The sequence below is a fragment of the Pempheris klunzingeri genome, chromosome 4, assembly GCF_042242105.1.
Source record: "Pempheris klunzingeri isolate RE-2024b chromosome 4, fPemKlu1.hap1, whole genome shotgun sequence".
NCBI lineage: Eukaryota > Metazoa > Chordata > Actinopteri > Acropomatiformes > Pempheridae > Pempheris > Pempheris klunzingeri.
In genome coordinates this window covers 19,704,920-19,849,098 of record NC_092015.1, presented here as the reverse complement: position 1 = coordinate 19,849,098, position 144,179 = coordinate 19,704,920, and the positions used below count along the sequence as shown (strand labels likewise).

At 42.8% G+C, this 144,179-nt stretch overlaps 1 protein-coding gene across 1 annotated transcript; it reads left to right on the top strand.

The window, feature by feature from the left end:
- Nucleotides 1-39,435: 39,435 nt before the first annotated feature.
- On the top strand, nucleotides 39,436-101,333 carry clmpb (CXADR like membrane protein b). The gene is made up of 7 exons (XM_070829529.1): nucleotides 39,436-39,838; nucleotides 85,970-86,121; nucleotides 92,982-93,186; nucleotides 95,852-96,019; nucleotides 97,394-97,516; nucleotides 98,006-98,147; nucleotides 100,432-101,333. The coding sequence occupies exons 1-7, from the start codon at nucleotides 39,655-39,657 to the stop codon at nucleotides 100,763-100,765; spliced, it is 1,308 nt and encodes a 435-aa protein (XP_070685630.1). The 5' UTR covers nucleotides 39,436-39,654; the 3' UTR covers nucleotides 100,766-101,333.
- Nucleotides 101,334-144,179: the final 42,846 nt, after the last annotated feature.

Below are 144,179 nucleotides of genomic sequence, written 5' to 3'. Positions count from 1 at the left end.
CTTCCAAAATGTGGAACTGTTGCTTTAAGGGACAACAGGTAATGGCTTTATCTGTGACCTTGAATGTTACCTTCTGCTATGAGGGCTTCACACAGCTATCAATATATCTATATATCTACAAAGTGTTTCCCTCAGCTGTTTCTCATCATAGCAAATTGACTAATAAACAGTGAATTGTTGATGCTCCATCAGACAGTTTCCTTTGGACATCGCAACTGAGGGCAGAGAGGTTAAGGGAGAATCCTGGCTGCACTGCAGATAGTTTACCCTCTCCAGCCCTTGATAACCCCCCCCGACCCTCCCTCCCCAGCATGCACTGTCACCCACTCCCCCCTTCCCACCTCCTCCCCCCCGACCCACAGGTCCCTGGGGCTACCATTTGTGAATTCATCTCTGCCCTCACAGCCCAGCTCAGCTGTCACATCGCATCTTGCACACGCAGACAGTCAACGATAACAGTGTTAGGGCTTTTCATATTCCATACACCCAGTTTCCACCTCCCACTATACCAACATGCAATGTTACCCACAGTCTCTCACTACTAGTACCCCAGTTTCTGCCTATTCACCGTCCCACCCCAGCTTAGGTTGGGTGGGAAGACTTTAGCTCTTTCTCCCACTTTTGCATTTTTGTTCCTCTTGCCTATTTCTGCCCCTTAAGTGTCTTTGATGTTTCTTTCAGTGGGATCTTAGGAACGATGGCCTTAAACTCTATATTGGAGTTGAGAAGTTTTTCATTTGCTCTGCTTTCATTGCTGTGTCTTATAAAATAATTACAAGAAGTATTGAATGAATCATCTGAAAATTGCAAATCTAGGAGGCTTGATTTATACTAAGAATCTATAACACCATGGCAACCACCGAGCTAGCATGCTGAATATAAAGCACACGCACATACACAAGTTGTAATAAAACCAGCTGCACAGATTGAAATCTCAAGGACAGAGTTTCAGTTTTACACAGTATGTGAAAATGTTATCATTACTGCATTATAAGCGATTACTGCTTCCCTTTAAATGGATGGTAACAGAACTAATAACTTACACTATAAGACACATCCTTGAATTTACTACATTTCCTGGTCCTGGTCACAATTCTTTTTTTTTCTCTTACAGAAAAGAAACAGTAGACAGTAGAATTTTGATTCAAATGATATACCCCATCTCGAGCTCACGCTTGGACCCAAAGCATGGCAGAAATAATAGCTGCCTATCCAGCTGCCATCTTTGAATAAAGACAGCTTAAAGCCAGGGCCCATTTACAGATGTGCTGAATTCACATTGAATGCCAAATGAGTTCCAGAGAGTTGTCAGAACACAGACAGGGTCACATCAACGCCCTGCTGGCAGAGTTTGGGCCCCACATCGTCCCCATCATTATCGGACATGGTCGATATTTGATTTGGCCTCGGCAGCGTATGCGCACCAGTATGTGAAATCTAAGCAATGCCTGCTACATGAGTGTAACATATATGTGCTACTTTTTTCATTTCAGTGACATCGGTGAAAACAGGACCAAAAGTCACCCTGCTTATAGAATAGTCATGGTCATTTGTAAGGAAATTACAATCTGCTTATTTTAAACTTCTTGGTGTACCAGATAACTGCAAACCTAATCTAGAACCCGGTGTTATCAACTTCTTCTTCAGCTTCAAGACACACAGGCTAATAATATAATGCAAATGTAATACTGAAGTAACTCATACTCATCTACATCAGTACAGGTTTATAGGTTTTCTTACTGAGGACAAAATGTCCCATTTTCAACTAGTTAGCCATATATATATATATATATATATATATATATATATATATATATATATATATATATAACATCTAATCATAAACCTTGGGGATCGGTGTTTTAATGGAGGGTAGAATTTGGGGCAGGATACAGAAGAATGGACTTAGCTGGGGGAAAGAAAATGTTTTGTGAGAGCTGGACAAATGCATTGTAGAGAGTGCAGTGTAGGGACAGGAGGCCTAGTGGGATATAACAAAGTGGAGGGAGAGAGAGACAGTGAGAGTTTGACACAAAAAGCAAAGAGAAAAGGAAGAGACAGAAAGGTGAAAACTTTGGTCTGACCGTCCTCATTTTGGCAAAGCATTAAATCAGTTCTACTGCCATTTTCTCCAGCTCGATCATTAAGTCAGACAGCATCACTATGTGTCCAGATTCAGCCAATTATCTAAATTATCTGTTTTGATGAGCAGATTATTCTTTTTTTTTTTCTTTCATTATGAGAGAACAGTTATTGTTTGTTGCAAGGATCTGCTCCTTTGCATTGCAGCACTACACGTGTACACCACTACAGCAGGTTTGGCAGGACAAAAAAACATGACAAAGCAACGTGAAACTGTTTTTAAACTAGATGCTGTGATGATGGCCCAGGACTTCAATGCTGCTTCTGGCATAGCTTTACTAAGCCTACCCGCATCTCTATAATTCACCATAAGGGAAATGTTCTCTGTTCATCTCTCCTTGACAAGAGAGAGGAGCAATAAATATTCAACTGGGAATGTCAATCATTTTCAGCAAAACAGTTAATACTGTACGTAGAACACCAATCTATCCGGGCAGAAAAGACAGGTGTTCCTTTACTCCAAATGAAGAATTTATTTTGTCAGTAAATCCCCCATTACAGTACCAGGGAGACAACACTGCAGCTCAGTAGGATGGAGAGACTTCAAACACATGCTCTAGGCTGGAGTCTGTCAAATCGATAACACCTCCATGTGCATCTCTGCCAAAACTACTCCAAAGACTGGATGAAAGGCCGGCTGCAGACAGCAAAGGAAACTTTTCGACAAGTTATGAGAGCAAAGAACTTCCACGCATCAAGTCATCGAACTTAACGCTTTCATTGGACAAAACATTGCGCTCAATGACTTACTGAATCAAAACAGAAAAACCTTTTGTTGTAACTGACTGACCAACAGACCGAAAGACCAACTTACCATTAACCACAGCTTAAGTCATTAGAGCTCTACACTGTTGGTATCAGGTCTTCAAAAATGGTTCAGCATGTGCAATCAAAAAACTTTAATGGCAGCTACATAACTGCCTTGTTTTACATTTAGGGTGGAAATGGGTAATACTTAAGGAGAATGAAAAGCACTTTTAGGGATGTCCAAGACTCAGGGGATCCTTACAAAATGAGAAATCCTTAAGAATTTAATGAGTTAGTGTCTATCAGAGTCTCAGAGGTCAGACCGAAACTATTCTTTATCCGCATTGCCATTAATTTGAATAGTTTGAATTAAAACACGTAACATAATGAATGACAACCGAAATGACATGACAGCCAGAATAAGTCATATCAACACAAGCCTGGAATAAACTCCTCATAACCCAGGTAGATTCTGCTGGTTCAGACGAATGCGTTTTTTTTTTCAGAGAAAAAGACATGCAAAGCAGTGTTTGAAAAGTTGTCGTCGTGAATAACTGCCAGGATGTGGTGAACCACTGAACCGTTGTGTGTGTTGTGTCCTCTCTTGCTGATATTCATTTTTGCTGACAGTCCCTTCCCAAAACCCCTTTATCACCCATTCTCCTGGACATATTTTTGTAGCATGTCAAAAGAAGGTCTCTCTCCCTCAATCACAGGGATTCAACCTTCTAGATGCACACACACACACACACACACACACAAGTTTTCAGGTGTCACAAAAGTATGTTGCTTCAATCAGCTGCCCCATTCAGCGCGATGATAAGGAAAAAAAGTTGAGCGTGAGAGAAAAAAAAGGAAAATAATAACACCGCATCACTCGACTTGAGTGAGTGACTAACTCAACTTATTATTGAATTGCGCAAAGATGACAAATAAAAAAAAAAAGAGATGAAAACACAGCATGTCAGTTCTTCAATTTCACGCAAGACTGCCTTGCATCATTGCAGTGTATCCCTATAATAAAGAGCCTTTGCGTTCTGAATAGTGATTACCTCTCCTTCAATGTGCCACACAGCTGCCCATGGAGCTACTCCGAGGATGCTACACACACAGAGCGCACCGCCTCACACCTGACCTCAATTCAGTCACACGAGGACACCTTGGTGTTTGCCTGCGAGTCTGTTTGTGTTTGTTTATGTGCTAAAGCATTTGTTAAGCGCGAACGTGACTTTGCGCGCAGGTCACCGGCGACATATTAAAGAGGGAGCCACAGAAGCAGGTGTCTCTCTGCTTCACCTTTGTCTGTGCTTTTTTTGTATCGGCTGGGACACCTGTCACATGAACGGCCCTCTGGGGCACCGTGCCCCACTGAGGAAAAGAGAGGAGGGAGAAACGAAGCAGTGGAAGAAGAATTAGGCCGACAAGGACACCTGTCAAACTGGCGAGCGGGTTGTCCAACATGGTCTTGCAATTGCGAATGTGATCGATATCGGGCTGATGTTGCAGACAGATACACAAGCACGAGCACACACATACCCTTAGACGCTACTATCGCTACTCCCTGATTACCCTAACTCACTTATTTACGTGTCCACTTATGCCAGCAAGAAAAATGTCCTGCATCAGCATCGTGCCATTGGGCCGTGTTTGCCATTAAGCTTTTGATTGCATTATGGGACATAAGCATGATTGATGCAAGTGGGGAAAATGGTGATGCTGCAGAGAGAGGACAGTACGGCTACGCAGATAAATCAATCCATTTTCGGGAAGATCATTTTGATCACTGCATAAAAGACTTGTTCAAGGAAAACGCTGTAGATCAAAATGTATTGTGGAAACTACATAAATACACAAAGAAAGTGCGTACGTCCTTTACACTGGTATTTCATGTAATATTTATTTCTTATTGATACCGAAGGTGCTTGACACTGACTTTACTCATCTAAGAATCTGTGATTTGAGGAGGAGTGCTCATATTGTAACCCAACTTTGATTGAGTTTTAATCTTTTAATGAAAATCTACATTGGTTTTCGTCATATTTACATTGACTTTAACACTCATTCTTACTATTAGCTGAGATAACTAACTCATGGTACCGTTACTACATCCACAGCCCTTGTGACACTAAAGTTAGCTTAGCTTTTTCTATGCTAACATAACCTTATTGAGAAGAAAAATGTAAATGGCCTAATTTATGACGGTCTAAACAGGTTCAAACCAAATCTATTTATTATGATCAGTAGTAAAATCTGTTATATTGGGTTGTATTGAGACAGCCTTCTTCCTCACATGATGCAATGGTGCCTCCGGATAGCGTTGCACTATAAGAAAATAATCCGCCATAAAAATGCCTCTCAATAATCCCCTTGTAAAATCATTAATTCATGGCCCGATCAACTGAGTAAGGAGTAATGTACTATTATAATATGGCATTTGCCCTTTGCATTAGGCCTTGATGCTGAATCAGAGCATTACTCTACGTTATTATTGCCTTAGCATGCTCCTCGAGGCAGGTCTGCAAATGATGACCATGACTGATGACTCCGTTGTGCTGCTCTGGCCATCTGCATTTCTGTTTCTTAGACCTAGTATGGGGATTGCTTCCATATCACTTCTGATTAAATCAGATGTATGCCTGATGCTCCGTTGTTCTTTCTCATGATAGCTCTGTCAGATCCTCTCATCGTTGCCATTTAATTCAATCCAGAGCTCTGGCTCTCTCATGTAGATCCTGGTTTTGTACTTACAGCTTCAGCTAAACAGAAGGCACACTGTCGTTGTGTTTGGAGGGATTTGGTCACATCTGCAGTCAAGTTCACAATACGATTCATTCTCCTTCTCTGCTGCCGACGCCGACGCCGCCTCCCCCCTCCCCCCTCTCTCTCTCTCTTTCCTTTCCTTGTCTTTTTCTTTCTCATTCTCCAGTTGGAGAGAAATGACAAGCCGATGTTCTGGAGCCAGCCAGACACGCTCTAGTGGACGGACTTCGGTGTAATGAGTGACAAGTGCATGCTAGTCAGTCCCAGCAAATCAACAGTGAAAACAGAGAGAGCTGATCCGCAGGCCTAATGGAAACCACTGGTCCTGTAAGTGCTCGTCTAATGGGCCGGACACACATATACACACAAACACACACACCCACAGTACACAGTAAGTCAGAGGGGATCAAATCCAAGGATAGTGTCCATTCTAGCTAAAAATATCTCTCATGTTGTGAAATTGTACAGATTTCTGTCACCCCCGCCACTGGACTGTTTAAGACACAGAGAAAAAGACGTGCCTTTAAAATAGCAGAATACGCCTGTGCCCAGGCTTAAGGGATCTAGTGTGCCTGTTAATAATTCATGGTCAGACAATCAAAGGAAGACAGGTTGTCAGTTACCAGATTTTTTTCTTCACAGTGTGAAAATACAGGATATTCATTGCTGCAGGGGAGGGCAACGCCACACTTCTTTTTACTTCCATTCTTTTCTCAGCTTCCTCTATTATTTTCCGCATGGACCATCTGACCAAACCATTCTTTAGCTCCCCTAGGCAGAGCTGGTGGCAGACAAGGGTCATTAGTAACCGTCTGGACAGTCTCCCCAAACAGCAGCCTCTATGGGAAAACCACCCAATATTAGGCTACGCGCCTATCATATCGTATTTTCTGCAACCTGACGATGGCTGGCACCTCTGTTGACAAGTGTAGGCTCCACGTCCACCAATTCCCAGTCCTGGCAAGATCCTGAAAATCCTGGACACCTTGTCTCCAACACCCCTTCAGTCAGCCCTCAGAGGCTGACTGTGGGATGGATGGAGAGAGGCAGGGATCCAGTTGGCCCGCAAAAGGCTCTTATCAGCTTCTTGTCCATGCACTTTGATACACATGAGACTGGCAAGAGGTACATAACAGAGAGCTTTGTGAGAAGAAATCAGTTGGAAATAATCTTGAAGGTCACAATACTGAGACGAGTCTTCTTTTCTTCTGTCACTTTTTATTGGGGCTCATTAGATCATCTATTTGGAGATCAGATGGTTATATATGGCTTCTGTCAGGTATTAAGCTCAGGGTCAGTCACATGATCATCAATTGTCTGTTCTGTCCGGCTCTTGTTTATTACAGAGAACATTTGGTGCCAAGTGACAAGGCCTATAAAATGCCACTTAATAAATAATGATCCATAATAGTGGGTAGTTCACAAGTACATTTAACCTGTAAGTAATGCTGTCATTTTCTCTCTTGTGTGGGTGCGAAAAGACACGAGTCCACATTTCCTCTAAATGAGAAGTGCAAATGGGCAGTGCAGTGGGGGGATTGTGGTCTGAGACTGGCTTTTGGCTGCTAAATGGAGACTATCTGTAGAAGGAAACCACTGATCTTCTATTTATCCCCTCTGATGGTCTCATGAAATATAAAGGGGCAGGAGTCCCTTCAGAGAGTGGCATGTAGCCTAACAGTATGCAATCTATGTGCCTACCAGCTGAACGTGAGCTTCAGCTCCAATTATGACGCTCGCTTTAATCTTTTGAGTGTGCAGCCCTGCTTGGGGCTTGGGTCAGCTACAGCCCTCACTGAAAAAGGAGTGTCAAGATCTTAATGTGATTGCCCCCCCCCCAAAAAAAAAGAAAGGAAGGTAGAGAAGTGGAAAGAATAAATAAGGGAGAAAAAAATGTTGCACAGAAATTGCGCTTTTGTTTGTGTAAGAACTAAATGAAAGTAAAGAAATGTACCCTTTCCAAATCCATGAGTCAGCGTGACTCATGTAATGATTTTCCGGCGCATGTTTGAGAAAAAGAGAGAATACTCTCTGTACCTGGGCAGGTAGTCAAAGTCGGCCCAGCTGTGTGATGCTAACCCCTTCTGTGGGCACTTAGCCAACATTTGCATTTATTTATGCCGCAGCTCGCTCACCCAACAGGCCCCGTGATATCCTGCCAGTATCAGCAATCTCATCTGCTGCCTCACGACTTGGTGCAGACTTCCATTCTCACCTTAAGCTCCCTTACTTAGACACGGGTTGAATAATGCATGATCGCCCCAACCGTGTACACACACACACACACACTCACACATACAGTGTAGATACACAAGACGAGACTCTGTTGTAACAGAAAGGACAGTGTGTGTGTGTGTGTGTGTGTGTGTGTGTGTGTGTGTTAGGCTGAAATCAAGTTTTCCAGATGACTAGAAGTTTCACTGAAAGGTTTGACTGACACCACAAACAGCGAGTGATTGAACAACACATCTGTTGCGCGTGAGAAGTAATGTTGCTGATGTTCACCGTAACAGAATCAGCCTGAGACTAAAAGTGTAGCTACTGTACTGAAATAGCTTCAACTTGATGGCAACACATGGTAAGGAACATTTCATGCATCATCATCCTGTACACTACAGTATTTATGAATGTCATTCCCATACAGTGTACTTCAGCATAATGGGAACGGGAGACTAGAGTTTGATTATACCTGGAGTGGTTTGACCTATTTTATTAAAAGGAAGCATCTTTTTCCACTCTGGTCCAGACAACCTTTTAGAAGCAATCAGAGCAAGATAAGTAACTGACTTAGACTAGCTCCTGGAAACAGAGAACTTTTTAATGGAGAAAGTACACAGTAAGGCACAATATTAAAGTTCTTTTATTATGAGATTTTATTATGGAGTAGATAAATGGAGTAGATCGTTTATATCAGATGGCGTGATGTGTGTTGAAACTGGCGGTAATCATTTCTGATGCTTACGTTATAAATCATCTCAATATTAACTCACTATGGCAACAAAAGCCGGTCTTCAGTGTGAGAAACACAGAAATGTTTTGTTGCCATGACAGGTAATAATTTAAGGCAGGGAAAAAAAAAACATGTTACCTTTCACCTTAATTTATTCACGTTTTTTCGCACAGCCCCTCATCATTAATGCGAGATGAGTGTTGTGTATACAACAGCATAGCCTCAAACAGTTGGCGAGGCTCCACGGCAAATGTGTAACTTGGCTTGAAACATCAAGTAAACAGCGAAATGACTGGAGGTATGAGGGGATGGTAAACCCCTGCTAATAGACTGTTTAGGAATGTAGACAGGGTTAATCCCAAGGTTGCAAAGATTAATGTAAAAATCTGATTTTTCTACAGTTTACTGATTATCTGATGAAAAGCATAATTACTAATGTCATCCACTGAAAAGGACAAATTGGCTCAATAAGTGGTGATAACTCTTTTGTTACTTGGAATATGGCTCATAAAATAGATTCCTCAGCTCACAGAATGTTATTATTTCTAATATAAAATGTAAAAATGCTATTACATGCAGTACAGTATCTTTATATAGTTTATTTTGAATGCGTTTTCCCCATAAACGCATCACCTCGCATCCGTCCACCCCATCAAGCGAGGCTTCGTTTTGTATACATTTCTTAGTACAGTCGAAGTACTGAAAATCACCAGGCTGGCTCAGGCCATCCATGTGATACAATATAAAGTAGAATCAGGACTAAACATCAGAGTTTACACTGAGTTTGAACCGTGACTGAAGTGTAAACAGAAGGTTTCCTGCCCTCCGGTCTGGACTGCATGTTTGGGTTTCTGTCACATAGTCTGCCGTGTAAATGAAGCCCAGTGTCACAATGTGTGGAAGAACACTGTGGCGTGTACAAAAAGCACAGGTCTCTCACCTATCTGTCTTTTCTCAGCCTCTTCCTCTGTGTCTGTTTTTCTTTCGTGCCTGCGTGTGTGATAAAGACAGACAAAGTCATACTTAGTTGCCCTCGTGTGCCTCTAAAACAGTCCCTCTCCTGGATTCATGCATCTACGAGGCAACGTTTCTGCTTCATGAGACGGTATCATGAGAGTCGCCATGCCTACAGGGTCTCCTTGTTCTCTGTGATTGCTCTCACTACCGTTGGCCCAACCAGCTTTTGCTGGTCCGCGCAGGACGTTGCTCGTCATCGTCTCAAGCGAAGCGCTGACCAAAAATAAACGGCCACGCTTTCTTCTCCACGGGCCCATCTCTCAGGACGCCTCACAAACAGATGTCCAGGGATTACCCCATCCCAGTGGACAGACACGGGCTCTGTTTTTGTTTGTGAATTTGCTTTACTCCCCCGGAAATGTCAAGTATTTTTAGACGAGACTGTGCTGAAATGCTGAATGAGTCGACTGCACCGAACATGCATCAACACACTGGAGGTCTTCCGTTCTGACAGCAGGTGATGCTTTATCCCACCAGGCCTCTGCTGCAGTGTGCCGTGGCTTTATCTGCGCCACAGTACTGTATTTGTTGTATGATGGATTCGCACCATTTCAAGTAAATGAGCCATTCACTTGTGGTGATTGTATATAACATAACACAGATTGCATCATATGAAGACATACTACAGTGGTCAATCTTTCTTTTTTCTTCAAAAATTCAGCACATATACATCCTGGTGGTGTTTTTCTTTTACTTGTGTACTTATTTGGTCAGATTTTTTTTTTAATTTTTAGTTTTATTTATTGTTCCCCTGACATCAGTGTGTAGGATTTTTTTTGTCTGGAAGTATCTGTACAGTGATTTGATTGGTCTAATATCTGAGCAGGTGGACAATAAAAATAGTTAACGTTATCATTACAGTTCAAATGGCCAAACAATTAGTTAAAGGGAAATTTCGCCATGTTTAATGAGGATCTCCAGTCCATGTTGCTGGTAAATGTAGTCAGTTTGAAGTAATAGATACATATCTCAGTGCATGTTATATTGACCAAGAAAGCTGAGTACTCCTGCTTGCAGAGCCGTGCTGGCGGTGCGTACATGTACTATGATGCATTGCACGCGGGACCTCCGCAAACAAAAGCGTTACATGCTGACATTTATTGCAGCCGAATGATTCAGTTTCGAATTGCACCTCCAGCTGCAGCCTTAACCTCTCTCCGAATAATTGCAGCTGAATTTCCGAGTCAGCCAAAATGCCAAAATGTATCCTCGTCTATCTCTGCGCTCATACATATCTTGGGAGGCCGTTTTCGTTGTTGGAAATGTAGCTACTTCGCAGTACAAGTGAGGAGAACATGGAGGCTAAAATAGCCTGTCGTTCTTCCTGGCCACTAACAATGTCACTGTGCACGCCAAAGTGCTGGTGCCAGAAGAGCAACTGGATTTTGCAACAGATCTTAGCATCCCTGGCCCTCAAATTACACTCAAACGCTACTATGGGAAACAGACTCTGAGGCCTGAAGTGATACAAATACGCCCAAATTATTCATGCTGTTTTTTCGAAAATTGGAAAATACACATACAGCAATATCATTTTAGTCCACAAACAGAAAGTATGGAGAATATCAAATTCAGCTTGAACATGAAATGATAATCTTATACTTCTACACTGGCTGTGTGTAAGCATGTGGTCTATCAGTAGTAAAACCCCAAACCAAAATCATACTATAAAGATATGCAGTTAGGAGACATGTTTGCGTATTTTGTTTCATGGTTGCAGCCATTTTCATACAGATTTTTGATAACCTATATATAATTAATTGTGATCTATATAATACCATATACTACAGTTTTGTATATTCTATATATAGGGATGATACTGTACATTTTATCACAAACTGTATGTAGGTTTTTTTTTGTTGTTTTTTGTCATTGTGATATGTTTAATTATTTACATAGTAGAATTTCATTGTGTGTCGCTTCCGCTTCCTCCCCTTTCTCTTTATCTGTCTTAAAAGCTCTTCTCTCTGTCAGTTATTCTATTCCCACAGTGACTCCCTGCCATCTGGCTATCTGGTGTATTGATACAGAGTAGCGCTGGAGAGACATGCATTAAGTCAGAGGAGGAAATTTAGTTAAACCTCTCTCGCATGAGAATCCATTTCCGCCAAGTTCCTTTGCAAACTATTTATGTTCTATGCCTCCCGCACAACTATTAACATTTTGTTTCACTCAATTGAATTTGCAAATGATTCTCTTGTGAAAGCAAACCCAGAGATAAATTCTCCACTGGACTGGGGTAATTGTCTATTGATGGGCGATGTAGCAGTTTGAGGTGGTAGCTCGTGTGAGGCTTTGAAAGGGGTTGTATGAGAGTATGTGCGATAATAAATGCTACACACACACACACACACACACACACACACACACACGCTCTCACATAATCACTCATACTCTAAGGACTGCTGCTTCAGTAGAAAGAGAGACAGGCAGGCCGGCAGAGAGGTGACAGCATCCAAGCCAAGGTGACCCTCTTAAATCTATCAGCTGCTAGTGTGTGCACGGGTGGGAAATGCATTGGGCTCCAGAGGCAACAGCATGCCCACAAAATGTGGTTCCATCACGCCCAGCTCTGGATGAAACCTCCTGTTTACTGATGATTTTTCCGATGATGATCTCATCCCTTAAATCTCTAATTGCGTGTATCTTCTCAACCAATTATTTGGGAACCCCTGGATTATCAAGATGTGCGTACGTGATCTTTAGAGATGAGCTTGCATCTTGCTCAGAACTACCTAAAAGTAGTGTGTTTTGAATCTTTGTCAGTGAACATGGGGATTGAAAGTGCTCTGATGTTACAACGCAGCCAAGCCTTCCCAGCCAAGTTCCCAACGCAGTCATAAAGACGTATATTTACCTTCCTTAGATGTAATTAAAGTCCTCGTCCACTGGGACTGCGAGACAAGCCTGCTCCCTCTGATTTGCAGATAATTGAGACCACCTTCTTGCACTTAAAAGGTCACAGGGTGCCCCCCCCCCCTACAGTGAAGACACAGCCACTGGGAATCATCCTCCGGGTAGTGGTAGTTCTGTGCTGACAGACAGGTGGGAATATATTCAATGAACTGAAACACCTCTGGGTCACTTTCTCTGACGTGGCTGTCCTTGGGTTGTTGTTGCGGGAGGACTTCTTTAAATGGTGGCACTTTTTCTTTGTCTAAGCTTATCCCTTTTTCCACACTTCGAAGGCAGCCACTCTCTCAACAAATCTTACCCCCCACTGGCAAGAGAGTTGGCTTTTTCCTCCAGTTGCTTTTAAGCAGACTAATTACAATAAATACACCTGCGGGATCCATTTTTTGGTTTGACACATAGGGTAATTGAGAGCAGCAATTAACTGCTGTGATGCATTGTTCACTTCACTGCAGTCTTGTGACATGATGGGAGTTTGCTCTACCTGCCCAATGTGAGCAGGTAGGCAGGCAGATCTGTTGTCATTATTTTCCCTACTATTTTTAAACTCTTTGCACTATTAAAGGTCCCATATTGTGCAAAATGTACTTTTTAATCCCTGGTGTGCCGAGAAATCGCCAAACTTTGAGAAAAAAAACACCTTCTCTGTTTTTCTTTTTGTGTGTGAAAACGTGCCGTTTAGATTTGGCTCCCCTTGTGATGTCAGAGGGGGATCTGTTGATCATGTGACCTCGTCCAGCCCTGCAACAGGCCACCTGTCCCCGCCCACTGAAAATCCCCCTGAATCCACCTCTCTGTCCACCATTGTTTTTCCCTCACCAACACCAGCTGCCAGTAACTCAAAGGTGTTGAAGGAGCAGTTTGTTCAGTTAATTCAAACAGAGGCTGTAAACAGCTGCAGCAGCCATGTCTGCTATGAGAAAAACAATGTTTTTTTTGGACATTAAACCTGTAAACCTGTTCTAGTAGATCCTCCGAACACAAATCTGAACTTTAAAATGATCATAATAAGGGACCTTTAATATATAGTACACATTTTAGTGGCCCTGTTCTCAATAGAAATGTAGTCATGAACAAGACAAAATTAAAGAATCCAAACTAAGTTGGGTTTCTGATTGATATGAATTTTAATGTCATTAATGGACAGCTTATAAACCTTGAAAGTTACATAAAGTGTGTCCCAAATGACATTGGCCAATGGGCACACTAATGTGTTCTGCAATTGTATGCTCTAAGTAAACAACACTCCAGCAGAGAAATTAGCCAGAGGAGGGCATAAACAAAATGTGTCCCTAAGCTTGTTAGCCCACCTCCTATCACAAACTAATTACAAAAGAGTTTGACTTTTCCCTTAAACGGTCGCAGTTGTGTCCCTGGAAATACAAACACAATTGGTCCCCGTGAGTGACACCTGCCAGCAGACAAAGCATTTCTCTGCATTTCCATTAAGGAGGCTTCTTAAAGGCAATGAACTCCCCTTCCTTTGTCCTTTGAAATCAGGGGGGGTAAAAAACAATCAATGCTGCTTTGTGGTTCCGCATCCACACATACAATACAATCGTGGGGATGGTGAGTGCCTTGTAGAAGGGTAGCACTGCTTGGGGAGGGGTGTCTGGTGGAAATCAATACATAGTCAGTAATAATACTAATAACAATGCCACTAAATTACACATAAAATATCATTTCTGCAATGTTTTGTTGAAAGCGTGCCCTTTTAGATTATTGATTTATAAAGATTACGCTTCAGAATAAAGACAGAAAATGTTGAAAAACAGCACAGCAGTCACCGTTTTTCGCCGTCATGTTTCATTTTTACTGCTCCGGTAATGGAAGGGGGATTTGATTTGGCTCTTCTATGGTCATTCAGGTTAAGAAAACTTCTTGGTAGGAGGCGCAGAGGAAAATGTTCAGAGCCTCAAAAATGAAAATGATGAAGGTAATCACCGCATGAGTGAAGAGAGATAAGAGGTGGAGAAATGAAGAGGTAGGCTCCTAGGGTTTAGCACATTTGACCTCATGACCTTTTTTTAGATCGAGCAGCCAAGTCAAATCAGCCTTACTCTTATTTATCATTACATATTATTGAGTTTCTATGGAATGAGAATCCAGCGTAAATTATAAAGAGCTTGTTTGTGGTGTGAGGGACATTTGGCGTCCTACTGTCAGCGCCAGTGATGTTAAAGAGTGAATCAAGACTCCTTGCATCTTCTTTTGTCATGTATCAAAGCTAGACAAAACACTTGTCTCACACTGCATCCTTGTGGGTTGAAACCAGAGTTTGAAGTAACAGGATTAGTCACTCACCTAATGTACAATGTTGGACAGTTACCTACTTTCCATCCACAAGACTTAAATTCTCCAGTGCCCAAGGACATCAGCTGCCCTGTTAAAAATCTCCATCTGTCCAGTCCCATCTGTGTAGAAACAAGAATTCGCTCTCTGCTCGCTCACAGGTGAACTTGTCCAGTGATCAAGGTGAGCAACCACCTGCATGTGTGACAGTCGCTTCTGAGAAGATTTTCAACCACACATCAAGGTGTTTCGTCTGAATGAGAATGAAATAACAGACTTCCTGAAAATGTGATGTTTCAAAGGTATTATGATGAGTGTTAACAGTAGCGGCTAATCCTGTGAAGAGTTACTTGCAAGGTCAGTACACAGGGTTCCTATCAATACTGTTTTCTAGAGATGCATAGCTGCAGAGAGAAAAATGCTATGTGCATTCACAAAGTGTAATACTGTAATTTTCATTTAATTTCTGTGTGAAATAGGGTAAACTTGGACATTACAAGGGTCATTACTAATCTGTATTAGGGATGTGCTGACAAGACAAAGTGCTATAGGGCTGTTTTTTTCCCCCTAATGTCAGCAACGTGCCAACATGGGGACAGTTCATCAAATATTTCTCCTAAAGTCATAGTTCCACTGACTAAGCATTATGACCTTTTTTTAATTCAATGACTAATCCAGCCATGCTGCTGTATCATTCAGCACTTTTTTTCCCATTCAGTGGGCACAGCTGAAACAAGACAAGACTCTGCAGGAAGAAACCATCTGGCCTTCAACTTAGTGCGTTAATACATTATTGAAAACGTCCCAAACACAGCATTGTCTTACTCCTGAGTTTCTGCCTCATGTCCCATTAAACAATCACGCTAAGCTGCTAAGCAGCCAGGCCCATTCAAGCATGTCTTGTTCATCCATGTTCGATGACGATCAGTAGACAGGCTGCTGACTTAAAGTTTTAGAGGCAATCTAGGTATCTCTGCCTGTCTAGATGTATTTTATTGTCCAAAGTGCTTTGGATCTTGAGATCAAAGAAGAAGATGCATTTATGTCCTTGTGAATTACTTTATAAATTCTGAGCAGAAAATATCCCTGTTTGCTCTCTATTCCGTTTTTAGCTTTTAAGCTTTCAAGTGTGGATAGATCTCTGCTCCTTTGTCGTCAGTTTTATTCCACTCAGTGCACTCCGAGCTCTAATTGTGCCTGTAAAACAGAGTCTTAAGAGGTTCAACAAAGTTGCTGTCACAGTGCAAAAATGAGTGACTCATTTACACTACATGTGCTGTGGATTAAAGAGAAGTCTGGAAGATGGCCCGCAGAGTTTTCACTCACGGCAATAATCTTACGTATCTTATGAACTACTTTCCACAACAGCTAACAAAGAGCGTCCCTGAGGGAGAATGACTTGAAACATGCTATCCTAGATTTTTTTTTTTTTTACACTGTACCAAAGTGTTAGGTAGATTTGCAAGAGAGCGGGGATGTAGATGTTAGGCAAAGGTGGCCCAAGGCTTCTTCTAGATCAAAGACACTGACTTTTACACACTTGGTTGTGATGAATATTGCTGTTTTTGTTATTGTAGGAAATAATCCTTTGCTGCTCTAAATGCAGCATCAAGATATTTAAGGTTAAGGTTCGATCAGTTGTCTTGTGAAAGCCCTGAACTGGCAGACCATCGGTGCCAACTAAACTGGGACTGTTGTGCTTCACCAGACCGGTGTTGATTCGCAGTGGGATCGTCAATACTAGCAGAACTTTAACGTATCAGAATAATTTGATTCAGTGTTAATGTTTCAATTTGAAGCTTCAAAAGCTTTTTATGTCTTACTTTATCAGTGTGGTATGTTGCTAGTTATGTGTTATTCAGTGTCATTATTTAATGGCTGTGTACTGACTGTTTGTGCCTATTCTTTATCTTGTGTGCATAAATTCTGTCGTGTTATCTTATTTCAGAGCGGCTTGGACAGACAGATGTAAATTAGCATTTACTGTCCAGGTTTTTCCTCTTCTTCCGTTTATCAGCTTGAAAATTAACTAATGAAATTCTTAAAACAAATGAAATAAATGAGATTTATGGTGCAGATTGATAGTATCTGCCTGATCTTACACAGGGATCAACATTTTACTTCAGTTTATGGTGAAACTGTATTTAACTGTACACCAAAGAGATCAACACAGCACTATAAACATTTTTGTTGGTAAGTACTCAAACAATCAGACGACTAGGTTTGCCTCTGATTCTTGAAAGAGGAGTCTGTTTGTCAGGAAGTGAAGTTTTAAACCCTGTGGAGGACCAGACTGGAGCTTCGTGGCAGCTCGGCAAAAGGGAGCTTTATTTTTAGCAGTTGAACAACAGGAAGGAGAAAAGGAGGCCAAATCTACCTGGCAAGATGTGTAGGAATGATGACATCGACTCAGTGGAGTGTAAACTGAGCATGGAGGGGTTGGTACAGCACGGTGTGTTGGGGGAGAGAGGGGGTGAAAAGTGTGGTAAAGAGAGAAAATATACAGTGGAGCAGTGACAGAGGTCCCAAGGAAAAGGGCTCAGGTCAGAAAGTTCCTCTGATGATCAGCCACAGGAATGACACACAGGATTTCCAGGATCCTCTGACAATAAAGAAGAGTTCAGTAAATGTATGCATACACGTCCTATGCAGCGGCTCATAACCCCCAGTCAAAGTCATATTCCAGGGAAGCTATTTATACATCTTTAGAAATCAAACACAATTGTCTCTGTAAACAGTTAGGAGAAGAGCTATAACAAATAGCACCGAGGGGAGTAAACAGCAAGAGCTTTAAATGCTTAGCATCCCAGATGATATCAGCATATTTCAAGTTTGCTATCATACTTGAATGTATAATCAGGATATGACCTTTTGCTGGGCTGTTGGCATTCGCATGCACATAATATTACACGGGATGCGTGAATATCAAAGTAAGATCAGAATATTAATGTAACACAAGTAAACAAAATGCAATTTGGTCCCATATTTGATCATTTAACCTACTCCAAAAGCCAGAGAGCCTGATCATCGGTGCATCACAGGACAAAGTGGCTCTGCGTGACATAGTTTTTCTACCTCCTGTAAAGGGCTTTAGCATAGCAATTTAATTTGTATTGTGGTGATATTGAAGAATGACAATAGCAGTTCAGGATTTCACCAAATGCTCATATTTTTGATTTTGTCTTACATGCCTCACCTATTAATTCATCCATTATTAATTATTAGATGAAATATTTTTCACCATGAATAAATTCAATAGCTTCTTTCTTTTCTTCCTTTGTGATAAACTCCTCTGATATATTCAGCGATTGTTAAGCGGTTACCTTTCTCCCTCACAATGCCTTTGTGCACACTTGAGTGTGCTGTGCTGACAGCTCTCAGTATAGACACATGACCCATATACTGAAATCTCAAACTTGGCTCAGTGTGTCATTGGTGGTACTGCACGTTGGAGATACTGTTCATCTCAGTGAGTGCAGCTTTTCAGCGATTCGTTCAGGTACCACAAACCGGTGAATTCAATGCTCATCTCATGACAGGCTGCAGATACTGCGCCTGCAGCGTTTGGCGAGGCGGGCTTTTGTAGCTTTGTTGTTAGTTTTGTTGTTTTGAGCATTGGTGTATTAGTATATGAAAAGACTTGAACTGCCAGCCACTATGTCAGGATCCACCTGCATGGAAAATACAGTATGTGCTCTCAGGAAACTGTTTACACAGCTTTTTATTTGTCATCCGAGATATCATAACATTGTGCCTATAACAGATGGGATGAATTGCATCCCGCGCTTTGAATTGCTTGAGGTTTGTCAGTGTGAGAATGGAAACAGTCAGCTTGACATTCAGCAGCCCACAATGAGGAGTTTAAAACAGACAGGACACTATGCGTGTTCTCAAATCTAAGTGATCACAGAAGACAAGCATTGCCTGCATTCCAGCTCGTTGTGTTCCCTCAGAACTACCTGTATCCTGCACAAACCTCTGCCAGACCCACCTCCACCTACCCACCCCTTGAAGTACTGCCAGCACTTAAGATGTAAATAACATATCAGGCCAAACTATAAAGCAGCCTGTTTAGAAGGCATTTTTGTAGATAGAGATTAGTGAATAATTTAAGGGCAAATCCAATCTGCAAGTCACAGGGGTGGCATGCGTGTGTGTTAACTTAGTGCTGCAGGGGAAAGCCTTCTCCTCTTTTCATTACAGAGGGCAGATTGGGAAATGGATCAGGCTCTGCATTCATTAGCGTGCACACAGAGGCGTGATTACGGCGCACAGACCTCCAATTCCTCACCTGTCAGGATTTTCTCACAGGGAAGTATTTATCAAGGGGGGAAGCGAAGGTTCCCCCTCATAAACACCTTTGATTTCAGCTCTCTCCGAGTATGACAACCATTAGCAGTTCAATGGCATTAGGCGCAATTAAAAGAAATGATAAGGGGGGTAATCAGTGGGAGCCCGGAGCGATCACCTCCACTGATGTGTCTGAAATATGCATAAGAGGAAGAAGGCGGTGGCTCTGGACCAGGTTCAGCCTCTAATTAAGAGAGAATGACCCCCGTAACTCAGATGTCAAGGAAGAAGCTTGATGGTAAAACCTAAGGGGATGAAATGTCAAGCAAGAAACTCAACAAATCAAGATACTGTATGAACACATGGTCCATGACTGCGACAAAAGTCCCTTGAGCAGACTTTCCAGGCTTTCTCAATTGTAGTTTAAAGTGGTCTTTGATTGTATTCTTAAGACAGCTTTTCGTGCCTTATGGAGATCACTTTGATAATAGCCTTTTTTCAATCAGAGTGCACAATGTGCTAATTAACCAACAATATTCCACAATTCTTCCCCACTTGTGTGTGTTCCTTGTTTAAAAATGTCATCAATAAATAATGCTGGCGGCGCCCGAGAGTGTGACTGAAATGTAAATGAGATTTAATTTCTAACTCCCCTGTTCCTCTGGTGGTTTCTGGTCTTCGAGGGACTTATTTTGGAGCCAAATTTGAGTCACGACTTGCAAGGTGTTATTTGTAAACGTCACTTCTTTTCACCGTTGCCACAATAAATCGAACCAGGCTTCATTTGCATTTTTAAAACGGACTGTAGGAGATTTGGCTGCTCCTATTCCTGTCCTTGCTTCCCTCTCAGATGCCAGTTATGTCAAGAATATGGACAGAGGCTGGTTGCTGAGTTGTCTGGCTTTGCTCGGATCCAGTGTGACGTGGACAGAGACGGACCGAAGACGCTCTGCGCCTGAACCCCCCCCCACGCTCTCAGCATATTGAAGTGAAAGTGACTTGGAAGTTGACTTGGATACTCGTGCGTCACACACACGGGCTTTAATTAGTTTCTGGGTTCCATGCTACAATCCTCAGTGTCTATATTTGGATGTTGAAAGGCTTACTTCTCATATTTGTTCCGGAGTTTAACTTCGCCATTAGTGTTTGGCTCTGGTGACTGACCACATTTTGGTGTGGGGGTAAATGATATGCGAAAAATTACTTCCACGGCCACAGTAGGCGTGCATGTCATTGATGGCTTTTCCACTTGACCCCTTTTCCATTACAGAATTTGACAGAGCCAGTATTTAATATTGTGCTACTATTCTGGGCCTTTCAAAAATCCAATTAGGCTCCTGAATTTACTGGATTATGACACGACCATTTGGGATTTAAAAAGCCTCGGTTCAGTCTTTGTAGAGGAATTATCATTGATATTTTAGGGGGAGAAAATTTAATTGGTGCTTTATTTGTGCGCGAAAACATACAAATATAAAAGAGACAATCAATTTGCCTTCTGATGCGTTCAAATGTGGACTTTCTCACAATGTCTGCATCTCACAACAGATATGTGTGTGCTGGAGCACCAGGTAATATGGCTGCTAGGTGTCAATTATATGATGATATTTGTAACTTTTCACTGTCACTGTAATTAATATTACCAGTTTGACCTCAGCAAGACTTGAGAGGTGTTTTCGTACTTTTACAGTAACAATGATCACACAACTCTGCAAAATGATCCTCTGGTAGTAGCAGCAGTTTATTTATCCTGGCATTACAGCGTGCCCTCAGAATGATCTCACAATAGCACACTGAGAAAATTCATGATGTAGTACATTTAATTATGCCGCTCGGTTCACACCTGCTCACGGTAACATACACACGCTAATGTTATTCTGTTCAGTAAATGTATGCCATCTTGCTTCTAGTAATGCCTTCAGACATTTTTGTCAAGGCACCGGTAGGGAAGTGTGACCCACATGTTGTTAACAGCAGCCCCTCTGTTACACCGCGCATCCAATTTGCACCTTCAGATGTTTTATTTTGAAACAGTATCGCTTTTATATTATCAAAGGCAAACAGCAAATTAGAAATCACATTGCAGATGATTGGCTGCATGCGACTGTTTTCCATTGTTTTCTGAATTTCATCAGCCGTGCCTGAATGATGCCCCCCTTCAAATGGTGCAGGAGACCACACCATTTGTCTGAGCTCCTCCATTCTTTATGTGGCACTTTTTTCTCCTTTTTTTTTCCCTCCTCCTCTCTCTCTCTCTCTCTCTCTCTCTTTCTCTCTCTCTGTCACATTTTGAGTAATTTGTTTGCTGAATCACACTAAAAAAGCTACTCTCAGTTCAACGAGCATCCCCCAGGTTTTGGCCAGGAAAAAAAGTGTGCTCCTTCAAGCACAACTCTCATGTCCATGCAATGTTCTGATATTTTTCCCCGGATGTTTGGCATGCCAGGGGAAAACACACATTGTGTATTCAGCAATCACAAACAGCAAGTGACAGAGGATATTCCGCCACAGTGGCCAGATATGTAAAATCTCTGGGAATGAGTTTCAGCCTGAGCAGTGCCAGAGTGATCTGCAAGTATAATGGTTCAGGCCTGCATGAGCTTATCCAAAGTAAGGGAGGTATTTAATGAATTTAAAAGACCTATTTAGTATTACACCATTGTGGAGGGAAGCATCCGTCATTTGTTGGACTATTCCCTCACGGCCTTGTCTATTTGACCATGACGTTGCTACTATAGTGGTACTTTGAAATTGATGTAATTGGAGTCATTGTATTGGACATTTACTCAATTAAGCGACCCGAGCATCTGATCCTCATAAAGGTTTTCTCCTAAATGTGCTCCTTGCTCGGCCCTGGCTGCGATATTCAACCAGGCTCAAGGTGAATTTTCAGTGTATGTGCGTTTTATGGCATGTCTGGAGATGATTCTTGTTTGCGATGGACAAGAGAGCGATATATCATGCCATATTTGCCTTCCGCTTCCCCTCCATGTACTTCATTTCTGTCTGTTGGAGCTCATTAAACAGGGATAAGGGACTGGGTGAAGTGAGCAGTATGTCCCGAGGAGGAAGCTTGTCTTCCAAAAGCATTACCATAACCTAGCGCATCTATCCCGCAGGCGTGTTGGTCTGCCTCTCCCCACTCTGTTTGCAGTGGCCCTGAGCTATGTGTGTATATTTGCTATTATTAGGTGGAGAACTGCCGGAAGGTATAGAAAAATGCCAGGGAGGGCAGCTATTTTTAACAGCTGGTGCTTGGCCTTGATCCTTGTTTTCCCTCCCTCTTCCTCTTTTTTTTTTTTTTTTCACATTAGGCCATGTGCTCTGTTGCACCGCTGCGAATCAGACCATGTGCTGACTGGGTATCAGTGCGTTGCCTCCTGGTTCAACTCCATGCCCTGTCCACCTCCGTGCCCATGTGCGGATTAATCGGAAGGTGTCATGCTCCTCCACCTCTTTTAAATCCCACATGGCAGCGGACAGATAGACACAGAAGTTGGCTACAGTATTGTGAGGGTATTATAGATTTGTATAAGCGCTATTTTTAGAAAACTTATGTCACATCTTCTGGTTTGACTCAGCCAGGGAGAAATTAATGAATTGCATAGCCGGGATTTTTAAATAGCTCCTCGCAAGAGTTATGCAAAAATCCATTCATACAGTCAGTGACATACACGAGTCCTCGCTGACATTGCAGTGCTAATGCAGGAAAGAGAACTCCTCCTCTTCCACTATGCAAGCAGCACAAGCTGAGAGCATCAACAGAAGCAGCTCCTCCACTCTCTCTCTCTCTCTCTCTCTCTCTCTCTCTCTCTCTTACTCTCTATGTTCCTCTCTCACACATGTGCTTTCTCGCTCTGCACTAAAACATTTGTCTCCTTAGTTTTGTTTGACTATCATTGCCCTCTCTCCCTCCTAAAACTACAAAACACCTCTCTCTTTCCATTCATTTTTTTTTTTTTTACCTTGACCCACAACTATCCCTCTCCATCTCGCCAGAAGAGAAGAAACAGAGTCACTGAAAAAAAAAAAAAGAAAGAAAAAAAGTCACTTCCCTTTCCCCACACTTCAGCTGCTTGCCTCAGACGCACAGGGCACAGTGTTATCAACCACTTTGAAAATCATCAGATAAGATAATCTTTTGATTGCCTTGATCATATTGTTTCTGGGGCACTTTTGAAGAGAGACAAAGACATGAGAATGATATGACTGTGATTATATCAACCTCTAAAAATATCCAATTTGTGAGCTGTCATTCCAGACTAAGAGAGTAGCAGAACAGTGGAACCGCTCCTCTATTCTATCCATTCATCTGTAAAAAAAAAAAAAAAAAGAAGAAGAAAAAATAAATAAATACATGATTTAACTGTTCTGCATCCAGAGAGTTATTTTTGGTTCTGAATGTGACAGGTATAATTATGGCAGCCATATGGCATTTTCTTATCTGTATTTTGACGGCGGCGCAGAGGTCATTCCACCACCCGTGTTCAACGCTGAAGTTAACAGTGTTGTCAAGGCTACCGCATGCAGGATGTGAGCTCAGTGCAGAACACATCATTTTCTTTTTCCATTTTTAAAGCCATAGCCACAGTTTTGTGCTTCATGCATAGCCCAGTGTATTCTTTATCTTCCCAGGGTCACACTTCTGTTTATCAGCCTAAAAGAAGCTTTGTTTAATTTCAGTGACGCTCTGCGAATCAAAGATGTCAGAACTGCATATTTAGATATTTTATTAAGACTGAAAGCCTCTGTGGTTATCCTCAGCCATTACACACACCGTAGCAGTGAGAGAGAGAGCGCAGAGACAGGCAGAATTAAGGTTATGAAAGACTGTGGATGGAAAACGAGAGAGGAGGTGACAGAATGAGAAGACGGAGAGGCTGCACAGCTGGCCTCGGTCCAACAAATTCATTTTGTGGGGCCACAAATCAGTCAGTGTTATGTGAGTCAGAAGCCACAACTTGTGTTTGCCATGAAACGGCAGCGAGTGCTCACAGTGTTGGAGCTGGATCAAAGAGGATTGCGGTGCAAGCGAACACACCCACTGGAGCGGACCTGGAAAGCATTTTGCTTTTAATTCATCTAAGTTCCTTGTTTAGCTTATTTAATGAACGCTTGTGTTAGAAGCATTAAATACAGCCCTCATATCCACCTACAGTGCAGCAGCTGACCCTACGGGGTGCAGACCAGTTCAGTCATGCATAAATGGCAACTATGCCCGCGGGGCATGTCGTGTACAAAAAATACCTTGTTTAACCTTATCTTGTGAGTGTACATTCAGTTAAACTGACTTTCACCATTTTATAGAAGATAGCAGCATTAGGCTTGACACTTCATATATCAGTGTAATATGTTATTAGTGGATATTATTATGCATGTACATAGCACACAACATTCTGGTTCAGCTGTCCAAATCAAAATACACACATTCTGCGATGCGAGATGAATACACACTCGGGTTTTTCTGTGGTACATCACAGCATGTCTTTATTAGAAATACCTTGAGAATGGATTTCTTTTTTTTTCATGTGCAGCAGCCTTAAAGCTCAGTACAGTAATGAGCTAGGTGATATTTAGTGGGTGGCCCTCCTGACTAAAGCAAAGTGACAGCTGCATGCTAGGTTGTAATTTGTTTCTTATAAAACCCCAGTTCGGTGTCCAAGCTCATTACATGTGAGAATGTGTCACAAGCTGTATTTCACTGGTAAGTAAACAGCAGTTTCAAGCACACAAAACCTCCAATCTCAAGGGCTGATGCAAGATGCAATCATATCTCTGCTGAGCTACGCTGTACCAAACTGCAGTTCTATGAATCTGACACGAGACAACTGCAATTTGTCAGTGCAATGTGGTGTGCTGTGGAGAGCATGGACTAGTTTACACGTTGTTAGAATTAAAAAGAGAAAAGATTACTTTGCCATTCAGATGTATGTATCGGAGAACATGGATATGTTGAGTCTCTGCCTAGGATGGGTTGTACAGCGTATCATACACTTAGATCAGTCTTTCATGAAGCTTGAAATCAGAGCTGTGAAAACACACTGAAATGTAAAAAATCCAGGTCAGTTCCACAGACGCTCACATCAAAATGTACCGTGGTTCAAATTATCTTTGGCTGATGGGAATAAAAACTATTTAAACTTAATTTGGATGTATAATGCAGCAAGTGGACCATTTATTTCATGCGGAGCAGTGTCAGATTTCACATCTTTGACTGTCGTAAGAGATACATTTGAGAAACTTCACTTGACTAATGTTAACAATGTGGTCAAGCCAGCGAAGCTTGTTAGGTTCCAGTAGCTTCAGTTCATTGTTCAGTATATAGTCTGGCAGAGCCGGTGTTTTTGATTCGTTCTCATATTTGAATTGCGCGATGCTCCCAAACGTCTCATCGCAAGGTATCAAAACTCCTACAGTATAACCCATCGGCACTGTTTGGTGTTTTCAGTATGTTGCAAATGCACAGCTAGCAACACGTGCTAAATACATTATTTTAAGTCATGATATCAACAGTGTTTATTTTACTTGAAACTCAGCGGTAGGAGTAAAAGTAATCGTTGCTTTAAACATTGACTGACACAGGGCTGAACAGGATATTATGCTTGGAAGCTTTGCTAGCGGCAGCATGTTGAGTAATAACCACGTTCTTCACCACTCTCTCCATCTTGCTCCTGTGTTTCAGAATCGTTTTTGCCATGTTTTTCAAATATCTCATTTTTGAATAATGCTCTTTAAATTTTTGCTTGAGAAATTCCTCTACAGAAGTACGCGCATGTAAATCCCGTTCTGTTCTGCCTCTTCATGGGGGTTGTGCATTTGAATAAATGGAAATAGTGCACTATTTTTGTAGCACAAGGTTGAGGCAATCTCTGTTTAGAGTGAGCTGCAAGGCATCCCAGAGGACTCTGGGACTTGTAGCTGCAGTTGATTGTGTTTCTTCTGTCCCTGTCTCTAGAGCGTTTGCATCAACTCAAGCGTGATAGTTTCCATTGTGTGTGCCACTTAACTTGATTCAAACATGATTGACACATGAGGGCAACCAAAACCCTCCATTATCATATTCATTACCTGTGTTATTGGAAGCCGCACACATGCAGGGCAGAGCTTTCCACCTCATATGCAAGCGAGCCTTCCCAAGAGACTGCAGGTTACTCGTGCCTCTTTTCTCCAGCTAATGTTAGTCTTATATTGAACTACTCTCATCATGACTCGTCCTATCCGAGCTGTGACTGGGTGTGCACATGGCGAGATCCCATCAGGACAAATTAAGAAGACCATGAATAAACCTGTCTGTGAAGAAGGAGGCTGAGAATCAAGACGGACGTCCGAATAACACCTCCAAGGCCTTAAACTGAAGTTATTTGATTTCGCCCAAACGGCTGGCCCGGATAAACCCAGAATGTTGTCATTAACAGTTGTGCTTTCATCACAAAGGAGGTGGAGTGATCTCGAGAGATATCTTTCTTTTTCTAACTTAGGTGATGAATGAAGCCTGTACTCAGCCCGAAAGGTGGGGGCAGAGATGGAGACTTGCGTTCGCAGTCAGAGAGGTGACAAATCGAAACAGTGATAACCAGAAATGAACTTTTTATCCGTGTAGCAGCTGCTCTGTTTTTTTGATAATCTATTGCTGTAACACCCCATCCATCAACAAAAACAGATTTGATGTGAGTTGGTAGGCAGTGTTAATAATTCAAAGTGTTTGCTGACAGCATCGTGAGAAGGAGAAGTGAAAAGAGAACTCTTCTTTACCGTATATATATCGCATATCTTCTTTAAATTTCCCTCTTGCCTTTCTGTGTTCTGTGATCATATAATTCCCTCCAACAAACACCCTTATTTGACACGTGTGTCCCGATTCAATTGTTGCTTGTGAGAGCTGAAGCCTGGAAATCATGTGGAACCTCACACCAGTTTGAACACCTTATGAATGGTCAGATCGATTGATTGATTAGTGTAAGTGTGTAAATCCTGGTCTCCTGCAGATGGTCCTAAAATCCCCTCAGCATGATTAGGAGCTTACAACTGAGAATGTTAAGTAGCCCAAACAGCACACACACACACACACACACATATCAGAGCTCAGACAGAGGATGTTGGGTGTATGTGTGTGTGTATGTATGTATGTGTGTGTGTGTGTGTGTGTGTGTGTTGTGGCACGGTTTTAGTCTGCTGGTGACCTTTGGTATTTCTCTAAAAGCCAATTTTTCTAATTTTGTGATCGCTGTGCTGAGACAGTGTCACAGCAGAGAGGAATGTGTTTCTCCTTTGACCTCTGAGAAGGAGAGGGAGCGTCGCTGGTATTTTCATCAGAGTAACCCACAGGCTCAGTGAGGCAAAGTGGAGCCTCATGATCATCTGTATCAAAAGGAATCCCCGCACAGTTAGATGTGTGTGTGCGTGTGTGTGTGTGTGTGTGTGTGTGTGTGTGTGTCATATGGTCCACGTTGCCCAATAAGGGTATCATTGCTTTGTGCTGAACTTTTCATTTCTTGTCATTCTTTCTTGGTAGGGCTTGTCAAAGAAATGATCTTGCTTCACTGGTCACTGCATCAGTCACGCTTCAGCCCATAGTTGCTCTGGAAAATTGCCTGGGCTGTAGACTAGTCCCCAGCTCAGGGCGTGGAATTGTCTGTCTGACCAATACCATTTTTTCCTTTAGAAAATTGTGAGTTTTCTTTTTTTTTTTTTTTTCAACTCCAGGGTTATTCAGCACACCCCCAAAGCATACACAACATAATCCTCCAGCAATTTTTTTGTATCTAGTTCAAAAGGAAGAAAAATCACGCAGCTCATTTTATCCTTCGGCTCTGTGTGTCCCAATTTTCTTTCTTTTTTTTTTTTTTAAATCAGACTTTTGCCACGTCTTCATCAGACAAGAGTTTCCTTATCCTCCTATAATAAAAAAAAATAAGCTAAAAGCACATAATCGTAACCATATAGAATGTAGCTGCTACACTTTGAGCCCGCCACTCTTCCATTAGTGACCAATGTCAAACCACAATGTGAACATTATATAGTATTCAGATCAATCCTTACCTTTACTGATCCAGATCTAATTAGTCGGACAGTATAGAAGACATGTTGCACTTACCTACAAACTTTTACAATCTAGCCATCGGCATTTCACTTCTAAAATGCAAATTAGTTTAACTTGCTCATTATCTCTACTGCTGAAATACGGTCCTAACGTAGTTGGTTCCCTGGTTACAAAATGATGGGTATGTTTTTCAAGCCAAAGAAGATGTTACAAAGCCCCGTAGAGCTGAGAGGATTTCCAGAGTGTGTGAACATTTTCAGTCATTTTTTTCCTCTCACATTCAAGTAGCCATATAATCCATTGCAGATGTAGAATTATTGATAAACACTGATTATAGCCACTTTAAGTGAAATGTTTCATGCAGGATCTCTGTGTGTCAAGGGACACTTTCTATGGTGCAAGAGTTTCTCCTTTTAATCCCGTAAATGATCTGAAGACCTTCACCGGGGCAAATTCATCCCTGTCTCTGCAATTAGTTTTTTCTCTATAACACCAAGCCTCTTTCCGTATCAGATCACTTCCTGTCTCTCAATTGAAATAAAGTCCTTTTGGCTTTCGCTAAATGAAGAATCATTCAAATAATCTTTTCAAAAATTCAATCACTCTTTTGACCTTGCAGACTCCACTGGCTGAGCGAGCGTAAGGGGATAGAGAGGCGTCCTTCAGTCACTTAACAGACAAATGGAACCGGTTTGTTCAAAAGGTCCTTGACATCACAAAAGAAGCACTCACTTTTCATCCGTTTTTACGTTTCCATTTGAACGAGAGGCAGTGGTTTGCTTTCGTGCAGAACTGTGCAACAGTTTACATCGAGTGAAGGTTTAACTTGAATAACTGGGGAATTCTGGAATTTGCCCTGTGGTGCTACTCTCAAAGTGTTTATCAGCAGCTTGGTCATTTTCTCAAGTGATGAATAGAGATGCGTGGAAGATGGATGCCCCCCAGCTACACCCACGCCTGACATACAGTATGATGCAAAGCGTCTGCTGATTCACATCGTCTCTTCACCACCATATGGCCCACATCACTCACTTCCCCAGTGACCGGGATGGAGACCACTTCATCAGGCGGAGGCCAGCAGTAGCAATGGCCTCTGCCATGGATTCGGACAAAAGGGGGAAGAGATAGAGGACTTTAAAATCAGCCGTGTCAAAGGACCACCCTCAGCACTTCAGCTGCTCCTCCCTCCGCTTACTCCTCAATCAAGCTGGTCCTGTTTGTTTGCTGAACGAGAACGGGCTCGGAAGCCCTCCGTCCTGCGTCAATAAACCTGAAGAGGCGAAGCGATCAATGGCAAAGAAGCCATTCAATTTACGTTCAAATCTGAGGCTAATCAGCTAATTTGCTTGGTTCAGCGTGGTATCCTAAGCTCCCCACAAAGGCTGCTCACGTGTCCTGGTGGTTATACAAATGAGTTATACGGATGCCACAGTTTCTCGTTCATGTGAGCTCGACTGTCGTAGAGGGATGCCCTCGTTGAACGGTGACGCTACAAAAGGACGGAGAAGGTGGCAAAATTAGACACAATTTTAACGTTATTTATGCTCCAGTCGTATTTAAGTTACATGTTAAAGCAGTTTGTTTTGCTAAAATTAGTTTACTATTAGAAATGATCAATAATTACTTGAACGCAGGGTGTGAATGTGACTTATTGAGGTTTAGTCAAATAAGATAATTGTGAGAGGCTTAATTGGAAGATTTCAGCTCTCAGTTTACATATGACACTTTGATGGCGGTAGTGTGTTGTTCATTCAAGCCCTCACACTAATGAAAATCCATGTCTAAATGCCCAAACAACCTTCTCATGAAAAATGTATGTGATTTTCTTCTTTTGGAGACGGGCAGGATACAGCGCTTTCCCGGTATCTGCTGGTGTGAGGAATGTCAGCGTTGAGGAAAACAAATTCTAATGCAGCGTGCAATGTGGTGGAAATTACTTAAACGTGATTGATCTGTTTATCCGGGACTGGAGCAGGCAACAATTTAACATTATTACCTTTCCCAAAGACAGAGTCATGCGATTTTAAATCAACAACAATCAGTCTTATTTCACTCTCCCAAATGACACCATCATGCATGTTTGGTTTTTACAGCCATTTAATCTTGCTTTGGTTGATGTTTTCATTCATTCACTCATTTATCTAATCATCCCCATTCAGCTCATCCATACACCTATTCACCACAGACTAACCGACGTAAAAATAAAACCGGGTCTGCTGTTGGGCTCTTAGATGAGATTCCGTCGTCTGCCTCGCCTTTAATTAGAGCATGATAACATGTTTTTAAACTCTGTGTGCCTCTCTGCCTCATGTTCCCCATGAAAGGCTCATAAATAAATTGAGGGGGAACATCCACTTTTGAACTCACTGGGCTTTACAGTACAAGGAGACGAGCGTTGCACTGCTCAGGGGAATGTGGAACAGGAGATGACAGGAAGTGGTCTTAAACGGGCATTCGCTCATTCTCCTTTATTACGACTGATCTGCCGCGATGACAAAACTAGGAATGCAGACTAAAATCTAAACATCTCGTGAGGAAATGGGGAAGTTTAGCGGCTGTTATATATATATATATATATATACATATATATATGTATATATGTAAATATGTAAAATGCAATGAAACTAAATGTGTGATGTGGCTGTTGGTCTGAAAACTTAAATCATCCTTTAGATTAATAAACCTGCCTCTGTGTAAAGCAGGCTCTTTATATTCATGGCCGGGGTCTCTACACTACATGGCACTGCTGTTTAACACATCTCTGACTGACTGTCAGGATCTGCAGTATGTTTAAAGAGTGGCTAAAATAATGAACATTGACCCGGAGTACATTTATTTCATTGGCTTAAGAAGGCGCTGACAATTTGAATGTTCCTGGGAGGGGGTTTGCGTGGTGCAGGAGGGAGAGAGAGCTTTACTAACCCATAAACAAACATCTGATTTGGATCAATAAGCCGAGTGGCCAATCCCGCCCTGAGACGCTCGCCATAAATCTGTGGAGGCCGCCCTCTCCCTCATTAAATTATAAAGGATCCGTGAGCCGTGAAACACTAACGGCGAAGCATCACACTGGTTGCTAAAAATAGAGAGACCTAAACAAAAGAGGATTTTTTTTTATCTCACATTCACATTCATATTGTTACTCAAGAATCCTTTTAACTATCCACTTCTCTCGTTCCCCGAGGTCACGACAGAGAGGAGGCCAAAGCCGGGCATCCCGGCGTGCTCGGGTGTCGTCCGTGCGTCAACAAAACACTAACACGTCCCAGTGATGTCACGAAGAGGGAGATACAGCTGTTCTGGCGGACGGGAACACTCTTGCTGAAGTGCTCCGTGTCTGCCAGGAAGTCCGAGGTGCATCTTGTTGCTCCAATTTAAATTGCAAATCCACTTAAAGTACATAAGTCAAGAGTGCTCCCAGCTAAAATGCAAGCCGTGTTGGGTCTGGAAGATTTTTAAAAAATCATGGCCCTTGCACTTAGGAGGATTACATTTTCATGCACTGAAATGGAAGGAGAGTCCCAACACATCATCGTCGTCACCTGAAAAAAGGGGCAACCCGCACAGCAAAGGACATTTATTCCCAAACAATGACATACTCTTTCTCCTAACGTCTTATAATACATTTCACGACTGCTCGTATGTTTTCGGCGCAGTTGAGAAATGGGTGCGTGGAGATTGCTGTGTTCTTGGTGATGTGAAACTAATCAGGGAGAAAGAGCAGTTTCCACACTGGTGACTTTTCAAGGCCCCGTGGTATAAATATCAACCATCTGTGAGGCCATCTGCATTGGGGTGCTATATCATGCACCAAGGCCAAGCCACCAAACGCAGACAAGTTGCCTCCCATGGCACTATCTGCACTGCATGCGAGACAAGTAAGCTATCGCGGAATCGCTGCTGTCAACAATGGATCTGCCTCATATCTTATGTAGCGTTGTCATCCGTTCATATGTAAGTGAGGTCATCTTTTAAAGGAGCAATCATGATAACCTCAGTGCTGTGTAATGCATTGTGGGATGCATGCTCCATCCTGCCTGCAGATCTCATCTTTCTATAGAAAACGGAGGATGCTTTGGGGAGGAAAATTGAACATAGATGTGTGGGGGTGTGGGCTGGTTCTGCGCTCAGCTGCAACGGAGAGAGGTGCAGGACTGGCCCAGGAGATGGCGCAGGAGAGAGGTAAGTAGCACCAGCGCACCTGGGAACAGGTGCAGTAAATTACCTCTCTCCCTATTTAAGAAGTAGCACGCCGGGACCCAAGAGGAGACAAGTTACAACCAGGAGACACGAGGGCCGGACATTCCGCCGTGCCTGGGCCAAGGGACACACGGACCGAACCTCACTGCAAGGAGGGAACTGGGTGCATGAAAACAAAATAATAAAAAAGAGAATTGTGAGTCGGATCGTCTGGTGGTGGTCTGTGAGTGCTGGGGAATCCACGGGAGAACGAGGGATCATGCTACACTGGCGCCCAACTTCCCAGCGCTCGGAGATGATGGACCGTCAGGAGGACCAGGCAGCCCAGCCTCTGGCCCTGCTGGCCCAGATGGTGGCCCAGATGACCCAGGAGCAGGCGGCGGCGCGCCGGCAGCACCTGGAAGGGCTCCGGGCACAAGCGGAGCGGCAGACCGAGGTCTTGGAGCGTCTGCTGGCTCGCTCAAAGGAGGCATCGCCGCCCAGTCCCCCACCCTCCCCGCTCTCGGACCTCACGGTGGGAAAGATGGCGGCGCAGGACGACCCGCAGACATTTCTGGGGGTGTTTGAGGCGACGGCGGAGGCGTGCGGCTGGCCAGAGACTGAGTGGGCAGTCCGCCTGCTTCCCCTGCTTTCGGGAGGATCCCAGGCTGCGGCACTCAACCTGCCGGCAGCGGACCGTGGGCGCTATGACGCCGTCAAAAAGACAATACTGGACAGGACGGGCTGTTCGCCGGAGGATCACCGGCGCCGCTTACGGGGGACGCTGCTCGGCGACGGGGATCGGCCCTTCGGGTACGCGCTGCATCTCCGGGATGCGGCCGCCAGATGGCTGCAGCCGGGAGAGACTGCCGGAGAGGCACGGCTGGTGGAGATCGTGGCATTGGAGCAGTTCATGGAGGGGTTGCCAGCGAGGACGGCTGCGTGGGTCCGCTGCCACCGTCCCGCCGATCTGGGGACGGCCATCACGTTAGCGGAGGATCACCTGGCCGTGCATCCCCCGAACCAGGGTGACGGCCGAGCACCGGGGGCAGGAAGACCCACCCCCGCTCCCCGTAGGAAGAACTTCGCCCCACCGGCGCAGCGGGGAAACCCAGCCAGCACCGCCTCGTCGCCAGCCAGCGGCACCACTCCTCGACTCTCCCCTCCACGGGTCCCGGCTGCTACCGGCGCCATCTCCCACCCACAGAGAGTCCCTCAGACGCCAGGGCAGGAGTGCTGGCGGTGCGGGCGGCCCGGGCACTTCCGCTCAGAGTGTCTGCTCATGGAGGTGGGACAAGTGATCCGGGTCGCCGGCCCGCCAGCCCCCTCCCCCGGTTCAGGTGAGACGTACCGCGTTCCGGTAAGGATCCAAGGGGGTATACACCAGGCTATGGTGGATTCGGGCTGCACGCAGTCCATGATTCACCAGAACCTGGTTCGGCCCGGGGCTTTGGTGGAGGCCAGGTGGGTGAGTATCAGGTGTGTGCATGGGGATATTCACCGCTATCCCATCGTGCCGGTGGAAATTAAATACCGGGGGAAAAAGCATAGAGTGAAGGCAGCTGTAAGCAGCCGCCTGGCGCACCCCCTGATTCTGGGGACTGATTGGCCGGGTTTTCACGGTTTAGTGGGACATTGTGCGGGGGTGCGCTCACGACCGGTAGGGACATGTGGTGTCTGCGCTGTGCTCAGTGGTGACGCAGGGTCGTCCGACGCTGCCGAGGGGGAGGGGGAACCCGCGACGCCTCCGCCGGAGACGCCGAGGGTTCCCGAAATCCACCCCATGGAAGATTTTCCACTCGAGCAGTCTCGTGACGACACCTTACGCTCAGCCTTCGACCAAGTGATAAGTATTGATGGTCACTTGGTGCGCCCTGACGCAGCGCAGACCTACCCGCACTTTTCCTTGCGGAGGGACAGGTTGTACAGAGTGAGTCGTGACACTCAGACAGGACAAGTAAACACCCAGTTGTTGGTGCCGAAAAGCCGCCGGGAAACTGTTTTCCAGGCGGCTCATTATAACCCAATGGCCGGTCACATGGGATATGATAAAACACTAGACCGGATAATGGCCCGATTCTATTGGCCTGGCATTCGGGAGGAGGTACGCCGCTGGTGTGCATCCTGCCCTGAATGCCAGTTGGTTAACCAACCTGCCATCCCAAGAGCGCCATTGCGCCCATTACCGCTGATGGAGGTCCCTTTTGAGCGCATTGGCATGGACCTCATCGGGCCATTTAACCGGAGTGCACGCGGCTATCGCTTTGTGTTGGTCCTGATGGATTACGCAACGCGATACCCGGAAGCAGTGCCGCTGCGCACCATCTCTGCAAAGAGTGTGGCGCAGGCACTGTTTCAGGTCATCTCCCGAGTGGGGATCCCGAAAGAGATCCTCACTGACCAGGGCACCTCGTTCATGTCACGTACACTGAGAGAACTTTACGGATTATTGGGCATTAAGTCTGTTCGTACCAGTGTCTACCACCCTCAGACCGACGGGCTGGTAGAGCGGATGAACAAGACCTTAAAGTCCATGATCCGTAAGTTTATTCACGAAGATGAACGCAATTGGGACAAATGGCTAGACCCTCTGTTGTTTGCAGTGCGGGAGGTGCCCCAGGCCTCCACGGGATTTTCTCCCTTTGAACTGCTGTTCGGCAGGAAACCAAGAGGGGTGCTGGACCTTATTAAGGAAAACTGGGAGGATGGTCCAAGCCCCAGTAAAAACGAGATTCAATACGTCCTGGACCTGAGAGCAAAACTCCACACTTTGGGAAGGTTGTCACGCGAGAATTTGCTCCAGGCCCAGGAACGTCAGCAGCGCCTGTACAACAGAGGGTCGCGGCTGAGACAATTCTCACCGGGAGATAAAGTGCTTGTATTGCTCCCATCTTCTAGCTCCAAATTACTCGCCAAGTGGCAAGGGCCCTTCGTGGTCACACGGCGAGTGGGCGACGTGGACTATGAGGTGGAGCGTACTGACAGGGGAGGAGCCACACAGATCTACCACCTCAACCTCCTCAAACTATGGAGAGAGGCGGAGCCTGTGTCTCTGGTGACGGTAGTTGGAGAGAGAGATGAGTTGGGGCCGGAGGTACCAAATTCCACCAAATCCGCTCCGCTCCATTGTGATGACCATCTCTCGCCGTCCCAGAGAGCAGATGTAGCCCAGTTGCAACAGCGTTTTGCTGATGTGTTCTCCCCCCTGCCAGGACGTACCGACCTCATACAGCACCACATTGAGTCTCACCCAGGGGTGACGGTGCGTTCACGGCCCTATCGGTTACCTGAACACAAGAGAAAAGTGGTTCAGAGAGAGCTGGCAGCCATGTTAGCGATGGGGGTAATAGAGGAGTCCCACAGTGCCTGGTCCAGCCCCATCGTTCTTGTGGTTAAGAAGGATGGGTCTATCCGGTTCTGTGTGGACTATCGCAAGGTGAATGACGTGTCACGGTTTGATGCCTACCCGATGCCTCGGGTCGACGAGCTTCTGGACCGGCTGGGCACTGCGCAGTTTTTCACCACGCTGGATCTGACCAAGGGCTACTGGCAGATTCCTTTGTCTCCAGAGTCCAGGGAGAAAACGGCCTTCTCCACTCCGTACGGTTTGTACCAATTCGTCACACTTCCGTTCGGGTTGTTCGGGGCCCCAGCCACATTTCAACGCCTCATGGACCGGGTGCTGCGTCCGCACGCTGCATATGCTGCCGCCTACTTGGATGATGTCATCGTCCACAGTAACACCTGGGCGGAGCATGTGCAGCGGGTGGCCGCGGTGCTCGAGTCTCTGAGGCAGGCGGGGCTCACGGCCAACCCGAAGAAGTGTGCAGTTGGACGGAGGGAGGTACGGTATCTGGGGTACCTCTTGGGCGGCGGGCAGGTGCGGCCACAGGTAGACAAGACCGCGGCGATTGCGGCCTGTCCGCGGCCCAAGTTCAAAAAGGAGGTCAGACGGTTTTTGGGACTGGCGGGGTACTACCGCCGGTTCATACCGGACTTCGCGGACCTCACCAGTCCCCTGACCGATCTGACCCGAAAAGGTGCCTCAGAGCCGGTCCAGTGGACGGAGCAGTGCCAGCGGGCGTTTGAGAGGGTGAAACAGGCTCTCTGTGGGGGGCCACTTCTGCACACGCCTAACTTCTCTCTCCCTTTCGTATTGCAGACTGATGCCTCGGACAGAGGGCTGGGGGCCGTTTTGTCCCAGCAGGTACGGGGAGTCGACCGCCCCGTGCTGTACCTGAGCAGGAAACTCTCTGAGCGAGAGAGCAGGTACAGCACGGTGGAAAAAGAGTGCCTCGCCATCCGGTGGGCGGTCGGCGCCCTGCGCTACTACCTCCTGGGACGCCCATTCACCCTCTGTTCGGACCATGCTCCCCTCCAGTGGCTCCACCGCATGAAGGATACCAACGCCCGGATCACCCGGTGGTATCTGGCTCTTCAGCCTTTTAAGTTCACGGTGATCCATAGACCGGGGGCACAGATGGCTGTGGCCGACTTCCTCTCCCGTCCCTTGGGGGGTGGGGGGGGAGTGGGCTAGGCCGGACGGTCCCCGGCCTAAGTCGGGCGGTGGAGGTATGTGGGGGTGTGGGCTGGTTCTGCGCTCAGCTGCAACGGAGAGAGGTGCAGGACTGGCCCAGGAGATGGCGCAGGAGAGAGGTAAGTAGCACCAGCGCACCTGGGAACAGGTGCAGTAAATTACCTCTCTCCCTATTTAAGAAGTAGCACGCCGGGACCCAAGAGGAGACAAGTTACAACCAGGAGACACGAGGGCCGGACATTCCGCCGTGCCTGGGCCAAGGGACACACGGACCGAACCTCACTGCAAGGAGGGAACTGTGTGCATGAAAACAAAATAATAAAAAAGAGAATTGTGAGTCGGATCGTCTGGTGGTGGTCTGTGAGTGCTGGGGAATCCACGGGAGAACGAGGGATCATGCTACAAGATGTAATGTATGTTTTTCAATCAAGCGTTTTTTTTTTTATCTGAACCCAGATTACAGTAGAACTGCGGTGATTGCAGGGGTAAACATGCCTGTTGCAAGCAGCCATCCATCACAGTTTGACAGCTGATATCGCAGCAGTTTACAGTACTTTTTTTTTTTCTCTTTTGTACATTGCAGCACTGTGTCGTAGCAGACTGCTCTTGAAAGGCGACTTCTGCAGAGAGGAGTTGCAATGAGACCGTGACCTTTTACATTCAGCTGGAAATACGAAGATAAACACAGCAACGCGAGCAATGAAAGACGCTGTTATATTGCAAACAAAATACTCGACCACACAAGACCGAAGCCATCACCTCACCTCTTGCAACATCTGGAATTATGTTGTGTGTGTTTGTTGCACCCCGTGTCCTCATCAGCTGCTCTCTGCGAACATGTGTTTCTTTCTCTCTGTGTGCGTTTGCGCCGTGAAAGGGAGAAAAAGAGAGGCGGTGTGTGTGTGTGCGCGAGTGTGCGTGTCTACTTGTGCGTGTGAGACATTGTTTCAAGCTATCTAGTTATTGGAACGGAAAGGAATGGAGGAAGGCTGGTGCTGAAGAGCAGGCCACTCGAGGGGGGGGAAGGAGAGAGCGAGAGAGAGAGAGAGCAGAGGGGGCCACAGGCGAGTGAAAATCCTTTTGTTATTTCTGCAGATTGTTGAGACACAGAAGAGGGGGGGATTAATTTGTCTCCAGGTCTGAGAGCAGCCATCAGCAGACAGCAGCAGTCTCGCTTCTGCTGTTTGTTTACCTAACTTAGACCATGCTGCACTTGTAAAAAAAAAAAAAAAAAAATGAGATAAATTTGATGTGGCAGTTTTAAGAAGATTGATAGAATAACCCTGAAATGGAGAAACTGGTGAACGAATAAAAAAACGAAAAACAAAAATAAGCCTTGTGGTTCAAAACAGATGTTTAACATGCCTTTGATCACAAGCATGCGTCATCATAGCCGGCAAAATATAAATAGAATTTGAATAATTATCACGCTTCTGAGGTTGACTTCTTGTTTCTTGTGGCAAAATCATGCCAGTTTCACCTGACAATCCAAATCCTTTGCTACTTTAGGGTTGTAATAAATGCCTACAAATATACAAAATGATTAGGTCGGTAAATAACAATTACATTCATTCACAGTTAATCTTGCCAAGTGTGAATTGATCGTTTGGTCTATTCAGTATCAAATGACAAAACTGTGCATCGACAGAGGCCATGATGATGTCATCTCTTTGTCCAACAAAACCCAAAATGTGTTTCCAATCACGCAAGAAAAAGAAAAGCAGTAAATCTTTGCATGTGCAAACAGTTTTTTTTCCAGGCATTTTTACCTAAAAGATTATTCAGACAGTTTACAAATGATCAAGATTCTTTGTTTTGATAAATTTTCTGTCAGTCAACCGATTGATTAATCAATACGACGGAATAACACATTACACACCAGGGACGGTGGCCTTTTTGCGTGGCTTCTATGTCAGGATATAAGAATGAATGAGAATAAAAAAACAAAAGCAGAAAAACAGCAGTAATAGCAGCACGACGTGGAAAAACACGTTACGTTAAATATACAGATTTGCACTGGACGGATTTAAACTGGTTACAACTAAATCATTTCAGCCTGAAAAAGTACAAAGAGCACCGTTAATCCATGTCTAATTATATGTTAGTTAAAGTAATGTCTTGGTGATACTACATTAGATTGCAGAATACCTTAAGGTAACGCTCTCCCGATATTAATATTGTAATTTTATGGCAAAAAAAATTGTAAGCTCATTATAATCTCCCCATTGTGTCTCACCGACTCACTCTAAACCATTTAGGCAGTACGACTATTATTTGCCCCTAACATTATTTTCATCAAAGCCAACTTTAACTCGTAGCAAAGGAACGACGAGAGGACTCACATCCTCTCAACAAGCCTTTTTTTGGTGTTTGTTGCAGGATGCTCGGGCTGCGTAAGAGAACTTCAGACTCTAGAGGTCTCCATCCTTCAGCATCCCCTCAACATCCACCTATTCGCCCCCCCCTCTTCCTCCTCCTCCTCCTCCTCCTCCTCCTCCTCCCTCTCCCTCTCCTCCTCCTCCTCCTCCTCTCTGGCATTTTGTGCAGCGGAGGAGGAAAGGAGGAGAGAGACTGCTGAGGAGGAGACAGAGGGGACCCTGAGACAACACGTCCCACGCCAGAGCCAGACAAGCACAGGGAACTTTGATTTGACGCCAAGTAGCCCGCGATGAAAATGACGATGAAGAGAAAGAGCCACGTTTCTTCTTCTTCCTCTTCTTCTTCTTCTTCTTCTTGGGAGGCTTAGACGTGTCGGGCGTGTGCAACATATGATGTCCTCGGACTCACATGCTCAATGAAGATTTATTTGTCTCTGATTTCGCTCCTCAATTCGCTGATGGTGCCGCTTCGTTGTGCCTGCACTTAGGTCAGCCGAATGAATCCGAAGGCAGTCTGAGCGCATTGTTTCCAGCTCCGTTGCATATGGGATTTCCAGCCGTCATGTCTGCAATATTTCGCTCTTTGTTTCTGGGTAAGTCACTTCCCATTCCTTTATATATATATATAAAAAAAAAAAAAAAAAAAGGTGGAGAATTTATTTTATTTTTATTTTATTTTTATTTTTAAAAAAGCAGCAGAGCCTGTTCGCCAGTTGTGCACACTGCTGTCTGTCGTTATCATGTTTGCAATGATTTTCCCCTTTATATTCTGTATTGTTTCCACGCGTCCTCAGCAGCGCATCTGGCAAATGTTTTCAACCTCGATTTAGAGTGATGTCAGTACATATTTATTTATTAATTTCCTTTATTACCTACAGTCGTCCCGTCCCCCCCCCCCCCTTCTCACTTTACAATGCGCATATATGTTAAGAAATAGCTATTTATACGTAAAAAGCTGGCTGAATGCACAAGTCAGCCTTCATTTCCTAAACCACAGGCTGCTCTACTTGACGGAGCTCTCTAAAAAGGGGAGGAGGAGGGGGGGGGGACAAAAGAAAGGGAATAAAAAAAGTTCACCTGACCCCTCCCTTTCAATCTGCTGTCCAGATTTATTGGCCCTGTATGTACTTTTTCTTCAAACACAGGGGAATATGTTGCTTTTTATTTTCCAACAAAAGCAAAAAAAAAAAAAGAAGAAAAAAAATGTTGCACATACAGCAGCCACTATGGTTAGATTTTTATTTTATTTTTTTTTTAATGTGTGGCCCCATTTGAAGCATCCTGAATGTCATTTTGAGACTGAGAGAATGTTTGTTGGGCGAAATCGTATGTTTGAAACAGAGCTTGATTAAAGATGGATCATAAAATAAAAGCTCCTTTTGTCTTCTACTGCTGGTACTAATACCAACGCTGCTCTTATTGTTACTACATTACAGTAACGTAGTGGGGGCCCGGGGCAGATCTGAGCGACGGATAGCTAAATTCCGCCGTGACGTTGCTGACTGGAAGTTACTGGAGCCCTGTGAGACAGTGTGTACAAACCACTTCCAGTTAGAGATTTCACACTCCCTATTGCTGTCTCATCACCTGCAGTGGAAATTCCCTATCTGGGTGTAACTGAGGATAAACCAGCATTTCCTTTCCAAAGGGGAGCTTGTGACTGTGAATAGGAGTACTTGGTATGAAAAAGTTAGGAAACCCCTGAGTTAAAGTACAGAGAGTGGCCATATGAGGAATAATGCACCCAAGAGCTGGCAACGCCTCTGCTTTGGCTTAAGTCCAAAAGTCGTGCTCTATCCTACGGGATGCTTCTGTTTCATGGTATTGCAGTGTGGAGAGAATCCAAAGATTGGACCGTTTGTATTTAACTCCTCAGTCTTCCTAGCCGAAACACACAGCTGGTGCTATTTGCTTGTGCGTGATGTGGGTTGTGCTGCAGGCTTGTAAAACTTTGTTGTCTTCAGCTCTCATTATTCAGTTTTCTTGCATATTCTGGTGACCTCTTAGGGTAGCACCCTGCCCCGTTGCCCAGTGCATTGTGGGAAAGGCTCCAGTCTCCTGCGACCCTGAATACGATAAGCAGTATGGAAAATGGAATGATGTGATGTGGACCTGCATATATGCTGACTTGTTAAGGCCTACATCAGTCAACCAGTGAATCCACAGTGTGGCGGCCACTGATCCTGGGCTTTAACTTAAGGAGCTGACTCGGCGGCGGACACTGCACGCCAACGCATTTTTTTTTGGGTTCAGTCATCAGCTTTTGCATCATTAGATGAATCAAGCTAAGCGTGTAGATTATCTAAACAGCAGTTTTCTAATGATGATAATTACGACTAAACACAGCCACTTCTTAGCTGACACCGCTGAGCTAGCAACGGCAAGGTGGAAACATTACAGGTTAAATTATGCATCAGTAATTTATTCCCTAATAAGAATAATAATGGTACACTTTTCCTAAAATAACCATCAGCCTTTGCCTGGAGTATTAAATGACTTGTTGTTGCCATGGTGAGGCATTTTCTCCTTCCCCTGTCATGTTACAAGATACCACTATATAAAGCAATTTGTGCAGCTGAAAATGATATCATTAGGGTGAACGTCCAGTACAGTTGCATCCTGGGTCATGTGTCTCTCATGCTAGAACAAAATATCTGCCAGTCAGCCAAAAGAGCGTCCCCCCACCCCCATCCACCCCCCCTGACCAGGGAGATATGTAGCTTTTCAGGCTAGGCTGCTCTGCTGTGCCAGACTGAAGGACATTTTCCTGAAGTTATAGCCTGGATTCATTCTAGATCAGCACCAAGGCCAAGTAAAGAGAGGAAGTGGCTGTTTTATTATAAAAGAATCAATAGTCATTAATAGGGGCTCATTTCCTTTTTATTTGGCTTTGTCCAGAGACATCCTTAATTTAATATCTGTTGGAGATGTAATATCCACTGTTCACATTACAGATAAGTAGCACAATTAATTGCCACAGAGAATTCCACAGCTCTCCTCTGCAACTCCGCAGATAAAAAGTAAGAAACAGAACAAGGTCATACAGAGTAACTCAGTAACAGCGTGGTAGATTCAGCCAGGTAAAGGAGACTGGTGATGGATTGCCTGTCTGCCCTTGTGCCAGAATTAAATGATTCTGAATGAGGGAATTTGAAAATGACTGTTCAAGAAGTAATAACACAGTGAAAGTCACTTGACAGAAATGTAATTGGAAAGAATGGGCAGCTTTTGTATGAGGTCCAAACCTCCGCACCTTCACTTTGGTGTTCATTTGAGCATTCATCTATAAGACAATGCAACGGGAGCGGGAACACAGCAGGGTCTTAACATTAGTCTACGCGGTGATGCTTGTGTGTCTGCACGCATGCATACACGTGCATGACAGTGAGAGGATGGCAGTGCATATGCACGCATGCTAGTGTTAGATGTAGATAAAGAGAGCAGTGGCTCCAAACAGAAATTCTGTCCCCATTCTATATTTAGCATGTCTGCCGGGGTAGGCAGAGGATCTCTGAAATGTGAAGATGACAGGAGCCTCCTGAGCCAGAGGTTATGAAGTGACATCTTGATGTGTTTGCGCCTGAATCACACTCCCACACACACCCAGCCACAGACTTCTGACATTCCTACAAACCCAGAGACATTTCGATATTTGACGTCTAGTTACCATACATTAAGGCTTCGTTCTGATCTCCTCGCGTCGCTCTTCGGCGTTATCGTGTGGCATCCCCTATGTCAATTCACAGCTTTGAAAATGTTTGCTTTTTGAAAGCATGTGATGAATGTGCCAGAAGTACTTTGCAGAACTGAAACTTGCACAATACTTAAAGGCAATTGTCAGGCAAGCCCGGAGCCTCGCACAGTGAGCTAACCTTCGTTTCATATTGTGAAATTGTAAATCTTTGACTCTCACTTCTCACTTTAGTTAGCTGGTACAATTCAATAACAGGATGTTATGATGCAGAGATATCAACACTTACACAGCAAATAGCGAGGAATGCACTGCTCTAGACACTTAAATGACTTCCCTTCCACCTACAATGTCAGCGATTTGATGTGAAGAACAAAGTGTAAACAGATTTCCATCAGGAGAGGATTGTATTACTCAAAGCAAAAATGGCGAATGTGAATTTTCTCGGCAAGGGCAGAGCACCCTGGAATACAAAACCTCTACCAAGGGTGACTGAAGAGGCCTACAGATGAGTACAGAGGTCCGGCCGTCCTCAAAACAATTGACCCATATGATTAACAAACACTGATTTGCCTTCCAAGCACTTTCCCCCTGATGTGCACGGCCTTTGAATGACAGTGTGCTTCCCTGAATAACAAGTCGTCCTTTTCTTGTACCTGAGGGATTCTTCATGTTTCATTGATTGTGGTGCTTTTAGTCAGAAGGTCTTTCTATTCTGTCGCAGCAAGTTGGACGCCATGCTTTAAATGAGAGTGTTTGTAGGTAAAAGTGTACCTGCTTTGTACTGTAAGTGCTTTTATTCCTGCTGGTAGACGGTTGAGGCAGGTCGTATTTTTATAGCAGCCAATGACAAGAGGTAAAACGAAAGGTCGCACTGGTGGAATGAACATAGTCTGTCCTGAATTCGTCTGCTGGCTCTACAATATTTCTTTGTTTGAGAGTTTCTTCGTCTCTCTCCCTGTGTTTTTCTGCCACACCCATAATTTCCAAGCTATCCAAGCATTATTCTGTATGGGCCTTTAGCCACTTGTAAAACACTAGGCACACGCCTAGACTGAGCTGGGTTTGTGTAGTGTTTCTGACCTACAAACCCTCCCCCTTTTCATCCTTCACTGGGAAAATAACTGCCAGATTATTTTGGAACGTATGAACAGGAACTGCCTATTTCACTTGACTGCTAATCTTTGACAGATGTTCTGGAGGGGCTCACACATCCACATTAACTGGAGCCACATGCACAACCTACACATGACATTACGCTGCACTAGTGAGCTCTGCTGCTGCATACAAACAATAAAGATCTGCGCATCTTCTTCTAATAAGCTAACATATAGATATTAAAAGAAATCGAATTGAGGTGTTTAAGATGTAATGTGTAAATTAGCGAGCCTCAGAGATGCTGGTTGGTGGAGGCCGTTGCTTTTGCCAGAGACAGGCTAGCTTTTCCCTGTTTGCAGTTTTTCTATGATAAGCTAAGCTAGCCAGCTGGCTGTAGCTCAGCCTGCAGAGGGTGGGATCGATCTTCTCATCCAACTCTCAGCAAGAAAGAGAGATTTCATGAAATCTTAAACTTTGAAAGTTTTGCAGCAGTGAAGACAAGGATTGGAAAACAATGGCTTTGGGCCCATTGTTAGGAAATTGATCCTAAGGTTTAATTTACATTTTAGTGCTTTAACAGTTAGTTGATGAGTCTTTTAGTCAGTTGGCAAAAAATGAATCAGTCCATAATGATAACTGATTAATAAAAGCAATTAATGAAGTGGAACTTCTCTGTCTAGCTTCTTAAGTGGGATGATTTGTTAATTTGTATTACTTTATATGTCATTGTTGAATTTAAATAAATGAATAATACCTAAATTATCTTGATTTGACTGTTGGTCATAGATTTTTCAACTTGAAAAATAATTTATTTAATATTCATTAGTATTCGTATTTATGAATAACTATTCAATACCTTATTTCAATTTTTGCAAAACAAATACTTTTGGCATTGCATTATGATATCAGGAATACATATTTAATATGAAACATGCATTTATAAAACAAAATTACGCTCCGGAACTAAAATAGGTGTCCCTTCGAAAGCCTGGTTAGTTATGACACTGAAGTGTTGCATTGGCCCCCAGTTGCCTGTAATCTCTACTGCCATGACCATTTCCTCCAACGGGAGGATTTCTGCCTTATTTGCAGGAGTGAATACCCATGAAAGTCAATGGAGCAAGTGCAATTACAGCTTTCTATTTTCTTAGAAAATGCGAAGTGATTTGCTGCTTGTGTGCATAAATAATTGAATCAAGGTCTATGATTGTTTTATGTAAGCAGTGAGGAGATCAAAGAGTGAACAAAACAGTGAGATAAACGCTGATGCTGTCGGCGAGGTGGAGCATGGAATTGTCTCCCATTGATTCACCCCGCTAAAGGTCTGTCCTGATATTAATTCTCTGCAGCTATTGACATTGCTGAAAATAGTATTCCATCTATCATCAACCAAGTGCTCTTCAGCTGCAAGAGCAAAGGTGATCAAAATTCATGCATCTTACAAAAATACCATTTAAAATGATTTGTTTACCAGTGGTGGGGGCTGAGATGCTATCATCTCAGAGCTCCCACCCCTGTTATGGTGCTTTCAAGTGCTCTCTGCCATAGTGAAAACTGCCAGTGCAGAATAAAATCTGGCATGCTTGTCTTCTCTAAGCAGAACATGCTTTTGATCTATGTTCTCTGTCTCTGAAACCAGGTATATCTCTGTTTTCTATGCAGCTGTGTGATCCAACTGTGCAGGAAAATAAACAGCTCAAAAACCAAAATCCCCATTGCTGAGGTGTCTTTCACTTTCAAGCAGCTTAGCATAGTGCTTACATCAATGACACAATGGAAGAAAAAACAAACTATTGATAAAACATTTACACCAAATGAACAGCACTGGAGTGACATTGGTTGTGTCGCAGCAGCAGTCAAGGCTGCGTGTCTCCTCAAACGTTTCTTCTGTCTCACCTGGAGGCCCGCTAACATGTCCAAAGGTCATGCCAATCATGTTTTTTCAGGATGATATGAAATCATTTTCTTAACTCAGCAGAGGGGGGACCTTGATTGAGCAGTTTGATGTTTCTGCAGCTGGACTGATGTTTGCTGGGCTGACATTTTCAGTGAGTGACAGTGTCAGAACCTCAGTAAACTGTCTGCCAATAATTGATCATTTCTTACCAGTCACTTAGCCTTTTAATTGGTCATGGGGTGCACCTGTCAGACCCCAACCTGAATGGCGCCTCATCTCACGCTGTGATTATTGATTATCATGTCCAAATATCAACTTGGACATTCAAATAGCATCATGCTGCTGAGATGAGAAACAGCGAGAGAACACAGCTCACAGCTAGACTGCAACCGCGGGTGTCCTCCGCATAAATCTTAAAGCAAAGGATTTTTCATGCCGACAGAAAGAAAATTCTGAGATGTACATTTATTTTATTTATTCCAGTGTGATGCCGATGCACAGAACATTGACTTTTCTTCCTTTCACTCTACACGGCATTCAGCCGTAATTCAATTCCCAGAATTGATTGCAGATGAAGAAAAGCAACTTGCGCTGCACCAAACAATAGCAAGCCAGGCGAGTTTCTTTTTCACCCTCCTCTCCCGCTTTTCCAATTGGGGGCTGACTGAATGAACAGGGGGAAATGTTCCACGTCGCTCTATTTAGACGCCTGCTGTTCCTTTCAATTTGAAACAGTTTATTAGCCCAGTGAGCAGGACACTCCATTAGGTGTTTTGAACCCGCGTGCTCCATTGTCTCACTCCATTTCCTCTTTTGCTTGCCAGTCTCCCCTAAAGCGTTAGTGGCTTTAATCAGCAGAGGCCCTTCTGCCCTTTAAACATTTATCTTCAGCCGCTTTTGGTCGTCGCAGAGCAGCCTGGAAAGACTTAAAGATGGATGGTGTTTGGAAGGGAGGGAATTCGTTGGCCATTGATTAGAGTGTTGGAAGACAAAGCGGTTACCTGCACAAGACCTGAACGCCATCTGGAGGATCCCCTCCAAGCTTAGTGCATGATAGCTGAAGTCAGGACTCAGCCATCTGTCCTGTTTTGATCTATACTGAGTGCAAGAAAGAAAAGGATTTTATTTTGAATGGAGACGAAAAAAGTCAATCATGCAATAACTGTGAATAGTGGGCTTAATTTATTTATTGACTGTAGAAAAACTTTGGGAATGACCTTTAAAGCCCTATAAGATATGCAATTCTGCTGATTAATTCTTCATAGGGATGAAATCCTTGGTCATCAGAACCTTACCTCATGTAATTGCCATTAGGTACTGTAAAATGCAATAACTTAAACCCTGTCTTGGGTTGCCACTCCTGTTCTCTTGCAGTGGATGCTGTGTGATGGATGGTTTAATTATCCAACCACAATGCCAGCCATTTGGTCTTACATAGCACAGCGAAAACATTGTAAACTGAATATCATTGATCAATTGCGAGGTTGTCCACAAATTAAGTATGTTATGTCACTGAGTGCACTACAGCTCTCCTCACTGTATTTCATATTAAAGAGCGCACAGCCCTTTGTCAGGCCGAAAGGTTGAGATGTTTGTTTCCACAGGAGATAGCATTGCTTATTCAGGAGCTCAGGCTGTGGTCAAAGTACAGTTTATATTACCGTTGCTTTTCCTCCCATTTATTTTCCCGTTTCCCAGCAAAGTGGTTCAGAACAGATGGCACCACCACCTTTGTTTTTTTCCAACTCGTTAGACTTGACTTGTTGATGAAATGGAGCCTTTACGCTATACTGCCCATGCAGATGTGTAGCTGTACTTTTTTTTTTTTGAATGTAGCCTCTGTCTTTAAGTCCCAGCTGTGAGGGTGGTATAATCCACAGCCTGAAGTAACAACAGTATGGATGTGATGTTTATATCTTACAAGGTTCTATATCGTGCTCACTTTCCAATGAGCAGGAGGACAATCCTAGCCTTGCATGGACATTAAGGGAACGTTTGAACGGGTCTGCTCATTCCTGCCAAATATATACTCGTACACAAGTTCTCTCTCCAGCTGTTTGTTAGTTGTGCTCATGTGGTTTACAGACTAGAGTAATGGAGTGTACCTCAGAGACTAGCAAAATGATGCCAAAAATGTTCCAATCATAGCTTGCAACTCCTTCAGTGAAGATAAAGGCATCTTTCTTCCATTTGTTTTAGTCATCTTCTGTTTTTCTGCTTAGTGCCCTTTCTTTAGCCTGGCCCATCATGCAGCTTGTCAAAGCCGACTTATAGATCACCCTGTCTCTCACGAGGAGACAGACAGAGGCTTAAGACTGCGTTCAAAATGCCAGTCATGGTTTGACACTGTTGTCCAAACTGTCACACTTTGAAATGAAATTGTCTTATTGTGGTTGCTGGATGAGGATCGTGGTGCCCTTCAGCGTGCGAACGCTGCGGTAGTGAGTGAAAGTCGGGCTGAGCCATGTTTTATGTCTCTCTCAAAATTATTAAACATGAGTGGTTTTTGGACCTCACATTTTCTCTCAGCAGCAGACATAATTTTTATTTTGTGTGTCTTTCTTCAAGAGGGAAATCAAGAGTGTTAGCGTTTGGCTTGATTTGCTGTCTGGGGTCCAAAGACGCTGTGGAGGAGGAAATAGCAGAGTTTGCAAATTCAAGCTTTTAAAATAATTAAAGTTGGCATGATGACTCTGCTTTCTAGACGAGTCCAAGCTTTAAAAAGACAGCTTTGGGAGATACCACGCTGCAACAGCATGCTCTGTTATACTCTAAAAGTAGGAATACTGAAGGTTTGGATATGCAATGCGCAGATAAGATGAAATCAAATGAATAATTCTGTCACTGTGGAGTGAAATGACGCTTTTGGCCAGTGACCCATCATACTAGAAAACAAACATTTTTCCATTTAGGAGAGGGAGATGCTGTTTACTCTATTAACCTTTCCTCTCGGTTGCACTCTTGACATTGAACAATGTGGAAGAGGCTGACTCTTCGCTGGCCCTTTTGCTAATGAGGCAATTAAGTCTATCCTGCCTTGGTTGAGCAAGGGGCAGGGAGAGCAAGGCAAGTCATCTGCTGTCTCAGCAAACACCAAGCATCTTAGCCGTACCGCAGTCGGAATACATAACGAGCAGCTCTGCTGTGTTGTGGTGGCCGCCCAGTCGTTGTGGTCCTCCCCTGTCAGCACGACCCTTAGCACAGCTGGAGATCCCATGCAGCATCGTGCCGTATTTATCCATGGGCACCGAATCGCAAAAAAAAAAAAAAATCGATATGGAAGAAAAATACTGAAATGTGATTTTGTTTGCGCTCTGCTTTAAGCTGCTGTGAAGCTATGGTGGGCAGCAACTGCGTAACATAGTCACAATTATTTGCACGCTATTGTGAGAGAATACAACAGCACAGAGAGAGAGCTGTTAGATAAAGTGGATTATTGCTTTCATTCTCTGCATCACACAATAAATATTACTTTACATTCCTTCGTTGATACTTCAGAATACCCACAGAGCCTCTCAGAAACTGTACTTACAGAAAGCAAAGGAGTTAAGATATTGTATTCAGAATCACATTTAAACATTGAACGTATGTCAGTGCTGCCTACATTTCAAACACAGCCTGGTATCCGTTTCATTTATTAGCCCCTGTGTATCTTGTTGACTTTAGTATTTACAGTGTTTCTGTGCGTTATGAGTTATTCATGCAGCTAAAAGAGCTCTTGCTGGTCGACAAACTGAGAAGATGTTGGGGTTTAGGCTCCTGAAGGCCAGTATCAAGAGCGGAGTACACAGTGACTGCAGATTTACAGTAGTGTACAGTGGAGCGGAGTGAGGATGTAGCTCTTATCCTGGTCCCACCAGACCTCTGAGAAAAGCAAGGTTCCGCCTGTCTTTTTCACTTGTATGTTGATAACCAGAGGATCAGTCCACCATGTGTGGCAGAGAGAGAGAGAAGAGAGAATACGACCACGTGCGTGCATATCAGACTGAATGGCAGTCAGCGTGTGTTCGTGCATGATTTTATCATCACATTCCTTCTACGAAACTTGTCTCAGGGATAGCGTGGAATCGCAGTTGCCCTTTCAGGGTATCGTAGATTGCTGTAAAATGTGCTGATTCTCTGCATCCATTAACGAAAACACCCTTGTTACCCAATTAAATGAGTTAGACAGCAATTAGCATGTTTCTTCCCTCTTAGCCTAGTGACTGGGTGCTATGAGCAGCTGCAGTGTCCTACAAAAAGGGCCAGCATTAGGGCCTAAGTTAATGTGTTTAAGGGATGCACAATTCAAACGAGTGATAACGAAAGGCTTATGGCTGCTCAGAAGGGATTAGGGGACATACTTGTCTGTCTTAAAGCTCAGGCTTAACCATCATACTTTTTTTTTTTCCCCCTCCTCCATCTCTCCTCCCTGGTAATGAATGGCCAGTGTTTCCTGACACAAGGCATGAAAAGGAACGTCTCACTCGACAGGGAATGAAGACGGCTGCTCATTAGCTGTGGAAAGGTGTACCGAACCAGAAAGAGGAGATGTCCGGACAGATTTGCTTGAAATCAATGCCTGTCTTCTGAAGCTTCCTCTACAGTATGTGGCTGCCACAACTTATCAGATGAAATTCATAGGAGCTTATGTAAGCAGACAAAGGTTTGCTCAAGCCACACGGACACACGTATAGAGTATACAGTGATAAAAGCAAAAAGAACAAAGCGAACTCTATGGTTCCTTTTAGCATCAGATTTCAGCCCTGTTGTGCAGGTTTCACTGTCTACTTGAACATATTTGCCTTTGCCATGTGACCAGATCAATATTGAGAGATTACCTCTGCTTGGTGTGAGACACGGATACCTCTGAAGTGGCAGGATTGGAGAATGATAGAGCTGACGGTTTTCAGTTACAGGACACTAAAGATGCATAGTGGCAAGGGCGCCAGAAAGAGTGCACAGTTAGCAGAGGGCCGCACCGGCAACTGACCATGTATGTTAGCTGCTGGTTAAAATTACTGACACTGGACACGACGGGCAACATGCATTTACCGCAAAATACTGAATAACACAGAAAGTACCACCAGTTGCAGTCGTCTTTATCTCATTCCAGACTTAATCCTTTGGCTCCACACATCCTTGAGACAGAGCTTTTTTGATGGCATTTCTTTGAGAAATGACTTTTTCATTCAATATTCAGTTCACATAGCGCAGCAGCACCAGACAATGGCGTACTGCTTTACACTGGTGTTGTATTGAGCTCGTGAGCTAAAGTGCTAGAGTCAGTCTTTGTTGCTACAAACCTGAGACAGATGATATGACTAACCTTTGGCTTCATGTTTGTGCAGATGCTGTCCTTAAGCTCACGCTAACAGCCCTCTTGTGAAGATAGATAGACCCGGGTGCAGTTTTTCTGAAGCAATGCCAACAGTGTAGTCCCTGTGCTGCCCCTCAGAAGTGCACCAGGAGACTTTTTCATTGACATGCAAGTTAACACTGTTTTTTGTCGTCTGGTAACTATACCAAGCAGGGTCTGCGGGGGAAATCCTCATGCAACGGCGCCAGCACATTTTTGATTATTGATGAAAGTGTGTGTGTTTAAGCACGGAGCTCTCCTTGTGACCTAGTTAGAGCGCTGCCCTGTCTGACATCTCCTTCATTTCGCCACTTCACTTCTCCATTGTCCTTTGCAGACAGACCATTTGCATATATAAGCACCTTTTGCAATTGATCTCATGAAAGGGAGAGCGGTGGTTGTAGGCGGAGGGGTGAACAGGCATTCATCCTGCCCTGCCCGGTGGGTGGACATTCTGATGCATTATTGCACACGTTATCATTAGCATGGCCAGCAGAACATTTTCAAAGCCCTCATTATTTTACATATTGATTTTTGTTTGACTTCACTTGTAGTTCAGCTCAAGTGACGCCACTTATTCTTTATTTATCACATCTGTCACAGTGTACAGGATTATATTTGATCTCAGGGTAGAAAAGCAAGTACATTTTAGTTTTTACAGACCCCAAATGTTCTCTGTATTGCAGTTGTTTGCCTTCATGGCATTGGAACGCAATATAAGTATGAAGGATGTTTCACTACACTGACCAGCATGGTCATTAATCCTAATATTTATTCTGTAGCCGCCATCCACTCCCATCCGTGGGTTGACTACAAGTAATCATAGCCATGCACCCTGGTGTATTGTGCTGCAGGAAAAACACTACAAGCGCACAAGCTTAGTCCATCAATCTAAGAGATCAGACATTTTTCCTCCAGTCCCATGTAGGAGGACTTTGCATGGCACCACCCCCCCATCTTGAGGGAATATGTTTATGAGCCCTCTCTCCTACTACCCTGTCCCTTCCCAATCCCTTCCCCGTCTTATGAGACGAGGGGTCTGAGCGGACGCAGCGTGTATAGCTTTCCGCTGCAAGGTCGTGATGGATGGCCACTCAGCTATATACTCCTTGCTCACCAGAGGCCGGCCATATTTCTCCTTCACTGCCCGCGTAGCCCTGCATCTGCATGAGAACAGTCAGGGATGCTGCTTTCTGTGAGCTCAGCAGGCCCGAGGAGGAGTATTTGATTAGGTGTAATGGAATTACAGTAATGTGATTCCAAAAAGATGACATCTGTAATCTGTTGCAGTTACTGTAAATATGTAGTAATCAGATTGCAGATGCTTATGATGCTTCAGAGTTATTGCATTGCTTAGTGCAACTGTGGCATCTAAATTGTGGAACTTCATATCTTGCAGAATTGTACATTAAAATTAATCCCATTTAACTGAATGCTTTTATGGGAGTGTAACATCAATCATTTGATTTCTAGTACCATTACTGGTTACGGTTTTCTCCAGGTAATCAGCACTTTAAGGGATTGCCCTTGAGTGTAATCCTCCTAACGCCCATAACTGGTGTTGCAGTGAACGATGGGTTGGTTGGAGTTGGTGGGATGTGTAGGGGAATGGGTGGATATGTTGAGGTGGCGTATTAACATGATGACCCAAGGGCCTTATTGGAGGCTACCGCTCGGTCATAGAAGGAATAAGCGCCGCAGGGTGCTCTGCATGACAGCATGCTGCTGCTTTTGGGTCAGAGAAATGGGTGGTGGGGGGGGTCTGTCATTGATCTTGTGGCATTAGCCTGGGTTGCAGTCATAATGAAGCCAGCGCTGTGTGCTCTATATGTGAGTGTGTACATATATATATATATATATATATATATATATATATATATATATATATATATATTATATGTGTGTGAGAGTGTGAATAACTCCCGTGAATATCTGCATCTGGTTTGTTTGCATCCCGGTGATTAATTATAACTCCTGTGGACACAAATTAATCACTCAACATCTGTGTGCACAAGCATGTGTTCGTTTATGTGTGTATCCCCAAATGGCTTTGGGTGAGCATATTTGAAGTGTGTGTGTGTGTGTGTGTATTTTATCTGCACAAGTGTATGTAAGTGTATACAGCATGTGTGTCTCCCCAGACACCTTTGTGTGAACATATTGCAGGGTATGCATTGTCATCGTGTGAGTATGCTATGTGTACATATTTCCCTGACTTTCAGTGTATGTATGTGTGTGTGTATGTGGGCGCACGTGTGTGTGTGTGTATACACAGTGATGAAGCAAGAGAGGCTGCTTGGCGACTCATCCATCATTTTCCCCCCTGGCCTGCGGTGCCCTCAGAGGAACACTGCGCTGTCACAGTGACATTGGGCTCATTTTGGTCTAGAAAAATGGTGCATCCGCCCCTAGCGTCACCACCACCACCACCACCACCACCACCACCACCCCCCATCCAGCCGACCAGCCAGCTTAGACTCCGCAGTAACAATAGCTCTAACAGTCTCAGACTTGCCCCGCTGTCAGCTTTACACATCGTATCCACAGGGACAGTTGCTAATCAGAGGCGGTGCTCTATTGAAGGATCCTCGTTCGTCCACAATCGTTTGGTGAAGCTGCTTCAGGTTGGTTCTCACCTTCTCTGACCCTCCCTACACCCACCCCCTGCTGGATAACCTTGGAAAGGGTGGAGGAGGGGACCCAGATGCGTGAGAGATGAGACCACTTTATGAGCATCCCTCGGTCTCTCTGTATCTCTCCCTCACTGGTAATGTACAGGGTGAGTCAGCATGAGCAACTGCAGTATAACGGCCCAGTCGATCTGTTTACACTCTCTGAAGAGACAATGCTAACCCTGTGCCGCCAAGCTGCTGCTGCTGCTGCTGCTGCTGCTGCTGCTGCTTCGTGACTCAGTGTGATGTATGTATGTGCACGTGTCCCCCAACTCTTTTCACGGGTTCGCCTGTGCAGGTCAAATATTGGACAAATTTTTCCAGCCACTGCTGCGAGTGATAAGTGACACGGTCAAGCACATGAGCATGCTGTACAATCTGGTAAGAGGTGTGGGAATGTGAAAGAAGTGTGGCAGATAGTGAGAAAATTGTATGCTGGTATGATTTTTCTCAGTTCCAGATCAGTACGTGCTGCAGTACAGCAGGCCTGATGCAACACTCATTTTCTCTTTCATCGAGAATTACAAAGACAGTTATGTGATGTATGCATGTGCAAACCTGTGTATGAGTCTGTATTTTATGTGTGTGGTTAATAATACATGGTTTGTATTGCAGGTAGGCCCTTCTGTACTCCAACGACAGCTCACACATATGAACAACCATATTAAACAATCGCATTGATTCATAGTTTTAAACACAAAGTGAGCGCTGTCTAACACATAAACACACACACACTGATAGTGCAGACACAGATAAGTGCATAAACGCATGCAGACGAAGCTCAACAACCAGCTCCCATTATGTAACTGCAGTCACCACATTTTAATGTCATTCCTCCCAAAACGGCACCTTGTTGTTGGAGGAGGGCGGGGTTGAGAGGGAAACAGAAGCAGAGAGATAAAAAGAAGACAGAGAAGCAAAAATGGAAAGAACAGAGGGAGACTAGGAGAGACAGTGAGAGGAATATGAGGAGGGAAAGAGGAGTTGAGGGATTGCAGCATGTTTGCCCCCCTGCCATCCTTCATTGTCTGCAGCTAAAACAGTTGCTAATCAGTCCTGCCACTTCACATGCACACCCAGAGAAAAACACACATACACTATATACGCACAAATCTACTGATGCAGCAGCAGAGGCACACACAGACACGCACAGCTTTTCCACAATAAGCCTCCTTTCATAGATAACCTCCCCAGCTGACAACAGCAACAATAGCATAAATCCTGATCCCAACAACAACAACAGCGATGGACAGCCACGTCCTTCACTGAACCCACGTCAGCACATTCTCCATTCTCTGTCACTTCTAAAAAAACTTTTTTTTTATTTGAAAAAGCATCAGTTTCCAGAGCTGCAGGCGTCCTGTTAGGACACGCCGGGTTGGTGGCGGATTGATCAACCTGTTCTGTCACTGGAGATCAATTGCCATCTGTCTTCTTCTATTGGAGATCTCGTTTCCTCCATCGCATGTAGCGGCTTGCCCAGCGACCTCATATTCCCACCTGACCTCACCTTTCCCATAATTCAGGCAGAAGGTCAAAGCCTGTTATTAATTTGCACGACCTTGTTGGCTTTAATGTCCTATTGAGCTGCTGCGCAGTGGTGCACCTGTATTGTCTTTCATGGAACCCTGAGAATGACTTCTTTCCTGTGCAGGGGATCAATAATCTAGCGTGGGCCATAAGAAATATTATGCCATTTCCCTCGCAATAATGACAGGAATCGTGGAGAATATATGCCAGCCAGCCTGGAATCAATAGCTCTAATGTAAATGTAAACTCTTATCTTCCTGTTCCATTGATGGGATTGTGGTTTGTTTTTGTACATTTCTATACTCCAAAGGCTGATTTCTATCTGTGAAAGCCAAACTGAAGGCATTCTACTGTGCAGAGTTACAAACATCACTCAGTTTTCTTTTGAATATCGCAGCCAAGCATTATGATGCACTGCTCCATGGACGCTTATCACAGCCTCTCACCATGAAGGAATGGTGAATAGCACATTTCAATCATTCTGTCATGGGAGAACTATAATCTTTTTCTTCTGCATGGCATATGTCCTTCCACTTCTAACTAATCCTTATTATGCCTCAGAAGCGAAGGTCATTGTCAAAGCCGAGGGGTGATTAAGTTAATCCACTTGTTTTCTGAATCCGATTTACCTCATTTTCCAAACTAGGGAACAATGTTCCGGCACAAAGACATCAAGATGATAGTGCAGCACACATTAAGGAGGAGGGCCCCTACACTGGAGAGGCTTTTATTATCTGTCTACATCATCTGCATCCCATTCTGCTTCCCACTTCTATCAGTGGATTTCTAATGACTGCATTCAGCGCTATCTTTGCCTTATGGAGAGTGAGAGTGAAAGTGAGAGGAGAGCGCACAAGTTAAAAGCGGCATGATCTCTCTTATTCATGAATCGATCTATGTCGCTGCAGTAAGCCACTAGCAAAGCAAGGCACAGTGCCCTGGTGAGCAGGAGCCCAATGCTGCGGCCGGCCAGCCTCAGTGAGTTACGCAGTGCAGTGGCATACAGTTGACTTCATTAGCAGGTCCCTCCCTTCAAGGGGATGGGTTATTTACTACTGCACCGGGCCACGGACAGATGCTTCACAGATATTGTACTATAGAGATTTGTGCAAGCACAGATAGGTGTGCATAAGTGTTTGTGTGTATTCCAGTAGCCAAGCTGTTTGTATCCCTTACAGTCAGCAAATCAGGCTGAACCCGTAATAAATCCTGAGTTAAGTATATTTGAATTCAGCGTATGCAAATAGGCAGATTTAAATGCATCCATGTGTCAGAGCATAAATATGTATTTTAACTGTAAGTATGCATGCAAACATACAGGACAGCAAATGTCCATGCAAGCACTATCCTAGCTAATTTGATTGTGTGTGTGTTTTTGCGTGTGTTCATCTGTATGCCACGTAAGTCTGCTTTTATGAATATTTGTTTATAGATTTATTGGTGTGCGTGCCCCTCCACACATTAGCATAACCATTAGCCTCTGCCTGTCCGTTCTTATCACTCTCTGCCTTATCATCCCATGGCAATGTGAGCTGATGTGAGTAGAGCTTGAGGTCTTAAACATTACACTTATATTTAGCACTTTATTGTTTATCACCTGTTTCACAAAGTTCTGTTTTTCCGTCTCTTTATTTTTCCAAACGGTGTGAGAGCTCACATTCTCATAGGATCATGGGATTGAGGCCGTGAAGCCCATTACAGTACACTGTGATTTCAGTCTTTACCTCATGGTTGAATGTGTTCCACTATGCAATTAGAGAAGACAGAATAACTGAATGATGAGATTCCTGTCTGGGCCTGAAATTTCAGCCCAAGTATATTTCACATTTAAGAGGTTGAAGTGCACGCATGCTTTACATTCGCGTCCGTCAAAATGACTTGAATGAATTATCAAAATATCAACAAATAGCAGCAGTACTGTGTTAATGTAAGAGGAGAAACTGGAAAATGTTAGAAGTTTTAAAAGCGTTACATGTTTCATGTCAAATGATCTAGCCAAGCAACGATTCCGCTGCAGAATGTGTGATGGAGTGATTCGAAGACATAAAAAGATGCATCGTGGACGGTGTATCACAGTCGTTCTAATCCTCCGTTGTAACATTTGATGTCCAAATCCAACCTGAAGCCGCAGTATGAACATAAAAATGGGCCAAAAGTCTGCCTGAATTTGTCAAGCCTGTTGGGAGCTTGAGCTGGGTTGCAGATCCCTATCATACAGTGTATCACAAGCATGGGGAAAGAGAGAAAAAGATAAAGAGAGAGAGAGAGAGAGAGAGAGAGAGAGAGGCAGAAAGAAAAGGGAGAACAAGTGGATGTGGGGCAGGCAAATAAACAGACAGTGAGCTAAAAGGAAAAAATGAGGCACGAGTGAAAAAGTGCACATGTTTAAGAGTGTTTAGCAGATCCTGTTGTGAAGCTCTCAGTCAGTCATAATAAACAGACCTAATGCACAATTAAAAACACCTGGAGCCCCTCCATCACTTATTAAGTCAAGCTCATAATCATCAGGGGGCAACTCCACTGCAGACCTAATAGCTGTGGTTGTGTGTGCATGTGTGTGTGTGTGTGTGTGTGTTTTACTTCTCTCCTCTCTGGCTGTCACTCCCACAGCTTTGCAAATTAAGGTGTGACCGAGCCAGAATGAGATCTCTCCATAGCCAGAACAAACACCATAATAGGCATTTCAAACGCACAGCCTATTATTTTTCTGTGACAGGTGCCCAGAATTTTATATGAAGCTGCTGTTGCTGTCGGCTCGGGCTCCTCAGGATATTCCCTTTTAGAAACGCCCACTTTCACCCCTAAAAGATTTCAATCACGTCTCTTCACATAGATGTCGTACTCCTACACTCAAAGATAACATAGGTAAAAGAAAGCGTGATTGCTTTTGGGTGAGGAAATGTGTAAATGACACATTTTTTTGAAGAAACTTTGGAGCCCAAGCAGAGCTGTATCACATTTTTGACAATTTTTGAGCCTTTAACATGGGAGGAGTGCTAAGATTCAACATCAGACAGAGATTGTGTAATGCACTGGCAATATTATTAGTCTGCTTCAGAGGAAAAGGTAATTCTTGTGTGTAAAAATGGAGAAAAAGCCAGAGTTTAAAAATACTGTCTGAGCTACTTTTGGGTTTTTTGGGGAGCAGCCTTTAATAGACGAGTGATGTTTGTGGAACAACCGGGCAGAACCTAAGATAGTTGTCCTCATTTGTTTAAATCTCTTAGGGGGGTAAACTACACACAAGGTTGTAATGAGTACTGTTTCCCCTTTTCGGCTTTGGACTGTTTGCATTATGCAGCGGGTTCCATGAGGTGTGTGTAACTTGGACGCGTCATGGAGAGGGCCAGAGGCTTAGTGTGAAAGCTGCATAAGCTCACAAAATAACCGGCGCTTTTATCTCCTCTGTTGTTCTCCAGCTCATATCCAGAACCATATTTGCGATCGCTACACAGTTTCTGGTTGTTTGTGTGGCTGGCCTCCGGAGGTAAAGTAACCTGCAATTAGCAGAACTTTGAAGTTCTCCACTTTTCTTTGTAATGGGATTTTTTTTTTTTTTTTCCTCCTCTGCAGCCCACCACCAGGGGTTTTTGTGTGTCCGCTTTATTTGGCAAAGCAAGCCTGTTAAACAAACCCTTTGAACTCTGTCTGACTTATGGGGAGCAGAGGGAATCATCAATCCTGTAGTTCCTTTAGCTGCACTAGAGTTTCTCGAAAAATCCCATGACTGTGGCCACCACGATTAAGACTGAAATTCATTATTAGAGGGAAAAAAATATATATATAAGCCAGGGGCAGCTTAATTGCAGCCCATTTTCTTGCTTTATTGTTTTCTAGATGGCTGTTTGTGATGATGAAGCAGTGCTGGTAGAGACCAGTGTGGGAGCCGATCCTTATCACTCAGCCTCTCATGGCTTGTGCCAGATGGAGCTCTTGGTGGCAATTTCTGAGCTACAGCACAGTGAAGAAGGAAGTACGGCACACTGATGATAGAGGGCCTTAATGGTTTAAAGTGTTAAACCTTGTCCCCCTGCACAGCCTTATGGGCTATTAGAGTTTATGTTAATTAGCTTGTTTAACAGCCCAGCTGACCTCCTTTGGTCTGTCTCATATGTTCTTCCTTGAATTCTGCTTCTGACAACCCATCACGTCCCTTTGATTAGGGACATATGTGAGTTTGGATTTTTCAGAGAGTGCCATTAGCTGATATACCAGAACCTGCTTATTGCTTCCCTTTTGGTGGGGTCATGATGGCATTTGTTAACCCTACATGCAACTGTCTCAGACCCTGACTATTCAGCTACAGCAGTGTCTACTTTACTACTTTGTCTGCCTGTCCCTACAAATTATCTCTTGCCTCACCCTGGGAGCTGGAGCGCAATGATCCATTTGAGCAAGAATGACACCTCCCCCATCATTCTCAGATTGAGCCTGGCACCCCTCACACTGCCATACTGGTCATAGACAGGGCAGTGGAATTGATTTTTGTGGAAGATGGGGTGCTTAAGCTCATTAATCTGCCCTAAATGGATAAATCTGGTAAATTTGAGCAGCTACACCTGCATCCTAATCAGTCAAGACACCATTTCCAAAAGCTCTATTTCCAAAAGCAATGGCACGTCTTGGAAAATTAGCGAGGCATACAAATAGATGACAGCAAAGCCTAAGTCTCTGGCATGACTGATTATAAGATGATTTAGTTAGTGAATAGCGGTTTTGAGTCACTGACGACGCAGTGTGGTTTATGCTGTTTCATACTTGCCTGTCTCTAAGAAAAAGGATAGAGTCTGTACAGCTCAAGGTGTGTGCTGTTACATATTGAGAGGACAAGTATTGACCTGAGAAACTCAATAAAACACCATCTCTAACAATAACTCCTAACTTTATTTTGTTTCCTCTCTTTCTCTGCCTCCATCTATTCCTCCCTATTCCTATTTGTAGTTCTTTAACCGCTATCTTTTCCACCATGCCAAAAAATGTGTAATTGTTTGATTGCAGACGGTAATAGGGTCTGCAGCACGGATAAAGCAGAGAAGAAGCCACATAAGGCCCTGGAGGTGCACCAGATCGAGCTTTGCATATTTGACACAGTTAGTTTCCGTTAAATTCTCTCTTGAAGCAACTCATTCTGACACCTCGGCTCCACTTCATCTGCGTAGCTGCTAATTTGCTAATCACAATAAAGCTGCTAACAATCCAGCAAACGCACGAGGAAATGAGAATCTCTTGATGACACCACAAGTGTAAATCCTCTGGCGTGCAATCAACATGTTTTTATTTGCCCCCTTTTATTTTTTAATTAGAGCTTTTCAGTGTCAATCACTTCCTCTTGGTAGAACTGTACTTTATTTTGCTTTGTGTAGGTCATCTATAGAGTTATGTGTTGAATTAGCAATTCAGATGAACTGCAACTCTAACAAAGTGCATTCGTATTCAGCTCAGTATATCAAGTGGCTAAGTAAAGCAATAAAGTATATCGTAATTCTTTGTGCAGTTGATTTTATAAGTAAAGTCTTGCATACTGGATCCATTTCGTTAGAGAAGAAAGGTTTAAGTCATTCAGCTGGTATGTTGACAAGGAAAGGAAGAAGAAGCATGTGAGTGTGTGACCTCAGAGATGCTTGTGAAAGCCTGGTTGGATTCACTAAATGAGAGGCCAGGGGGCTGAAGGAATCCAGTTTCTCAGTCACTGATGGGCTGGGATGGGTTGGGTGCCAGATGTTTGTGGACACGCAACGAATATGGCACGGCTGGCCCTTGCAGCATGCTGCAATATGTGAAAAAGCTTGGCACAGTCAAGACGGCTCTCTCCTTGGCACAGCGTGCTTGTGTGCAACCTCTTATAGTCCCAGCCCTGTTTCTCCCCAGCTTCAACCCCAATCCAAGACATAAAACACTGCCATGATGTCATCATATTTAACCATTTCACATCTTTTTCTTATGCTATTTCTTCTCTTTGTTTTTACTTTTCTAGTGATATGCTGTAATAGCATCTTTTCTCTCAACCCCAGGGTATGATGTTATTTTATTACTGGGTTAGGATATTGTTCTCACATGCCCTTATAAAAGAAACCATCTGATCTGGATTGAGGGAATGGAAAGAGGGAAGCTAATCAAGGCAATTAGCAATCACTGTCTTGACGGCAGCTTTTTTTCAGTTCTTGCCGTATTGGCATCCGGTGGATCTTTGCAATCATCTCAGCAGAAGTTCCGACGTAATCCTGATTGTTTCTTCCGTCTCTAAGTGCAGAATCAATTATGTTACAGGCAATGTGAGGTTTACGCAATAGTAGTCTGACTGCCAGTTGATCCAATGCAGACGATAGATTGAATTAAGGTCCATTGCCCACATACATTCATCTTTCAGATATGCCTGGCCTCAAGGTTGTTAGTTCCTCTTGGCCCCGTGGTTATTTCATCCTAGGTTTATGGTGCAGCTTTTCACTAACTTGTCACTATCATGCCTAAGGGGTCAACCAGAGGGCTTGATCACTGACCTTCCAGGTCTACACAGCCATGCTTCGACCACCCAACCGCCCACCGAATCGATGAAGGATGGCCTGTTAGCATCACAGGGAGCACCCATGCGTCCCTGACGCTGATTAAAACACAGGTTGATGGGTGTTATTTACTGCATGGCCCTTGTGTGTGTGTTGAGTGTTCCGTTTACGCGTGCATGCGTCTCAAGGACTCTGGCCCCAACAGGCTCCTGGCCTCACAACCCCCATCCCATCCCCCAGCCGTGCAGTGGATCATGTGATGGAATGAGAAAGAGGAAGGAGGGCCAAGATGGCTGTCATTTCTGTCTGCTGGATGTGTCACCTCTTTAGCCTTGGTGAATAGCTGGTTGAAGGTTGAAGGCTGCTGACATACACTCAGACCATGATACGCCAGAATGTGCAGCGTGTTTGTGTGCAGACGTGTGTGAGTCTGAGTGCTCATGATGGTTTTGTGTGGCCTATTAGAACATACTGTATGTGTTTGTACTCGTATGTGTGTGCGTGTATGTGCGTGCGCCTCAGACGGCATTGCAGCTGATGGCTTGTCACTGATAGTGGCCCCACCGTGAAACGAAGGTCACAGTGCTCTCTGAGTTTCATCTGGCCCTCTCATAGGAGTACCGCTGTAGCTGTCAGCTAATGAGACAGTGGAAGGGAACAAGGGAAAGAGTGGATAGATAAAAGGGCTGGGAGAGAAAAAGAAAGCTGCTGTGTTAATGAGAGAGTAGGGAGGAGAAAAGGGGGAATAGGTAGACCAAAACAGAAAGTAAAGGAAAAGAAAACTAAAGAGACAAAAATATGGAGTCAGGAGGTGGACAGAACAAAAATGTGGAAGAAATGAGAATGAGCACAGAAAGGGAAAAATAAGAAAGCAAGAAATGAACTACAACAGCAAAAAAAGAGGGCATCAGAGAGAGGCAGAGTTGAGCTCTTGGGAAAACAGCACACAGCGGGGACAAGGAAGGAGAGAAGCAACAAAAAGATTGGAGAAAATTAAAAACAAAACTCTGCTTCAACTCCATTTTCAAGCAAGCCGCTTAAAATGCAGTTCCACGGAACCGCAGAGAGGTGTTGCAGAAACAGAACGGGAGTGGCCTCCTGCAGTCCGCCATGCAACACACCTTCTCAGCGAGAGCACCCCGTCTCCTTTACATCCCCTCCGTCTCCTTGTCCGTCTGTGCGTAACTCTCTGTCTTTCTGTTTTGCTACCTTTTTGACTTCTCCTCTTTTGTCCACCCCCCCGGCCCCCCATTCCTTTAGAGAGAGCTCCCAGACAGTGCCTTGAGGCCACCATACTCAGGAATGATGGATTGGGTCGAGGGTGCATGGAAGCGGAGGGGGTTGCGGAGCACCGCAGTGTAGCATGACTGATGGGAACATGCATTATTTTCCTGGAGGGCTCGGCCAGCGAGGGCCTGACTGTAGTATATCGCCGGCGCATGCTAAAAGGGCCTGCAGCACAGAGAAAGGGGCGCTTTTCTAATGGTCATTCTGCAACCCTGAATCATGACCTGCTATTCCTATCAGTGTGTATTAGCTCATGGCAGCGCCAGACGATATTGGCAAATGCTCAAGCCGCGCCACAACATTGGCTCCTTGATGGTTTGCCGAACAGCCCTGGTTCTCTTCCACAGCCTTCGGAGTAGTTATTGTGTCCATTAAAGCCTGTTTGGCCGAGGTGCTATCCTGTGACTCACCGCCACCACGGGACATCAACCCACACCCACTTGCCTCGCTGTCATACATCATACATACACATTACTTTAGCCACCACCTACCCTAGACTCTCCCTGTTCTGTTTTTCGTTCTCCAGGGTGAGCGCATAAGGTGGAGTCATTTACAAAATGGCTATAAACATCCACCCAGCTGCTCCTGCAATGCTTTTAAGTCAGGTCATAATGTTTTAACTTAAAATCAATATTCTGGACTGTGAATTTTCCTGCAACTTGGTGAAAAACGTCTGTAAATGCCCCTTATGTTACACTGTGCCTGTCGTGCTGTGCATATGTACTGTAGCCTCGGCCCGACTCATTCATTTATAATGAGTCTGTTATGACTCCCCTGAGTCACGCTGGAGACTAGAGTCTTACTGTTCAGTCAACCAGAACCTCCTGTTGGAACAGGAAGGCAGGGATGTGCCACCGCACAGGGTTTGTAACACAAGAGTGGAGAAATGCTGCTGTAGTATTAGCATCTAGTGCGTAAGCAGGCTAAAAATTATAGTTCTAGTTAACATTTGGTCATAATTGTAAATTTATCATCACAGAGCAGAAAAGCAGAAAAACAAATCTCCAGCTGTGGTTGTGTGTTAGTTTGTGTTGAAGCTGTGTTAAAATGACCCATGTGAGTGAATGTCATGAAGCCTGAATCTGAAAACCAACCAAAAAAGGTGGCTGTCAATGTGGAAGTAGGCCTGTTGTCTATCTAAGATAAGTAGCTGTACAGATATCTTTGTGCATGGTATAAAGTACTTCAGTCTTTCATCGTGCCCATACACGACACCTTAATCCACTTGCCTATAGATGATGGATTTATACTTCAGCTAAGAGCTTTTAGCTTCCTATCACTGCTTCCTATCATGATGTTTCATAGCGTCTTAGCTTTATGTTCAAGTCATTGAGGTATAAATTCATAATGAATATTAGGTACTAAAGAAAGCTCACATCTCTGCTCCTGCACTTCCACAGGCAATAAACATAATTTCTTCATGATCATTGCATTTTGTGCATGTCTGGAATTTTGCTGTTACATTTCTGCTGCTTGATTCAAGCAGCAGCAGCAGTCAATTATAAGTGAGTATTTTATCAATGATCTCTGTGCTCATCCTCACATTTTTTCTTCCACTTATATACTTGTAGAACTTTCCTTCATGCTTTTAAAATGATCCCCAAGGAGACCTGAGAGCTGTTAACCAGAATAAGAAATCAGTACCAGTCTTTCCAGAGAGGACAGCACTGAACAACCATCATTTTGCTTTTGGGTTGTAATACATAGCCGTACATCTTTTACTTAAAGTCAGCAATTCTTAGTCAACTCAAGCACTGTCGAAGCTCACGTTGCAGTCGCATTTTAAAACCAGGCTTCCATATAAGTGCATCATATGAAAAATAACTCAGAGAGATTAGCTTTGTAAGGTTATCCAACTGTGGTAGTCCGAGAGCCCAGCCAACTGGGGTGGAAATGATTTAACAGGAAATAGCCATAATAATAATCACAATAATAGTCATAATAATAGTCACAGTGGTAATAGCCGAGATACAATCTGCCAACGTAATCCACAGTCTTATGTGGTATGCACTTGAGGGTCAGTGCTCCTGAACCAGTAGGATCCGACTAAACAGTGTTTGAGCCCCATAGCTATGGAAATATGTGTTTTTTTTTTTAAATGTGGCGTCTACTTTAGTTTATAATGCTAGTTTCAAGATCTTTAGTTTTGCTGTGCTTGAAAATCATCTCTGTTTCAGAATAGCCTTTTTCTTTCTCAGGTACTGTATGCTCCGTCAGGTTTTATGTCGCTCATGTCATTGATCTCCACTATTTTGATCTTTTTGGCATTTTGCTACGGTTCGGATGCTTTTGTGTCAGTGCCAGTTTTCATAATTGTTCATAACCAATTCCTGTAAAATTCTATGTTATCACATTGCATTATCCTGTTGCCCTATCCGATTAGCTCCGTAGGCAAAACAAGTGCCTCGCCATTTTATGTTACATGTCAGTAGACAGTACTCATCTGTGAAAGGATGACTCCTTGTTTATAACGGAGACAGGACTTGGTATGAATTAATTCTATTGAGAAGTTGAAGGTACATGCTATTCTGCACACTGCTGTCACAGTCCAGCCAACTCGGCTCTCTCCTGGATCATCTGGGAGTCTCTCAGGTGTTTTGGAGTCTGGGAAGAGAGGCTTTGTGAGGGGAAGAGGCTGGTGCCAAATGACTAAAACCTAAACACTGTGAGAGCATGCTTTATCCCCTCTGTCTCCTGCCGTGCGCTCCTTGATTCTTTCATCTCTCCCTCCTTCTGTTTCAGTCGCACTCCTGCTTTCCCTCCTTTCCATGCCCCTTTCTCACCCTCTCAACTTTTCCTCCAATCTAAATATTTTCCATGTAGCCCTGCTGTGTATCTCTGTCCCTCCATCTTTCTCTCCCCCCATCCCCCACCTATCCTGCTGTGAACTAGTTGGGCTGCAGAGAACACAGAGCCTGAGGACAATATGTCAGGAAGTCAGCTCCCATGAAAGGCAATGGGTCGCCCCCATGCCTCTATAAGGCCAGATGACTGGCCAGCGTCGTGCGCGTTAGTGTGAGACTGTGTGCATTTTTGTGTTTACCTATGGGCGTTTGAGTAAAATTACTTACCGCTGTGTGTTCTTTTTGGGTCTGACTGTGCATGTGTGCGTGTGTGCACTTAAGTGTGTGTCATGTCAGCATGTGTGTGTATTTTTGTGCGACTGCAGTCCAGCAGCAGGCTGACGTGTGCCGTGCAGCCACAGGGACCGAAAGGGGCTCTGCTCTCTCTCAGCTAATCCAAACAAAGCTCAGGCTGAGCCAGAATGAGGAATGTCTGCACTGTTGGTCATAGACGGAAAGGGTCAACCAGGATGAGTGTGCAGGGGCGGGGTGGGTGTAGTGTGTTTATTTGTCTGCGTGCGTGTGCATGTGCGCGAGAGACCTACACCAGCTTCGTGTTTTGTCCTTGCAGTTTTCTGTATTTGTAAGCGTTCGTGCGCTCGTGTAAGCGAGTGTGTTTGCCTGCATGCAGCTCAGTATTCTCACCGTGTATTTGAGCCGAAGCACTGTGTTAACTTGCAGGAGCCTCTTTGTGGGCGGGCTATTCTTATCCTCAGACTTACGTGATTGCCATGTATAGTCACAGAGAGATGATAAATTCACCCTTGCTGGAACATATTCAGTCTGCACTAGAATCATTCACAATGGAGGAAAAACATTCTCGCACATCCACACACGCACACACACACACACCCACACATACACATACACTATTCCAGCACTTTCTCTCAATACCTACGTGATTTTTCTTCATATGTTTATCTGAGTGTAAGTGCCTCCTCTGAGACACCTAAGTTCTGTATACAAAAACAACTCATTTTATTTCCTGAAAGTGGAAACCTTTTTTTTTTTTATTTGTCCTTTCCTGTAACATTTGCACAAGACTTTCCAATTCGGCTCTTTCCTCAGATTCCTGTTGCATTTCAAAACTCTAAACACTGACAGTGGATGTGCACTTTCCTCGGGGTTGAGTGGTGAAACACAGTCGAGGTTTGGAAACTTGACTGTTTGCCTGAGCCAGAGGGATCATTAGCCGCTTGTCGTCAACTGAGCTATTGCATGTCATGGGTTTTCCAGTGAGCTAAGGGGACACGATGAGCATACATGTGGTTTGCATTCACGGCCAATTCACCCTGAAGATCACAGGAAGGGTTACATCACGCTCCACCTTTGGCTTGAATTCAACAAAAGAGAGATTTTAATGTAAACCCCGCCATACAAATGAACAATTCAGCAAGGATGCTGGAAAGGTCTTGAGTGTGGACATACTAAGCTTGATGCTTGAACACTCATAGCCACTTGCTCTGAAGAATTGTCGTGTATGTGTGCAAACAATGGGAACTCAGAGCTCACTTTGCTGCAGTGTGTGCCTGAAGCACCGCTGTGGTCAAGAGGCTGTTGTGAGGCCACTAGCCTGACACAAGTGGAGACATCCATCACACACATTAGTGTCACTGTGGTCAAATGGGAGAAAGAGGTTGGCAAGGAGTTTGGCATGTGATGTCCAGTGAAGTGATATGGAATGTGTGTATGTGTGTGTGTGTGTGTGTGTATGCACACAATGAGAGTTTGGAGCAAAAAGATTGCAAGGAGAGTATGGCAACATGACAGGAGAGACAGAACAAATATCCCATATGTGTGTGTTTATGAGCACGATGAATGTGAAGCTGTGCACCGTAGATCTCATCAAATGATTTTTGTGGTCTGCAATGTCACTGATGCCCTTTGCTTGGCTTTATACTGTATGTGTTTGTGTGAGCGAGACAGCAAGAGAGTTTATTTGTACATGTGTGTGTCTGATTAGTCTCCAGAGCCCATCGGCCATGGACTTTAGAGCAGCTGTGACTGGTTTGACCTCTGACCTCTGAATATTTTACTCCAAGGGTACATCCCAGGGTAATGCAGTTGCTTCTACAGACTGATATTTTTTTTTCTTGGCTGCATTACCGATGAAGTGCATAATATAAAGTATGAAGAGCTCTATATATATGATCTATATTACTATTTGTACTGCACAAAATGCCACAGAATGCTACGGGACTGTTAGTATAAAAGTTTGCAATGCATCGGTGGCCTTGAAAAAGGCTTTTACGTGTGGCGCTGATTATGAAAACAACATTTTTTTTGGCATTGAAAACTAAACTTTTACCTTCTGTGCACTTTCTCTCACACTTCATCTTGTAGAAACTCTGGCAGTAATGACACGATGCAGCAGCAGAGCAGTCCATTTATGATGGGGAACGGCCCATTTGCAATGGCACATGTTCAAACACTTTAACTATTTGGCGCAGTGTCGGGTGCACTGTACCATAGTTTGGTCCCAAAACTGGAACTAGATAGAATACAATGATGTGTATAATATGTAAACCCTCTCCCATCCACGCATAGCTCCCAGCCACAAGTAACACTGCCATTTCACAAGCAGGCCAATTAAAAGCCAGTGACATTCAGGTGTGGTAGACAGAGTGACATTAAAACTAATTCCTGCTAAAACCCAGTGACATTACAGCAACAGCCGGCCAACTAGAGCGCAGGCGTTCACTGACCATCTTTAATCTACTGCGTCCTTTAGTGAAGAATGCAGTACTCTGCAGGGAAATTGCCACTGGGAACTCTGTGGCAATGAGTAGCCCTTCAAATGTCATTAGGCATTTTTCTTTGTGCTTTTAGCAGTTGAGATGATCTACGTATACTGTACAGGGTGACTGGGGGATTGAAGGGGAGGGACACGGCCTCCTTCTAGCCGTGATCGGAATCTGAATCCCCTTTATTACAGGGGACATTAACATTTAAGACGCATTTGTGAGGCAGGTGTTTAACACTGTGTGCATACACAATGTAGGCCCGCACATGGTTAAGTAACTCGGAGACATGCATGCTGCGTATGAGTAAAGGGAATTGCACATTGTTACTGTAGTGACGAGAATACATTAGCTGCTCAGAATGGATCTGCTAAGAGAGAAGGGGAGTCCCCCCGCCCATTTTCCTGTTACATTCTCTGTCTTGTGCTCATGCAGATGTTATTCCCACCCCTCCTCCCTTTGCATTAGTGTGGGATAGGAGCAAGGCTGTAATAAAGGACATCTCAGGGACGAAGGACATTGGGGCTTGAAGGTCGTACCATGGAGTCGGTAGCACATTGCTTAGGGCAGCATTACTCTCTCACTCAAGTGTGCATGCACGCATGTGTTTACGAATCTGCTAGGTATGCATAATCCGAGTAGTGTGTATGTGAGCGCATGTCAGATATCTGTGCATGTGCATGCACAAGTTAATTAGGTATGGGTGCTCTATCTAGTGAGTATATGGGGAGAGAAGAGGACATTCTGGCTATACGCTGGATGTGTGTTTGCTCCGAAAGACCTCGCTCCAGGCTAAACTCTTCTGCTCATTAAACCATGCAGGAGTAGTCTTCCTCCCCATCACTAGCGCACAGAGAGCCTTAATCAGATGCAGGCCTGATCGTACTGCTTACACACAGAATGAACATGTGCATTAACAAGTCCGGCACATCTCCCTGTCAGTCTAATGCGCATAGCAGATGATCGTGCAGACACACAATGCGCTGTATGGTGCACATATATGTGAACACGTGCACAGACTAACAGTGGCACCGGATGTCAGGTGGATCAAAATCCCCTCTCTCCCAGACTGACCTCCCCTTCTATCCTCCTATTAGCCTGGCTTCTCATGCAGAGCCACAAGTGTCACATCGCATCACTGCGAGGCACCACTAATAGAAATAATAATATGGGGAAGATGAGAGAGAAAAGCTTTTTTGCTGCCTTCTCTCTTTTTCCCCTTAGCAAACAGATTAGTACCTCCACCAGGGATAAGGGGAGATAAATTGTTCCTGATTGGCTACTTTGGGATAAATAAACATGGCTGTTGCAAATGTGTCTCCACTGTGCAAGGCAATTTTTATCAAGTGATTTCTTCTCATGTTTAGTCTTTAAAATCTTGCTTTCTTCAAGATAATTGAATTCTGCCAGTGTGATAACTCTGCTGGTTTTCCAATGTGGTTTAACTTGGTTCAGGAGTTAACTCAATACATCTTGAGATTGAAGTCCAATAATAGACAGAGCAGTCTCCAAGCTTTAATAAAACGTGGTTCTTGAAATAAATTTATTAGTACAGGATGCAATTTAAATGTACTCGCTGTGTACAGCATTAAATGGCTCCAGGAGCTTTGGTTGTTCTTCTTCTGTGATATTTCTCTTGGTATAAGATGTTTTTTTGTTGCCTTGATTTAACAAGTCTGCATCGTCGCCTTGATCTCAGCTGGGGTGTTTTTACTCAAACCCTGATACCTCTTCAGATGCAATTAGTGGTTGGGGATGCACTGGGCCAGCATGTGGCACTTAGGAGCAACGCTGAGATGTCTGAACAGTTTCTTTTACTGAATTCAGGGGGAGAACATTGTCATCGTCCTGGCATTGGTCCAGCCATGCATGGCACAGGCATTAAGTTCTCTTGGCTGAGCAGGCGCCATACAAGGGGCAAAAAGTGTGCTTTTACAGCAATGGCTGTTTGTGTGCGAGTTCTTTATGAGGGCTGATATACAGCAACTCTGTGAGATTGAGAGCTGTAAGACAGATGATGATGATGATGATGATGATGATGGGGTTGGAACCGTTGGTGGTGGTAACATCTCCTGAGCAGATGCACTGCCATGGAGAGTGGGTTTTTAGACCCGTATGCAGCGCAAGTCAAAGATCAGTCTGAGGGGGTGCTGTGAGGAGCAGGGCATCACATTCTGCTCAGTGGGGCAAGTTCTCTCTCTTTTTTTTTTTTTTTTTTTTTTACACGTCCTCCCAAAGGCTCCCAGGTTGACCGGCAGGATTTGCACTGTTTATTCTATTTAATCATGCATGAAGGTTCTATGCTAATCTTGGACGTTGTCAAGTAAGATTTGATGTCCACACCTGCTTCTTTTAGCCCCACCATGAGAGATTCTCATAATTTATCTCAGGGACAACCTGGTATAACAATTTGAGCAGCTCCACTACGATGAATATGACTAAGTGCTTATCTCAAGAGTTTCTACTAGGAGGCTTTTGAGAATGCAGCCGTCACGAATCAACTAGCTGTGAAAGATTGTTTAGGACAAACTAAATTTTGAGCCTAATGTGATGACAGCCTGAAAGAAAGGTCATCAGCCCTTATTCGTTTTAAGGAAGCTCAGCTGTTTGAATGTGGACAAATCACTCTCGAAAATGTTTTACTCTGTGTGGATTGAGTCAGTCCTTACTTTTGTTTTCATGTGCTGGTTCGGGAACCTAAAGCCAATGAATAAGAATATGTGAGGATGGGCTCTAAAATCACCGGTGGTTATCTGAATGACCTCTGTCTTGGTTATCAGGAGAGGGTCATTAGGAAAGCTCAGGTTATTCTTCAGAGTCGTCTGCAGCCTCTGTACTCTGATTTTTCCTTGCTTCCCTCCGGGTGTAGTAATAGGATGCATTGATTTAGCAGGAACAGATATGGTCGTTCTTTTGTCCCCGAGGCTTTCCGAATTTGTAACTGGAGGGTATGTAGGACTGTTTAACTGAGTTATTGTTTTTGCTACTGTTACGCCAACAGGCATTTTGAAATCAGGGGTTCAGATAGTGTATGCGTTTTTCAGACTCAATCTTGTCTGTATGTTTTATGTATTGTATGTTGTTTTTTTAAAACTCTTTTTAATGTGCATGTGTTAAAGTATTTTGTGTGTTTGACTGTCTGCTGCAGAATGAATTGCCCCCAGTAGGCATAACAATGGATTTCTATTTTATTCTATGCTATTCTTTTTTTGGCCTGGTCTGATGTTAAAATCCGTCGCTTTAACTTTCTGTAAGAGAAGAGTCAGACTTAAGAATGCATCAGACTGTTTGTAAGTCACGAGACATTGCCCAGATAGACAATGTGCCCTGAAATTTCCACCTCGCCTTCTGAATCACTCCTCAAATGATAATAATTACGTATGCCAGAGTAACGTCGAGGTTGCTGTTACACTGAGGCCTTCTCCCAACGTAGACATACATTAACCGGATTGTTGTTTCCAGTGTGAGCATGCTGGAATTTGCAATACATGGACACGTAAATACATACTTGGTTGAAAGAAAAAAAATAATGTTAACAGTCAAAATTTGGGCTGATGGGTTTCATTTTGCAGACTGAAAATCTAATTTGTCAGCAGAAGACAGAGGCAGATTTATATGGAGAGTATTGTTTGACAGCCGAGTCTCACTTTTTTTTATTTATTTCTTGTGTCGGGTAAAATGGTAAAGAAAGTGTAGGATGAAAAAATTGCTTCCCCAAGTGAGCAGAACGTTCTCAGTGCCGCGCACCATAAACCTTTCACTGGTCAGAGGCTCTATTTAACCTTTGCGTGGGATCCCAAATGCCAAAGAGCCAAACGTCTTTCATTAATCTTAAGACAAAAGCTCCTTGCATCAGCACAACCTGCAGAGTGCAACTGCAAAGTGAAAATCATATCTCAAACTTTTAGAGAAAAAAATACACCACCAGGTCTGGGCTGCTCCCACCTCTGTTACAGCACACTGCCTACACTGTTTTCCTCCTGCACCTTGTTCTTTTTTTTTAATTAGGGAGGAAATACTGCCCAAGGGCTGATGCATAAGGGACAAAGCACTTAGCATGTCTGGCCCTAACTAAGATTCTACATTCTGGCTCCTAAAATAAATCCATTTATTGGTCCCTCCTGGGTATGCTTTCTCATGCCTAAAAGGAGCACGATGTTGATTATAGCTTTAGCTGCCACACTCTGTAGACTACCCAAGCTTAAGCTGTGTGGCCAAATTTAAATGAAAGGACTGTGGGACATGAATTTGCATAATACACACATGGAGAAAAAGAGGAAGCTTGAAGGTAGAGCCTGAGACGAAGTGACTGCTACTTCTGTGAAGTAAAAATTAAAATCCTCGCCCCCTCCCATATTAAAAAAAAAAAAAAAAAAAAAAAAAATCCACCCCCACATCCAGATCCTATCATCTGTTAAATTACTACTTCAGTTCAACAACATATCCTCAGATACACCTCATACACATTCATCCTAATGTTTAATTCACTTGAAAGTTGAGCACAGGGCATGTTTTCCTTTCTCTCCGCTCCCTGTTTCTCCACCTCCCCGTGGCGATGTCACAGGGGATTAAGTCACGGAGGCCTAGGGACTTGTTTATGATTCATCTGGAGGGAGGCTGGAGCCGGCAGTAGTACCCACAGGGCAGGCAGCTAGCAGGCTACTTCCCCAGCTCCCTCACTTTGCTGTATGCTAACACTGAAAAGTGTCTAATGGGTCACATGGAGATGACATAGAGGGAGATTTCTTCTTACGCATTTCAGGATGACGTAAATCTTGCTGAAGTAAATCCTGCGTCATGGTGAATAATATTAAAACTGAATAAAGGATGTTTTAGAACGGGGTTGAAGCACAAACTCATGGGCTAAAAGATTGCCTGCCTTGGGTTAATCAGTGATTGGTTATAAAGTCATTATGTAAAGATATTTTCATCAGTGATGATGATGATGATGAGGAAGGATGAACATTGAAACACTAGTTTTGAGTCTATGTCTCCAGAGAGGCTGCACAACACACTTTTGCACCTCCCAACGTCCTTTGGCCACATTGTTGTGCATCTTTAAAACATATCTCCTATAGTTGAATCCACTTATGAAGTAGAAATCAGTGAAAAAGCACAGATTATGTAATTGATTCAGTAGAAATGATGTAGAAAAATAGCTAAATTGTCACAGTTTTATTTTCGTCCTCTGATTTCTAGATCTAAATGACGGTAAACTCAAACTTTCCTTTACATTTTCGAAGAATTCATGCCTTTTTTTAGCATCCCAGGTGATTCCAGTACGCAGCACCATTGTAATGTGCTATGCTCATTGATGGCTTTTAAGTCTCCTTTAATCCAGTCTCAGCTAATTGCATATCAGATTTTTAACAACCTGTTGGAGTTGATTAACTGCCGTAATAGTGTGCTTGTGTATTGTGGCGAGTTTTGCTTTTAACAAGGCGTCTCACAGTAGGTAAACCACAAACAGTGTTAAAGGTTAGTTTGAAGCACATGTTCAACCACAAAACAAGCTGCCAGGTTTTTCCATTGTTCCGCTATTACTAGTCTCCTTTGTTTGTAATGAAAAGTGGTTTGTTATTAGTGACAAACCAGCGTAGAAAAGTGTTATTCAACATCACTGTGCTGGTGTCAAGGGAACTAACATATTACCACCAGTCAGTGGGACTTACTGTCTTCTTTTAATTGCTCTTTTAATTAACTTGTGTCTAGCCTTCGCCTTGTCAGAGGATGCCCGAGCATGCCATTTAGCAAAAGGTAATGAGATTAACCTCTCGTTGACCAAGCAAATGTAGATTAAACATTATGGCCAAATGAAATGAGCTGGGCTTTATTTACTCATGTGTACAGGCAGGCGGCAGGCAGGCGAGCCACAACTCTCTCAGCAGTAACATAGCTAAAATGTCAGGGGGATAGAGGGGAGTGTGTTTGGCATCAAGTGGCGAGTGTGGCCGACCAGCTGCATGGGAAGGAAAGAGAGAGCAGACAGCAGACTGGAAAATAGTACGAAATTCTCCCGCTCTGCCTCGCTATCTCAGGAGAGGCGGCTGCAGACAGTCGATGAAAACAGGCCGCTAATCAGTCAGTCACACTCACACATGTGTTAAGCTCCACACACAGGCAGACACCTACAGCACCCAGACTCCCTCTCTTTGTATTTCTGTTGCTGTCTCGCTCTACACGTTTACTTAGAAAGAATACAAATGGCGCCCTTTTCCTCCATCTGTCCACAAACATGCATGAGATGTCATGACCTCCAGCATATAGACAGTCTTTGGGTGAGCGTGCTAACTGGTGAAGACAGGGAGAGACAACACTTGGCATGTTTAGCCGTTTTTTTTTGTTTTCTCTTAGTCCCAGGGAATTTTTATCCAAACTTTGCAATATTACTCAACACTGAGTGTAATGTCTGTGGACACAAACATGAACATTATGCCTCAGAGATCTTGAAAACAGAGTCATATCCTCTAAGCATTCAGATTTGCTTCTGACACTGCACCCTAAATAATATTCTCTATTAAACCTGTTATAGGCTACATGATACTCCACAAGACCCTCATTACTTTTAGAAACTCTTTATTACTCTTTGCTTCAATTAAGCAATATTCTAAAAAGGTTTCTTGGAACCAAAACAGTTAAACTATTATACAAATCACTAAAGGCATAGTTGATATATCTATCATTGTATATATCTTAGATATGTGTCCATTAGATCCAATGTCTATATAGTATCGTATTTTACATGTAATTTCTGTATGATGCTAATAATTCTTGCTCCACAATTCTTACAGTTTGCCCTCATTTCCTTTGGCACATCAGTTAACAGTTTCCAAGCCAATGGCCTACTTTATACCTCCTCAGCCGCTGTACCCCTTCAAAAAACGACAATGCAAGGTGACACAGTCCTCCTTGTTTTTAGCAGAGTCAAAGAAATGAAATTCATCTTTACTTGAGCATTTTGGACTTATTTTATCAGTGGAAATGTAGGACCTGCCTGTGTTTTATCGAGGAAGCCTCTACTGGGGCAGTGTGAGCCGATTGCAGAGACTTTGGTGGTGACTTTCACCCTGTTTCCTCCTCACTTAGCGTGTCACTGCAAGAAAATGTCTTTCTCCTATAGCCGACATAAGCTGCCTTCGCCCCGGCTAGTGCCGCACCTTGTTTTAATCAGGCTTTGGGGAGTGAAATATGGGCCTGGCGAGCAGGCTGTACTCGAGCTCCATTCATCTGGTTTCAATCTTCTCTCCGCCCTCGGATGTGGCCGTGTGGGCATTCCTTTTCTCGACGTTAGGGGGGTGGGAAGAAGTGGTGCTGAGCAGCACAAAGGGCAAGCATATTTGTTTGGAGGAGTGTGTCTGTGTGTGTGTTTTTGTATCACTGTTAGGAGCCTGTAACATTCAAACAAGGATCAAATAACTCCGGTTACTTTAGTATACACTTCCAGAAACCATCGAGAGCCATGTCGACATGCACTCTTGTCTTGGCTGACCTTTAACAAGTTAATGTGGCTTTTTTCAGTGTCACAATAAATGCATTCCACATATATACTGAACATACTACTTTTAATTAGGTGCAGCCCAAAGGCAGATAGCATGCTGAGGATAGTTCCTCTGTGTGTCTGTTCCACTACACACTCCAAACATACTGTTTGTGGGTATGTGTGTGTGTTGCAGGTGAATAAGGTTAGTGTCCTGCATGAATTGGCTTAGCTAATCATAAGGACAGATGGTAGGCTGGTCCATTAACTCTCCTAAATGAGCCTAACTGAGGCCTTTCCTGGAAGCCTTGCAGCCCCTGTTGACCTCCCTGGACATCGTGCAGCCACCACTCTGCCTCTGTCAGCTGCCCCACCAGTCAACACCTTTCAGTATACAGCTGCCAAAACAGACGTGGCATCTGCTCACCTCTGGGGAAATGGCAGCCATCGACGTGTCCTTCCTAGTCACGGGCTTGGATGGATAAGTTACCTCTTTGTCCTTTGCAGCAGCAGCAGCAGCAGCTACAGCTTGAGCTGTAACAGCTGTAACAATATCATCCTCTCATTTGCGTATGAGGCGTCTCCTGCTTTGTTATTTTCCGCTTAACCGATCAAGTAAAATGATATGTCAGATGCATACCATAGGACTGGCGACAGCACTAATATGTCAGTGACGCAGCGCACTAGTGCTGGGCGGATGGAGAGAGGGAGTTAGCCTCCCGTCTGTTTTCAATTAGTCGCTGAAATGTACAACATGGGAGCTGCTCTGTTGTATTCAGTTCCTATTTTCCCGTGGATCCAGCGAAGTAAATTAGCGTCTTTGCTTAGAGAGGCTTCGCCGTCTAACCCCAGGTGAACTTTGATTTTAGACAGTGACAAATAATCGCAGTGACCTACATAATGGAATTAAATCTGTGTGTGCAGAGAGGCGAGGGACAGGAGGAGAAGAATACGAGGAGCGTCCAGAATCCCTACACTCTCCTGACTATGAGCTCCCAAAAATGTAGTGCTTACATATCCACATTGGGGCTATCTTACAATGCTTCTAAAGCTGAGCTTTGGTGTTGCTCCAAATATAGCACAAGCTCTAGGCTTGTTTTCCTCCCATTCCCCTTGTTCGTCACGTGCAGCCAAACTTAACCATATAGCCCACTGTGGCTTTTATTGTCTTCCCACAAGTTGTTAAATGCGTCTTTGAAACACAGCTGAGGTATTGAATTGCATTTAATAAAAGTCAGGGGTGTAGTGCTTTATAGTGCATGAGGTATATAGTATCTGAAGTTTCCATCGGTCTCACACTGTTGTGAAGCATCCATCATCAGAGAGGGCCTAGGCGACCGTGATACATTCCACTTCCTGTGGTCATACACCTAGTCAGCTCTATTTTCAACCTAATGGACATAAAAAATTGCAGATTGCAGCAAAATGGACTTGGCAGCACAAAGGCTTATTAAGTATTGATCCGCTGAGGTCAGTGCCCATGTCCAGCCACTCCAACAATGTGAGAGGAGTTCGTTCACACGCTTGCCAGCCACAAATTGAGATTAGACGACATAAATAACTGGGGAAATTGAGGAGCATTTTGTGTCCCAGGGAAGAGAGAAGCATGCCCACGGTTGCATGATGTGTCAGGAGAAGTTGCAAGGGAGAAAGGTTGTTTATATGCGCACTGTAGGCATTATGTCTGTTTATATCATAGCAAGCCCATCTGTCAAACTCCAGCAGCGCTTACTGTAGCTGATATGATATCATACCACACCAGTGCCCAACAGGAGAGCTTTAAGTTGATCAGCAGCAGGCAAACCTGTCTTCTACAGTGTTTTAATGAATACAGCTCATCTTGTTACTCACTGCACCATCTGTCAGGCATGCGGGGTAAAGCAGAGCTTGAACTCAGCAAAGAACAGCCTTTCACTGTGTTGTCTATACTGTGGTGTCTGTACTTTTACTGGGGATCTCTGTGATGAATATTTTCCGCTCTTATAAAGCCCAAAACCCTGCCAACAAAAATATCATAATGCCACACACACCTAGAAATAAGCTCAGCCCTGGGACAAAAGTTTGTTGAACACGGAGGAAGAGGAAAAAATGTTCAGTGCAGGAATGGAAGAAAGTTTGCTTTGCGAGGGAAACCAAATTTGATTTCTGTCAAAGCAAATATAATTTCTCTGACTGGATTTGGAGTTGTTTTCTTTTGATAGACCAAATTGCTGACTTACCACTTTGAAACCAAGCAATCGTTTTCTCTTCAGTCTTAGACATATGTTAGTGAAAATGAGTTTCAGCAAAATGTTCTTGGCAACAGCAAAGAAAAGTTATTTTAGAATGAAGCACTTCTTGTGCACATCTTCACATGTCAAAGGATTCTCTCTCTCTTCTCTCCTCCATTAAAATGTGTTTTCTCAGTGGGGTACGGCAGGTTTATTCAAGGCTGTGTGCACGTGCTGCAGGGAGGATTTGCCCTTTATACACACGCACGTACCCACACACAGCTTCAGTAACCTTGGTAATAAGTTTCTACAAGACATTAACTCTCTCTTCTCTTCGCTGCATGCTGCTCTGTAGCCTCAGATTTGCAGACACTCATGCAGAACAAAGTGAATGCGCACACATCCTGGTCTGTTTAGGCTCTGCCAGGTGTTGGGAGGATCAGTTGCTGCTGCTGCAAAATAGAGAGGTCACCGTCCAAGCCCCATTTAACTGAAGCATGTTATCTGGTGCAAAACAGACCATTTGACATTTGGACCTTGTTCAGTCTGAACACATTAAAGGGAGGAAAAACATGTCTTGAAAGGTGCTTTTTTTTTTAAAGCTGAATGTAACCCTGTAAACGGTTTAACACCACACAAGCTTCTGGAGATTATTCTGCAACTCAGGCTGAAGTCTCGAAGATGCATTGCTATAATTAACATTTTAAATGGGGACCAGCCTTTCCAAATTGATGAATTGGTTCTTGATTTAAAAAAAACAACAACTTCCAGCCAATGACAATCACTGGTTTCTTTGCGCTACTGACAGGAGCTCCAAGTCTGGAGCTTGTCACTCTTTCCACTTGATCACATGTCTCGCTGTGGTTTTTACAAAAGCCAAATAAGGTGGAAAGAACTAAAAGCCAGGCCACTCACAGTAACGTGTACCATCTCAGTGTTCTCTTTCATTTAGTTAACTTGTGCAAAGATTGTAAAAATGAAGCAGACAAGCAGCCTTTTTTGTGCATGTTGGTGAAAGTGTTGCATGGGCATCTACTGTTGCCACTTGAGACACTCTGTGCTCTTTGGACCATTTCAGGCTAAGAACGGAAGATTTATGGAGTAGCCATACCATCTTGGACAGCTACACCCATGAGTGTGGGTGACGTCGCCAGATGCAGGGTTGATTAGATGTGTATAGCACTGTAAGCAGGTTTCACTAACTCCCTAGAGGGATGGTGCAATTAGCTTTTTCCCCATCTCCTCCCTACTTCCTTATTTTGCAGCGGGAAAATGCAGAATACTTTGGGGGAATTAAAAGTGCTTGTCGTGAAACTAATTTTGGATCTATTTTGGGGATCTGTCAGCGGGATGGCATCCCTATCGCTCGACGTGAAAGCAATGACAAGGCCATGAAAGGGATGCTAATGAAGGCAATAAGAGCAGCAAGAGGTGAACATTTACCACAAGGCCTTGCATTATTCAGACCTCAGTGGTACCTCATCTTCCTTTTCACATTCCCATTGGTCCTCTTCTTTTCCCATTTGCCTTCCCCCTCCAGGTTCAAGGGATTATCATGGAAATGATTCCATCCCTCATTTTCCTCCTCAAACACACCCACCGCTGCTCCAGCCAGAGTTCTTAGAAATCTCTCATCAAAGATGAACATGAACGGGATGACCCTCACTTAGATGTTTTGATCTCAAGCTCCAAAGACTTGCCTCAGGTAGCCCTCACACTGTTATAGATCATGGAGATAAAAGGGAGACACTCTATAGCTAAATAGCATATAACCAATAAGTTATCATTACTTTCTTCTCACACACTGCACAAAGTATTAGTTACTGGACTATTTTTTTTCAGCTTTCAGCTGTCTCTGATTGCTGTCATTTACAACTTCAGTAAAATCTCACTGCTTGTCAGTGTGATGTGCTTCCTTCCTTGAGGGGACACATGGAAAGTTGTGGTAAGCTAGTCTTGAAGTAGTGACACATTTCTAGTGACAATTCTCTCACGAGGGCAGCACAAACATACTGACAAATATGGAAGCAACGAGGAAAGAATTTAAGCAATTGCTAATTACCAGTTAGCTCTTATGTGTTGGTGATGATTGTGTACCTTATTGTAACGTACCAACAAAACCTCTGTGTCAGCAGAAGGGAGCGTCGGTCACTGGGTGTGAGGCGAAGAGGATTATGGGATTTTATCCCTTCAAAGAGCCAGCCTCCAGTCAGGGGAAAAAACAGCCCCTTTGATTTTCACAGAAGCAATATATTCATGAGTTGGACCTTGAAACTACAAGGAGACTAGTGTAGCTTGCCATATGCAAAACATGTGTTTTAATAGGGTATGATAACTTGGTACATTTAAAGAGACGTACCCCCTTAAGAAGCTGTAATTAAAATGGAGCTGTGGCTGTATGAATAAAGGGTTCTTTCACAGAGTGTGCACGGGGGTTGTTTTTGGAGGGACTCGCTCTGCGCTAACAACTGGAGGTGGCCTTTTCTCTGCCGAGACATCAGAAGTTTTTTTTTTGGCATTTCAGGCTCTCAAAGTCCTCAAAGATATCAGGGAAGAGGAAAGGGCAGATCTGTTAATCTCTGTGCCATATTGGTGGTATTTATAGTATATATGTTTGGCAATTCAGGTCACAAGATTGCCATACTACTGGTAGGGGGCATACACAGCCTTTTAAACAGCACGCTGAGCTGTGACTATTTCACTGTTGTCTCATCAGCCCCATTCTCCTCTAAGCAACTCAGCTAAAATCTAGCATCATGTCAGCAATAAGAATGGAAGATTTGTATTTATAGTTGCCACGTCAGATTTTGCTATTTACATGCATAAAGTCATGCATAAAGATAATTTATATGGGGGTCATAACCAGAATCTTTCTTTCTCCAGCATTTAATCATGTTGATATATCTGTAATCAACAGAAGATTAAAAAAAATATATTTTGGAGATTGGCAGGATTCGGAATTGACTGTTACTTTTGCCTGCTGCTGTCACGAGTTGTGTGTGCAGGGGAATTGGAACACAAAGGATAGGACCCAAACGCAGACAAAAAAGGCAGAGCGGATGCAGTTTAGTGATTTTCATAACAAAAGGAGGTACAAAAAGCTTACACAATGGTGAGACAGGCAGAAAATCCAAAGTTCAAGGAACTGTTGGTAACAAACTCAACAATCTGGCTCATAGTAAGTGAACTGGTGTATGTAGAGAAGGCTGATGAGGGACTGAGGTGATGGTGGGGCAGCTCAGGTGACTGCAGGGCTGCTGAGATGTGGGAACAGGTGTGGGAATGGATGGGACAGTCAGGTGATGAGGCAAGTCTGAGGGCATCTGGTGGATTGGTGCAGTATAGCACTGAAGGGACCTGGCAAAGTGGAAACATAGCTCGAGAGTAGAGGCTGAGGTGCAGAATGTGACAGCTGCAGTGAGGCTGTACGCGTTACTCAAATGCGACTTGAGTCTGTATGCCTGATGACAGCTGTATTCCAAATCAAAGGTGTGTGTGCCTCACATCTCTGCTATGCAGATAGGCAGCACTGGAAGTGTCTGTGTGACAGATCATGGGTACGCATAAAGCATTCAACATAAACACCAGCAGCAACGCATGAGCATAAAATGTAGATGGCTGCGTGTATTCTACACCCGAAAAGCAGCATGAAAGCACACAAAAGGAGATTGTCAGCAGAAATAAAACAGTGATACCTCCAGTCCTTTTTCCCCTTTTGTGCATCTGCTAACCTGTGTCTAAAACCACCTTTGTGATGGTATAATCCATCCTCCACACCAGTGACTTACAGTAAGTGCTCAAAATAAGGCATCGCACCATCCCTCCATCTCTCCCTCAACCCATTTTTCTCCATCTTTCGCTCCTCTCACTCCCTCTATCTCTCCCTGTCCCTCTCCCTTCTCTGATCTGCTGTGTTTGAGTACCAGAGGTCATAAGCTTTGGACATTGCAAAGGCCCCAGCCAGCCCAATGTGCTGACTGCGGGGATATGGGGCTTGACTTTGGGCAGTGTGAAAGATCCAGGCCTGTCTTGTTTGTCTGTCTGTCCGTCTCACTGGCCACACTATAATAAGATTGCAGGGCTCTGTAAGGCGGATTTACTGGAGCACAACTCCCCCTAGGGCCTTGTCATAGAAATGGGTTCCTCCATATTTCACCCCGGCTTCTCACTCTCTCTCTTTGTCCAGTGTATCTATCTTTCTCTCTCACACACTCACTTTCTCTCTCTCTAAACCTCTGGTGTTAGCGCCCACTTTCTTTTGTTAATTATGATATGCCTCTTCCCTTCCTTTTTCGTGGGTAAAGATTGAACCTAGCCACGAATGGAAGCGTGACTCTAAGCCAAAGGGAGCTGAGAAAAGCAGACACAATGAAAGCGAAAGAGGGATGGAGGCTCCGGCCGGAGATATGGCACCAGCTCACATATCACAAGTCCTCTCCCTCCCTTTATTTAGATGGCCTTTCCTGTGTCCTTATGGAGTCTAAAAGACACATGAATTCATACACAGCACTGTGACCACTAGTGTTATTCAGGTGTAACCTAATAAGTCACCTCACTGCGAATTGAAAGGTCACAAACTCAAACTTGACTGACAAAACAGTTCTCCATACCGTGTGTGCATAGCTGCCACAGTGATTAAATCTGTTGTGTCTCATATCTGATGTTGACACAAATGATGGGGGCCTTACAGTCCAACCGTCCCAGCTGTGCACACTGTGCGGTGAATGAGGCCAATCCAAATGCAAGCGCAAACTCATATCAAGGCGCGCTTATTTTGGGAGCACTGTGTCATCCCTTCCACAGATACAAAAGCCCCTCTGCAAGACCATAAATAAGTGGGAAAGTGTGGTGCAGTGACTGTATACCAGTCAAACGCCTTTTGATTTGTCTGCCAACTCTTTCTGGCAGTAAAAAACACAATTTCCATCACAGATATGGCATAACAGCCATGATTTTTTTTCTGTTATGTACATACAATTTATGGCACTTCAATTCTCATTGTTGGCCAGTGAAGCACATTTTTGACACCAACTGTTTAATAGGTAGAGATCTGACCACTGTCATTGTTTGAAGGGCAATTTAAAGTCAGTTGATGGAAAGTCAAGTACTTTGTATGAAAAAAGATATCAATGGCCGGCTTTCAGCGGTCACCCTGGCCCTATCTATCTTTGAGGTAAACTCTTCCATTTATAGAGCCTACAGTTGAAGCGGTGGGCAGTTAAGTAGGAGGTGGGAGGTGAGAAATAAGGCAGGGAGCTCTTATCAGGCTTCTACACAGTGCTGGGTTCAGCCCCAGGCTGCTGATGAGTGTGGGAGCACTGATTACAGAGGCTAGCCTGAGGAGCTGAGGGGAGACGGTGGGCACAGGTCCCCAGCAGACCTCTGTACCACCATCAAGCATTAACTCGCACCATTAGGTCCAACCAACTGCACACACACATGGTCTGACCTCTTGAATATTCTTTACCCTGCAAAGCTCTCTCTCTTTTCTGACGTCCAAGCTAATATCGGCGGGGCGCCCACAAGATGAATGAGCCTGCGAATGCTGCATTAAAAAGTCATAAACGGGGATACCTTCAGGGTCCAGGAGCTCCTCTGTCAGGAAGGGTGGCCCTTACTTTTCTGCTGACTAATGATTTGAACTGAGCAGGTGGTCCAACAGAGCAGAAGGACCTCAGCAATGTGTCCTGTCGGTCCTGGGCTGCCAAAACGGACACACAAACGCCCTGCCAACCATTAAGGGCCCTCTCTCTGTCCAACTGCTGAATGCCAATTGGAGACCATAAACTTGACTGACAGTGAGTAGCCCGGAGCTTGGGTTTATAGCGGAACACTCAGAAAGTAGAGACAGAACTTAAACAAAACTTGAAGAACTGCTGAAATCCACCAGATGATGTCATCTGTATGGAAGAAGTGGTTTGTGTGAGGCTGCTCTTCGCCCCTGTGTCCCGCGTCAGCACTGACTCACTGGTCTCACAGCACAGAGCTGACATTTTGATTGGCCCAAAGATCACTTATAGGACAGGGTGTTGGCTCCTGTGAGGGTTGACCAGTGAGCCAGTGGACAGGCGCCCAGTGATTGCTGATGCATTCAGAGGCCACATTTGGCCTCCTGTGGAACATTTGACAGCATGTGATTGTGTCTGCTAAGCACAAAGGCATTCTCTCAGTGACTAACTTTGGGTTGAATCACTCTATCGCAAACATAACACCTGTGACTGTACATCGTTTGTTTTCCAAGAAAGGGTTTTACACCATGATGTGTATTTATTCTGTGCAAACATGAGGAAATATTGCTATTATAAGCAGCATGATAATGACAAGGGGATATAATAATATTTACACAACTTTTACATTCCTGCATGATTCTAAATGAACATCTGCTGGCTGGATAACTTTATTTTAAGCACCCAGTATCCCTGCGAGCTACTGGCTCATTCTGCAATTTAATTAAAGGCAGGTAGTCAAGTTAAATGTTGTAGAGCCAAAAATATCTGTCACATTTGAGTGTTTAAGCTTAGCAGAGCTCTGCAGTATCGTACAGTCTTTCTATCAGGTGGAGGGGGTCGTTGAATATCTCAGCAGTGCACCGCCCCCTCTAGACACACACACACACACACCAACACCATCCGTAGCTTCGGCTTCCAACAAACCCCTGTGACGCCTCTGGCTAATTCCACTCAAGCCCGCCAGGCTGTCCAGCATCCTCCAATAAATTAGCCTTGCTGCTCCCCCACCGAGACACAGACCCTGACAGTCTGGCTGGTGCCCAGAGTCACTCACTTGTGCACACACTCATAATTATAGCTACTTTTTACTGCAAGCTCTTCACTGAGTAGACTGAGTGGAATCTTTGGGTATGTGTGTGATTATAATTGCACGTTCCGTTTACAATAGTTATGGATAGTGTCAAATCTCAAATCTCTTTCCATTCTGTCACTCGCGATTGAATGTGAATGTGGCTGGTTGGAACATTTTTGTAGTTTGATTGACTCAATAACTGTATGTCTTCTGCGCTACAGGAGATGCATCCATGTGCGGGCAGTGCAGCTTCCCAGTAGTCAAATGCTGTGTACCTTTCCTTCCCAGGCCGCAACTCCCCACAGCTGTGAATAAGAATGTGTTCTTTGTCTGCCCTTGTCAAAAGGGGTTAACAAAAAGATCACCATAATACTTCTCTCTGACCTCCTATGCCAAACTCTATTTCCTGTAAAAAGAATCCCCATTCCGTCTCCCTTCAGTGTCGGGTGTGAAGTATCGCAGCATCTGTCAGTTAGTGATTGGGATTCTGGGTCATATCTCTCGCTGCGTCTTCCGTCTCAATTTCCTCTATCGGCATGGTTTTGCTTCCTATCCGCAGCATCTGCCTCTTGTCTCAAGTTTGGATCGAGCACGTGTCCCCATTTGACATCTCTCTGCTTCTCCCTCTCTCTTCCTCAGTTCTACTCAGCCTGCTGTCAGTGGGTGCCCAGACGGAGATGAAGAAGGTTGTTGGGGACAATGCCACTTTACCGTGCCACCACCAGTTCCCATCCTCCAGCTCTCTTGATATTGAGTGGCTACTGCAGAAACCAAACTCTAAACAGAAAGTGGTGAGATCCGATTTCTTTTATCTCCACCTTTCCATTGTCATATGCTGTGTCAACACGCTCACTGAAATGAATCCTTGGGATGTCGTAAGATCACTGTATCATGACTGTGATAGCAATGTCTTGCTTGGGTTTTTAGAGCATGCATAAGCTCCTGCAAAGTAAAATTTGTGGTCATTGTGTGCCAACAAGAGCAGCCTGATTTCTGTCCTCTTCAGCAGTAAGAAGTAAAACTGTTTTTATGCTACAGGCAGAACACGAGCACAAGAACAACTTAAGCACATCTTTGATGGCTTTGAATCCTGGGGTTACAGGTTTTGTGACCTATGCTAGGGTACTTTCAAAATGACAATGGGAACATTTGCACTAAAGCACAGACCTCTGTGTACTGCTATCTTCTATCTTTCCTCTATAAGTCATGCTGATTGATTTCCAACGGGAGCCATTATAGTTGCACATTAACTCAACGCCCAAAGTTAGTGTGGCACTTGAAGTTTTAGTGCCTTTCACAAAGGAACAATCATGCTCCGGAATGTTCCCCAACTCATTTTTTAGGTGTAACCTTGGACCCTTAAACTTTTTCAAGAGCAATAAAAGGCATAAGCACTAGAACAACTTGAACATTTTATAAATTTCAGTTTTTACGACGCCTCCAACACACGAGTAGTCATAATTAATGTCAGCTCAGCGGCATAGCTAACACCAATCTAACCAACCAGAAGGTTCTAACTTAGCTAGAAATTGCTAACTCAAGCTTATGTTGGCTAACAGATGGCGGAGCATTACTGCAAAAAGAAACAACTCCAGGTTCTCTAGAGATTTTACTGTACACACCAACACACAGCTGATGTGACACTAGGCACGCACTCCTTAAAACCCCAAGGATGCTACGCTGTCTCCGAAATGTTAGCTCATGGAATAAAGACAGTCTACGCTGCATATCTGCCACTCTAAAAGTGCTCCTGCTTCCTTTGCAAGTTTTTGTATTTGTTTTATGAATATCAAATTTTATGACTCTGAGGGCTTCATGTTGTACGTCTGACTTCCATCTGCACTTACAGTGGGGCAAAAAAGTATTTAGTCAGCCACCAATTGTGCAAGTTCTCCCACTTAAAAAGATGAGAGAGGCCTGTAATTTTCATCATAGTTACACTTCAACTATGAGAGACAGGATGGGGGGAAAGAATCCAGGAAATCACATTGTAGGATTTTTAATGAATTAATTGGTAAATTCCTTGGTAAAATAAGTATTTGGTCACCTACAAACAAGTAAGATTTCTGGCTCTCACAGACCTGTAACTTCTTCTTTAAGAGGCTCCTCTGTCCTCCACTCGTTACCTGTATTAATGGCACCTGTTTGAACTCGTTATCAGTATAAAAGACACCTGTCCACAACCTCAAACAGTCACACTCCAAACTCCACTATGGCCTAGAGTAGGCCAAAGAGCTGTCAAAGTACACGAGAAACAAAATTGTAGACCTGCACCAGGCTGGGAAGACTGAATCTGCAATAGGTAAGCAGCTTGGTGTGAAGAAATCAACTGTGGGAGCAATTATTAGAAAATGGAAGACATACAAGACCACTGATAATCTCCCTCGATCTGGGGCTCCATGCAAGATCTCACCCGTGGGGTCAAAATGATCACAAGAACGGTGAGCAAAAATCCCAGAACCACATGGGGGGACCTAGTGAATGACCTGCAGAGAGCTGGGACCAAAGTAACAAAGGCTACCATCAGTAACACACTACGCCGCCAGGGACTCAAATCCTGCAGTGCCAGACGTGTCCCCCTGCTTAAGCCAGTACATGAGCAGGCCCGTCTGAAGTTTGCTAGAGAGCATTTGGATGATCCAGAAGAGGATTGGGATGGATAGGATTCAGATGAAACCAAAATAGAACTTTTTGGTAAAAACTCAACTTGTCGTGTTTGGAGGAGAAAGAATGCTGAGTTGCATCCAAAGAACACCATACCTACTGTGAAGCATGGGGGTGGAAACATCATGCTTTGGGGCTGTTTTTCTGCAAAGGGACCAGGACGACTGATCCGTGTAAAGGAAAGAATGAATGGGGCCATGTATCGTGAGATTTTGAGTGAAAACCTCCTTCCATCAGCAAGGGCATTGAAGATGAAACATGGCTGGGTCTTTCAGCATGACAATGATCCCAAACACACCGCCCTGGCAATGAAGGAGTGGCTTCGTAAGAAGCATTTCAAGGTCCTGGAGTGGCCTAGCCAGTCTCCAGATCTCAACCCCATAGAAAATCTTTGGAGGGAGTTGAAAGTCTGTGTTGCCCAGCGACAGCCCCAAAACATCACTGCTCTAGAGGAGATCTGCATGGAGGAATGGGCCAAAATACCAGCAACAGTGTGTGAAAACCTTGTGAAGACTTACAGAAAACGTTTGACCTCTGTCATTGCCAACAAAGGGTATATAACAAAGTATTGAGATGAACTTTTGTTATTGACCAAATACTTATTTTCCACCATAATTTGCAAATAAATTCTTTAAAAATCAGACAATGTGATTTTCTGGATTTTTTTGTCTCTCATAGTTGAGGTATACCTATGATGAAAATTACAGGTGTCTCTCATCTTTTTAAGTGGGAGAACTTGCACAATTGGTGGCTGACTAAATACTTTTTTGCCCCACTGTATAAGTATCTCTTACATACCATAGTATTACCCATAAATTAGCTACCGTGTAAGGAAAATTAGCAATGATATTGTATTTGAAAGTCGCATAAAACTTTCCGTTCCAAATACATGATTAATGTTATTGCAATATTTTTTGGGTTTCCTTCGAAACCCCAGTCCATCATCACATCCTTAAACAGCAGCACAACTATTCTGTCCAAAGTTAAAGCATCACATGGATGAAAGTCTTGAATTGGCCTCAACTCGGTTTTGTGTCTTACAGTCTCTGAAGACATTTTGGTATCGTTTCAGTGGTTTTGAATCATCGCCTTTCTTCACCCAAATTGAACATAGTATCTGACAACAGACAGAGTGTAAAATCTGACCAGCCTTCTGTTGGAAGAAAGAGATTTCCTCTCCCTTTGGAAAATGCTTGTTCGTGCATTGATGTGTTGGTTAGCACAGAGAAGCGTAACACTGCTAGAAAGTGTGGAGGGGAAAGAGAAGGGCCAGGACTCAAAGAAAGGGGAAAACAAGTGTCTTACGCTTTGATGATTCAGAGGGGGGCTGCCACATTGCGATGAATATTTAACGGGAAGATAACATTGAAGGCGCCATTAATTAAAATCAAACGTCTGAAAATTTGATTAGGAAAGAGACTGCGCCTGTAGCTGAATGAATAAATCATTCTTTTGTTCTGCTGGAAGGCCGTGTTGAGAGGGAAAGAGCATCTTGTCAACATTTAGCCTCTGTTAGCAATACAGGCTACATGTGTTAAGGACACAGAGGGGCTGGAGATGGGGCATGAGAGGGGCGCTCTACGAACCTCACCAAAGTTCGTCTGCATTCTTTAAGATGAATAATAAAGACCAGCCCTTCTGGTTTTCACTCTGCTGACATGCAGCAATATAAGTATAGTTACTCAAACAGCTTGTGTTACCGTAGCGACAGCTGTGGCTCTAACAAGGAAGGATGTAATTTTCCTAAAAATGTAAAACAATGAAAGTAAGCTGCTTAAAACTGAAATTCCACAAATTGTCATCCTTTCTTTGAACATACACCAGCAGCTGTGTCATAGTAGTTAGTGCTTACTATATGCTGTTGATTTTCAGTGCAAGAAAATGCTAAATTGCTGCCCTTCCAATACACAAATTCGAACATACTTTAATGGTATTTATTACCGGGACAGTTGCGGACCACTGAGTTGATTAATAATGATTGATATTAGTGAGTGACTAAGAAAGTGGAGAGTGTCTCCAACAAAGGCGAATGTATTTTTCTGTATTTCTTCTTCTGTATTTATTCTGTCATTCAAAGGGATACATTGATGATATATCAATTTAAAACATTATGGATGGATGGAAACTTAAATGTCTTGAATGTTAATATTCTTTGGTCCCAATAATACTTAACAATCCCTCCCAGATCAGTAGAGTAGGTGAGTAGCTATTATGTATCATTCAATAAAAAAAAAACAGCCTCAAATTAAATAAGGATTATTAAGTAAACATAACTGAACCAAATGTTTCATCCAGTGATTTCTTAGCCATTAAAAAAAGCTAGAGAAGGCAGGGACACTCCGTGTCTGCATACGGTATTTTCTAATTTTACTGAATAAACAAACCTCCTCATTTTAATTACAAACTATTGTAACAGCCTGTGGCCTTCTCACTAAATTCTCCTCACACTCACCGGCGCTATCACTATCCCTCTGTCATAAGTATGTGTTTAGAGCAGACCCAGACATAACCAGAAGCATAAATACACATACTCATATAGTGTTGTCCATACTCATGTATGTGAGTAATAAATGTCCTGAGTCCATGAAGGCAACACAAGTGTGCCTCTAGGCAGATGCTTTTTGAAATATGTCCCACTTTATTTAGGTGCCAGGGCCGAGTGGCTCTGTGCCTGCAGCTGTGGCACAGTAATGTATGTCTGTTTGCATTCATAGTATGTTTTTACTCTCCATGTTTGCTCGGATGCTACCTTGTGCGTGTAGGTCTGCGAATGTGTGTGTGTAAATGGCCAGTCGTCACCTGTGATCACAGCAGGTGCCCCTGTTTCTTAGGCACTGATGCACTGTGGCACCAGCATTTAGCAGTCCCCATCTGCAGGCTCTCACTTGCCCTGAGTAATAGGCCACTGTGACAGCTGTGTTTGTTTGTGTTTGTGTATGTGGATGGAGAGAGAGAGAGAGAGAGAGAGAGAGAGAGAGAGAAACAAGGAGAGAATAGAAATAAGCAAAGACATAAACAGGCAGAGAAGAGAAAATGGAAGCTCTCCAGTACACGTTTACAGATGTTAGATGTCTACATTGAAATTTCAAATCATCCCATCTTCCTTTGAAGATCCGGTCTTTGCAAGCATCAACAAACCTTGTGCTAAAAATAAAAGGAAAAAAGACTAAACAGATTCAAGTGTCAATCTTAGACTGTAACACAAATGCCTTTTTCTGTACAAGACTAACTGTAATGTTTGTGTCGTGATACAAAAGTTCAAATACGCCAATCATAGACACACAGACAAAAAGCACCACATGAGCATATACATGCTCCTGAATTAAAAAAAAAAAAAATGCATTCATATACACCAGCATACATACATACACACATTTGTGCACTTTACACACACATATACACACATTTGTCTGCATGTAGCATGTGCAGTATTTGTGTATTCGCGCCTCATGCATATATACACATACTCGATCTATATGCATACACATATACATATGCTCTCACACGTATACGTGCACAGTAAGAGTCATGCTATCCGCCCACAGTAATACATCAATTCATAGAACTAATGTACCTCAAACCTCACATTCCTGATCTATGCAATGCTAGTGACTTAGCGAGTTGTGAATGTATTGATTGTAAATGATTCTTTATATCTACACAATGGTCACAAACCTTTTGATTGATTGACTGAAAATAACACATGTATATATGTAAGTTATCAAGTTTATATACAACTATATACTACTAATATATAATACTAAGTAGTTGTTTATACTGAATTGAGAGATCCAGAGGCCAACAACCAGTGTCACAACACTGCCCAGCTAACCAGCTAACATGCTAAGATATACAGTGCACATGCTCATTTTTTGATGGAGCAGTTGATACCAAACTGGCCATGCTGCAGAAATTTGACAACCATTTGTAAAATTATACATCATAGTAATACATGTGTAGGAAGAGTAGCTGAACAAATTAAACTAATTAATGCCTCTACTGATTTGCATAACCTCACAGTTCAGGAGTTGTGCACCAAAATGTAAAGTGTTTTAAAATGGTGACACTGTGGCACTATTAGAGCCTGGTCTGATCTAACACAACACACAGGTTATTTTTGAAATTTAACTGAAATCTGTTCAGTAGTTTTAGATTTACTGTTAAATAACAATCAAGAAAAGAATTGAAGTAAAAAAAAAAAAAAAGCACATTTCTTACTGTGAACATGTAGTCTAGGTTACTGTGGACTTGGGATTATGTCGGTTATGGACATTTGTTCATTTGTTCAAGTTCTCGAGGCTTGTGCATATCACATCAGAGCCACTGTGGGTACTCTAATCTTTCATCTCTGCACCAGAATAGATTTTTTTTTTGGTCAATTTGACAGTTCCACTTGTAGAAGGAGCATAAGGAGATAATGGCGCCCACAGATAATCAGCTAAATGAACACTGGCAGGAAACTGGCATTCCAGCAAATGCTTTAATTTGCAAAATATTATAGCCCAAGTGTTAATTAAAAAGTTATTATTAACAATGTTACCCGTGAGTGCTAGTATTCTCAAGACTGTGCACCCATCGAGGGTTTGTGTGGATATTTTTGAACTGTACATACAGTATCATTAGAGTTATGGAATTTTAAATGTTAATGGCATGCTACCAGTCAGATATATCAAGGGTGTTAGAAATGAAGTTAATCAAATGTGATGAAAGACATATTTGGGGATTGGTTTGCTTTAATTAGATGAATACTGACACCACCTACAATTGTAATTTTACATTATGAGGTCCAAGAGGAAATTGGAAAATTCCTTTAAAAGGAAGAAGGCAAGAAGTTGGTATTTAGGACTCAGTCTAAAACAGCACGGAGGACAGATGCCGACAAAGCTTCCTCTGCTGAGCAGGACTCTCTCTTTGTTAGGGCCCGAGTTGAACACAATCAACAATGTTGAAATAAATCTCTAACATTTCTTCTCTTCAACTTGTCTAGATCATTACCTTCTTTGGGGGCCAGGTGTACACCAATGAGGCAACAGGCAGTGAGGCCAGCCGTCTGTCCTTCGCCGGGGAGTACCTGGGTGGAGACGCCTCCCTGCTGATCAGTGACCTGCTGCTGACCGACTCTGGGGAATACTACTGTAAAGTCAAAACTGGGGGAAAGTACCACTGGAGCCAGGTCAACCTCATTGTGCTGGGTGAGCTTCGTCAGACACATTTTAATACACGCACCCACACACACACACACACACACACATAGGTGCCATTGGGTTATTAAGAAACCCAAACCCATTTGTACATCCACACACAGTCTAATCACTGGATCATTAGCCTGGCACATTTCCTCCGTCATGCTGACTGATCTAATGATTCACTTTGATTCAGACAGTGTGATTTGATTTTGCTCGTGCTGTTTGGGTCCGTTTGGATTGGTTTGTTGATGAGGTGAGACCAGAAACATACAACTGGGTCTGGAGGAGCATAGAACAGATTGATTATGTTAGGGTCTGAGTTACATGGACAAGCATCAAGTTAAATTCTTTATTTGCCAGTAGCACGTGAGATCTACGAGAAAATAGAAAACAGGCCCTGCTCTAGGTTTGAGGGACATTCTGTAATGACATTTAGTAAGTAAGAATGACATTGAAAAATAAAAAAAAATTCAACTGTCATCAATCTAAGAACTGATAAGCTACTTAGGAAAATAATTTGTACGAGTCACGTCTTAGTTCTTGCAGCTATAGACAAGCCTATTTTGGCTTCTTAAGCCAAAGCAAAGTCATCATTGTACATTTTATCCCCTTCGTCTTTATTCCCTTTGTTTTGCTCATTTGCCCAGTACACAGATGGTTATAAATGGCTTAGCAACTAGCTCAGTGGTAATATGTGTCTCTGCTTCCATATCTCAAATAGCTAAACAACTCAGAAGGACAGACAGCGAAAGGGGAGCGGCTGTACCACAAAAGCCAGCCACAAAGTCCAGCGGGAGGAGCAAGATCGTTCTCAATGTCAGAAAAGCAGGCGATTTATTAAACCATCATGGGAGATTAGTTCAACCCGCGGTTATTGGTTTTCTAATGGAACAGTCTGTTAATCCTCTCGCGCTCACTCTCCTCTCTCTTCCATAAAGACATTTCAGTGAGTTAGTGCCTCGATTTTTACAAATTGCCCTCAGCTTTGCGGTGACACTTTCGATTTTGAGAGAGACGAACATTTGCATTTTTCTCTCGCTCCCCACGCTAAGATAATAGCTTGGCAGCCGAGCTGGTAGCTGGCTTGGCATGAGACAGTGTGCGAGTGTAAGTATTGTGGGCACGCCAGAGTTTATGCGTGCCTCCAGTGGGTGTGTATGTGTTTATGTGCAAGCTTGAACATAAATGCCTGGATGCCTGCACTCCTCTTGTTACAGCGTGTGGATTTGCATGCACAGATTCTTGACTAAGTGTGTTTGAGTGTGAATGCGCTCTATTTCTGTGTATGTGTGCAGGTGTGTGTACCTGTGAGTGTGTGTGTTGGCACATATGGCTATGTTTGTTTTTTTCTATTTGTAACCGGCGCTGCTGCAGTGAGGCCTAACTGACCCTGACAGAGCTGCGAGATGCACAGACGGATGGGGACGGGATGGTGAAAGGGAGGGTTGGATGAAGAAACACTATCTGGCTTTATGTAGCACTACATAACTCAACACATTTTAGCATCATGGAGTTACTTATATGGCAATTTTGCTGACAAGCAGCAACAGAAAAAAAACATAAAAGTCTACATAGCTATGATGATGGTGTAACAAAAATACAAAATAGGTTTTTAAATTTAGTTCACCACTGATCTAAAAATATGGCGAGGGAAGGGAGGAAACAGCGTGCCATTTTCCTGCTTTTACTGCTTTGCAGTACCTTTTAATGTGTGTCTAAACAAAGCAGCTGCACAGGGCTCAGTAGGCACCAGCTATACTGTACTGTGCCTCCAGCCACTGGGACAAGACCAGAACCTTTGACCTGTGGGTGGACATATCACCTGAAGCGTTCACAGCCAGCTTTGGGGTCACATTGATCCATTCCCTATGGGACCGGTTTTCTCTGTGTGCTTGATTCACCTCATTCACACACAGTAATGTGTAGGAGTGAAGTTTATAATGCACGTAAAAGAGTTCAAATGTATGCAACTTAACAACCCATTGGTGTTATTGGTCTCTCTCTTTCTCTCTTTTACACATTTGCTCTTCATTTTATGTAGTGTTTTATTCTCAGGTGATATCCGCTGGTGTCGGACTGTTTCACTCGCTTTATGTAATGGAATAACTCGTGTTCCAATACATTTCTTATTTAAAGAGAGAATATATTGTAAACAGTAATTCTGCTCATGTTAGAGAATAATATCATCACTCAACTTTCCGTTGACAATGAAGGGATGATGGATTTTATGAACCTAAAGAATATTTCTTTGAGCTTTTAAGCTTTATTTTATAATAGTAATAACTGCGAAATGAGGAAATGTGTCTGTATTTCCCTATAATCACACAGGCCACCGTTTCTTCACCTACAGAATGAATCTCTTATTCATAGGGAATGGGACGAGTGCAAAAAGCCTTTTTTGATGCTGTTATTGATGAATATTTAATTTTTACATTACTGTCATACTAAAGACTAGAAACTACCTATATTACTGATACTTTATGTGTAAGATGTGAGCAAAATATATTGTTCTGCCTTACCGTTGTTTGCCTGTTGAATTACTTTGTTGTGTTCTTGCACCACAATCGGTTTCATGCAAATTCAGCATTGTAAGTATATCTGTAAAGAACAAAAGGCTGTTTGTTATGCTTATTTGTGACGAAATGTTTGTGATTCTCATGTGTTCTTACAGTCAAACCTTCAAAGCCGAGGTGCTGGATGGATGGCAAACTCCTGGGGGGAAGCGACGTCAAGCTGAGCTGCAAGTCCAGCGACGGTTCTGACCCAATCAGCTACAAGTGGGAGCGAGTGCTGGACAAAGGCAAGAGTCTGGGCAAACTGCCAAACTTGGCACTGATAGGTAAGGAAAATAACTGGCACCCTGCTCACATGCTGATTCACCATTCAAGCCCTCTGCAGAGAAATGCTATGAAGATTCATTTTCATATTAGTGATTTTTATAGGCCGCATTTATCCAAGGGAGGTGTTTTGCTGAGCACACCGCCTTCCCTTCACTTCCTCTTAACTTCACACTTAAATCTGCCCAGTGCTGCTACATTCTTTATGTGGCTCTCTGAGCTGATTCACCAGATTAATTAACAGTTATAATGCTTTACTAAAGAGCACTGCAATAGGCTCAGATTGTTCCAGCTGGGCCACTAATTCTGCTTATCTACAGATCAGTTCTAGTACTACCGTCTACAGCTAAAGGCCACATTATGCATAACACATATTTTTCTTTCCAAGAACTCAAACAGAACACTCCCCATTTCTTGTGCTCTGCTGGGATGAGTTATATAAACATCCAGGCTGACTTTGCGTCTCTGACATTGAAATACCAGCCTGGCTCAAGTGTGTTCTACCTGCAAGCACGAAGCCAGTATTTTTCTTGAAATGTGGAGAAAATAAAATGTAATACACAGAATTATACTGGCAACTCACACTACATTCTTTACCAAAAAAAAAAAACATTGGCTCAGTTGTCGCCCTGAGGCACACTTCATTCACATGGTGTGGATTCTGGCAGTCCTCTTGGATCATAACCAGGTATGTCCGTCTCTAAATAGTAACAGAGACAGTTTATAGCAGAAAAGCTAATGGTAGGGCAGTTCTTCCCACTGTGTATTCTCTAAACCGGCATAAACACCCCCAGGGTGCCAACCTCTCTGTCTTAGTTTTCCCTCCAGTGTTCAACTGGCATCCGTGATGGCGCTTATCCAGACAAAAACCTTCAAATTAATGACCTCCACCAAACAACACCTGTTCAGTCTAATTAGTTTTCATTGGACGATAACACACGGAGTCAGCAGCCATTATTTATGGGTCTGGTGAAAGGTAATATCACACGGTTGTTATTGGTAGAGATGACTAAATATCCCATGGGGCCTTGGGGCTCCATCGCTCTCGTAGACACACTCCTGCTACTCCCTTCAAGTTCTCCTCACTGTGATGGGCCTCATCCTTAAATAAACATTTCATCAATGTCTCTCTCTCTCTCCCTCATGCTTCTTCCTTCACTCTCTCTCTCTCTCTCTCTCTCTCTCTCTCTTTTCTTCAGCCTTAAAGTACATTTCAGTTGTCTCTCCTGTTCTGTAAATATAATTACCATCAAGGAAAACCATGGAGGCATGCGAAAAAAAAAAAAACAGTAGATACTGACACACAAATGGTTAAATAAAACTTTTTTTGTACCTTTAAAACGTTGTAAAAACCAATTACTGTTTTAATTCCCCAGATCTGAAGAACCCAGAGATTGTGACCCTGAGGAATCTCACCATGGACAGCGCAGGCGTCTATAGGTGCACGGCAAGCAATGACGTGGGAGAGGAAAACTGCACCATTGAGGTCACGATGCAGCGTGAGTTTTTGGACAGAAGGGAGAGTTGACCTCGCAGCATACACCTCACACCAAACTGCCACACTGATTGATGGTTATTGTTTTCAAACTGCAGCTGGAAATACATTTATTCCCTTCCCTGCCTTTCCATCTACCGGCCCATTCTCTCCCAGTGCTCGCACACCACAGGGACTGCAATAAGCGTAAACTGGTGGCTACTGGCCACCACCTATGCTCCAACAGTTATGTTTCACTGTCACACAAATACATTTCCTGAGAGGCCCAGGACAGCTGGGGTCATAGCAGCTCAGCAGAAACGGCTTGATAGCTCAGGCATTAAATTGAATTTGGTCACTGTGGCACAAAAGTTGGGAGTGCGGAAGTATTTCCAGTAAATGAGCATGGACCATAAGTATTTGTGAAAGGTAATACGATTAAGAAGGAAAACTATGAATAATATATGACAGCAAGTGACTCCATCTCTCATCACCTCCTCTTTTCCATTTGCAGATGTGAGGGATGTAGGTATGGTAGCAGGTGCAGTGGTGGGAATATCCCTCGGTGTCCTCATTGTCATATTAATCATCTGGCTCGTCTTCCGGAAGAAAGAGAAGAAGAAGTACGAGGAGGAGGAGACTCCAAATGAGATCAGGTTTACTTATCCTCTTTTTTTCCCGGGGCTAGTTAACTTTTTTGCCATTTTGTACTATTTTACTAGTTAAAATGCATGCTAAAATGCTGAAATTGTGTGGATGTGTGAGGTGATGCGTGCGTTTCTCTAAGGGTTCTTTCATATCTGTGTCTCTGTGGAGCTGCTGCTCTGTTAGTTTAGCTGCACCTGACACTTTAAAATGAGAAAACCAGTGCCACTAGATGTGCTTTGCAGATAAACTCTGCCGCTACTCTAAGAGTGAACTTAGATTTAGATTTTTACCATGTATTTGTACTTGATGCAATATCTCTGGCAAAGACAAGGTATCACAGGTGAGAAAGGAAGATGCATGTGAGGTATAATAAGACCAAAAGATACCTTGCAAGAGATACAAATACAGCCTACTTCAGCCACCTCGGGGATACTGCACCTGGAGATGTGGGTGCTGCAGCACCCATACTTGATGACTATGATCACAACCTTTGTAGGAGATATGCAAAGTTGGTATATTTAGCCACAAAAAACAAATGCAGACAAATGAAAAAGTAAATGTTATAGTTAGCATGAGGTTTGGGTCCAAATTTCTCTTGCTGTTTTCTGCAGGTTTGTGCCTTTTGAGAAGGTCGTTGTCCTCATAACAGACACTAGATTAAAATAATTTCCTACAATTTAACTATGATCATATTAATTAGAAAGTATTTCATTGCATGGTGCTTAGTTTGAGAGTAAGATATTAATTTGTAAAATAAACATCTAGAATATCTAAACAACATTTAGGTACGGCAAGCTTATGCATACTGTAACATACTGTAACTGTAAATATCATGTTCATGTGACATGTTCTTTAAAAAGATCACTGAAAAACAGTATTTGCCGATAGAAACAACAGTCTGGAGGAATCAGAGAATTTGAATTGCAGCACAGATTTTAGCACGTGAGCTGGGCATTAACATGTGCACTTCCCCATAAGCACCAGTTCAACCTCAGTCGTTCTAAACCTCAGTCACAGTGTGCAAGTCAAATGCTGACTGACAGGAATAGTACGCCTGGATGTGTTTGCTTTCTGCCTGCCAATGTTTGTGTGCCTAAAAAAGAAAGAAACAACCACTAGGTTAAGTGTTCATCGATTTAAGAGCCTTCTTTTTCTCACTTCCCTGTGTGTACGTGTGTGTGTATGTGTGTGTGTGTGTGTGTGATCATAGCTGCGTTTACTTCTCACTCTAAAGCCTGCCTGCATTGGTGGACTCTGTGGACCACTAATGACACGTGTAAAAGCAACAGCATTTTTGTCAGACTAGAATCTGAGTAGGTGCATATTTACTGATGTTACAATGAATAATGCAGCATGGTTGAGGGACAGCTTCAAGTAAATAATGTAGATGTGATGAAGTGTTTCCTGTTTTTATACCTTGTTAAGCGTCTGAGTCTTTCCACTAATGTGAGGAAGCAGACCGCAGCAGCTTTAGTGACGCACATCTCTTGGGTGCGGATTTAGAAGCAACCCCACTGCTGTTTAAACACTGTATTTGTTAAAGTTTGTTAAAGAGTTAAAGACCTTTCTGTGTTGCGTCTGAGAAGGTATCGTGTAGCCAACAGTGCACAGATGAGAGGTTTCTATTTCTGACTTTCAGCAGAGAATCATAAGTCTTATATCGACGGGATAATATTACCTGGTGACTTCAAAACCCACACATCCTGGTCACCTGGAGACAGTGATTTACAGTATCTGCAAAGACTCTCTGCAATAATACCATCCTAGTAACAATCACTGCAGAAATGACTTTAGTTTCTGTGATTAATGCTACTGTCCATTTTAAGTTGTTTCAGCCATGCAGTTTCTATTCTTCTGTGCTATTTTGTGTTTTCTTTTCCTTCTTCTCTCATGAAAGTGGAATTATGAAAAAAAAAACAAAAAAAAAAGTTTTCATTGTGTTCTCAGCAAAAACTTTTCTCCCTCAACAATTGTATCTGGGGAACTAGTGATTTCAGCAGATTTCATTATTCCATGCAAATGTGTTTCACAAAACTCAAGGGCTGGGGGGTATCTCATGAATTACATGAGGTCCCCACATAATACCAGTCCCATGTGAATACGGCCTTAGAATAGTGTGAGAGGAAGGCACTGTGTTGTGCTGTTTTGCAGTTTATTGTGAGTGCGTGTGTGTGTTCTTGTGTGGATTTCTTCTCTTTAAATACAGTGGATCTAAAATAAATGGACCTTTGTCATCATTGTTTTCTCTGTGTGTGTGTGTGTGTGTGTGTGTGTGTGTATTTCTAACCACAGGGAGGACGCAGAGGCTCCCAAGGCCAAACTAGTGAAGCCCAACTCCCTGTCCTCATCCCGCTCGGGCAGCTCACGCTCCGGTGCCTCCTCCACTCAGTCCATGGTGCACAACAGCGCCCAGCGTGGTCACCGCCCCCGCCCACCCGCTGTAGCAGCTCTCAAGGAGAATGGACACCCTCCAGGCTTCCCCCAGTCCCCTCCAGCCTACACCGCAGTGGTGCCCAAGACGCCCGAGCCCCCTGCCACTCCCAAATACAACTCCAGGAACATGTCTGGGCCCACACCCCCAACCCTCATGGTCCCCGCCCAGACCAAGGCCTTTCAGACTGTGTAGGACTGAAAGCTAAGCCCCTCCTGCAGCCATGTGAGACCCCCATCCAACCCCAAGCCACCTAGCCCCCTCCCAAAGACTAAGACTCTTCCATAAACAAAGAAATGCAACTAGTTAAAAGGATGTAATTAAAAGAATCAATACTATAAATCCAAAAGTACTTTTAATGAATGCATACTTAAAAAGGGAAAATAAGACATGCTTGCCCCCTACTGAATTACATAAAACAACAAAACAAAAGAAAAAACAAGACCTGAGATGCAACATTGTTTGTGTCTCATGGCTAAAGGCAGAACTTATTCTCTGAGTTCCTTCTTTTGGCTTTGGAAGGCACAGGGAAGCACCATGTGCAGTGAGGTGGAAGGAGCCCCCCAAGTAGAGTTTTTATTTATTTATCAAATCAAAGGGTTAGGTATGCAGTGAGGAAAAAGGGAAACAGCAAAGGCAGGATAATAAAGTAGTTCTAAATTGTGAGACAGATACCAATGGAGTCATACAGCTTTTGGTAGGCGACAAATATAATATGGATGCCAGCAGGTGGCGGAAACAAGGGGGGAGAAAGTGCTAGTGTTAGAGAGCTTCTATTTTTTCCTTTCTTTTCTGGGGTGGGGGGTGGGGGTGGGGGGGTGCGGGGTGATTCTCTGATTCATGTCACCCCACACCTTCGACTCGCTGCTTCCAGCACCTGCTCTGAAAACCACGAATCCCTTTGCCTCCCATGGGCTGGGCCGATTTTGCCCATCCATGTGGACAGACACAGTGCACGGCGTGTGCATCATCTGCCTCGGTGCTCTCGGCCCTTTCGTGCTCTCACAACGAACCCGCGAGAAAAACCACAGCGGCCCTGTGACTGACTCAGCTGGCTCACAGATTCCTCATCTGCTTCACCAATCAGCTGGGGAAACTTCAGGTACAAGGATGTAGCATTGACAGTGGAGTCAAATCAATGGAGTTGTTACCCTCCCCCTCCCACATCCTGTCTACATCTATGGACATCCTTTTCTGGTACTGAATATCTTCCCTGAATAATTAAATATTATGCATTAGGCCTATAGCGAGTCAATACTTTAAATATAGGGGATAAGCATCCATATTAGACCAGCTGGACTTGTTTTTCCTTTGTTTTGTTTCTGTTCTCCTGTGTCTCTTCTCTCTGAACAGGTTGTAAAGGGTGACAGACAGCTATGTGTCCATTCATCCATATTAAGAAGTGCCACCAATCCCTAGGATGGGTTATTATTGTTGCTTTTTTTACTCTTTTGTTTACCTGCTACATTTCTGAACTGAAACCAAAATCTGTCACCATGAATGTGTGATGTATAAAGATGGTGGATCCCATTATTCTCAGCTTCCTACAAGGTACTAAATCAATATCGGAACTAAGGCACAAAGAATTGACCTTGGCGTTCAATTTTACAATTATTATGTCTGAATGAAGGTAGCGAGGATTATGATTCTATAGACTTCAAGTGTATAAGGTGTGTATGGTATCATTGTCAGTACTCTCCCCGGATCCATAACAATGGAGTGGCACTCGATTGCTGTCTCACTGAATCATCGGCTCCTGCTTGGTTATTGGTCGAGCTGTTAGCCAACCCCCATTTGTTGTATCCTCAGACAGACCCAGTGCAGTTTGATTGAAAGTATCTGAAAAAAAGGGCAAGTAGCCTATCTAGTGTGCCTTTGCAATCCCTCTTCCCTTTGATGGTTTCTTTCTTTGTCCTTATCTTCAGCACACCAGTGGTTAAGTCTCTGTTCACATCCAGCTTTGAGGGTCAACAGTAGCAAATACTGAGAGATACAGCTTCACAAAGTTGCCCCAGTAATAACAGATGCAGCCCAGGGAGCACCAAGCAGAGTGAATTACCCGTGGTGAGAAAGCAATCCCATGCCATGGGACAATGTACTGTACATTCTGTAATCAGTCTTGTTTTATATTGTACATACAGATAGATATACGCACATGATGTCATTTAATTTAATAAATAAGGGTACGTGAGGGGAAATACAACCCTTACTAAAGAGTCACATGGGACCCAAACGTGAACTTAACCCGTGTGTTTTTTGTGCACATGTTGTGTGAACTATTTGAAGCCCTCTATTTTGATAATGACATTTTTATCTTTCAACTCAGTATTCATGTGAAACAAAAACCATCATATCTAATGGAAGGTGCAACTGTAGAAAAAAATATATATAATCTTCACAACTGCTGACCAGATTCTCACAAAATCTTGTTAGGATTTTATTGATCCCCTAAGAATAATTTCCACCCCGTGACCTTTCCTCAGGCACCACTATCGGGTCAAAATTTCCCCTTGACATGAAATTGGGCATTGACAGGCATTGACAGGCAATCCTGCAGTTACTTTTCAAAGTAACTGCCAGATTGCCTGTCAATGCCTAACCATGAACCATGACCTTTAATCTGGCACATCATCCATCTTAAATGTAGCCTTGTATTGTAATACCAGTTACAACCAATCAGAGCAACAAAACCTGAGATGTCACTGAATCCTGTCAGAAGTACAGCAGACAACAAATAAGTGCCGTTGTTTGTTCCTGTGGATATAGTGAATTCAACAGAATGTTTCACATCAGCGGCAGCCATCTTGGTTGTTTATGACTAAACAGAGCTTTTCTGTCAGTCATCAAATCGAATCAGCCCCATATTTGTTGTGATTGGCGCTACTTTGAAACCTGTCTGAACCGGAGGGTTTCTAGACGTATCCGCCAGAGCAAATAAAACACATTCGTCAGATCATCTGGTTCCCAGATGAGCTTAAATGGATAAGATGTATCAAAATCCAATGGCGCACTGCCATTACATTTTGTTAGCACGTTCATTCTCTCCAAGGAACTAAGTCTCCATCGCCTTTATTCTCAGGACAAACTTCACAATTTAAGCTCCACTACTGGTTCTAAGAAGAGTAAATTACTAGCATGTCCAACACTTTAATATTAGAGCTCGTAATGGATATTAGTACGTAATCAAAACTCAGAAGTTTTGAAAACCAACATCTGTCTGAAAAGCACATGTGGTTTGACTTCACATGCGGGATTTCACATGACTTAACTGTAAGGGAAGATGAGAAAAATGCCTTTTATATTCAACTAGAGACAGCAGTTCATATTTGAGCAGGGAAGCTAGCGTGTGTGTGTGAGTGTGTGTGTATGTGTGTGTGTGTGTGTGTGTGTGTGTGTGTGTGTGTGTGTATCAGCGTGCCCGTGTGTGCGTGCTTGCGTGCATGCATGCATGTTTGTGAATGTGTGCGAGTGTGTATGTGTGGGTGTGTGCATGTAAATTCAGTATAAGCCCTTGGGCCACACCCACACATGCTCATGTTAGCCATTCAATGAGTGAGAAGTATCCAGTCAGGCAAAGTAACCTCTATCCAAATTGATATGACTGCAGACTGGCAGTGTTTATTTTAGTTTTCACTGACTTATATGCCTATTGCACTTGGCTTCACAGACAGCAGTCATGTATTTGCTTGTGGGGGTGGTGTCTCGAGACAAAGCACGTCCATAATTCATAACTATTGTCAGCTCTGGAGGCCACTTGTATGCTCCCTCCCTGCTCTTGCTGTCACTTAACATAGAATGCACTTGGCCCTGGGTGCACTGATGGCATCTTCAGGCGCGCACACACACACACACACACACACACATACACACACACACGCACACGCAATACAAACAGGTAAAAGCTGTATATACACACACATAAACAGGTAGACGTGGCACATTCAGGTCCACACAGAAACACAGGTGTGTGCTTCATGCACAGTCACAGTTGCACATGCACACATGCGCTCACAAACACACTCGGTTTGCACAAACAAAAGCCCAAACAGCAATCCTTGTTATTTCTGCTCCTTCAGAATCAATTTGATGGATCGAATGTCTGGAGGTATTACGACTGACTGATGGAACCAGGATACTAAATGCGGCACAGAAAGGAATACTACACTGCTTCACCCAGGGGACATCTGCACACACACACACACACACACACAAACAGATATACAAAAACAACTACTTAAACAAAAGACTCACATATGCGCACGCAAACACACATGCACTCAGAAAGACAGATACTGCTATGCATTTTAACAATCTGGATCGCATACGCTTCAAGACTTTTTTCATGGGAATCTGCAAGAGTAGTACTGGGAATCAGGAGAGGTATAACAGGATTGATATTGAGCCAGGGCTGTAGGCTCTTGCCATTGAAATTCCCTCCACCACAGATGAAAGTAGCAGTGGAGGTGGAGGATGGGATGCAAGTCTTCCAGCTGTTAAATTCCTCCAAGCTTTTTGATTTGCTTTCCAGCAACTGCAAGTCTCAGGTGGCAGATTCCCCAGTTTATGAGCCCTCGTGTTGCATCTCTCCTCTCATTTGTGCAGCTTTGTGGCCTGACAAACTTGCGCTCTTTCCAACAAATGAATTTCAAGGAGCTTTCGTCAGTTCAGTAGAGAGTGGAGGAGGAAAGTCTTAACACACCTCAGAGTGTCAGCAGCACATCCAATACCGTTCTTTAAAACAGTATCCATCAGCACTATATATTGTCTTATTATCAACACTCAAAGGTGCAGTAAACATAAAATCATTTATGGTTATGCATTATATGATAGGAGTATGAATCTCATGTAGCCACAGTGTTTTATGTTCTATGAAGCAGGTTTATTTCTGATTAAAAGCTGTTGAGCAGGGCAAAGTGCTGCTTTGTGGTTCGGCCTTGTATGTCAGTGTACGGGAATGTGATGTATTGTTACTTTTGAGAGAGGAGATGGACGGGGCTGTAGTCAACCTCAAGAAGGAAAGCAAAGGTACCTGCATGTCATAGGAGATTGAGCAGACGAAAGGGAATGCTTTGCTTTGATGTAACATAACTGTATTCGGCTAAAAATAGTTAAAAAAAAAACAAAAAAAAGGAAAAAAAAAGAAAATCTACAATTGTAAATATATTCACAGAAAATTTTATGAGGCTTTATTTTTGTCTTCTTCTTTATTTTCGAATTTATCATCCATGTACTTTGCACTTTTTTGTGTGCTGTGCTCATCACCGGCCTGTGTGGGATCTGTGTGGTTGGCTGTTTCTCTTGACCACATTGTTTCGATGTCAGGGGGAGACACGCTCAGCGCGGCGTTATTGAAGGGAAATGTAAGACACTTTTTGTTTTTCTTTACTCTCATCTGTTTTTTCTGCCGTGGCTTCTCTTTTGGTTTTGTAAAACAGTACAGAATTCTTTTGTTTATTCGTTTGATGAAAACAATCCATGTAAATATCACAAGTAAAAAAATGTATATTTTTACGACTTCTGAGTTATTACTCTTTCATTTGCAAATAAAATATTCAATGACAACTTAATCGCTCTCGTGCCATTTTGATTTGGATTTTGGCCGTCGCGAAAAGAGTAAACACAAGAGACACTGAGCGTGCCTGCATGAGATATGAGACATGTCACGTTCAGTTTAGGTATTAGTTGTTAAAAACAGCAAATGTGTGTGTTATCAAAAGCATGACAAAATAAATAGTTTAATTTGAGCATTAAACGGGTTGGTGCAAATACTTTGGAATAACGGTCTAATAGTGGCATTCCAACATGCTAAATTTAAATGTATCCCTCTCCGTCCTCTGAACAGTCTCTAGATCTCTTGACCAGCCTTTCAACGTGACACTCACCTTCCACGGCAACAAGGTCAGTGATATATATCGAACTGTCAGCCACTTATTGACTGACATTCATCTCTTCCCTCTGAAAAGTTCTTCTTATGTTGACAATCTATTGACTTGCCAAGATGGAGTGTCTGTGTTAACCCTGTGTGGCCGGGCCGTAGCGAGGCCTGATTTAGCTTACTTAAGAGTTTTAGATTGCAATGTAGAAAAAAAAAAAACAGCTAAATCCCACAGATTCAATAAGGACGTGCATGTCAGTCGATAAAGAGCAGAGACCAAGATTTCCCCCAAGAATGCAACATTTATGTCCGATTTTTTAAAGAGGCCTTCAAGGAAGAAATAAACTACTCAAAATTAGCAATAGTCTTATATTTTACACAATGAGTAAAGTAAAAATTCTACATGTCAAATACCTGTATAATGTCAAAATGTGTAGAGGCCGTTGGGAGTTGGTAGTGGGGGAAAGTGATGCCAGGTACTCATCATGCACATGTGCCCGTGCTCTAATCAGACACCGCAAAAAACTGTGATCAATTCACAGAATCTATTTAAACCCCAAGACGCACGACTACATCTACTACACTCTCGGCCATTAATGCCCTTGAAGGGGGGTATAGAAACAGAAGCAGGAAACTGTCATCAAAGCAAACAGTCTAAAAGGAGACAAAGGAAAATCACCATTACCTACCTGCTACTGTACACAAACCACAGTCCAGTACTGTAAAAAATCTGCGACATGCACCTTTTTGTGTCGATATGGATTGCACAATAGCTCAGAGGCTTATCATAGTGGCTCAGCAGTCAGCCTCAGCCTGGGTTTGCTTAAGAGCCTGACCAGAGGGTGTACAAGGCGCGATGAGTGGGTTAGCGAAGGGTTTGTTGAGCCTAAAGCCACAGTTTTCAAACGTCACAAAGGAGGCTGGCTCACCGTGGAGACTTGTACTGCAAACTTAACTTGGTCTGGAGCAAGTGATGTTCCAAGTTGCGGCTTTAAAAAAAAAAAAAAGTGTCGTCACTTTCGCTCTTTGGAAATGGTGTCATCGTTCTCGGAGAATCCTGTAGTCCTCGGTGTCAGAATTTAAAGAGTCAAAGTTTGAAGATCGGGGTGATATGTTGTCTTTTTGTGGACGATATTCTCTATAGGGCTTTCCACGCTGCACTCAGCCTGAGGCTAAGAAAGCTTTCACAAGCTTTCATAATGAGTAGCGATGTGTCTTTCTAGAATGTTAACATAAGTCGCATGTCCCAAGGGACGTTTAACCCAGGGATTGTAGCTACAGTAATTACAGAACACTTTGGATTCTGTTGCTGTGCTTCCCATGTCAGGTTCGTTTTACATGGCTGTTATTGCTGCTAAAGGAACAGACTAGAAAACTGATTAGTTTATTGGCATTCATCACAGTTAATAATCAATAAAATTCGTTTCACTCTGATTTGGCCAAAGTGATTTCTGATTATGAGTCTGTGTCAGATCTAAATGCTCTTCTTGAGTATAATTTTTTAAGTTTAAAGCTCGGGAATGCTCAGCTGCCACATTTGAAATAAACAGTAGGCTTTGAGAGTGTACTGGAGGTAAAACAAAAATATTAACTTATTCTGCCAGCATTCCTCTCTTGCCTTATTGGTAACAACAGGTTTTATGTTTCTTGTATGTCTAATGACCGAGTCCTCTTGATTGAAGTAGGCGAGTCAAATCGTGCGTCAAACGTCCCCTCTTACATGAACACACACAGACCCTTGAGAAAAAAGCCCAGGTTAACAAAGACAGCTGATGACCACTGTCGTGATACCAATTATCGCTGATTGCAAGGGTTTGTTTCAGCTCACACAAAGCTTGGCTACGCTGAACTTGCACATCAGCCATAAACACAACCCGATGATCCCGCAATCTGCAGTATCATTTGCTTGGCAACCAGTGTTGAGGACCCCACCCTAGGAAAGTCGCAGAGCTGTCACTTAAGCCCACAGGAAGTGTGCCAGGCTTTGAAGCAAATTTGACAAAGCAGCCACACTGTGTTATTAGAACAATAGCATCCATTATGTGATGCCGTTGGGCCCAAAATACACAATCATGGGAACATAAGTGGTTGTAAAATGATATATACATTTTTTGAGCATCAAAATGCTCAAAATCAGAATTGCATCCATTCAAAGAGGAGCTGCAGGATTAAACAATTTGATCCCCTTTCAAGTTAGCGGTGGAATAACTGGAAGCTAGCCAGCTCAGGCAGCCCAATACATCCAGGGAGCAGTAGTGATGTGCTATATCAAACAAAGTGAAAGTGAGGAAGTGAGAAGTTTTACGGCCCTGATGAGCATCGGTTGCTCAGGAGGAGCATAAAGTGGCTCGTTACTTATTTTCACTGGTGGCTACATTTGGTTTAAAAGACAAGGATGGACACAAAACACATGGCAAGAATTCACAAATGTGGGTTGAAAAAGTGGAAATGGCGCTCTGAGTAAATGCACATGAACGAGCCATGGGGGATAATACAATTACCATGTGTTCTCTGACATCTGTTTGTTGAGGAGTTAGGCTGCAGACTGCTTGCTAAATTTACATCTTTTCAAAACACAGCATCCATATTAAGCGAGATCAAATTTTCAAGGCCAGATCACATTTCTGCACTCTCTCTTCCATGCCTCTGTGCTCATTGTTCCACATGATTAGCCATGTGTGATGACACTGTCATAAACCCATCTCATTCGCATGCCCACGCACGCGCACACACACACACACAAACACACACACTTATCAATACGTGCATATTGTTCACAGCTTGGACCAACAGAAAACTCAGGATGGTGACCACTAGCACAGATAATATGTTACACTTTAGATAGAGAGAATCATTGGTGTTGCAAATCATCTAATAGCATAATGTGCCGCAATTAGGAATTAACACGGGCAGTCACACCATAATTAGCCAAAACACAAAAGTGATAAAATATGTCATCACACGGATAAGGAATCTTGCAGCTCTGAGCAAGTTTTGTAGCCTAATTAATACCAAATCATATTTTGGCTCTGGTTCTCCCTCTATAATCTGCAGAGTAAATACTTGTAGATTGCCACATAAGGCCTTTGTAATTGAAGCCACTTATATAATTGCACCCTCTGGTGTTGACTGGGGACAGCACTTGTTATCTCCGATGCTGATAGGCTCTTAATGGGATGAGAGAAATCATGAATCAGACATCATCAATTAAGATTAGCTCATCCAAAATCTCATGTATTCTGTGTAAACAAAAAAGGGGAGTTGCAAACAACTTTTGGAACGTGAAAGTCTAATTTCAGGAGCCGAATGAGACCTTAGAGAACGTCTAAGTTTGTGAGGCCTGGATAATATTTTCCTCTTTTCTGGACATTGAACTTATCACTAATCACTAGATCTCATTTCCTGAGTCTCTACAGATAACTGTAATATAATTTAACCATGAACATTGTTAAACAATTGTAGGAAAGGAAAAAGTCATCCATTTCTGATGCGCAGAGCTCTTTGTCCTCTATGGCTGAATGGAAGAACTTAACAGTAACATTGTTAGTGTGTCTCAGTGGGCACAGATACTGCACCTGGGTGGCTTTGCCTAAAGCTCCCTCTAGTGGAACCTGATATGTTCACCAAGCGCAACACGACATGATGATGAACAGGAGTGCAGAAGAAGTGCGGTGATGCTGTCCACACATTCCCCTTTCCATTTTTTAATAAAAACCCTTTATCTGTCTTTCTCATTCATCTGAAAGCTAATCGGCAATTCTCTTTGACTATCTGCTTTAAAGTGATTGGTGTTTCAGCACAACACTGATGGCAGTAAATTGGCTTCACTTTTGTCAATCTCTCTGAATAACACTGTGGATTTTTATCTGTGCCTTGTGTGTTTTTTTGCACTGATTATCTCTGGGTAATGAACATTGTTCTGTGACCCACATCTGAAGTATATTTCACTCTCTGACATCTACACTAATTATACTGCTGCCATGAATTTAGATAGAGAGGTTAATAGCATGCTATTTTTTGACACTTGTTCGCTGATGCTACTCCACTTTAAAAACTTAGCTGCTATGGACGGACAATGGAGAAATTAGCCATTTGTGGAGGCTAAATTGTAAACTAACCACCTGATACTTATCTATCTGACAGGCCCGATTATGATTAATGCACCTATGACATCCCTGATGAATGAGAGCATTCATTTACATTATCATCCTCTGAGCTTCATAGCCGAGAAAACGATTGCTTAACGGTACAGGATGTGACACCTATCTTGGTGCTGTGTCAAAAAAAAAATGCTTGCTCACTGGCTTAGTGTTCATAAGATATACAGCCAACAAGATAGCTCAATATTCAATAATTAAAGTATATGATTTGATGCATGAATATCAATTTAGTAAACTAGAATGCTCTGAAAGCTATTAGTCCATCTAATTGAAAAATGAAGCAATTAATGATACAGTGTCTTTTAATGGAGCGAGCAAGTCAAATTAACTTTCGGCTAAATTAGATAAAGGGGTTTTCTAATTTTATATTCTGAAGACAGCCACTCAGCTGAGGATTTCACCTCTAATTTGTAGTCCTCTGACTTACAGGGTGTTCATCTGAAATGTTGTTCCAAATGCGCTGTATGTTACTACAGTTTGCATCACTTCAGAATCCATTTTCGACATCACAAATCCACTCTGGACACAGTATACTGCAGCGAATGTTCAATAGTTTGTGGCTAAACAGTGAGAGGCTACGATAAAAATGAGGGGGGGGGGGTTCAATTAAAACCACACTGGCCATCAAAAGGCTGCAGCCTCATGGCCTGCAGTGCAAACTAGAGGTGCGGGCAAAGCCAAGGAACAGCCTGATCCGCTTATTAGTTATGAAACCCAAAAAAACCAATGCTGTTAGTTTCATAGTTGATATTATGACATAGTCTGTAAGACCACTTAAAATCTGACATAAAATGCAATGAGCAACATTTAACTCTTATGCATCCAAGTCTATCTCACCCACTGATGCACTAGTAGGCTGAGTATTATAAAAAAAAAAAAAATAAGGATTTAAAAGGATTTTAACACTTGTGTCTTACAAGTCAACAGTGACTAATATTCACTTGTTACTGGGACTAATCATCAATGATTCATCCAAATCCTCTGTGACAGCTGCTATTGAATAAATCTCTGGTGTTTGTGCCTAACAAGTTGAAAATTATCATAATCATAAGTGCTTTTAGGCGAACATTTCCCTAAATCTTTATATTTAAAAAAATAAATAAATCTCAGAATATGTGTAATGTGTGTGTGTGTGTGTGTGTGTGTCTAGAAGTTCTTGTGTGTGCCACAGAATAAAAAGTGGGTGAACTATGTTGAAACGCCTGTGTGCGTCTGGCACAGCCCACCTTGTCCTCTAACTTCATTTGTACGAAAGAGAGACACACACACACACACACACACAGAGAGACCATTAACATTGTGCTAATGACTAGTGCGGTGCAAAATTAATGAAATAACTTTGTCACCTAACCGGCAGCCTTGTGAAGGACAGCTGCACATCCCCCAGACTCTGGAAGCAGCTCCTACTCGCCCTGCAGCCGGCAGATCGGACGCGGAGACTCCAGCTGCAGGTTAATAATAGTGCAGCCCTCAGCGGGTGGAGGGTACCTGGCTCCTACTGAGCGGGGAACCATCGTCAACAGTGCGGACACCTGTTACAGCGGACATGGCCTTTGGGCGTCTCATCCCTCAGCTGAGGCTGGAGGAGCCAGCGGAGGACGGGCTGCTCAGGAGCATCGCCCTCCTCCCCTTCCAGCATGGACACCACCTGCGTGGAAAGTCGAGCTCACCCTGCAGCGACAGAAAACGACACAAGTAAGACGTCAGTAGATCCGTGGGGTTGAAGTGCAGGTGGCGGTTGTTGTGGGAGGCTGTTGGAAGGACTCAATTGCAGCCCTCCCGACCGCCTGTGCTAAAATAAACCATAGTAATCAACTTTAAGTACAAATTCAGCCCACGTCCTTGCTGTTTTTGAATGGCAGAGATGTTACAGTGGCGAAGAAAACGTAGCAAAAAAGTAGACCCGCTAAGCTAACTGCCCGGCGGCTAACAACCGGCAGAGCTAGCAGCTAACTAATGCTAGCTGGTGAGCACCCAGCAAGCTAAAGATAGTTTCCTCTGGAGTTACTGGAGGCTAAAACTTTTTTGTTAAAGAAGAGTGAATATTGAACTACAAATGAAAGGCATATGTTGCCTTGCTGGCTAACTTCATGTAGCCTCTGTCGTTTTTCCAGCGAATTGTTGTCGATGAAAGGTTGAAAAACAGTGGAAGAATTTTATTGAAATAGATTTCTGTTTTGCCAAAAGCTCAAAAAACACGTAAGAAAACCTTTAAAAACCAATGCATGTGCAGATTGCTGTTGATTGATGGAGTAACTTTCAGTAAGAGCTTCACAGACTGGTTGTAATGGGGGATGTTAAAGCTGGCAGGCTGGCCTGCAGGAGGAGCAATAGGTGTGTTTGAGAACATTAGGAGTGGCTGCATTCCATTTAGCTGGGCTACTTTCAGTGCCCCTGTGCTGTGCATGTCGGCTCACTTGATGGAACTGAGCCATCGGAAAATGGTTTTAACCTCTGCTTTTCCTGCTAAGACACAATGTCTGCTGCAGAAGAAGCAGTCTTGTGTTAGCTCTGTAGTTAGCATTATAATGGAGCCTATGAGGTTTGAAAATTTAGCACAGGTTATTTTTTTTTCTTCTCAGATCAAAGCCTGTGCGGTGTGAAATCCCCACGATACTGTTACTGTAAAGTGATGGCTGCAGAGATAAATACAGTCATGACAGTCCTGCAGTGCACTGCAATTTGGAGAAAAGATGCAATTTTCCAGGAGCATAGTTGCTTGCTCTAATTTTAGACTCTATATAGGCCTATATAGTGCTAACACTGGAAGTATGCCATCATGAGGTGTCATGATGTGTTTTTTGTAATTAGTGATAATCAATAGTATACTGTCACCCCCCAGTGTAATTTTAAAAACTACTCATAGCTGATTAAAATGAGAACAAAACTCAGACAAGCAAAATAAAAAGCAGCCCTGAAAAAGGTTCTCCATTTTCCCATTTGTGTAATTGGGATTGTCCTTGGTGTGATTCTCCACCCAGCAAAAATCTAATGGAAAGTTTCACAAATTGCGAGCTTTAGTTAAGGTTTAAGGGGCATGATTATTGCAAGATGTTACAAGACTGTGGTATGAGATATTGCTGTGGAACTGCAGGCATCCCAGCCTGTTGCTACGGGAGCTGTCACCCGAGACAGTTAGGATCTAATTGGGGCTTTGTCTAATATAAAACCTGGCTGTTAGCGGCCACAGAGGTATGGTTATTAGGCATCCATCTCTTCCTCTGTTGAACGGTTACCAGCCCCTTTCAGTGTCATGAATCCATCTTGTGATTCTCTGGGTAGAAATGATGCATGCCAACTGTGGCAGAGCCAGATTACACTGCTCAGTGATAGTGTTAGTGCACTAAGGGGCGTCTGTCTAATGATGTGGCTTCTAAAGACAGCTTCTGGGCTCAAAAAACTTTGTTCTGCACAGTGGTCAGATTAAACTAAAAGTGTGAAGTATGCCAACTTTCTTATGACATACCCTCACTCTTGGATGAAAATCACAAGGGCACTTTTGGCCTAAGGAGCTGCTTCAGCGTTGATGCTTTAATCACACAGGAATTGTGTAACCAGGGAAAGAAACTGAGTGTTTATTTTGTGTGTGTGTGTGTGTGTTTGACTTTGACTGTTGCTGGAAGCAGTACAGTACTATCATTTCTGGTCAAAACAATCACTTATCATCATCCTTACTGTCCTGTTAAGTGTTATACTACTAAAAATAGTACAAAGAATGGCTTGGCAATTTGGGGGCATTTTGCTGTTGCACAAATATGTAAATGGTCTCCAGTAGCGTCACGTTTAACCTCCGCCTCAGAGAAAGAATGGGTGACATCAAGGACACTGTCAGCTCTGCTGAATGGTGCGTAGTTGTTCCCTTGTCAAGTGCCCAAGCTTGACTCAGGTGAATGTAATGTGACATTTTATATAATTATAGTGCCAGCCCCTCTGGCTGTCTCTGGCAGTGTAACACTGTAAAAATGTCACTGCAGTCCTGGCAGTTTTCTTGGGCTACATTGCTGCTGTTTCTTGCTTTAGGCTGGTTATAAATCTGAAACATTATGTCACATAAATCTGTGACATTATTCATCACTGAATCTTTATTTTTTTATTTTTTTTTGCATTGCTAGCAAATGTGTTTGCTGCCATTGAGCAGATGATGGGATTCACATATCAAGTGATAATGTGCCAACTTACAAAACTCTCGTTATATCGTTTATGTCAACTCATTGTTTTGCACGGGTGGTATTTAGGAAGCCCATAACTTCTGCTCTGCTCTTTAGGTGCATACCGTACAGGTTTGGTCAGCGGGAATTTTACTGCCAGTTGATTAAATTGCTCTTAGGGAAGCACTAAGAAAGAATTCATCTGGTCCAGCCCATCACACTTCTCACTAGGCTGGCATCACCCCAAATGGATGAGTATGGATGTTTTCTTCTTTACCTACTTGCTTCCAATCAGCAGAAATAACAGCCACCGCTGCCAGTGTTGATGTCATACTGTACCTGTTTGGGATAGTGCCTGGAACAGTGAAGAAATATGGTACAATAACTTGTTTTTGTATTTTACAGTTATGTGATGAAATACTTTAATACTATATTTCCATGTGTTGGTTGTTAGAAAAATAACTGGGGAGTATTTCTGGAATCTGTCAGAGGTGCACTACTGTATATATGCAGGCAGATATAGAGGTTTGTGTTGGAATCGCTGCCTGACCTGTCAATCATGTGATGAGGTTGTCCTAATCATCTGCAGTAGCCAAGAAGCCAGTGTCACAGTGTGCTTTGATTGTGCCATCGTAAGAAATCTTCCTGTCGTCATTAATGTCAGCGCCTCTTTGATTGGAGCTTGTTACTCGTCATTCACACAGGTAACACAGGGCCCATGCTGATGGCAGTGGACCTGGCTGAGGCAAGCACATCCCCGCATCACACAAGGTCAGGGCAGCCTCACACTGTCAGGGATTTACCGGCTCCTTTTCTGCACTGCATTAAGCGCGTACAGTCTAGTGAAGCAGAAACGACCAGTTTAGGGTCTGCTGAGACCTGGCCCAGAAATAGATTCCATTTCCAGCGCCATGAGTCAAACTAAATTTTGTGCATGGTGGATTGGATGGAGGGTACACACATCATACACACCAAATATGAAGTGAAACCGAGTGTCACTAATGTAGCGAAAGGAGATATGGTTTAGGAGATACTGACATAAGCTGGCATAATAGTGAGTGCCTTAATAGCAGTCACTGTAATTGGGAGGAAAGGGAACAGAGAGGAGCAGCCCATTGCATCTTGGCAGGTAGATCAGTAATGGTGTCCTGAGCAGAGAATTAAGTCACGAATTAAGTCCGAGCTCTATTTTGATCTGAGATGCTGGTGTTCCAGTGTGACATTTTAGTGTTTCTGAATCTTGTGTATAGAACCCGAAACTATACCAATATTTGCTTCATATGGCTTCTTTGCTTTGACCCTTCATCTGAAATGCATGTATCTATGTGTGCACTTCATGTGCCTTAGCTGGATATTAAAACATGTACATTTCTGAGTAGACTGTGTGTGATATGGGGCCTGAGTGGTTTAAATGTTTGAATTGTGTCAGTTTGAGCTCTACGGCTGATTCCACAGTACTTTCTTCTCTGTCACAGCGCTCTACAAGGATGCTGCGTGTGCGCGTGTGTGTGTGCGTGTGCGTGTGTGTGTGTACGTAAGGGTACTAATGAGGACTCAGTCAAAGCTGTGACTGGTAAATGAGGCAGATCCAAGCCTTGGTCGAGGCATTGATCTTCTCTTTTATCCCTGCGAAATCTTATGCAGCAGCTCCCTCTGATAATCCACAAACACAGCTAAAATCAAAGCCATGACGTAGTGCATTTTAAATCTGGGTTTAAGAAACAGGCTCCACCAGTCTGGTCTGTTTTGGCATGCAAAACTATGAAATGGCTGATTGTTGACAATGGAGGGAGAGAGAGAGAGAGAGAGACGAAAGCATGCTCATTAAAATGTTTTATTTGAATGAAAAGATGAGGCAAAGCAGCCTTTTTCTTTCTTTTCTTTCATAGCACATTGGGCTGCCACCTGCGTGCATTAGAGGAGTTCTGTGCTACTTGTCTTACCGGTGCTCATTTGCATGCTGCAGTGCTGTGGTGGGCTTCAAGTCCTCTTACACAATGCTCTGTGAGACCTCCAGGGAAGCTAGGGAAAACAACTCTTAAATCTCCAAACTCCTCTTACAGCGAGAACACTACAGACTCAAAATAAAACGCTCATTGAACTCCATCAAATATTTTGTCGTTTAAATGAGCAGTCAGTTGCTTTACCTTTACCTGCTGCTACCACTTAATGTTTGACATGGGACACTTCATTTACCAGTTGCATTGCAGAGCTTATTCAACTGTTGGCAAACCTATGTTAATAGATCAACTTTAAAATAATTTTTCAAGCAAAAATACCAAACGTTTCCTTTTTTTGAGCTTCTCTTTTGCAAGAATGTTGTTGTTTTTCTTCATCTTATGTGACGATAAACAGGAGTTTTTAGTGTTCAGAAAAAAAAAAGCAATTTGATCTTGAGCTTTAGGAAATTTGTAAAAGGTATTTATTTTCTGACAATTCATTGACCAAAAATTAATTGATTAATAATGAACAGATTCGTGGTAATTAAAACAGTTGTTATCCGTAGCCCTAGTTTTTCACTAGATACTATAGTGTCTAAAACTTGGCTCTGCAACTATGTGGCCTATATCTCTATAGGCATTTATAGAAAAGGACTTTCTTAGTTTAGAGAGTTTGATGTGATGTTTTTCCAGTATAAAATGGAAGTGGTGGTGGGTGTCATGGCTGCACTGGAGCAATGAACTTTGCCAGAACAGAATGTGTGCATACTACCATGATAATGAGACCGGGCCCACAAGTGAACTAAGCAGCTGCTTGACCAGCGGGGGACACCTTCTGCAAAACTGAATTTTATTCAATGACTGTGCTAAAGATTTTTATTTTTTTTTAAATGTCACCAAGTTAAATATAGCATCCCGAAACTGACATGTGAATTGGGTAAAGCTTCAAAGCATCACGGTTTCATGACATCCTCCACGGAACATGGCTCGGGGCTTCAGTGCCGCGATTTGACACCGGATGAAAAAGTTAATGGAACTCTACTTAATGTGATGTGTATCATTTGGAAAAACTGTGTTGTTGATTTGTTCATTTGTTTCACACAGGCACATTCATATATTGTATATCTTATTGGCAACTTGTATAGTGAATTTACAGCAGTTATGTTTGTGGCAGCTGCATTTAGCTGGAGATAAGAAATACTCTGGAGGCGTGGAATACTATCTTTATCAGCTGAAAGGGTGAAGAGTAGCCAAATAGTTGGGAGCAAGCTTGATATTGTTTAAATTTGACAACAAAGAACCATTTCATGTTCTTTTGACAGATGTATAATGTAGATTTACAGCACTGAACCCTCACTAGTGATTTCAACTTATTCTATATTAGAAGTTCATTTCCATAAAATAACAAATGTTTAGCTGGTCTGTTTGGTCCATAAATTATCAATTTCCCCAGCATTCAGCAGCCGAGCAATCAGGCAGATAGGCTGCGGAGTCAGTTAAGCTCCTCTGCAAGGTAATTAGATTCAGATAATCCAAACAACAAAAGCCATAATCCTCCTCAGATTCACTGCATTCTGTTGGTGTTGAACTGGCAGACCTGTTAGCAAACTGCAGCCAGAGAGATTATAAAACTGAGCTGTTTATTGGATCACAAGGCACAAGTTTACCCACATTAATGTTATGCCATATGTCATGGTGGGAACTGGATAAATGCTTCGCTGTCACAAGGATATACTGGTGTGTGTGTGTGTGTGTGTGTGTGTGTGTGTGTGTGTGTGTGTGTGTGTGTGTGTGTGTGTGTGTGTGTGTGTGTGTGTGTGTGTGTGTGTGTGTGTGTGTTAATGCTCTGCTACAGCTTTTATTGATTGATGTAACTGGTTGGATAATTGTTTAAAGATGCGGGTGTGAAAAGTTAAAGATGACCGTGGCTATAAGGCAGCGATCAACACTGACAGAATCTTGCAGAGCCCCTTTTGTGATTATTGCAGCCAGAAGTGACTGAATTTGAAGTGGATCTTCTAAAAGCGTGTCAAATGTGAAATATTAACCTTCAAATCCTCAGTGATGAAAACAAGCCCACTGCATATTGTGTTGGGAGCCTTTTTTTTTTTTTTTTTTGTATTTTGCTGCATTTCAGCAACACATTAATTGTTTGTCAATACTGTGTTTTGTAATGCAATGCGTATGCATTTCACAGCCTCTCACACCCTGGCTCCACAAGCCACGCTGCAAGTGACTTGGCTTTGTTCCTCCAAGGGCATCACCACGGAGCCTGGCTCACCCAAGGGCCCCAGCTAATGAGCCGACGCAGAGAAATTGATTTCAGTCTCCACCTTCCTATCTCCATCCCATGCAGGCCAAAGATAAAACAGGGTGAGTCCCCAGGGTCACGGCTCAGTAAAGCCCTCCAAAGTCATTTCCCTTCCTCTGTCTGAAGAGCCAGATTAATTCTACACCAATAAAAAGTAGGAACAGGTCTAATTAGTGAGCATATTGAATAGATGCGATCCTGCACTGTTAGCAGGTGCCCTAATGGTTGTAAAGGTGCACCTGTGCTCTGAAATGATTCCATATTGAGTCTGATGAGTGTCACTAGTAATGAATGTGCACAGAAGCATTCACAAGTCTGTCTAGATTTATACATAAATGACTCTCTCCTCAATAAAAATGTTTTTCAATGCACACACAAATAGTTTTTGTTGTATATAAATAGGGTTGCAACAATACAAAAACTACCACAATGATAGTTCACAAAATGATATTTATTACAATATTAAAAAAAGAGAAATTAACAAAAATGATAATGTTCAACCATAAAAAAAACGGTGGCTCCTTGGTCACAAGTTTGACTGCGTGATTTGAGGCACTCAAACGCTGGCACATTGTCAATAGGAAAAAATAAATCATGCATGCAGCAAACACAAATAACATAAGCATTTGACCTGTTAATAATTCCTGAACAACTGCAGCTTGGGTTCGTATACAGGGCAAATCTGTGTTTTCTACAACTGAGTTTGGTGGGATATCAGCATTTTAAGCACTTTTATATCATGAATTATTTGGCACAGTATGAATCTGCTGTGAGAGGCTGCTTGAACGCTGGTGGGGAGAAAGAGAAAGACCTCCAGTCTGTTTTTCTCTTGTCCACACGTTATGTAGACGCCATCGTAAATGACATGTTTGAAGAATCTGATATCGGTTGAACAGTGTCAGCAAACAGTTTTGTACTAATCATTCATTTCTGCTGTAAGTAACTGCCAAGCAGACTAACAGCTGATAGACACAAACTATAACTAGAATTTCTGTTCTACACACGGTGGACATGTAATATTGTGGTCATTTTAACAGTCCCACAACAACATCAAGACATTCTTTTATCACAACATTGCAAAATTTCAGTAAGTCGATAAATTCCTAAATGTAAAAAGATATGGTTCACAAATGTATTTCTGATGCTCACACATTATCTTTTACTTTCTAATATTTTTTGTTTTGCTTTAAACTTTGTGTTAATTTTTGCAATTTTGCATCAAATATATATATTTGGATGCTCTTGCATTTATATACAAACCGATGAACCTGCATTTACAACCTGCTTGTCACGTGTGACCTTCACAGTATTTGTGTGTTAGTTTGTTGAGACTCTCCTTACGTGGCTTGATTCACAAATGCTTTTGTTGTTTTTTTTTTCCAAAGGAAATGATCTACAACTAATCAGACAGCTCCTTCCATTTCAGGGCATACTGACTAATTATCTTTCCAGATTACTGGAATTTTCCCAGTAATTTGTGGGTTCCTGAATATACATACAGTATAGTGGACCCACAAATACAGTAAATGGCAGATAGACGGCCAGAACAGTGCAATAAAATCTATTAATTGTTCACGCCACTTAATGCTCAATCTATCCTGTGAAGAAAAAGTATGGTTGTCAGCCCATGATGGGTTTTGCATGTGATGCTTGTCATATAACCAAGGTTTTCATTCACATTTCTGTGAGTCAAAGTGTGTACTGTACACTTTAGAAAATATAGTTTCAAAAACACTTTTCTCTTACATAAAGATTAATGATATATTCAACTTATCTCAAACTCAACCGACATCCATTCCTAAAGTAGTCATATTGTATTTTGGCTATTCATTGTTCATTCAGTGGAGATTACTGTCCACATGGTGGCACAATAGCATTACTCTTCGTTACTAAGAAATACTGAGCAATTATTTATGAACAGAGTAGCAGCCTCAGAAAGTTAAAACTTTGCAAATTCTCAAGGGGGGTTTAAGTTATTTAGTAACAGAGGTAAGACAGCTTTGCCCTCAGGTTATCCTAAAAATGTATTAGAAGTCAGGTCAGGGTCCAGCCAAGACTGCCAGACAAGTTAAATGATGCTGCAGCTGCCGTTCAAAGAGCACTGCCAAATAAATCTCTGATATCCCTGATACTCAGTGCATGACTGAAGCAACACCAGTGACACACACACACACACACACACACACACACACACACAGTCCCACCACAGACTATTTCATGGACCAGATCCCAAGGTTAAGTAGAGTATGGAAATTTAATATGAAAGTTTCCTTTTAACAGTGCTCGCAGGGGACAGGCATGTCAGGCAGCGTAAGTGGAGAGACGCTGCCTGTCTGCTGCTTCGTTGTTTTGGATTATTAATGGGAATTAAGCACAAGATATGAAAGACTAAAAGGAGGGGAATTATATTTATGTGCCAAATATTTTATTTGCATACATTGGTCTAGTTTTCACCCCAGTGCTCTCTCAAGTCCAAATAAATATATTGCATTCTTCTGAATCTTTTTTTTAATCTATTTTTTTATTGAGTAAGGGGCTGAGTACAATATTAAATATTTCAACATGTTAAATAATTGTAATTTCTTCAAGAAATCAGATTTCATGATTTGACCCTGCTTGAGTACACAAGTACCTTACAGTCACACACGATGGTCATCACAGGTAATATGGCACCTTTATAAATGACCCGATAACATCAGGTATTCATCAGGTCATGTCCTACATTAACACCTGTTTATACCTCACTGAGTCTCCAGGTTAGCAAATTACCAGTGAGATATTTCACTTTTCATTCCTGCTCTACTAACACTATGCTACAGCTACAGCACTGTGCTCTGACAGCTGACCTAGCTAATGTTAAGTTATAGCCTATAAGATAAGGTTAACTTCTGTTTGCCCGCTCAGTGCGGCCTGAGCTCCAATCAGTAACTGTAAGTAGCCTATAAAGAACATGAGTCCAGTTACAACCTATTCTTGATCAGGCTATGAATTTTTATGCGATCATTCCCCACCTTGATTCTGCAGAGAGGATGGGTGCTCACAGGCTCCTTGCCACTGTCCTGCCTCCCGTGTGTTCTAGAGTGAAAGCATCTGTAATCTACAGCTGTTAATATTAAATTCATCAGAGTTAAATTAGTTTGGCTCTGCGCCCTTAAAATGAACTAAGATGGCACAGGGTCAAGAAACACAGGTGACTGGTTTCACAACGTGGCAAATGAGCAGCGCAGTGGTCAACACATGAGCATATAGCGTTAGCATGTAGCTTGGAGCCACAAGATCCTTCTATCGGGATCTTTTTCAGGACATGTTGGGGGAACAAATCAGAGATCAGCAATGTGGGACTTAATCGTGGTGCAAGCAACTACATTTTGCATTGCATTATTAATTTAAATTGGCTTGTTTAAGTGTATATGCCCCCGCCTCAAAAAAGGGGGCATTGCAATGAGAGCCAACTCTGGGTGACATGTTGCCGATCTGATCTATAGTAAAAGACCAGTAGAGTCGTGGGTCTACCACACCAGACAGGGGCAGGCTGTGCAGAAAGGAAGCCCCACAGTCAGAATGAAAGACACCTCCCAAAGTGGTTGAGAATGAACAGGCTAAGATCCAGACTGACAAACTGGTGATGTCTAACAAACCAGACATCATGTTGATTGACAAACAGAAGGACGGGCAGTGGCGATACATGTAGCAATTCCCAGAGGCAGCTACACCAGCAAGCTCAAAAAATACCAAGAGCTGAAAGAGGAGCTAGAATAGAAAGATGTGGGGAGTAAAGGCAACAGTTGTGCCAGTTGTGATTGGAGTAGTGGGGGCTGTGACCCACAAACTGGCAGAGTGACTCCAGCAGATTCAGTGAGAGGGATTTTTTAATATATGATATACACAAAGACGGTACACAACAGATAGGACACAATTCTTATGGATGCTGGCTGATTTCGCCGCTTTACTCAATCTACAGAGCTTTGTAAATGTAGCTCCATGTCTTGTGAAATTGTTTCTTTTGTTGTTGTCCTCTATCGACATTCTCTTTTCAATTCTCTACTAACATGTCATTAATGCTTTCCATTTCTGAAGTGTATGTGCGGCCTTATTTTTCCAGTTTTGCAATATGAGTATGAGTTTTTTGGGTTTTTTTTAAGAATATGAGCTGGGTATCTTATGTTCCCAAACTTTTGAAAGAGACACATCATTGGTGAAAATGCAGCTTTCTAATTAGAAGTTCTTGAAATCCATCTTTCATTGTTCTCCAAAGTCTAATTTTCTCACACAAAACATTAAATTTTTTTCTGCTTTTATCTTGCATCTGCTTTGTAGCAATTCTTTGTTGATCACAGTTTTGGTAAGACTACACATTAAGCACCCATTAATCCTTCTTATCCCTTTTATACAGAATGTCCCCTATCTCAGTTGAAACTGAAGTCAGAGTTTTCTGTAATGCAGTTTTTCAACTGGCAATAAGAAGGTAAAGAAGGTCAAATGTATTCTTTATTTCCTAAAATAAAAGTATAGTAATATCCAATAATTTGCATGTATTCCTTTGAATCCACCAAAATAACAATGCACCCAAAAGCATATGAAATATTGATGAGCGATCTGTCTTATTTTCCTCACAGCCCTCAGGTTATTATACCACAAAAGTAAGACTCAAAATACTGTTGCAGTTAGTCTTGCAGTTCAGCATCTGTTAGCACAAACTCTGCTGATGAGACACAACTATACTGCTGGGCTTGTTTGTGTGTCACACTGCAGCTATAGTATAACAAAGGGTTTGTTTCACAGACATGTATTTTATTGCTATATTCATCTTCTTCTTCAATCTTGTTGTTATTATGTTAGATTTTACAATATTCCCAAGGAATACGTTGAGAAAGATGAAACAAATCAAACCAAGTGGACCATCATGCTGTTCTGACACGTGTCGTCAAATACAGACATACAGTATGAAAAACTACACACAGACACAAACACACACACAAAGTACAAATGGTGAGAATGAACACTGCTGCAGTGAACTTTCTTTTTGAAATGACACCTATAGCCATTACCAAAGTGTGAATAATACCCATTCTCACTTTGAGTAACTGCTTTCTTACAACACATGGTTATGTTCTTTTTTTTTTTCCAGGACCGTACCTTTGGCAAACGAGGTCGTACAATAGTCTGCGCATTAGTTCTTCTTAAACTGTGAATTTCACACTGTGTTCTTTTGTTAGGATTAAACAAATTGGCTTTAGAGGTGCTGAATTTCCTACCTTCTGCCTGAGAGAGGTTCGCTCCTTCCCTTTTCCAGTTTTTGTGCTAAGCTAAGCTAACCGACTGTAGCCTTACTACTAATAATAAGCATATTTCCCAAAATGTGGAACAATTCCTTTACAGCCTTGTATTTCTCAATCAAATTAAATGGACGTAGTAGTATGAGGGTCCTGCAGACCTCAGCCCTTTTATTTCGTAAATGTTGAAGTCAGTGACACAGTGGCATGGAATCATAACTGCATGATGACATGTACAAAGCACCACTTCCCTTTTCTTGTAAGCACATTGTCATGTTGAAATGTATTACAGCTAAGCTACCAGTCTGAATTATTCAATAGTCAGTACATCACTGAAGCATATAAACAAACACATATCTTTCCCCTCTGTGTGTCTTGCTCTCCCTCAATGCCCAGGGACACCTATGATTTAACACATGTACCTAAGCCTTGAAACGGCTCCTCTGTAATCAAACGTCATCCATCCACCCTGAGAGGAATCAGCCTCTTCTGTCCCCGGTTATGCCTGTGTTAACACCAGCTTCTGTCATATAATACAGTGCAGCACCTCCATTATCCTCCTTTATCAAAACCAGGCACATAATTATATCCTTAGCGCACATACAGTATGCAGCAAGACCAATTCTACTAATCCTTCTCAAATGTGTAATGTTTTCTTCCCTCCCTGACAAAGAGGAGAAGAGAGGGTGGAATAGTGTGTCACTCTGTAACAATATGTTCCTGTGTGCCATGGCAGTTTATGTCCCTCACCTCTCTTCTGTAATTATCCTCTTAAGGGGGGGTCACATTCATACTACTACTTTCTATTTAATCAATGAGGACAAGCATTGCCTCATTTATCTGAACTGAACAAGACATTTACTGAAGTGCTGAGTCTTTAAATGATAAGCTGCAAACAGAAGCTCATACAAATGACACTTTCTGTCTATTGGACAATCCCCCTCAAAAATGCAATGCACCAGAGCCATTGTGGGGCACAGCTGCAAAGGTTGTAAGAGCCTTGCTTGACAACAAGGGTGGATTGACCATCCTCTGCAAGGCTGGCAGACAAGTTTCATTGGTAAATCTACTGTAGTCGTTTAGCTTTTCCAGTCCTCTGTTAATGTAGTGTTACAGCGCTTTGAGTGTCCATTCACCCATTCACACAACACTGATGCACTGATGGCAGGGTTTACCATACAAAGTGCCAGCCTGCACATCATTCGCAGATGAACTGTTCACACACACACACACACACATGCCGAAGCACAGTTTCAGAGCTATATGTATTGTTTTCGTTCTCATTATTTTTATTTCTTCTTTCTTCTTGTTCGCTAAAAGTGTATTCAGCAAAAACGTACAGATCAAAAGTCACAAAAATTGCCAGGTAGATTGCAAATTCCAAGGATGCCAAGGCCTACAGTTTAAAAAAAAAAAACATCTCACCAGTATCATTGTTGTGATTTTTTTTTTTTTTTTTTTTAAAGGAATGTCACCCAAGTCTGAGCCCATTTACTGCACAATTGTGAAATGCTAAAAGTTGGACAAAGGGCTTAGGGGGCAAGGGGGCATGGCTGTATAAGGCAGGAATTGCTCAGTGATGTGATCCCTGGCTTCAGAAAAATGGTGAGCAACGCACTTTTCCCCTCCAGAATCCCCTGAAGTGGAGTGTGGTGGAGGGCCGTGGTCCTGAGCTGGATCTGTTTGCCCTAGTAAGTCCCAAAGCCCAGGCTTCTCTCTCTCTCTCTCTCTGTCTCTCTCTCTCTCTCTCTCTCTCTGTGTCTCTCTCTCTCTCTCTCTCTCTCTCTCTCTCTCTCTGTCTCTCTCTCTCTCTCTTTGTCTCATATGAGTTGCTGAGTGCTTATAACATTAACTTCATTGTTCACGAATGCTGTTGGTGAATGTTTTAACTATGAACTCTGAATATAATAAACTGTGAATGATGAGTCTCAGCATATATTTGAGTTTGGACTTTTTGTTCATGACATTATGTCCCAACCAGCTGACTTGGAATTGGTCTTGCATGGTTCAAGCTTGCTTTTAAACAGTAGATGACATGTGGGGTTGTTTTCAACCCATAAAATGCATATTTTAATATTTAGTAAGAGATGTATACACATTTCTACAAATGTAAATGCAACCTGCACCAACATTGATGTGCTTCATGACAGATGTCATATAATTTAGTTTACAGCTCAAAAAGCACGTTCAAGTTTTGTGATGTTTCTCTCTCCGCCTTGTGCTTTCATCATTTTAATCTCTTACGCCATCTGTGTCTTTGCACCACTGGTCCTCTGCTCTAAAAATGTCAAATTCTTGCTTTTTTTTTTCCCTCCTTCTCAATTTTCTCAAAATCCTATTTTCGACATCTCATCACAAACAGCTTGGACTCTGATCATTGCTGCTTGCAACTATATTTTGATTTCATTTTATAATGTAATGTAATATAATGTTATATAACACTAGTCAAATGTATGATATCAACCATTGTTTATTTTTGTGGACCACCAGGTGAACAGATTAGATGGTCTCTATTTAAAGTGCAATCATGTTGATATGTACACACAGTACATATGAGAAGAGAGGAGAGGAGTTAGTTTAATTGCATCTGAATGCAATTAAACCATGTTTTTCCAGTCATTAAAAAATTTATGTCTGTCTCTAGGTGCCGTCAAGTCCTCCAAACTAAATGATACATCTGCCTTTGTCCCCTTAAGTAACTTATGTGAGCATTTTCTGACATGACCTTCCCCCAAAGTTTACTTGGGTTTAGGCAGGTGTAGGTTCAGATGTCAAACGGCAACAGAATAGAGGCATGGGTAAAGAGGAACAGTGATCGAACTTTCATGAACACTGGCTGAAGGACATTTAAGAGGAAGTTTACCGTAATCATCAGAATCTGCAGTTCGAAAACATAGTTGAACCAACATTTGTACAGGTTACAGCGTGAACTGTCCTGGGTCTAACGTCCATTACAACTATAAAGACACTTTCTTAAATACATTTTAAGGCACTGGGAATGAGTGGAACCAAACACTGCTGTTTTCAATGTTTAGATGTTCTAAAAGAGCTGGAGTTCACTGGAATGGTGCCATTCCATCTAATGATAGTGAATCCATGGTCCCAGCTGGGTGGGACTCTCTCATTAAGTAATCACTGATCATTTTTCAGCATTAATACCATACAAAGCTGAAGGGCCTGGCTCAAAAATATTCAGTTTAGAAGCTGAAATTATTGATTTGAAATTGAATAAAGTGGATAAAAGTTTGGAAGAATGCAACCCCCAAAACAGACTTGCCACGATCAGCGAGACTACAAAAAACACTAGAGAAGTCCACTCACTGTTGTACAGCGAGTGATGATTCCTTTACCTCATAAATCGTTGGCAATGTACCAACACAGAGAGCACACTAACCAAACAACAGCCAGCTCACAACTGTGGAATCAACAAATTGGAGACAGCTGATACGCCCTGCTGCCAGTGACATTTGTCATTGTAACCGGTGAAAGTGACGGTCAGAGCTGGCTAAAAGCCTCCCAAATGTTCTGTGTATTGATTGTGTATAAGGATGCACTATGTGTCTCCACTTCCTCCAACTAAACAAAAATGAAGATAAAATCTTCCTGCTATGGACTCTGCTGTATTGCGTGGTGATGTTATTTGCCTCTCAACAGCACCTGTACCTTATTAGCGCTTAACTGCCTTTGATGAATTTGAGTGTTTTATACCGTAAGGTGACATTTTAGTACATTAGCATAACAGATGGAGAAGGTGGATATGATATTCAAACCGACTAAAGTTTGTTGATGTGAGTATCCTGAAGCATCTGCCACACGAAGGAGCTGGGTCAAACTGACATTGTTCCATGGTCAGGTTGGCATGGTGCTGTAATATGCTGGGAGAGAGGGAGAGAGAGATTAGAAACCAAATAAAAATACATGCTACAATCTGGTTACCAGCAAATTTTAATCAACCAACTTGTGATCCTGCATGAGATTTGCATGTTGGCTGAGTCAGTTTGGTGGAACACAATTTTGCATTTAGCCCTTTTAAAACACTGCAACAGAAACTTGACTTGTAATGATTTGAATGTTTAGGTTTGAAAGTGTGAGGTATGTGAAATAGTAATAAGGAAAATGATTGATAACTGATTTTTAAGACGTTTCGTTCCCTCTTAATGAAATCTTATTCAAGACGTAGTTCTGTGCTGCTTCCTCTGCATTCCCACATACCTCTACAATTACAACCGTTATGTACAGTCATTAGGGTAAAATAACATATTGTGCTGTATCCTTATTACTACTCTTCAGGGATTCACAGTGTGCAAAATCATAATGTTTGCTCCACAAGACACAACAAACAAGTCCTGCAGCATACAGTAGAGCCACACACAGTACTGCGGCGCACAACAATACACAGTGACTAGTTTACAGGAAAAATCTGCCCTTGGCTCACTTAGATAACATGAATGTATGTGTGAACAACTCAGACAGAACGACTCCATAGCAACCACCTTATTAATGCCCTGTGGCTTTTGCACAGTGGTTGCACATCTAATTGCCAGCTAATAAACTATCATATTTTCAAGCTACCACGAAATCACTTAGATGGTAAATCTGTCAACGACATCTCAAAAATAATAATTATGATGCTGAGTGCAGTGTGCTGTTGTTGTACCAGCTAGAAGGGCTTACAAAAGCATTAACATACGTTAAATAATGAAACATTCAATTTCAGCCGGTGAGACATGGATTTATTTGTGGGTTTGTTTGGGTTTTTTAAAAAATTCAAACATAGCTTGAAGTTTTCTACCTGTTAGTCTTTCCCTGCAGAGTTTGTGTGTTCACCCACTGCACTGCACTGCACTGCACTGCAAAACACATGGGAACTGCTTTTTGAGGATTTTCTGACGAGGACAAACTTTAAAAAGTATTTCCCACGACGATGACGAGGATGTGGTGTGTGGGTTTTGGTCCTTACTGGTCTCTACTGTAGCTGCCTGTCGTCAATAAGACTGCAGGCAGTCTCTGCGCAGACATTTTCAACCTTCACCTAATCTTCAGATTACAGCGGCCATACTGCTGCCGTGCTTTATGTTTTAATCACAATGAAATTCTTCAAAGAATTCTAAAAGCACAAAAAGTTTCAAGGTTTGTTTGATGACTGCTTCAAAATTACTTTATCGTTGGACTTAATTTACAAATGGTTTATTGTTTAAATGGATGACTTTTGGTGACTTTTCATCACCATTACTGTGCAGTGTGAGGTCAAGGGCAGATTTTTGGTATTTGTGTGTTTGTTCAGGTGAGTGTATGCAAGCATGTATGTGCACAGATGCCATTTTAAATCCAGGAGTGATTGGTTAAAGCCTGCTGCTGAATACCTGTTATTATGTTAGCAGCTGGACCTTTTCCCCTCACCTGCTAATGGCTGCAGTCACTCCAACAGTATTTATAGACAACTCCCTCCCTCCCCCCCTGCTGTAATCCCCTTAAAGCATAAATATTTTTGCCATTGAGAGAGAGAGAGATGGGGAGCTGGTGGCAGTGTTTTGAGGAGGGGGGGGTTAGTTTTAGGGGAGGGTTCTCATAATAGCGCCTTGCTGTCCTCCTTCTGTTGTGCATTACAGCTAAAGGCTCAAAATAGAACATCGCTAGGGACCATCCAATCGCGCGCATAGTAGCTTTATGCACACACACACACGCACACACAATGTAGCCCATTTTATTTACGTGATCGTGGGGAAATAGGATTTGCAAGTCTGACTGTATAGTGAGCCATTCTGAAAGACTTATTTTATTCATTCTATTCATTTTTACAGCACAGCAGAGGTATCCTCCATTCTGTCTGAATCCCTCCACACACAGTGCTCCTGGCTGAATGTGTGAGTAAGTGTTTGTCACCCACAAAGCAAGGAATGAATATAATCCTGTTTAATTACAGGGGACATAGGGACTACATGTCATAGCGTACATTTTCTCACTCTTAAATAGCAGATAAAAAGATTACAACACTGAAACACATGTTCCTGCTGCAACAGTGAGAAGTAACCAAATAGATTCTAGAGAAAACTGACAGGAGTTTTTTGTGTATGCCTCTGTTTCATTTGCATATGTTTGTGTGTACAGTATTGTGTGTGTGTGTGTGTGTGTGTCTCTGTATGCCTGAGCCACAGTGGATAAGAATTCACGGCAGAGCGAGCGAGCAAGCGAGTGTACAAGTGGAGCAGGATCAGGAAGGAGAGCGAAAGAGAGCAGAGAAGGAGACAGAAGAAACACAGAGAGAGAGGGAGAGAGAGAGAGAGAGGGAGAGAGGGGCTTTGTGCAGTGGCAGGAGCAAATCGCAGTTCCCCGGGAAAAGGGAGGTGCATCCTTCCATCTTCTCATTGGGGATTTAAACTGGCTTCAGATTGGCTTCAGTCTGAGGATTCCCCCCCCGTTTGTGGAGTACGGCTCTCGGCTCTACTGTAACACAGGACTTTGTTGTAAAGCGAGAGAGGCGCACAGGAAGGGACACTTGCTCCTACTTCCTTTGTACCCAACCTGCTTGACAGATGGCACTGGCAGAATGATCTTTGACTCCCACCCGGCGACCAGTCCTCGCTCCACTCACTGAGGTAACGTATGTCAACTCCTCTCCACAGCTTCTAGCAGGAAAAAAAGCTGCATGCCCATACATTAATTCTGCTGCACTGTTTTGCCTTGAATGTGCTTGAATGAATGTGCAAAGCGAATGTGGAGACTCAGTGTGCATGTGAGAATGATTGAAATTTGAGTTCATAGGCAGTGCCAAGAGGGATGAGAGGACAGGAAGTGCTGTAGCTAAATCACCACCTCATCAGCACGTAGTCTGAGTGGAATTGTTTACAATGGCTTTGTTGGTGGAAATGTTTATCAGATGTGGTTATCAGCTGTGTGTTTTTCCTTTAGTGATAAAGGTGTACTGTGACTGACCTTCATACGGCAGCGTAGCCTGAGGTCCAAAATGAGCAGTGGTCATGGCAAGCTGAAGGGCAGCGTCCTGCTGCCTGCACTTTCTCTCCTGAGTCTGCACTCTCATGCACTTTTTTTTTTCTTCTTTTAAACCAGCCACCCTCCACTAATAACACCAACATTGCTTTGTACTCCTTGTGTGTCCTCAACTGGCTGTAGCAGACTTAACTCATTTCATCTGGAGAAGCAGGTGCTGTGTTGGAAATAAATGTGTCCCTGGAGTGGAGTTACACACGATGTGGAGTACTGCAGGTTTAGCAGTTGTGGCGTGGTGCTTGGAGAGTTTGGGATTTGCACTCTTGTCGTAGAAAAAGGCAAACAGTGTAGCCTTTCAGCTGTGGAACTCCTGGAACATTCAGAGTCTGAATAATTTAGATAACAGTTACAAAATGTGTGTTGTGGTCGGACATGTCTAGATTATAAAATTACCAAAAAAAACTGCTCCATAGTCATGAGCAATTGTTATTGTACAGTAATAATAAAACATTGAGTAAGAAATGACTAGAAAACATCCTTAGACTGTTCATAAAAGCTGAGATATTTTGATTTTGCTCTACTTTTACACTGTCTCTAACTCAGGATTAACATCAGATGACTTGTTGGCCATTCGCCAGCCTTTCTTTTAAAACCCATGCTCTCAACACAATGTGCTAGCTTCTCTCAAGCAGCCAACACTGTTGGAAATGTATTGTTTAATTTCCTTAGAAAAATAGATGACAGTCTCTGTAATATCTAGCGAAAACCTGAGATTTTTGAATGTAGGGAAGTTTGCATCAGAAACAATAGCTGAGTAACCAAGCTTTGTCTCTGTGTAATAATTCATTCACCTTCCCTCTCGACCGCCCCTTCTACCACACAGTCTCTCTCACTATCACACACACTCACAGTCTGTCTGTCTCATGTCCTCTAACTCCTGCTCTCAGCATGAGGTTGATGTTCAGAGGAATCAGAACAGAGCTCTGATTGTACCTAATACATGAAATAAGTCAAGAATGTGATTGAAACGATCATCTAGGCTTATAACAGCACTAGTTTACAGCTGATTAATAAGATTCCTTTACTGACCTTTTGATAAAAGGAATTTCAGTATAGAACATATTCATTGTGTATTTTAGGCTGCAATTATTTTTGAATACCCTGATATGTATTTTGACATATGGTGGACATGATGTCCTGTCATAGTGTCCATGTGCAGGAGAATGTAGTGCAACATGTAGAGGGACAGCTAAACGCATGCAAGTGGAAGTACGCATTCCAAATAGGATCTGTAAATACAAACTAGTTTGTGATTCTCATTTAGTTACTTTTGAGGCCTTGATGACTTCTATATGACAGCATTTAACAGTTACAAAAAAACAAGATCATATGTGCTTTTGATGGCTTATTGAAATTTTGGAACGTACATTCATGCCCACCTCAGCATGAATTGTAATAACTTAAGTGATCCCCGACTTTTCATCCAAGGCCATAACAAGTCCAAAATGTTTCATGTGGTTTGTGATGACATAACTGCAAGATGACATTCCCATCAGCCTTAGCTGTACTTTTTTTGTTTTGTTTTGTACTAATTAACAAATGTTGGAGTGCTAACATGCTAAACAAAGATGCTGAACATGATAAACATTGTTCCTCCTGAGCATCGGCAGGTTAGCATTGTCCCTGTGTACATATTAGCATGCAGCCATTAGCATTTAGCTCAAAGCACTGCTGTGCCTAAGTACAGCCTCACTGCTAATGCTAGCATTGCTAGAAGACAGTCATAAAGTTTTGTTATTTGTCTTATTTAAAATTTCTGATTTTGTAATCCTTTCCCTTCTACACCTAAAATACTAAAACTACAATTTACTTTAATGAACTGCAAACAAGATGAATTACTGCTTGACAAAATGACAGCATTTAACAGTTACAAAAAAACATATATCATATGTGCTTTTCTTAAAAAAAAAAATTAAAAAAAACTGTAGGTGCATCTGTCAGCAAAACTGAAGTCAACTAAAACCGATCTAAAATATCAAGGTCTCAAAATTCATTACACCAAAGTATGTGGCATAGTGTTGGACAAGTTAATGAAAACTATCAATTATCCAGTACATGTAATTACATTACTGACAACGCATAAACAAAAGTGATGTTACTTGTTTGCTTGTATTACGCAACCCGGCTCAGTCATTTCTACACACGTAGAAATAGAAAATGAGACATTGTGGTTTAACAGGCAGGAGTCCCTGCAATTCTACAGCTTTACCGACTATCCAGCACACAGTTCAGCCTCTGTGACTGCTCTGCAGCAGTTACACACCCTCCAACAATACTTGGAATGCATGTGTACCAGAAATGCTATACTTTGAGCTAATTAAATATTTAGCAGACATGTCAGCGCCGATGTCAGACTCTATTTAATCTCCTCAGAATAAAACTGCCCTGAGGTTAATTCTATATTGGAAGATGATGGCTTACCCCGGAGTTTGCAGAACGTCTTATCAAGACGAGCAGTATTATGAGGTGTTATCATGATTTTGCACATGATTTCCTGGCAGTGGTTGTACACTGTCAGCTTGTTATCCTCTCTCCATCATTTCGCACAGCAATTTCTAATGTATTAAGTGCATTAACAAATCTTTACAGTTAGTTTTAACAGTGCACAGCTTCCCCTTTTGTAAAGATGGGTCTCCAGGTGCATAGTCCAAGCTGTGGTATTTTGTCCCTGTCAGTTTAATGTGTTTATTTTTAGCGTTCATTGACCCTGCGCTGAATGAAGATTGATGCTGGACTCCCTCCTCGTGCATTCCCAGGGTCACTCTCCTGCTCTCAAGCGCCCCATACTGAAGCTCGCACCATTACCTATATATTTAGGATGCTGTGGCTTCCTATCTCCCATACAAAGTGACAAAGCAGGTGATTTGTGGTCCCTGCAGTGCCGTAGTTTAACCAATTTCAGCCTCAACTGAAGGATCTGTGAGGATAAATGAGTGTTTTGCACGAGGTCAGAGGGAAAACAGAGGTTTAAAGTCACACTTTACAGCCATAGGGTGACCTTTTGGGTGACCTATTATTTGTCACACAAACTTAGAACCCTGTTCAACCTGACTACAGATGAATAACCCTTCCATGATCAGGTTTGCATTGTCTTTTTACTATTGTTTCTCTGTCCTATTAGCATTTTCTAACTATCTTTCTGTGGGGAGTGATAGGTGCTTATCTATATTGATTCATTTATATTATTTACTCATTTTGAATATTACCTTCTTCCTAGCTTTGTAAAGGAAATAAGAATATTAGTGTTAACAAATATTGCCCCCTTTAAGTGCAGTGTTAAAGTGTTAAGAGGGAAGAAGAGTCAGCTATTACTTATCTTTTCATAACACAAACATTTCTTCTTTTTTTTTTTCTTTTCAAACATGCAGGTTTGGCTCTGTGTGATTCTCTTGTTCTCTTGTACTGCCTCTCACAAAGGTTATTTGATGTTGAACCGTGATCGCCACATTTTTTATTCTCGCCACTAAATTATTGTTATCTCTTTTGGCCCACTCTCCTCACCACCTTGCTGTGTGCAGCTGCATTATCATTATCTTGACACCATCTGCCATCTGGAGTGCATGGATTTTCTCCTTTTTCGTGTCACACTTTGCTGTATGAAAGATTGTGCTCAGTTTGAATGCACAGTGGAGCTGTTGGACCACACTTTGTGGTTATATACTACAGGCGCTTAACTCTAAAGCCTTTTCCTTAACATCCAGTAACCATAGTGTAAATTTAATAAATCTCCAACACTCCTGTAGCTTGTGTTGAAACTGTATTCTTGTGTAATCTCTCTGCCAATAAACACTCTTTATTAGCTTTCCATCACTAATCACCTGCTCACTCCGTAATAAAAACGAAACGCTCAGAGGGTTAGCATACTTGGCGTGTTTGACTGGTATTAACAGGTGTTAAACCTTAAACCAGATTGACAGTAGCTGTGGGGAGACATGCTGAGTTTTATTTAGTCCACTATTTAATTAGTTCCACACAATGGATAATAAGTTCCTGACTTACTGTAATGCTAATTTAAGATGAACGTTTTTGGGTTTGTCTGGAATGTGGCGTGTTAGCATGTGGATTGTTTATTTTCATATGGTGTGAATGCAATTGAGCGTGATTTGCTTAAATGATGTGCTACAAGTGCATTACATTATAATTGGATTATGAAGTCATTTTGATATCACACCACACCAGCATCTGTAATGTAAGAAGTTACTACTTTGTGTTGACTTTAAACAGACTTTTAACAGAGGCTTGCATTTGTCTTGAGTCTCTGTGTTGAAGCATGTGGTGCAGACTTTTCTCAGTGTTTTTGTGCCAGTGGTTTTTTTCTTACGGCAGCGTAGTGCAGTTGAATGAGTACAGCGTAGAGCAGCCCAAGATGTCACGTTTGTGAATCCAGATCAGTGTTAAGAACACTGAAACGGAGACCAAGGCACGACCAAGACCAGAGCGTATTAAGACCGAGACAAAACCAAGACTTTGAGGGGTTGAGACAAAATCAAGACCAAGAGATGGACATGGACAATCCCACACGGCGTGACACCTGACCATCCACCCAACGTCAGGTTTTGTAGGTGACTCTTGTCCCATAGAAATGATCATTAAGTGCAGAATGTGTCAAGCAATTATTAAATACTTAGAAGCCTACTATGTATGTTTTTCATAGAACTGGAGGCGCATTACTTGGCCAGCACTCTCTGCTCTCACATCTCTAGTTCTGTCACCAAAGTGAGGGGGCTGTGAGCGGCATGAAGCCTTTCTAATGCGTTAGCTAATGCCGGCGTAATGTTGATGTTGTTGTCATTATTCATCACAAGCAAAAACGCAACTAAGCAACAATGATTTGTCACCGCATGCCCTTAATACAGTGGTGGCAAACAGCTCCCAAGCAACTGAAACTAGCACGCTGAAACATACAATACACCGAAACGACTGTTTATATATATACATTCCTCCTGTTTACATCTCCTGCTGTTACAGGGAGTTGATTTTGGGGTGTTATAAGTGTTCCGGATATTATGAAACACATTAGTTTGGTTCTGCTGCTCTGTAATCTTCTAGTTTTTCATCTAGTTGAACAGAAATTATAACATCCAATGATTGTTTAGCTAACGCAAGGAAACTGCTTACTGCACCCCTGGGAAATTAATAAGCAACTAACAAGCAGACTAACTTCCTCCATGAGAGCGGATGAGACAAAAACCAGAGGGTGGGCACAGCACATGCTATAATTATCAGCTGTCATCATGATGTTTTATATGGTATTTGCTCACTGCGAGGAATGATTGTCTCCAAGAGCTGCCCTGGAGCCCATTTAACAACAGTAATTAGCAACTATTGTGTACATTCACATTGCAGATGGCCTCTCTGCATTTGTGTGTGTGTTGGACGTTTAGCATAATACAAAATGAAACCCCTTTGTACTTTGCAGATAACCTTTGTGGACTTTGCGGGTTAGCCCACACACAGTGGTACAGTGCGCCCCAGTGTGGAGCAGATGTTTGACAATCCCCAAAGGCTACATTTAGATGCCCAGACAGATTTGAAGGGTCTCTCCTCCACAGCCCCAAAAGTAAAATCAGCATAATTAATGGCCAGCTTGGTCCTATGCAACGTCTGTTTTCCAGTGCCAGATAATGAAAATGGTGATTCAGACTGAGTCAGAGAAAGAAGAGGAGGAAGGAGAGGCAGGATGGAAAGTCTGCAGGCATTGTGTAGCATCTGTAGAAGTAGATATTTTAAAGATTATCACCATTAAAGGATGATTCCCAGTCACGTTGATCCTCCGTTGTGCCATTCGGTTCACGCTGAAGTAACTATTGGATGGGTTGGATGGCTTATTGAAATTTTGGAACGTACATTCATGCCCACCACAGCATGAATTGTAATAACTTAAGTGATCCCCGACTTTTCATCCAAGGCCATAACAAGTCCAAAATGTTTCATGTGGTTTGTGATGACATAACTGCAAAATGACATTCCCATCAGCCTTAGCTGTACTTTTTTTTTTTGTTTTGTACTAATTAACAAATGTTGGAGTGCTAACATACTAAACAAAGATGCTGAACATAATAAACATTGTTCCTCCTGAGCATCAGCAGGTTAGCATTGTCCCTGTCTATATATTAGCATGCAGCCATTAGCATTTAGCTCAAAGCACTGCTGTGCTTTTTTGTTATTTGTCTTTCTGATTTTGTAATCCTTTCCCTTCTACCCCTAAAATACTAAAACTACCATTTAATTTAATGAACTGCAAACAAGATGAATTACTCCTTAACAAAATTTGCATTTTCTTTTAAAAAGAAAAAAGAAATAAATCGACAAAAGTGAAATTGGATGATCCTTCAAGAAAATCACAAAACAGTTATCAATCACATGGAGCCAAAATATGACTACAACCCAAAGGCAAATGATTAGAAAAAAGGAAGTGTTTTCCTCTTCCTTCTCAGTTATACACTCCTTTTTGCAGGCAGACCTACATCTTGCATACGTTATGTATTCCTCATACATAAGGAATGTATGATGACAGCTTTGTTTTGGTTTATGATCATCAGAGGCGTCATCACCACAGGAAATGCATCCCTCACAAGTACCACTGACAGCGACCTTTACTGTTACTGCCACAGTCACTTTTTTGTCCTACTTTCTTCTCTTTGACTGATGTGGCCTGGAGAATCTGCCATTTTCTTCTTTGTCTTGGATGATCTAGTTCGGATTCTAGTTTTTCGGGCTGTTGCTCGTTTTGCCTGAATATTTCAAGAATCAGTAAGTGTGTTGAGCCCTCGTTTTGTTTCGCTAGTTGCTGTTTCAGTGGGCTGTGCGTTTGGGTAAAGCCTAGTCATCAACACAGGTGTAATTAATTTAAATGGATCTGTTATTGAAAGGTGGAAAGGTGGAGTCAGCGATTCTTGAGGTGTTTCGATAGTTAGCATGTGATTTAGCGTCCCTCTTGCTCCCACTGTCCCCTTTCTCCCCCCCCCCCTCTCCTCCTCCCCTGTCCGGTGCTCGTGCACGAATGCCTCCCGTTGCCGATTGGCTAGAATAGTGTTGTGTGGCCACTTAGTTTGGTTCCTGTTTACAGAGCCAAGGCTGTCTGTGAATAGCAGTGTGCACACAGAGTGGACAGCGAGCAGACCGTGGGGAGATATTTAATGAATTTTGTAGAAAAATGTATTGGATTATAATCGCTGACTCCCACATTTAATTACTCATTCCCTGCCCAAGAGCCAAGCTTGCATTTTTAGTTAGTTGATTTGCTGCCACAAACAGTGTCGGATAAAACCCTGGGTTTCTGTGTAATTCTTCTGTTTTTAGATGAATTTATCTGTGTATGAGTTTTCTAAATCATGATAAACTGGAAACGGGAACTGTGTATTTCATCGCAGACCAACGTGGACTTACGTCATGGTGTGTTCTAAAAACGAGAGCTAATGATATCATGGTGCAAATATTCGCCCTCGTGAGTCACACCCAGCTTTTAGGAAATAACGGGAGAGACACGAAAATAAACCTGAATGTAAAAGGCACTGGGCTGCGGTGAGACAGTGAAGTCTTGCAGGTGAGAGGATGTGTGAAGCCTCTGGTGTGAGGGTGTTCAGTCAGGGGGGACTTGCAGGAGCTTTTACAGAGCCAGCAGCACATCCCTGCCCACCAGTTAACCTGAAAGACAGTCAAGACTACAAGCGGGCCTCAGACAAGCGGGCCACAGGCTGTCACACACATCACAATTTTAATGGCACGGGCCCCAGAAAGGTTTGGTTGGGCTCCGACGCTGTTCATTAAAATGATCCAGCTTTGGTGCTCTTGGATGCTGAGCAGCCAAGTGTAACAAATGTTGACCCACCAGTTCTCTCTCTGGCTCTGATACGTGTACATTTCTCACTCTATGCAGTGCTCCACATGTGTGACCTTTTGAACAGACCTCCCATATAACAGGGTACTGAGATGTGAATGATATATTTATTAAATATTTAGTTTTTTACCTGTATTTGTCTTATTGTCTCGGTTTGTCTGATGTAAGATGCACGTCTGTTCTTACAATACAGCTACGTTGTGTTTGCAGTCACTGTTTTTTTTTTAACACGTGCAGTTCTCCTAACTAACAGATATGTCGACGGTGTTGGCCTCCTCAGTCCAGTAATCACAATAATAAAGTATTGTTGTGCGGTTTGCTCATTCTGCGGTTGTGCCAAATCACCGGAGATCTGAAATCCCTGTCGTAGTGCTCTTGAGACTTGAGACTCCATTAAGACCAAGTGGCACCAATATTTTGCACACCAGTTAATATGTATTATACAATGTATTTGCAGTAATAAAAAAGTGTATAGTCGAACCTCTTAAGCTGATACACTGTGTTACTGTAATTGTTTTTCACCCCACTTTCCAGTCACAGTTTATTAGTATAATGCTGATAAGTAGCCTAAGTGTTTGCTCCGTCTGCTTACAGAGGTAGCTGGGATTATCCGCACACACGTATAATGTATCTTGTATAACCAGTGTCTTTTTTTGATTTTTTTTATCACATAATACTGTTTTAAAAGGAAAAAGTCTAATCACAGTCAAAAATATGAAAAGCTTCAAGTTGTTGGCAGTCATTTTCATTTGACATGGTTCCACATGCCTCTGGAAAGGAAGGCTCCCACATGTCCAAAAGGAATTCATAAAACCATGTGTTATGCTTTGAGATCAAAGTGAAGCATTCATTTCATTTTCATTCAGTCTTGCGGGACATTTATTGTGCCGACTGATTTGTATGGACAAATTAAGTTCATACAGCAAGCTCTTAATATAAGTTCCGAAGTAGCTGAAGCCTCTTCTGTGGAAACTGCGACAGTAATTGAGCAGGCAGATTTCCTTCTCACTAGGAAGTAAGAGGAAATGATTCTGTAGTAGTTTGAAAGAGCTGCGACCTCTGTAATAACTGCTTCACCTCAGAATTGTCACAGAGACTGAAATTGAGTCATGTGTAGCTGTTCATTCAAAATCATATTCAGCCATTTGTTATTTTCCTTCTGTATGACCGGTCAGAAGGATGACACAGGAACAGGCTTGATTTTTTTCTCTAGTAATTACTTTCAGTCATATTTTGAGGAGCAGGTGGGCCTTCTGACTCGCCACACGGACGCTTTGTTTCAAGTTTCTATTGACCTTTCAGTTCTTTTTTCTTTTTGAACATTTTTCACTCTTGGAATCCATTCTAACTGCCATTATTTCACACTGGCCGCGGCCTTGGCCATGAATGAGCAACAATAAGCCTCGTACAGCTAACTTTATAGCAATAGAGGATGACAGTTTTGTATTCAGGTAACACAGACCATGCTTTACGGTGCTGATCCTAAATGGAACTGAAAAATGTCCTGTCAGTTAATTGATCGTCTGTCCCACCTCCCCTCTATCTGTCAAGCTGCCATTGAGCTGCCAGGAGTTTTGTTTCATACTTGCCCGTATTGCCCAAATGACAATTAGCGCAGATTACAAAGGTAATTCAAAATCGATCACATGTATCCTCCAATAATAATCAATGGCTACCACATCTTATTGCTGCCCCTGACTAAAAGTGCCCTGCGGAGGTTTTTTTTTAGTCAGACAAACAAATGTTATGTTTACATTCAGTGGTTCTCAGTAATGCTGTGGTTAGCACTGTTGCCTCACAGCAAGAAGGTTCCAGGTTCGAATCCCGGTTTGAACTCGGGGTCTTTCTGTGTGGAGTTTGCATGTTCTCCCCATGCTAGCGTGGGTTCTTTCCAGGTACTCCGGCTTCCTCCCACAATCCAAAGACATGCACATTAGGTTAATTGGTGACTCTAAATGTGATTGGCTGGCGACCAGTCCAGGGTGTACCCCGCCTCTCACCCGAAGTCAGCTGGGATTGGCTCCAGCTCCCCCGCGACCCTGACGGATAAGCGGTATAGACGATGGATGGATGGTTCTCAGCAAAATGCTCATAAATTTCCTCTGTGCCGCGGTGCTACATTCATTGGCACATTACCACCACCAGCTGTTGATAAACGGATAAGAGCTACTACACCACACAGCACCTTCAAGTACTCTTACACAACTCAGATTTGGCCACTTTGTTAATCAGACTTGTAGCATAAATGACCGCTTGGTTTTGGTTTTCCACTTCTCCTCATCGCTTTGCCTTGTCTCTTCTGTGATATTCCAACAGCACTTGGCAGGTCTCGTTTTCAACATTATTGCTATTGTGTACTCAAAAGATTACAGCTGGTCTCAATGGACAGGACGAAGGTAATTGTGACAGATTAATTTTTTATTATGGATGGGTTCTGGCTGGCAGATGATACACCAAAGGGTTTCTGAATAAGAAATTAAATGAAATCTGCCAAATTACATGAATTCCCCCGGTTCCTGTAGTCTGGGACTAAAACACCTGTTGACTTATATTCAGATGGCTTTCATGCTGAGTCCCAGGCACTCCATCTGTACAGTGCTGTAAGGGAAAGGTAATACAAAGTATTGACTTCCTGTGTGTTTCAGTCTCATAAATCAATATCTAATTCTAGCCTCTGTAAGTGTAGTCAGCGAGTTTTTTTTTTTTTTTAATTTGGGGTCGTATTACAACAACAGGACTGTGTATTGATTCAGTGAAAATTGAGAAAAATTGAAGATATCCATTACTTTCAAAAAGTAAATCCTTTCACCATTGGCCACTAATGAGCAGTTGATACCGTGCTCCCCAGAGACGCTCAATATGTTCGATATTTTCTTCAGCCGCAGCTGGAAAGGTGTCTCAGCTATAATTACCTACTTGTAGCTGTTTCCAGATGGCTATTCATTCCTGACGATGCCGCTTAATCATGTCACTGTTTTTTTTTTTTGTTTTTTTACTGAACCATAAAGGTTTCAGCTTAATTATAGATAGCCTTGTGACAAATGCCAAACCTCAGTCTAAAATAGCAAGTTAGCATTTGCAGTTTTTCTCAGATCAACGTGCATGAAAACAGGAATGGAAAATGAATGTTTTCATCTTCTAAAGAAGAAATGTAATCTGAATTCTAAAACAGAACAACCCGACATAAACAACCGATAAGTCTTCGACATTTTCCTTCACTGCTCTTTCATAATATGCGTTATAGCGGAGGATCGCATGTGAAGAAAATAACCCTAACTTTGTTAACACTGAACCCTGCTGAAATGATACATCACATAATTAGATGTTAGATCTTCCCCCGTGGCAACACAGTTAAAGGTCTGCACTTGATGGAGACGGTTATGTAAGGATGAGGATAATTGGATACTTTCATATTAGAGGTGCAGCAAGAGGAAACTTGCCATTCAGACCAGTTCAGGCTGACTTATCGATGGCACTGGCACCAGGTTTTAATCTTTTAACCTTCTAATCAAAGAAGGTAATCATAGATAACTTGCGGTTTAAAGTTCATTCTTAACTTTGCAAACAGCAGCCCTGAAAGCTCAGACTGATGACCTTCATCAGGAGATGGAGTTTGTGCTGTTGTCATGGAATGTGGATGTTCAGGTTTTCATTTTATCCACGTGGTGTGAGGACTTTTTGTGGAAGCTATATATGGGCTCCTGAATTGACATTTCACAGAGATTACTTGCTCAACCATAGATCCTTTATATCATTCCCATATGTCAAAGTCCTAACCTGTAGGCTGTGGCTATCACCATAGCATCACCTACAGCCAACAGGCTGCAGAAATACAGATTCTGTCTTCTTAACAGTGAAAGATGATTCTAGAGAGACACTGTGTAGGTACAAAATATCATCTAATGTAATCTTTTCTACAAATGATTCTAATAAGCTGATATTAATTTGCCTTATCAAATCTTTGTCACTCGTATAGATTAAGCCAAAGGGGCTGCGAATGTCAATTGGTTAGATGTCCCCAATGTTTTGTCAGCCATTTACAGCCACTGTAATAAGCGACAGTGTTTGTAAAAAGAGTTTGCACTGGTTACCGTTAAAGTTGAAAAGCTCTGGAGGGTAGATTTACTCATTATCTATGCTCTAGTTCCAGCCTCTGGTCCCCAACAATTAAAAAAGAATCTATTTTTCTGATAACAGAATTAGCCCCAGCTTCTGTCTGTGAGCTGACTTTAATTACCCAGTGGTTCATTATAGCCCCCCCCCCCCCCCCCCCCCCCCCCCCCCGTGCCATCTCAGACACTGTCAGGTTTCTCCTCAGTCTATGGTTCTTTCCAATCTGTAATAGTTTAGCTTGGTAGATTGCTTTACAATGAATGTGTGTAGTGATTCACACCCATGGTATAACTGCTATCATCACTTTACTCTGCCAGCATGCGCCTTCATTGGCTTTTGAGGAATGGGAGATAAAGACACACAGACACAGTGACATATCGAGCACTTTCACATGTCTCCGGGAGTGTGATTTACACTCCTGTGACTTCATCACAGTGTTATCGAAGAATATTTTTAGAGTGTCACGGAAACAACAGATTGTCCCTGTCTGCAGACTCAGCTGCACACTGTTTGTCGCTGTTGTCAACATATTCTCTCGCTGAATGACCGGAACATTGCTGCCAAAAAGCTTTTCAGAAGAGAATGAAGTGCTGAAATCCTCTTACTAAGCCAACTATTGAGTAGTTAGCTGTCACTTTCATCCAACAATACGCAGCCTTGCTCCCTGAAGTGCTTCACTCCACCGCTGTGACCCAACATCCCAAAACGCATGCAGTATGCTGGAGAATCCGAGTCCCTATATGCTAACTTCTCATGTTCCAGAGACCTGCTGAGATGGTGCGTAGTGAAGTTTCATCTGGGAATGAAGCTAAAAAGAAAAAGAAAATCATAATTTACTTTGTGACAGTGACTCACAGCTGTTTCATCTATAACAGTGACAGGCCATAATATCCAAATGTCAATTTGCCACAATCTTGAGGATTTATGATCTGCATTGCTCT

Excerpts from the sequence above, each read along its gene's own strand:
- clmpb (XM_070829529.1), top strand. The coding sequence starts at position 39,655 with ATGCTCAATGAAGATTTATTTGTCTCTGATTTCGCTCCTCAATTCGCT. Across the intron at positions 39,839-85,969 it reads ATTTCGCTCTTTGTTTCTGG|TTCTACTCAGCCTGCTGTCA; the intron begins GTAAGTCACTTC and ends TCTCTTCCTCAG. Across the intron at positions 96,020-97,393 it reads GCCAAACTTGGCACTGATAG|ATCTGAAGAACCCAGAGATT; the intron begins GTAAGGAAAATA and ends TTAATTCCCCAG.